At 37.4% G+C, this 103,389-nt stretch overlaps 1 protein-coding gene and 1 pseudogene across 4 annotated transcripts; both read right to left on the reverse strand.

Annotated features, from left to right (window-relative positions):
• Positions 1 to 2,190: 2,190 nt before the first annotated feature.
• On the reverse strand, positions 2,191 to 16,791 carry LOC309665678 (stress-induced-phosphoprotein 1 pseudogene; annotated as a pseudogene). Its single transcript has one exon. The product of its transcript is annotated as a stress-induced-phosphoprotein 1 pseudogene (transcript).
• Positions 16,792 to 28,373: 11,582 nt separating this feature from the next.
• Positions 28,374 to 89,470, reverse strand: TMEM168 (transmembrane protein 168). Of its 3 annotated transcripts, XM_082472328.1 has the most exons (6): positions 85,007 to 89,470; positions 83,627 to 83,744; positions 79,226 to 80,479; positions 41,932 to 42,074; positions 39,374 to 39,648; positions 28,374 to 30,395 (listed from the first exon to the last, which is right to left on the reverse strand). In XM_082472328.1, exons 3-6 carry the CDS (start codon positions 80,351 to 80,353, stop codon positions 29,848 to 29,850), a joined length of 2,094 nt encoding a protein of 697 aa, XP_082328454.1. In that variant the 5' UTR covers positions 80,354 to 80,479; positions 83,627 to 83,744; positions 85,007 to 89,470; the 3' UTR covers positions 28,374 to 29,847. The 3 variants fall into 3 exon arrangements, with proteins under 3 accessions (XP_082328454.1, XP_082328453.1, XP_082328455.1); XM_082472327.1 differs by lacking the exon at positions 83,627 to 83,744; XM_082472329.1 differs by lacking the exons at positions 79,226 to 80,479; positions 83,627 to 83,744 and having other exon boundaries at positions 85,007 to 89,449.
• Between the last annotated feature and the right edge of the window lie 13,919 nt (positions 89,471 to 103,389).

Raw genomic sequence — 103,389 nt, forward strand, 5'->3', positions numbered from 1 at the left:
TTTAAACTCTCTTCAACTAATGATATCAGTTATGATGATAGCCATGTTTATTCAATGAACTTCATTAACTAGAGATTTTTGGGGGGTCATGTACTGAGAAGAGCATCTTATGCAGACTGCATCTTTAAACTCTGTCTTTTGAAAAGAAATCATTTCAACTTGCTTACGAAAGAAGTAATGTTCAATTATTCTGGACACAGAGCAGAGTGTTTGGTGGTTGTTTTTTGCCTTTTAACATAACTCTCAGTGACTTCTGGTTTCTCCATTTCGGTGACAATTTGTACTGGTTACCTAGTGCAGTTTTACATTCTGATAAGCACATAGATAGAATAAACAAATTACACTTTTGAATTCATTGTTGTATAAGACAGGTACTTCTAAAAATGAATCTGGTTCTAAACCGGTTCTAACCAGTTTGGTTTTTAGAAGTTTTGCCTTTTTAGCAACTGTCATACTATGAAGAGATCTCATTTTATTAACCAGTATTGTATTAAGGAGAAATTAAGTGTGAAATGTATGCTGAGTTATAAAGAGCGTAGAAATGACTTCCTGGCTAAAAAATGTACCCTACCACCCTGACTTGGGCTCTGATGGCTAGAAAGGGTCAAGCATTAAATCTGTATCTTCCGGACTTCCCTGGTGGCACAGTGGTTAAGAATCCACCTGCCAATGCAGGGGACACGGGTTCGGGCCCTGGTCTGGGAAGATCCCACATGCCGTGGAGCAACTAAGCCCGTGCACCACAACTACGGAGCCTGCGCTCTAGAGCCCTCGAGCCACAACTACTGAGCCCACGTGCCACAACTACTGAAGCCCGCGCACTTAGAGCCTGTGCTCCAAAACGAGAAGCCACCACAATGAGAAGCCCACGCACCACAACGAAGAGTAGCCCCCCGCTCGCTGCAACTAGAGAAAGCCCGCACACAGCAACGAAGACCCAATGCAGCCAAAAAAATAAAAATAAAAATAAAAATTAATTAATTAATTTTTTTAAAAGTCTGTATCTTCCATCAACAATTCAGCATCATGTTCCATTTTATACTGTAACCCATTTTCCTAAATTTCCTTCCATCCACTGCTCTTGAAAGAAGGAGTGGAGAGAGAGAGTTGAAGGGCTTAGTATTCCTGTGGAACAGGTCTAAATTGAATGCTGTAATGGGAGATACTGGGGCCTGAACATCTTCCAGCACAAGGACTGGGTCTCACAGAGGTCATGATGAGAATGATTAAATGCTTTGGCAACCACATGGTGCTGCAGAGAGCTGTTAGAAGGCGAGCTGGGCACTGGTCCTTGATCTTGACTTCCCCACTCTTCAGCCTTCCCCTAGAGGAGCTCGGTATTGTCCTGGCTTCTGAGAGGATCTACATTCTACATCCTGCTGACTAGCACATTTTCTTTTTCTAAAAACAGGTACAAAGTTTATTTATTTTATTTTTATTTTTTTATTAGCTATCTATTTTATACATATTAGTATATACATGTCAATCCCAATCTCCCAATTCATCACACCACCCCCACCCTGCTTTCCCCCCTTGGTGTCCATACATTTGTTCTCTACATCTGTGTCTCTACTTCTGCCTTGCAAACTGGCTCACCTGTACCATTTTTCTAGATTCCTCATATATGCGTTAATATACAGTAGACTCCCACATTTAAAAAAAATATTTAATTTATTTATTTATTTGGCTGTGTTGGGTCTTAGTTCCTCCTCGGCATGTGGGACCTTAGTTCCCCAACCAGGGATCTAACCCTCATCCCCTGCATTGGAAGGCAGATTCTTAACCACTGGACCACCAGGGAAGTCCCGACTCCCACATTTTTTTTTTTTTTAAACTTTTTTTATAGATACAATTGAAGCTCCCTGCATGTTCCTTCTTTTATTTATTATTTTTTTTAAGTATTTGTTTATTTATTTATTTTTGGCTGTGTTGGGTCTTCGTTTCTGTGCGAGGGCTTTCTCTAGTTGCGGCAAGCGGGGGCCACTCTTCATCGCGGTGCGCGGGCCTCTCACTATCGCGGCCTCTCTTGTTGCGGAGCACAGGCTCCAGACGCGCAGGCTCAGCAATTGTGGCTCACGGGCCCAGTTGCTCCGCGGCACGCGGGATCCTCCCAGACCAGGGCTCGAACCCGTGTCCCCTGCATTGGCAGGCAGACCCTCAACCACTGCGCCACCAGGGAAGCCCCCCGACTCCCACATTTTTAATAACCAACCCAAATCTCTCTTCTGAGCTGCAATTCCATATAATCTCGCTGCCTATTCAATATCTCCACTTGAATGTCTCCGGAGGCACAGGTTGCAGCAGTGAACAAAAAAGGCAAAAAAAAATCTGTCATCCTGGAACTCATATTCTAGCCCATACTCAAACACGTCCCAAACTGAAATCATATACCTTAAACCTGTCCAAGCCATTCAGTTGCTCTGGTTAAAAACCACATCTCATTAGCTTTACATGTAAGGTATTTTTCCTCTTCAGTACCAACACAATCATCCAAGAAATCCATCATTTCTCTCCTAGGCATCTATAAAAGGCCCCTAATAGTGCTCCTTCATCCACTTTTGTTCTCCCCCCACCCCATCTAAGTCAAATGGTTACTTTGTTTCATTTTCCAGGAGTGATCCTTTTAAAGTATAAAGTTGATCATGGCAATCCCTTGCTTAAAAATACTTCAAATGCAAGTTGAATAAAATTCAGAGCCTACTAGACTCAGCAGGATCTGGCTCCAGCTTTCTTTTGCAGCTTTCTCCCCTTTATGCTCTGAGTTCCAGACACAGTGACATTCTGTGGGTTCCTAACTATGCCAAAATCCTTTTCACTCTAGTGACACACTTCTTCTTCCGTTTGTCTCTTAACTCCTAATCATTATCAGATCTCAGGCTGAGCATCATTTTTGCTAGGCTACAATTCCTGCCAGATTACCAGTCCCTTTATGTGTACATTTGTAGCATTTTTTTTCTTATGCTTGCTAGCACTGTAATTAATTACTTGTGTGATGATCTGTTTAATGTCTCTCTTCACCATTAGGCTGTAAGCTCCATTAGGGTAGGAAATTTATCCAACTTTTAAACCACAGAATTTCCAGTGATATCACAGTGAAAATAGTAGGCACTCACTGACTATGTGTTATATTTATTCAATATAAGGAAAGGCTACAACTCCTTCAAGTAAGCCAGTATTATAACAACTAATAAGAAATAAAAACTCGTCATTAAGAGGGTTATTATGGGAAAGGAAGGAATTCTACTGGACTAATTAGAAAAAATTTAAATAAAATTTTTATTTTCTGGATAAGGATAGTGAATTAATACAAAATGCTACAGGGGAAAATGAATGTTGATAATACATAACTGATAGGAACAAAGAAAGACATCGTAGCAGCTCCAACCTGGATAGAATGAGGAGGGAAATGTCATCAATGATGAGAAGTGACTTTTGTCTGTATGAAAGAAACTGAAGACCTCACAGTGATTATACATAGGACTTCTAGGGACCTTCCTGCACCAAATATCTTAGGAGCTATGATCTCTTGCATTCAGATATTCAGATGTGGTGGAATAGAGTTGCATAGAGAATAGTATGAAATACTCAACTGGAGTGGATGGGACCCTAGGCAGCTGGTATGTGGAGAAAGCAGAAAACACTGAATAGTTTGCCTGCAGGTAGATGCCTGTGATGACTTTTAAATCCAGTTTAGGATGCATAAATATTTCATGAACTGAAAAGCTTTAAGGTTAGGAGTGGCCCTGTACTGGTTGAACGTGATTGTCTCCTGCACGGAACTCCTGTTGACTTCAGATTTCAAGAGAACAGATTTGGGCCAAAATTACTTGCTGTGCAGTAATGATTTCATAATTGGAATACTATGTCTCAAGGTTTAGAACCTTCTAAATTATTCAAAAATCTTCTGAAATTTTTAGTTTTCAGCTTCAAAGGATACAGTTTATTTTGTTTTGGGGAAGAGAACATGTATCTGTATTTCTGAGGCCTTGTTCTTTTATAAAAATAAATCAAGATAAATAGGTTTACATACTTGGGAACATGGGAAGAACGTTTCTGTATTTTAATCCCAAAACGTTGAGTAAAACATTCAGAGTCTGCTCAGTGCCAAATATTACATCAGTAGACCATGAAAACACTACAGGTACTGAGCTCCTAGGTCAACGTTAAAAATAGTTGTGAAGTTTTAAGCTGCTTTTATTAATAAATTGCTTTTTTTTTTCAAAGACACCTTGATAATAATGCACTGTCACCTTTTCTCATTAATTAAACTATGATAAGAGGATCTGAATAGACTTCTAGTTTCCTATTCCTGTAAAAGAACTAAGCTTGAACAAAGATGTATTTTCTTTATCTTTCTCTTGTCTGGTCAGTACTAACAATAAACAGAGAGCTACTTTTTCTTTCTTTTTTTTTTTTTTTTAAACATGTAACCATGCCGGACTGGCTTGTGTTGTTGGTGAAGGGGTCACGGAGCTAATAGTGTGAAGACACTTGGGCCTGAGGTTGGGAAGGACACCCTCCCCTCCACATACATGCCTACTCCCCGCCCCCAAATCACCAACTATGCGAGAGCAGCTGGGACAGCGACTGAGCGCCGGGGGTGGGACACATGAAACTCCGGGGCAGCAGGAGAGACCGTGTGTGTGCTAGGAGGGCCCAGAGGCCGCACAAATGACCCCAGTACAAGTTTCTCTATCTTCCACATAGGTCTGTATAAGCATAGAGAGAAGATGTTCGCCTTTTCCCTTTCTCTCCCTTCTGCTCTATGCTGCTTGCCACAGTTCCAGCTCCTTTTTCCACATGAGGGTGAAGGGAAGGGATATGATGAGCAAGTCATCACTGAATTGCAATCAGACCCACATCCAGCAGCTTCTAGATCTGCTGCACTATTACAGGATTCTTTATGTGTCCACTGAGTGCCTGGGGGTCCTTCTGCATCTGTTGCAGGATGAGCCACATGGCCAGGTCACTCATCTGCTGCACCTTGGCCATGGCCCATCGCTTCACATCTTCAGGGCTGTCATGTTGGTTGTACAGGACCATCATGTAGCCATGGTAAACATCTGCTACCTCCTTACAATGGAGTCCAGGTCTAGTGCCTTCTGGCAGACATCCATGGCTTTTGTATGGTCCTTCACTGCTTCTTAGGGCAGCTGCTTTCCATGTATAACCCTTGGTGAGGGTCAGTTCTAGCTGGATACATTCCTCACAGTCCTTGAGTGGCACCTGAAACTCCAGGAGTTTGATGAAGCAGGTAGCTCGATTGCTGTACAATTTGGTATCTCTTGGGGTCCTGTTTGATGGCTTCTGTATAGTGCTTCCTGGCCTGGGGATACTTCCAAAGCCAGGCCAGGGTTTATGTAGTCTAGCCACTCTCGCTCCTTCAGGATTTTCTCTGCCTGTTGGCATTTCTTGAGCACATCTGGGGTTCAGTGCTCTGCCAGAGATTTGTAGAAATGGATGGCATCCTTGTACTTTCCTTCTTTGAAACAGGCTCTGTCAATTTGACATAAGCTTTGGCAATCTGTTGATGATAGTCTTCTTGCTTGTCTAGCCCCTCTTCAATGGCCTTCTCACAAAGCTCCTGACATTCACTCTAGTCGCCCTTTGTGAAATACATGGCCGCTTGATTGGTCATGTGAGTCATGTTGGTGGGGTCCTGGCCATTGGTTCTGTCATACTGTTTCAAGGCTGTGTCAAAGTCTTTTTTCTTACAGGCATCCTTCCCCAACTTTTTCTTTCAGTGCCTGCTTATTATTCTCTGGAATGTCTTCTTCCATTGGCTCTGGCTTGGTCTCCTTTTAGGGAGAAGGTGGTGGTGGTGGAGGTGTCTCAACTTCTTCCTCCTCATCCATACTGCCCAGATAGCCTCGAAGGAGACACTGAGGGTAGTCACGATCTGGGGATGTTGCAGTTTTTGCCCAGGTCAGACGGCCTGTTAGACATTGTTCTATCAGTTCCTGGTAGGTAGGATCCATGAGCAGTGTCCTTGACCTGGGATCACTCTCCAACTTCTGGTAAAGACCGGGCATGTTGAAAGCATTCTTGAATTTCCTCTCTGCTGACTGAGGCTCCGTATTCTGTAAACCGTCTTTGAGCTGAGGATCGTTTGCTTCATGTTTTAAACCCTTGTCATAGGTTCGAGTGGCGGATTTAAATAAGTTTAAGAACTCAAGAGCTGCTGCTTTTTGGGAATAACCTTTGCCCCAGTCAGGTTTTAAGTCAATGGTTTTGCAACCATCCTCATAAGCCTTCTGGCGGTCTCTGTTCTTGGTGTAGGATGCTGAGCGATTGCTGGAGAGCACATGGGCCTGGGGATCTGACTTACCGCCTCAGAGCAGCACTGTAATGCACCATCCATGTTGCCAGCACTCAGGGCCTTATTGCCCTTCACTTTAGCTCATTTACCTGCTCCATAGCCTGGCAGCAAACCCCATTCAACAGACTTGATCTGCTCCCTGTTCCCAGCCTAGAAGTTTTTAAAAGATAATTCCTCGCCACTCTTGGAAAACAGTTTGGCAGTTTCTTAAACTAAACATGCAACTACCATAATATCCAGCAGTTGTACTCTTGGGTGTTTATCCCAGAAAAATAAAAACTTATCCTCACATAAAAACTTGTAAACAAATGTCTATAACAGCTTTATTCGGAATAGCCAAAAACTGGAAATAAACATTCTTTAGTGGGTGAATGACTAAAGAAACTGGAATTCATAACCTTGAATACTACTCAGTAATAAAAAGAAATGGATTATTGATACGTGCAACAATTTGAATGAATCTCCAGGGAATTGTGATGAGTGAAAAAAACCCAATCCAAAAAGGTTACATAATATCTGTGTGATTCCATCGTACAACAGTCTTGAAATGACAAAATTATACAAATTGAGGAGACATTAGTGGTTGCCAGGGGTCAGGGACAGGGCAGGGAGTAGAGTGGGAGGTACAGTGGGGAAGGGAGTTGAGTGTGATTATGAAAGGGCAACATAGGGATCCTTGTCATAATGAAAATATTCCGTATCATTGTTTACCCCTCCACTTGCCAATGGACGTTTGGATCTTATGTCTCTTAAAGTAATTATAAGAAAAGAAAAGGAATATTTATACACTTTTTTATAGTTACCCACATATTTACCATTTCTGGTGCTCTTTGTTTCTTCCTGTGGATTCAAGTCACCATCCTGAGTCATTTCTTAGTAGTCTGAAGGACTTTCTTTAGTAAATATTTGTTAGGCAGATCTAAGTTCTCTCAAAGTTTGCCGGGTATAGATTTCTTGATTGATAGTTTTTTCTTCCAGCATTTTAAATATGCTATTCTTCTGTCCTCTGCACTCCACTGTTAAGGTAATCCTAAGTAAATTTGGCTTCTACCTTCTTTTTGAACTCAAATTCCAGGTCCTTCCTGCCTCATAATCTTGGCCCTTATATTGCCCTTTTTTCTGGACTCCTTGGCCATATGTTTCATTATACAGCAGTCCTGAAAACCCCTGAGCCTTGGTGATTGTACTTTCCTATAATGAATGGACTAATCTGTGGAAGAAAAAGTGAACTTTACTTGTCCATAACAACAATGGTGTTGCTGTGGCTTGTCAGAAAGCTGAAAGTTAAATTTCATGCAAAAAATAATCACTGACTCTTAATATAATCACCTTTCTTTATAGAACTAGCAGTCTTTCTAACAACTTTAAAATTTTTTTGTTTTTAAATATTCTGATAGTGAATTATTAAAGAAACCAGATTTCCAATTGGGTTTAGTTTTTAAGCTTCTAGGACCACAATCCTCATTTTATTTACCAAGCTATCATATAGAAAAATTAGCACTGGGGGGTGATTTGGAGCTTTCCTACCCATGTGTGATTCATGCAATCATGGGTCTGACTAACATAGTCCATTTACACATCCAAAGGAAGCAAATTACAATCTTTACAATAAGTATTTTACCAAAAATTAAAAAGGGAATAAAACAATGCTTTACATGCTTCTTTGTTAAAAGAAACATTATATTTAACAAAAATTGGATATTATGGGAAGACCTTTGCCTTAATAGCTCAGGAAGAGTGTGTGACTGTCTTAAGAGGCTTACTGCTTCACGTAAGTAAACATGTTAAGAGACACTGCCTGGTATCCATTAAGATCTAGTCAGGAGACTGCAGTCAGACTAGTCACTTAACAGAGAAAATAGAACATATAAGTAATTATCAATTAGGTATAAAGTTAATTGGGTGACTGAAAAGGCAAAAAAGAGAAAATGAGGAAGCAGCTACCTCCCTTAGAGCTGGAAGAACAAAGGAAAGATCTTGGACGTATTTAAAACTTCTCTCTCTCTCTCACACACACACACCTACACACACAGAGCACAATTGGCAGAGCTTAATAGGGAGCCAGCTGGCAAAGAGGTTTGCAAAGTCCCCACTCCAGTATCACGTAAAACAGCTGGAAGGAGAGTCAAAATCTTAGTAACTGGCACATTTCTTTAATCCTAAATAAAACCTTTTCCCTACCTATCCAGTTTCCCCTTTGCCTAAGACTACCAGAATGTTCTGATATGAAATAATCAAATGTTATTTTGGCTTATGTTTTCTGACAATTTTAACAAATGTTGATTCAAAGTTGACTTTTGCTTTTTTATTATTAGGAGGGATAAGTAAGAAAGAAGGGAAGGATTACTTTTCATTTCCATAATGTACACAGTTTTATTGTTGACTGTCTCAAATATGTTGGCGATATGTGGAGTAAAAATTGTAAATAAAGAAAACTCAGTTGTCCCAACTAATAAAAGAGATTCTCAACATTTCCCCAATTGTCTAACTTGGGGATGGGAGGTACGATTTTAATAGCGAATATTTCAAGCTAGATATCAAGACACAATGGAAGAAAGAGGAGATAGTTTGAGCAGACACAGCATTTCTTCAATCTCAACTGCATTTCTTACTCACCTGAGGGCCACCAGTCTAAAGGAATGCCTGCCAACTTCAGGATAGAAAAGCCATTTGGGAGATACAGAAAATGACAAAGTACATACATATTTAAAGTAAGAAAAAAAAAGCTAAGATTTCTTTAAATGAAAAGCAAGATGGAAATAATTTTACTCTGAAAACCTTCAGAGAATTAGGAGGAGTCTTCAGTTTTTTCCCTTTAACTGATATTTTTAAAACTAACAGCTTCTTTGTCAATCTAGATTTGAAAGAATCTTTAAAATTGCTGCAAAAAATATATACTGATACATCTTACCTGGTAGTACTTAACATGAAACAGGATGCTTTTACTTACTCTAAGGAAAGCTTGTTACATAAGTGCATTTAAACATAGAACCCTCCTCCCTGACATCAAAAAATATATATATATATATATATATATAAATTCCTAAGGATCCTGAAACTCTTGAGTTTAAAATTTTGAGGGATTAGGGAAATGTAGGTTATTCTCCACTTTTCCTCCCCAAGAATGGTGGTTTTCAACATAACATAGTCTTGCAGAAGGGAAGGGTAGAAAGGTATGAGTTATACAGAATTTTTCCTTGTCAACTTTGATATTCTCCCCTCTCACACACCAGGTTTAGAACCTGGTGGAAAAAAGCAAACATGGAGGTAGAGAACTGCAATATCTGAAAATATGTTACCCTTTAAAAAAAGATTTTCCATCTGATGATGTTTTTGATTATTTTATTGTTTTGCATTATAAGCTATCCTACATAATGATAAGAAGAGCGCTGATAACATCAACCATCACCAAAAAAATAATCCTCATTCATAACTGGGGATTAAAATGGCCCATCAAGGCAGGCAGCTCAGTGTAGCTGGAATCTGACACAAGGAACATAGATCGCACAAAACAGTAGACTAGGAATGAGGACAGAATTTAATTAGGCAAGGACTAGTCTCCGCTGAGACGAAGCCGAATGACATGGAGATCAGAACTTGTGGGGCTGCATTCACAGCAGGCACAGGAGGCAGTGGACCTGCCAGCAGCCAAGAACTGCCCGAGGCTGTGGTGCCTCTCTCCGAGAGAGCCCTGCGAATACGCTCTTGTTGCTCATTTTTCTAAAATACAGCCAAAAAAGGCTCTTGTTGCCAGGTTACCAGCCCAGCAGAGGGCTTTTTCTTTTCCTTTTTCTATTTCTGCAATTTCGAATGCCCTTGACTTGGAAAAACAGTCTATGAACCAACCCGGTTTCCACATTATCTTAACATCGTCACCCCATATATCTCCTGTATTAACTTATCTATGTTAGAAAAACTTTGTTATAATGGATGGACCTGGAGATTATCACAGTAAAGTAAGCCAGACAGAGAAAGACATATTATATATATCACTTATATGTGGAATCTAAAAAAAAGCAATACAAATGAATTTACAAAACAGAAACAGTCTCACAGACATAGAAAAAAACATACGGTTACCAAAGGGGAAAGGGGTTGGGTTAGGAGTATGGGATTAACAGATACACACCACTATATATATGGTAGATAAACAATAAGGATTTACTGTATAGCACAGGAAACTATATTCAATATCTTGTAATAACTTAGAAAAGAATCTGGGACTTCCCTGGTGGCACAGTGGTTAAGAATCCGTCTGCCAATGCAGGGAACACGGGTTCAACCCCTGGTCTGGGAAGATCCCACATGCTGTGGAGCAACTAAACGCGTGGACCACAACTACTGAGCCTGTGCTCTAGAGTCCGTGCTCCGCAACAAGAGAAGCCACTGCAATGAGAAGCCCGCGTACTGCAACGAAGAGTAGCCCTCACTGGCCGCAACTAGAGAAAGCCCGTGAGCAGCAACGAAGACCCAACACAGCCAAAAATAAATAAATAATTTTAAAAAAAGAAAAGAATCTAAGTATATATATATATATATATATATATACACACACAACTGATTCACTTTGCTGTACATCTGAAACTAACAATATTGTAAATCAACTATGCTTCAGTTAAAAATAAAAGAAAAAAAAAAAGAAAACTGTTATAGAACAGACTATCAGAATATCTGTTGATATTTGAGGTCTCAAATTTTTAAGGCAAAACTTTTCACAAATATATAAAAGGGATGTAGAACTATATTGAACCCTTGGCATTTTCAGAATATTTGTAGTGTCCTCTGCCCTCATTTTCACAGAAGTCCACATCATGTGTTGATTTAAATGAAGATAATAATTCCATTGTATTCTATAAAGTTGTTGTGAGGATTAAATGATATAAAGTAGAGCACTGAGCAAGACTTTAAGTGTCAGAGTGAAAGTCTGCAGGTCAGTCTTCTGTTAGAGAGGGAAGAACCCACTGATGGTTCACTAATCCAATTAATGAGTGGCTCCATTTTAAAGATTCTTTGAGGCTTCCTGCAATATACTAGAATTCCTCCAACTATTCTTCTGTGCCTTTGATGAAAGAAAACATTTTACACTCAATTTGAACACTTCAATTGAAGAGAGATAGCACTTTGGTTAGAATTAGGCTTCGGAGCCAGACCGCCTAGATGGGATCCTTCCCTTTCTTACTGAAGGATCCAGGTGATTTATTTTTCCCTTCTGCCTCATTTTCTCATTCCTGAAATATTGATAATAATAGTACCTCCTTCACAGGATTGTTGAAAGGATTAAATGAGTTAACATATATCGAGGCTTACAACAGAGGTTGGCTATGTTAGCCAATGTTAGCTATCCTCTAGGGGTAAAGTAAAAAATATCTCCCATATCTCCCAGAACCTGGCTTCTGGAAATTTATTTTTAACTTAGTTCCAGTAACAGCAAAGCTAGCCTTAACAGTTTTGTTCACCGCCAACTATAAGTAAACTAACAAAATCATGTTTAAAACCTAGTTTTCTACTTACTTTTTAAAAATATGGCTCTCTATTAAGAGAAAAAAAAAAACTATTCCAAGCAACTCTACAAAGCTCAATGGGTTATTTACTGAGTCTATAGAATTGGCATTTTAGAACCCACTTTGAAAACTGATGTCTTTGGCTCACTTTAATCTGCTTTGTTTTTATGTGCAACAATTTCCAAATCTGTTATCTCTCTGTCAATGACAAATATGTTGGTGATGCAGATGGCCTCACCGTAGTATTGTCAGAAACCTTGGCTGAAAGATGCTGTGGAAATACAAAAAAGAAAACAATATTACCCCATTTTTCCAAAAGTATCTTCATGATATGTTGGCGATTATTAAGGTTATTGCAAATAAAGTGGCAATTATAGCTGCCACATTTGACTTTGATAATCAGTAATTTGTATCACAAAACAATACTGGCTCATCAGCTTTATGTTTCTTCTCTGTGAATTATTCTTTAAAGTGCTTTATATAGATGATGCAGTGAGCATCACCATGGAACTAGTTCATCTTATAAAGCTTAATTTTAAGTGTATATAAAGAATGGGAAGAGCTCATAAATGATGAACATAGGCATTAAAAATCAATTGCTGATAGAACTTGGGCATAAAGTTAATGAGGCAGTTCATGTTTTCTGGTAACTTTTCATCTACTGCGTGGGAATTTCCATTAGAAACAGAATTTAAGGTCCAGTGTGTCACCCATTTATCTTTTCTAGTGACGATTTATCTTTCTCCAACTTGTTCTCTTGTAATGGTCTTGGGACAAGCTACAGTCACTTCAGCATTATGTTGAATAATATTAAAATACAGTTAACAGATCAGTATAGAAGGCATTAGGGATCAAGCAGTAAAGAAGTGACGGAAATAAAAGTGAACATACCTGGAAATAAATGACTTGAAGGAAAACAATCAAAGTCTTCCTTTTTTATCATTTGAGCAACAAAGTTCTCATTTTGTGGTAAATAGATAATGCAACCCTCATTTCTGAAAGAGGATAAAAATAGATTGAATACTTGTAAAAAGCAATATGGTTGGAAGATACCAGTGCTGTGTAAAGAATCATAGACAACACGAGTTTCTTCCTGGGAAGTCATTAAAAAAGAATTGATTAGCAAGTTTGATATCCTTTGGCATAAATTAGATTTTATTTTGCACAAATCTTGGCTGGAAATGAATTTGCAAATTAAAATGTCTTCTAATGTAATTATATTGTCCTCCAGTATAAATCATTTCAGAAATGAAAACTACTTTTAACAAGAAATGAATGCATATTCTTGGCAGAATTACATGAAGATCTAAGTAGAAATTGAAATGCATACGCCCCGTGGGCCACAAAATGGAAAAATATAGGATGCATAGCATCTCCATAAATGCTTGCTTTGAATATGAGTATCTTTGCACAGGACTGTAGGCTAAGTTTGGTACATTTGTTTTAAAGATCTATTTATTTAACTTGAGGAATCTCAGGAATTTTACTTTTTAAAAGTTGGGTTTGTTGCAAAACGTTTGTCCCTCTGTTTCTTCTGGGCAGTTAAGAACTTAAGATATATTTAAATAACATGACCAAACCTTGTTTATTAAATGGTAAGAATTGCATCATGGTTGGATGCATATTCTGGTTGGGGTGAGTTTGAACTGTTTTGAATCCTGTTTGGTCACTTACTGCCTGAGCAACCTCAGGCAATCCTCACCTCCAATTGGGTATACAAAACACACCTTGCAGGTTCATTGTGAGGATAAAAAGACAGGATGCATGCAGAGTGCCTTGCTGGTGCTGAGGGTATCTAAAGTATTCAAGAAGTAGCATTTTTAAACTTCCATTTATGGGAACTTATTAAGGAGAACTTCTTAGGACAAAGTAAAGTGATTAAATCAGTTATTCTTTTCTATCATACACCCATGTACTGTCCTCAAGAGTCTTAAAACAGTAAATGTGGGTTTAAATTTACCATTTTACTGTTTTCTGTTTATTCTGCTCATGCTATGTTCTGTTTTTTCCCCTTTCTTGCTTTTTTATGAAGTCATTAATTTTTATAATTCCACTTTTTTCTCTGTTAGTCTGAAAGTTAGGCAAGTTTTGTTTACCCTAGATAGAAATGGTAAGTTAATTAGTACTTTAACCCTCCACAGGAAAATACAACCAATATGCTATTATTTAAATATGCTTTCTATTTTAATACTCTCTATACTTTAAACATCAGGTTATTATTATTACTTTACATAGTCAATGTTCGTTTAGATTTACCATGTATTCATGGCTTTCTATGGAATTCTTTCCTTCCTACATAGCTAACCTTCTAACCATTAACATTTCCTTCTGCCCAAAGAATATACTTAATTCCTTCCTGAAGGTCTGCTGGTAGTAAATTCTCTAAATTTTTGCCCAACAATGTCTTTATTTCATCTTCATGCCTGAAGGATATTTGTGCTGGGTGTAGACTTCTATGTTGGTCATTATTTTCTTTCAGCACATTGATTGCATAATTCTATTCTGCTTTGATTTTTCTTGCTGCCCTTGCTTAAGTAGAGTTGTCAGTATACATTTTGCCTCTTTGAAGATAATCTATCCTTTAAAAAAAAAACTAGTTGCTTTAGATTTTTCTTTGTTTTTTTTTTCTGCAATTTCACTGATATGTCTACATGTAGATTTTTAAAAATTTTATCTTGATCAAAATCCATCACTAAAATAATTCCTTTTCACATCACAGTTAACATTATAAGATCATTCCTACTTGCAAACACCTTACTTGCAAAAAGCTAGTTATAACCATAATTTTCTACAATCCTAATACCCACTACACTCAAAGAAAACAATAATTTCTGGACTTATAAAATAAGGGAAGCTGGAAATCTTTTTATTTATTTTCCACCTTTCCCTGAATAACAAACTGAATATAACAACGCTTTTTTTAGCTTTCCATTCCTATAGGTGTGAGGTTAAAAACGAAGGGTAACTGACTGCCCAAGGATTCAAGGAAAGCAATTGAATGGTTTTAATGAAGCTTTTTTTTTTTGACCATCCAAAGCCAATTGGTCCTGAGAAATGGTGTATGAAAACACATTATTTTGAAGAACTTTGACGTTGAATTTAAAATATTTTTAAATTACCCTGTGACTTTGTCCTTGACCCAGCAGTTATCTAGAAGTATGTTACTTTAAAATATTTGAGGATTTTTATAGATACCTTTTCATTTTTGATTTTTAATTTATTCCTGTTTTCATAGAAAATGTTTTGTTTGATTGCAGTCATTTGTAATTTAATGAGACTTGTATTTTGGCCCAGCATATGGTCTATCTTGGTGAACATTCCAGGTGCACTTGAAAAGACTACATACTCTGTGGTTGTTGACTGTAATATTCTAGAAGTATCATTTAGGTCAAGTTGGTTAAAAGCATCAAATCTTGTATAACCTTACTGATTTTCATCTAGTTATTCTAGCAGTTAATGAAAGAGCAGTGTTTCAGTCTCCAAATATGGTTATAGATTTTGTCTTTTTCCTTTGTTTCTGTCAATCTATAGTTCATGTATTTTGAAGCTCTGTTACTAGGTGCATGCACATTTAAGTCCTTTTGATAGGTAGATTCTTTTTATCATTATGAAATATCTCTTTTTCTGGAAATGCCTTTTGTCTTCAAATCTGCATTGTCTGATATTAATATAGTCATACCAGCTTTCTTATAATTAATATTTGCATCTTTTCCCCATCCATTTCCTTTAAAACTATCTGTGTCTTTATAATTAACATGCGGTTTTTTTGTAAACAGCATATTGTTGGATCTTGGTTTTCATCTAGCCAAGTGGTTCTCAATCAGGGGTGATTTTGTCCCTCAGGGCACATTTGGAAATACCTGGAGATAATTTTGGTTGTCATAACTGAAGGGAAAGGGATGGTGCTACTGGTATCTAGTGGGTAGAGCCCACAGATGCTGTTAAATAGCCTGCAGTGCACGTCCTACAACAATTACGTGGCTTAAAATGTCCGTAGTGCTGAGGCTGAGAAACTCTGATCTAGTTTGAAAATCTCTGACTTTTAATTGAAGCCATTAGTTCATTTATATTCAGTATAATTATTAATAAGATTAATTTTAAATCTGGCATCTCGCTATTTGTTTTCTATTTTTCTTAATGGTTCTCTGTTCTTCCTTTCCTACTTTCTTTGGAATTAATCAAATATATACATATACACACATATATATATATGTATATATATATTTAGTATTCTATTTTATCTCCTCTATTGATTTTTTAAAATATGCCTCTCTGTTGTCGTTGCTTTTTTTTTTTTTAAGAAGTGAAGCAGTCCTTTTATTCTTTAAAAAGTCTTCTCCTTGGTATGTGTGTGTGTGTGTGTGTGTGTGTAGTCTTTTATATATATAGTCTAGTCCATTTGGAAAATAATGTTCTAATTTATGCATATATAATATATATGCTATAAATGTGTTATATAATATGTATTGTAAATTAGATATTAAGTATGTAAAATAGAGCATTATTTTTCTTTTTCTTTTTGTTTTTGTTTTGTTTTCTGTTTTGTTTTGTTTTGTTTTCACACACACACACTGTATTTTATTTTTACAAGAGATAAATAGACTGACACCAAGCATTGTAAATGGATGACCACAACAAAGGCAACAATAATTGCAATTACCAAACACGAAACACACTCATACTATGTCATAATATTGACATTCAGTCCAGTAATCCTCCACTGTAACAGCTCCTTTACTTTGCAGTGAAAATTGATTTGTGTATTTTTTGCCTCTGAGTCCTTGTGGGATTTTTTTTTTTTATTCAAACAGAAAGTCACAAAAATTATAATCATCCTCATCAGTTCACTCAGTCCCGTGTAATTAATTTTTTTTCATCTTGATCTTTTGTTAGCACTTTTATGAGTTCATCAGTTTTCCATTAGAGTTCTGAAAATGCTTATTCATTCAGTTCAACAGTATAGTCAGTTACCAGAAACCTGTACTTGTCAGAGTCTTTTCCATGAATTCCTTGAAGATGAAACCCTTTTATAGGAACATATTTGCAGAAGCATCAGAGTACACCCAGAACTGTCTGTAAATGACAAAAGACTTAAAAATGACCATGGTTAAAGATTTGATGAAAGTTCATAATAATGCAATTGACAAGGAAATGTAGTTATTTCTAGTATTAGTTGTTTGTTTTTGGTTTTTTATACTGCAGGTTCTTATTAGTCATCAATTTTATACACATCAGTGTATACATGTCAATCTCAATCGCCCAATTCAGCACACCACCATCCCCACCCCACCGCAGTTTTCCCCCCTTGGTGTCCACATGTCTGTTCTCTACATCTGTGTCTCAACTTCTGCCCTGCAAACTGGCTCATCCTTACCACTTTTCTAGGTTCCACACACATGAGTTAATATATGATATTTGTTTTTCTCTTTCTGGCTTACTTCACTCTGTATGACAGTCTCTAGATCCGTCCACGTCTCAACAAATGACTCAATTTCGTTCCTTTTTATGGCTGAGTAATATTCCATTATATATATGTACCACAACTTCTTTATCCATTCGTCTGTTGATGAGCATTTAGGTTGCTTCCATGACCTGGCTATTGTAAATAGTGCTGCAATGAACATTGGGGTGCATGTGTCTTTTTCGATTATGGTTTTCTCTGGGTATATGCCCAGTAGTGGGATTGCTGGATCATATGGTAATTCAATTTTTAGTTTTTTGAGGAACCTCCATACTGTTCTCCATAGTGGCTGTATCAAATTACATTCCCACCAACAGTGCAAGAGGGTTCCCTTTGCTCCGCACCCTCTACAGCATTTGTTGTTTGTAGATTTTCTGATGATGCCCATTCTAACTGGTGTGAGGTGATACCTCTTTGTGGTTTTGTTTGTTTGTTTAATTTAATTTAATTAATTAATTTATTTATTATTTTTGGCTGTGTTGGGTCTTCGTTTCTGTGAGAGGGCTTTCTCTAGTTGCGGCGAGTGGGGGCCACTCTTCATCGCGGTGCGCGGGCCTCTCACTATTGCGGCCTCTCTTGTTGTGGATCACAGGCTCCAGACGCGCAGTAGTTGTGGCTCACAGGCCCAGTTGCTCCACGGCATGTGGGATCCCCCCAGACCAGGGCTCGAATCTGTGTCCCCTGCATTGGCAGGCAGATTCTCAACCACTGCGCCACCAGGGAAGCCCCTCATTGTGGTTTTGATTTGCATTTCTCTAATAATTAGTGATGGTGAGCAGCTTTTCATGTGCTTCTTGGCCATCTGTATGTCTTCTTTGGAGAAATGTCTATTTAGGTCTTCTGCCCGTTTTTAGATTGGGTTGTTTGTTTATTTAATATTGAGCTGCATGAGCTGTTTATATATTTTGGAGATTAATCCTTTGTCTGATGATTCATTTGCAAATATTTTCTCCCATTCTGAGAGTTGTCTTTTCGTCTTGTTTATGGTTTCCTTTGCTGTGCAAAAGCATTGAAGTTTCATTAGGTCCCATTTGTTTATTTTTGTTTTTATTTCCATTACTCTAGGAGGTGGATCAAAAACGATCTTGCCGTGATTTATGTCAGAGTGTTCTTCCTATGTTTTCCTCTAAGAGTTTTATAGTGTCTGGTCTCACATTTAGGTCTCGAATCCATTTTGAGTTTATTTTTGTGTATGGTGTTAGGGAGTGTTCTAATTTCATTCTTTTACATATAGCTGTCCAGTTTTCCCAGCACCACTTATGGAAGAGACTGTCTTTTCTCCATTGTATAACTTTGCCTCCTTTGTCATAGATTAGTTGACCATAGGTGTGTGGGTTTATCTCTGGGCTTTCTATCTTGTTCCATTGATCTATGTTTCTGTTTTTGTGCCAGTACCATATTGTCTTGATTACTGTAGCTTTTTAGTATAGTCTGAAGTCAGGGAGTCTGATTCCTCCAGCTCCGTTTTTTTCCTTCAAGACTGCTTTGGCTATTCGGGGTCTTTTGTGTCTCTACACAAATTTTAAGATGATTTGTTCTAGTTCTGTAAAAATTGCCATTGGCAATTTGATAGGGATTGCATTGAATATGTAGATTGCTTTCGGTAGTATAGTCATTTTCACAATATTGATTCTCCCAATCCAAGAACATGGTATATCTCTCCATCTGTTGGTATCATCTTTAATTCTCTCATCAGTGTCTTATAGTTTTCTGCATACAGGTCTTTTGTCTCCCTAGGTAGGTTTATTCCCAGGTATTTTATTCTTTTTCTTGCAATGGTAAATGGGAGTGTTTCCATAATTTCTCTTTCAGATTTTTCATCATTAGTGTATAGGAATGCAAGAGATTTCTGTGCATTAATTTTGTATCCTGCTACTTTACCAAATTCATTGATTAGCTCTAGTAGTTTTCTGGTGGCATCTTTAGGATTCTCTATGTATAGTGTCATGTCATCTGCAAACAGTGACGGTTTTACTTCTTCTTTTCCAATTTGTATTCCTTTTATTTCTTTTTCTTCTCTGATTGCCATGGCTAGGACTTCCAAAACTATGTTGAATAATAGTGGTGAGAGTGGACATCCTTGTCTCGTTCCTGATCTTAGAGGAAATGCTTTCAGTTTTTCACCATTGAGAATGATGTTTGCTGTGGGTTTGTCATATATGGCCTTTATTATGTTGAGGTAGGTTCCCTCTATGCCCACTTTCTGGAGAGTTTTTATCATAAATGGGTGTTGAATTTTCAAAAGCTTTTTCTGCATCTATTGAGATGATCATATGATTTTTATTGTTCAATTTGTTAATATGGTGTATCACATTGATTGATTTGCGTATGTTGAAGAATCCTTGCATCCCTGGGATAAATCCCACTTGATCGTGGTGTATGATCCTTTTAATGTGTTGTTGGATTCTGTTTGCTAGTATTTTGTTGAGGATTTTTGCATCTATATTCATCAGTGATATTGGTCTGTAATTTTCTTTTTTTGTAGTATCTTTGTCTGGTTTTGGTATCAGGGTGATGTTGGCCTCATAGAATGAGTTTGGGAGTATTCCTTCCTCTGCAATTTTTTGGAAGAGTTTGAGAAGGATGGGTGTTAGCTCTTCTCTAAATGTTTGATAGAATTCACCTGTGAAGCCATCTTGTCCTGGACTTTTGTTTGTTGGAAGATTTTTAATCACTGTTTCAATTTCATTACTTGTGATTGGTCTGTTCATATTTTCTGTTTCTTCCTGGTTCAGTCTTGGAAGGTTATACCTTTCTAAGAATTTGTCCATTTCTTCCAGGTTGTCCATTTTATTGGCATAGAGTTGCTTGCAGTAGTCTCTTAGGATGCATTGTATTTCTGCGGTGTCTGTTGTAACTTCTCCTTTTTCATTTCTCATTTTATTTTATTTTTATTTTTTTAAAACATCTTTATTGGAGTATAATTGCTTTAAAATGTTTTGTTAGTTTCTGCTTTATAACAAAGTGAATCAGTTATACATATACATATGTTCCCATATCTCTTCCCTCTTGCATCTCCCTCCCTCCCACCCTCCCCATCCCACCCCTCTAGGTGGTCACAAATCTCCAAGCTGATCTCCCTGTGCTATGCGGTTGCTTCCCACTAGCTATCTATTTTACGTTTGGTAGTGTATATATGTCCATGCCACTCTCTCACTTTGTCACAGCTTACCCTTCCCCCTCCCCATATCCACACGTCCATTCTCTAGTAGGTCTGTGTCTTTATTACTGTCTTGCCACTAGGTTCTTCATGACCTTTTTTTTTTTTCCTTAGATTCCATATATATATGTTAGCGTACTGTATTTGTTTTTCTCTTTCTGACTTACTTCACTCTGTATGACAGACTCTAACTAATTTTATTGATTTGAGTCCTCTCCCTCTTTTTCTTGATGAGTCTGGCTAATGGTTTATCAATTTTGTTTACCTTCTTAAAGAACCAGCTTTTAGTTTTATTGATCTTTGCTACTGTTTTCTTTGTTTCTATTTCATCTGTTTCTCCTCTGATCTTTATGATATCTTTCCTTCTGCTAACTTTGGGTTTTGTTTGTCCTTCTTTCTCTAGTTCCTTTAAGTGTAAGGTTAGATTGTTTACTTGAGATTTTCTTGTTTCTTGAGGTAGGCTTGTATAGCTATATACTTCCCTCTTAGAACTGCTTTTGCTGCATCCCATAGGTTTTGGATTGTCGTGTTTTCATTGTCATTTGTCTCTAGGTATTTTTTGATTTCCTCTTTGAGTTCTTCAGTGATCTCTTGCTTATTTAGTAACGTATTGTTTAGCCTCCATGTGTTTGTGTTTTTTACGTTTTTTTCCCTGTAATTCATTTCTAATCTCATAGCGTTGTGGTCAGAAAGGATGCTTGATATGATTTCAATTTTCTTAACTTTACTGAGGCTTGATTTGTGACCCAAGATGTGATCTATCCTGGAGAATGTTCTGTGTGCACTTGCGAAGAAAGTGTAACCTGCTGTTTTTGGATGGAATGTCCTATAAATATCAATTAAATCTATCTGGTCTATTGTGTCATTTAAAGCTTCTGTTTCCTTATTAATTTTCTGTTTGGATGATCTGTCCATTGGTGTAATTGAGGTGTTAAAGTCCCCCACTATTATTGTGTTACTGTCGATTTCCTCTTTTATAGCTGTTAGCAGTTGCCTTATGTACTGAGGTGCTCCTATGTTGGGTGCATATATATTTATAATTGTTATATCTTCTTCTTGGATTCATCCCTTGATCATTATGTAGTGTCCTTCCTTGTCTCTTGTAACATTCTTTATTTTAAAGTCTATTTTATCTGATATGAGTATTGCTACTCCAGCTTTCTTTTGACTTCCATTTGCATGGAATATCTTTTTCCATCCCCTCACTTTCAGTCTGTATGTGTCCCTAGGTCTGAAGTGGGTCTCTTGTAGTCAGCATATATATGGGTCTTGTTGTTGCATCCATTCAGCAAGCCTGTGTCATTTGGTTGGAGCATTTATTCCATTCACGTTTAAGGTAATTATCGATATGTATGTTCTTATGACCGTTTTCTTAATTGTTTTGGGTTTGTTTTTGTAGGTCCTTTTCTTCTCTTGTGTTTCCCACTTAGAGAAGTTCCTTTAGCATTTGTTGTAGAGCTGGTTTGGTGGTGCTGAATTCTCTTAGCTTTTGCTTGTCTGTAAAGTTTTTGATTTCTCCATCGAATCTGAATGAGATCCTTGCTGGGTAGAGTAATCTTGGTTGTAGGTTCTTCCCTTTCTTCACTTTAAGTATATCATGCCACTCCCTTCAGGCTTGTCGAGTTTCTGCTGAGAAATCAGCTGTTAACCTTATGGGAGTTCCCTTGTATGTTATTTGTCGTTTTTCCCTTGCTGCTTTCAATAATTTTTCTTTGTCTTTAATTTTTGCCAATTTGATGGGTGGGGCTGTGTTCCCTCCCTGTTGGTTGTTTGGCCTGAGGCAACCCAACACTGGAGCCTACCTGGGCTCTTTGGTAGGGCTAATAATGACAGACTCTGGGAGGGCTCACGCCAAGGAGTACTTCCCAGAACTTCTGCTGCCAGTGTCCTTGTCCCCACGGTGAGCCACAGCCACCCCCCACCTCTGCAGGAGACCCTCCAACACTAGCAGGTAGGTCTGGTTCAGTCTCCCCTGGGGCACTGCTCCTTCCCCTGGGTCCCGATGCGCACACTACTTTGTGTGTGCCCTCCAAGAGTGGAGTCTCTGTTTCCCCCAGTCCTGTCGAAACCCTGCAATCAATTCCCAGTATGCTTCAAAGTCTGATTCTCTAGGAATTCCTCCTCCCGTTGCCAGACCCCCTGGTTGGGAAGCCCAACGTGGGGCTCAGAACCTTCACTCCAGTGGGTGGACTTCTGTGGTATAAGTGTTCGCCAGTCTGTGAGTCACCCACCCACCCACCAGTTATGGGATTTAATTTTACTGTGATTGCACCCCTCCTACCGTCTCATTGTGGCTTCTCCTTTGTCTTTGGATGTGGGGTATCTTTTTTGGTGAGTTCCAGTGTCTTCCTGTCGATGATTGTCCAACAGCTAGTTGTGATTCTGGTGTTCTCGCAAGAGGGAGTGAGAGCACATCCTTCTACTCCGCCATCTTGGTTCCTCCTCTGCCTCTTTGTTTTAACATTATTGTCCTGTTCATCAAAGTCATGAAGTATGTATGCATATGTATATATGTTTACATATACACATATAGATATACATATATGTGTGTATGGGCACTTAGTAAGGGCACTTAGTTTCCTAACGCTCAAATTGTCCCAGCTCTCTGGAACTAACATATTCCAGGCTCATCAGAAGTAATCAGTTATTTCTCCAAAGAGCCCTGGATCCTTTCAGTGGAGAATAATATTCAGAAGCCATGATCTGGGATCTAGGTGTGTTCATTGCTATGGGGGCACTGGTAATCTCAGACCTTCTTAGTAAACAAAGCTAGGGATTACATGTATAAAAACATTAACACATATCCTTACACATATTTACATCTTATTAATTTCTATATCTAATACTGCCTCTTCGAATCCAACACCTTAGTGACTATTCTATTTCCATGTTTGCAATTCCCTTCAACAGAAGAATCTGTTCCCATCATCTTAAATATATTTTCATATTTGATAAATCCATGCTTATGTAACCAATCTCCAATTATCATCTTTCCCCTGTCCCTGGTGTGGATGCCCTCCTTAGTTCATGCCAGATAGCTCCACTTTGTGGTTCCTGCCATACACTCTGACACCCTATGCTAGGGACTGACCCTCACCTCCAAGTACCATCCAGTGATTTAAAAGTTTTCTGACATATTTATTAATCCTAGAATATGCATTTGGTTTCAAAATTCTTGTGTGCTAGTAATCTACAAGTCTATCTTTTGACTGCTTACTCTTGATAATGGGTCCAATTCCTCCCCCTTCATGTCTTATAATTTTAAAAAATGTATTCTGTATTATGCATGTAAGAACAGTGAAAAGTGTAATTTGTGTCTGTTCAGAGATGGCCTGCCTTTCATTCTAGGTGGTTTAGGTGAGGGACTTACCCTTCTGAATCTCCCACAGGTTTAATTGAGCCAGAGCTGGGCAGAAGTTTTAATCAGATTGAGTTCACCTTCAGTTAGCCCAGTCCCTAACTTCCCATGCCTCATCTGCCAAGATACTGATTTGATCTTTTTAGTGTTTGAACTGGAATAAATCTGTTTTACATAGTTCAGATTCATATTTGATTCCAACCCTGGCAATTAAGTGTGATGTGCAAAGCTGCATGAATTCTCTTTGCTTATGAGACCCTCCTCCACTGCCACTTTCTTGGCAAAACTCCAGGGAAAGTGGGCAGAATTGTTGGGTCAAGCGCTTACTGCCCTTGCAGACCCATCTCACCAGCCCATAATGCTGTCACAAGTTTGCCTGGTTTCCTCTTTCCTGCAAAATCTCCCAGTCCATGGCAGCTCCGATTCTAACACACTAACACTCAAGACAGGCATTTGCCCCAGGTATAGAAGCTGCTGCAGTCTCTGCTTATTTATGAAGAATTTATTGCTCTCTGGGATTTATTTCACCTAGATTTGCTTGTATGTACTATTCTGCAGCAGCTCCAATAAACAGTATGTTTATTTTAACCTGGAATTTTTCTAATGTTTCCACTGGATCAAAGTTCTTTTGTATTTTATATCCTAACCAGAAGTAAAAGTCAATTTCACCATTTTTTTTAAATGAAATTTACTTTGGCTTTGAGTTCAAGATAGTGAACACATGTCTCCATATCTTCTCCTCCAGTTCCCATTATATTAATAGTAAAGGAATAAACAGGTGACTATACCATCAAGACGTAGGGAATTGGGGGGATCTATTATCAGACCAGAGATTTCAGCACACATCCAAAGACAGAAAGGATAAAAGAGTATGAACTGGGTGGCAGAGAAAAGCAAGCAGTAGCCTAGCAGCCTCCCAGAATATGGAGGTGTGTCTGAGCAGTCCAGTACAACCCCAGAACGGCTCTAGCATCAGAGACTGCTAGAAAATTAAGGAAGTAGCTGAGAAGTGGGACTGATATTAGTACAATTAATAATTGAAGGTCTTTATATTGACCAATTGCCCCTCTTCCCTATGCTTACGTGCTTATAGCCAGGTGTCTACCCCCTTGACAAAATACGCAAACAGTTCTTTAAAGGGCATGTAGGTATATATACCCGAGTAAAACCTTCCTTTTCTTGGTATGTGGGAGTCCCCACAACATAAAATATGGCTTAGAGCTGAGTTTGAGACCCAACTTCTTAGCCACAGATGTGTCATGTGGGGAAAGTTACTTAAGTTCATTGCCTCAGTTTCCTCATTCATAAAAGTACATCCATCACAAAAGGTGGTTGTGAGGGTTTAATGAAATCATGTATAGAGAAGTGGTTAGCACAGTGCCTAGAACATAATAAACATTCAGCAGATGATAGCCATTGTCGTTTTTATTGTTATTGATGGATTAGCTTTATGTAGAAAGGAGGAAAGGAATCCAAAGGTTAGGTTTTGGAAAGAGTAGTATCTCTTCTAATTAGGTAGCAGAGAAATAGGTGAAAATGGGTATGAATGCACGGGGATGTAGATTACAAATCAAAATTCTCACCCCACTTTCCTTACCAATACCTAGTTGTGTAGAACAAGAAATCAATATGTATAAGGACTCCAAAGAACCTAGAAATATCTATTATAAAAGTGCATTAAAACAGTACCCACCTGAAATTCCATCTATATTCAAACAAAATTATTTTTTTAGCGAAAATTCATCATGCTATTCATGTTTCCAAGACATAAGACAAAGGATTTTTTTTTTCTTTTTAATATAGAGTATCATTAACGTCCAAAATTGTGTCCAAAGAATCTTCAGTGTTCTGCGGTAAGGAGAACAAAGGACCTAGTGCAATATTAAAATTGCTTTGAAGTCGTGTGATTTACACTAAAAATTAATGCAAATATTGCTCAGTACATTAGTATGTTTTAATATAAAAATATTTTTACTTCACATGGAGTAAATATTGCTGGTCTAGGGAGATATGCCATGTTCCTCACTGACCCTGCCACACTGATTTAAGACAGATCGAGATTTTTAGGTCCAGACCAAACAGTAACAACAGAAGTTTACTAAACTTGTCTACTTACTCTTATTTTAAGTTCATACTTAAAAAAAAAGATACTGTGAGTTCATCACACAAGAGGATTGGCCAATTTGATTTTTAAATCAATCAAAAGGGTTTTTACATATTAATATTAAAGAAAGCTTAGTGATTAGCCTACAGATTTCAATTTTGAATCATCTTTGGTCTAAGTAATATTTCCTAAAAAACATAAATGTAAATTACTTTATCAACAAAATAGTTGCTCAGAACAATTGTTGCTTAAATTTCATTGTATCATACTGTACACCTATGTGTTGCAACTAGTGAGGATACTCCAAAGCTGATATAATTTTAGTTTCCCTAACTTGTCCTGAACCTGCTTATGTTCGCAGGCCCATTGTTTTCTGATTTTACAGTCTAGTTGTCAGTGACAGGCACAGCCAAATTCTTTCTTTGTTCATCTGTCAGACTTTCTTTCTTTCAATAATTTCCATTTGTGATAAATCTCCAACCTGTCTATATGTTTCTAAAGGGAAATCAATGAAAGATTCAACCTTAATCATATTGGAGACATGATGAAAAGGGACTCAACCCACAAAAAGCCACTTTTTGGTGATTGATAGCAGCTATGTTTTCATTCAAACTTATCTTAAAGTTTTTCCTTCCCTAATCTTGATCCTATGGCTCTTTAACTACAAATGTGATATTAGTTTTCATTTCACTGATTCTGTAACTGTCTTTGGTAATTATTAATGAGGATCTTGAAATAATATCCACTTAAGGTAAAACTGTCAAGAAAATGTAATAATTTACAATCAAGTTATTCCAATTTCTCATTAGGAGTCTAAATTCATTCACTCAGTCAAAAATATTTTTTAAATAATAGGAATTATAGGCAAGGCACTCTTCTGGGTAATTGTGTACCCGAAATACCAAGATGTGCAAGCCTCTGCCTGAAAAGAGATGACAGTCTAGTAACTTCCCAACAGAGGAGATGTTCAAAAGTACTGACAGATCTAACTCCTTTGAGCACTTACTATCAAATATACTTAATCACATGCTTAAAATTAAGCCATTTTCTTCTGGCATACATAATATTAACTATCACATCACCTGTGGAAAGGTAATGTAGAACATTATTTTGAAAGAGACTATGCTCTAAATGTGAAAGAATACCTATAAAAAATGCAGTACCCAAAACAGCAAATATATTCAAGCCAAAATTTACAAACAAAACGTACAGTTACAAATAGACTTTAGTGAAGATTTTACTCCAAAAAAATTCTACCCACTAATGCATTAAATATAAATGCATTTGAATTAGCAATGTAACTTTTAAAAAGTATGTAACTTATGAAAACACTGTTCATAAAAATGGTTTTCTGAAAAAGGTCTTGTCTATAGAATTTCATATTTATTAAGAAGAGTGAGATAGAAAGCTATGCAAAGATAAATCCAAATATCCCAGAAGAGTTTAGTCAGAGCAAAATAAATTTTGAATGAAATAATAGCATAACTGAAAAATTATGAGAAAAGAACTTGACTCCTTAATTTATCACATAACAGTATACACTTTTTAAAAAGATGTTTTTAGAGGGGAGTCTTTTATGGTTTTAGCAAGGTATCATATAAGGAAACAAATTAAGTCAACATTATGTTGAAAAACATCTCCATGTTATCTATTTTTTTTTAGTGGGATGGTAAAATTTTGCCCTAACATAAATTCTACCACTTCAAGTAACTCCTTCCTAAACATATGATATATAAAATGGAAGCCATAAGACAATTAGTCTCATTGTCAGGTCTGTTTTTTAATCTTTAGGTAAAAATAACCAATCAATTTACCCTTCCTGTAATATTCCTTCTCCATACTATCATTTAACATACTTGAATGTTTTTAATAGGCATCTTTAATTTAGGATGCCATCTCCTAAGAGTCATTTATAGTGTCTTATTTGTTTGGGTAGGAGAATTCATCAAACTTAATAAATAGGCTCAAGTCACATTTTTAGCCCAGACCTTTTTCGGTTGTACTTTATAGAAAATATTTATCAAAATATTAGCTTTGTGGCTGTAAAAACGTCTGCTACCTTTTGAATGTGATTTTTAGTAAAATCTTAGTATCACTTTATAAAGAATGCAGGATATACTTTTATATTTGGCTTTCTCAGAGTAAAGAGATACGCTTTAGTTAAAGCTAATTGGCTTAATACTGGCTCAGAATTTAAAAGATGATTTTACTTAACGTTAATTAAACTGTGTTTTGTAGCTGTAAGCTCATAATTTTAACACTTGGCTTGTCTGCTACACTATTTCTGAATAGTAATGAAACACTCTACTATTTCATTTGGATGATGTTTATATAAATATGTAACCAAATATTGGAAAATTTTAAATCAACCTGCTACTAACCATGAACTCTAATACTTGGACATTTTTTATGACTATCTCTCTTAATACACTAAAATATTCAATAACTTATTTGCACATTATGTGAAAAATTAATTTTTGACAAAATTTTATTCAGAGCATTAGGAAAATCATACTCAAAACACAGAAATAATCAGACTCTATAACAACGCTGCATAGATAGTGGTATACAAGTTCCCTGACGCTAAGTGACTTCTTCCTAACTAAAACTTCAAGTCACCAGGTAGAAGATGGTAGAGGCATTATTTCCTCTCTCTGAGGCTGGAAAAAATGGCTTTAATGGTGGGATGTCACACCATTTAAACAACAAAGATTAGATTATCCCCCAATTTAATTCTATTCCCTTCTTGTTATTTCTCAGAGATGAAAACTTAGAATGTAAGGATTATTGGAAGGGAATAGGAGGTAAATTACCTCTTAGGAGATACCCTGATCCATGCCTGCTTTAATCCGAGAAAACACTGAATTAAGTTTTAAAAATTACAACCACACCATTGTGCTTAAGTAAAATTGCCAATATGAATACTTTTTTACATAACACATTACATGTATATAAGAAGAAAAATGACCTGTTTCCAATCCTTTGACCTTCAGTAGAAAAAAATGTTACCACTAACGGGGATCTGAAAAATAGTTTTCATGACAGAGCATTAACTCTATAGAGCTCAAAATCATTTCTCAGTACTGAAAATAGCCTAAATCAATGACAAATGGCTAAATTTCTTAAGATTACTTTTTGAAAGGGAAGACAATTTATTTGGAAGGAATTTGTAGCTGAAAACATTGTTCATTAAGAAAACAAACATTGTTACCCTGAGAAAGACTCTTAAAACTGCCAGTGCTTTCAGAGGCCCCCCAACAATGCATGAAAGAGCAATTTGTAGGCTCTAGCTTCTTACAGTTACCTATATGAAGAAGAATGTCTTGACCTAAACAGTGATTTGGGCTTCTGTGTGATGATACGGATAACAGGTCATAGCCAAGTAACTAAACGTGATGGTCTACAAGCAAATTTTGCATTCATTTTAAGCAGACTTCTTCCTTTTCTCTTTTCTAAGAGAGAGCTTGTAATTCTTCAAATGGCCTTGGACTCAAACCTACTGTTCACAAAAAATAATCTTCTGTAAGCAAATTGGTAGTTTTCTTACAATAGTAAACAAATTGTCTGGTTTACATTCTTTAATCTATGCCTAGAAAATAAGGCATTAGTAATTCTTCATTGGCCACTGCAGAGCAGAGACGAGTGTCTTCTTTCTAATCAGAGGCATATGCAAACATTCCTCAAAGTGCATTGTTATTATTTTTAACATCTCTTATACATTTACAAAGTGAACATTTGTGACTCCCTACATATTTTTAGTATAAAATAATGCTTATTCCCAACACCTTACATATACCATAATTACTGGAGAAAAGACAAAATGAGAACAGCTACAGAAGTAGCAAGATATTTTTTACAAATAAAAATACAATATGCAAAAAAACGGCAAGTTAGTGATAACTGGTAAAATGAACTCTCAATAATATTCCACTTTGGGGTCCAAATTAAGATTTCACAAGTTTGAAGCCTTGTCCTGTGTCCAGCACGGTAGGAAGAAACCAACTCATTTTTAATCTTTTCAAGCACCTAAAACAAGTTTTGCAGATCCAAAAAAGGTTCAGACCACACAACCAATTTGCCAAATGCACTAGTGGATATGTAACGCGAGGAAAGTACAACATCCAGTGCTTGGCCACATCGCTTCCTGTTGGCAAATGCAGAGTGTAGTCACTCCACCGTTTTGACACGCCATACACTGCTTTCACTGTGCGTCCCTTTTCAGTCCAGCAGATGTTATTAGTGGAGTTGCAGTTATATTCTACCCAGTCTTTTGTAAAGTCACCCAGCTGTGGTGGGTCAGCTTCTTCAATATCTATTGTTTTTGTCATCTCTGCTCCTTGCACTGCAATATACTGGTCATTGATTTTTCTCACTTCTTTCACCCAGGGGGTTGAATTCTCACTGTCTAATATGATAATAAGTCGGGAACAGAAGGAACCGTTCTTTTCTCGCCACCATTCTAAAAGTGTGTCAAGGCGTAGTATGTCTCCACCTGTGAACAACAGAAAGTTCAGTAGAGCAAGAATTTCTGAAGTGTCTTACTAAGAATACTCTTTTGTCTTAAATGTATTTTCTTTAAGTTCTTAAAATATGTAAGAAAAAAAAAAAAGAGGGAGCCTTTATTTCAAAGTATCTTTTTCAGAAGAATTTTTAAAAACAAAAAACAGACTTTCAGCTTCAGGTAAAAAATCAAACCAAAAAAAAAAAAAAAACACTCCCAACCCCCCAATCATCCTGTTATTCACATTAAAGGGATATGCTATGATAAAATAAGAAAATTATTCTATAAAGTTAAATTTAGTGAAAAAAATTAAAATTATACAGCAAAGCAAATATTCTACATCAGGGGCAGCAAATTATGGCTTGTGGTCAAATCCAGCCTGCCACTTGTTTTGCATAGCCTGAGAGCTAAGAACTGATTTTATATTTTTAAAATGGTAAAAAAAATTTTTTTAAAGAGCAGAAATTTGTGACATGTAAAAATTATAGGAAATTTAAATTTCATATTTCTATAACATTCATTTATTTATATTCAGTCTATGGCTGCTTTTATACTACAATGGTAGAGCTAAGTAGTTGCAACAGGGACTTTATGGCCTACCAAGCCAAAAATATCTGGTCCTTACAGAGAAAGTTGGCTCACCCCATTCTACACTTCTGATAAATTAACTTATCCTCATATATAGGTACCTACAAGATGAAAAACACTCTTCCTACCAGTAACAAGAATGAGTTTGGAATGGGTTTATTTTTAAATCAGTTTTATACCTGAACAACAACAAAGGATTAAAAAAACATATACCAGACAGATCTAAAGTAAATATATTTCTGACTTAGAAATCTGTCTTATAGCTAGTATTTACATGTGGTTCATTATGGATGGGTTTTTTTTGCATTACTTTTGATTTTTAAATATATTGCATTAAAATGTTATCTCCATCATTTAATTTTTAGCACCCTCTTAAATTCTGTGCCCCAAGCAACTGCCATTCTCACCTCACCCTAGTCCTGGCTCTGTCTCAAATGGTATACTAATCCAGTCATTCCAATTCTAGGAATTTACCCTAAGGAAAGGGCAGAAATGCAGACAAAAAATTACATATAAAGATCATCTTCCCACTTATCTAAGATAGTGCAAAATCTGAAACTACTGGGGGAATGGATATAAATTATGGTATAACCTTATAAGAAGAGTTTTATAATAAATGATATTTATAAAGACATTTTAATGACAAAAATATCTATGATATTAGAAAAAGCATGACACAGAAGTGTATCTACAAAAATAACAGCAGTAGTTATTTCCAGGTATTTGGATTTCAGGTGGTGTTTATTATACTTCTTTATATGTTCCAAAATTTTTATGTTGAATATATGTTGCTTTTATAATTAGAAAAAAGTTTTAACATGCTACAATTTACTAATACAAGTTCCAACAACCTAACTTCAGAATATGTATTTTTACCAAGAGCAACCATGCTCTTTGCTAAACTATCAAAATGACAATACCGGAGAGATAGAGAATCCTTTAGAATTTGGATTCTATTAATAATATGACCTATAAAGTCAGGGTATATAACATTTTTTATGAATAATTAATATTCTTTTATTCATCAGCCTGCTGTATCTTAGACTGTGACAACGAAAAATTTGTTTCATGAACTGCTCTTACACTCATACCTATTATCTCAGAGGCACTATTTTTCACATATTACTAACATATTGCTTCACAAAGACCTCCAGGAGATATCTTTTTAAATATGATCAAGCTCACTTTTCTTTATGGCCAGTTTTATTAAACTTCTCTGGAGATGACAGGACAACACAGATTACAAGAGTTATTATACAAATTCCATCTGCCACAAAACATCATTGTTCTAACTTGCCTGTATCATCGTTCTAACTTGCCTTCTACAACTATTTCAATAAATATTCTTCAGCACACTCTACACTAATTCTCTTATAAACACACTCTTTAGATATCAGCAAGAAATTTAAAGCAGTATTAAAGCCCTTTATACTATTTCTCTCCTCTTGTTTTGTTTTGCTCTGCTTTCTCCTATGAACAGTTTCTATGTTGCATTTGGCTTTTGGCCCAGATGCAAAATATTTACATTTATCTCAGATAACAGCCATCTGATTCAAGTAATCTAATTCAAGCCAACAGTTCAAGTAATTGAGACTGCTTTTTAAAGACTTTGTTTACCTATGATAAACTGCTTTATAGGTTATCTACATTTTTTATGCATTTCTGTCTCTCTTCTCATTACCATAATTGTTTTTTACCCTCAATCAAAGAGGCAAAAATATCAGGTTCTACATTATGAAGCCCCATAAATGTAAGAAGACTACATATTCTACAAAGTACTATGAGTAAAGGTATGGGATAAAGGGCACATACAGATTCTCTTTCTCACAGTGATTTCTGGACCTACTCTTAACTTGCTCAAGTAAAATCCAGTCGTGATGTTTCCTATTTAGAGGTTTTTAGAAAAATACCTATTGATAAACCTCAGTGCTTAGCGTTCTTTGTCACTTGGCTTGGAATGAATTAAAGCATTTTCTTCAGAGCAGGGGTGTTCAATACTACTTCTGAGATAAAAACAACCTTTGAGGGTTGTTTCAGGCAGGCGAGGAGCAGGAACTGACTGAAAGGAGGACTCATCCACTGGGCCGGGTGCCTCAGGCCGTGGGGGAGTATACAGTTGCTGAATTATTATGGGACAAAACCTAGCCTTGGGAAAGGGAAGGCCTGTCAAGCTATGCTTTCTCCATTTTTTTCCCTACTTCTTTTACAACAAAGAAAGACTCTCACAAAGAAAGTTACACATACAGGAATAGATCTTCTGGGCTAATAGAAGAATTCTATAATGGTTAACTTATTGACATACTTTAAAAAATATTATAAAGATAACATTGCAGAATGTAACTGCTAGACATTTACCCAAAATATAACCCTACTTTAGTTTGTCTTCATAAATTATTCCTAATTCATGGTGAATGAAAATTTAACAACACTTTTATGCTATTTATCTTGGTGTCTATTACATTTCCTAAGAAATGAAAAAGCTAATATAAATATCAGTAAACTGAGAAGCAAGAAGAACTACAATCCTGCAGCCTGTGGAACAAAACCGACATTCACAGAAAGACAGACAAGATGAAAAGGCAGAGGGCTATGTACCAGATGAAGGAACAAGATAAAACCCCAGAAAAACAACTAAATGAAGTGGAGATAGGCAACCTTCCAGAAAAAGAATTCAGAATAATGATAGTGAAGATGATCCAGGACCTCGGAAAAAGAATGGAGGCAAAGATCAAGAAGATGCAAGAAATGTTTAACAAAGATCTAGAACAATTAAAAAACAAATGAACAGAGATGACCAATACAATAACTGAAATGAAAAATACACTAGAAGGAATCAATAGCAGAATAACTGAGGCAGAACAACGGATAAGGGACCTGGAAGACAGAATGGTGGAATTCACTGCTGTGGAACAGAATAAAGAAAAAAGAATGAAAAGAAATGAAGACAGCCTAAGAGACCTCTGGGGCAACATTAAACACAACAACATTCGCATTATAGGGGTCCCAGAGGAGAAGAGAGAGAGAAAGGACCCGAGAAAATATTTGAAGAGATGATAGTCAAAAAATTCCCTAACATGGAAAAGGAAATAGCCACCCAAGTCCAGGAAGCGCAGAAAGTCCCATACAGGATAAACCCAAGGAGAAACACGCTGATACACATAGTAAGCAAATTGGCAAAAATTAAAGACAAAGAAAAATCATTGAAAGCAGCAAGGGAAAAATGACAACATACAAGGGAACTCCCATAAGATTAACAGCTGATTTCTCAGCAGAAACTCTACAGGCCAGAAGGGAGTGGCATGATATACTTAAAGTGATGAAAGGGAAGAATGTACAACCAAGATGACTCTACCCAGCAAGGATCTCATTCAGATTTGATGGAGAAATCAAAAGCTTTACAGACAAGCAAAAGCTAAGAGAATTCAGCAGCACCAAACCAGCTTTACAACAAATGCTAACGGAACTTCTCTAGGTGGGAAACACAAGAGAAGGAAACGACCTACAAAAACAAACCCAAAACAATTAAGAAAATGGTCATAGGAACATACATATCAATAATTATCTTAAATGTAAATGGATTAGATGCTCCAACCAAAAGACACAGACTGGCTGAATGGATACAAAAACAAGACCCATATATATGCTGTCTACAAGAGACCCACTTCAGACCTAGGGACACATACAGACTGAAAGTGAGGGGATGGAAAAAGGTAGTCCATGAAAATGGAAATCAAAAGAAAGCTGGAGTAGCAATTCTTATATCAGATAAAACAGACTTTAAAATAAAGAATGTTACAAGAGACAAGGAAGGACACTACATAATGATCAAAGGATCAATCCAAGAAGAAGAAATAACAATTGTAAATATTTACACACCCAACATAGGAGTACCTCAATACATAAAGCAACTGCTAACAGCTATAAAAGAGGAAATCAACAGTAACACAATAATAGTGGGGGACTTTAACACCTCACTTACACCAATAAACAGATCATCCAAACAGAAAATAAATAAGGAAACAAGCTTTAAATGACACAATAGACCAGATAGATTTAATTGATATTTATGGGGCATTCCATCCAAAAACAGCAGATTACACTTTCTTCTCAAGTGCACACAGAACGTTCTCCAGGATAGATCACATCTTGGGTAACAAATCAAGCCTCAGTAAAGTTAGTTAAGAAAATTGAAATCATATCAAGCATCTTTTCTGACCACAATGCTATGAGATTAGAAATAAATTACAGGGAAAAAATGTAAAAAACACAAACACTTGGAGGCTAAACAATATGTTACTAAATAACCAAGAGATCACTGAAGAAATCAAAGAGGAAATCAAAAAATACCTAGAGACAAATGACAATGACAACATGATGATCCAAAACCTTTAGGATGCAGCAAAAGCAGTTCTAAGAGGGACGTTTATAGCTATACAAGCCTACCTCAAGAAACAAGAAAAATCTCAAATAAACAATCTAACCTTACACCAAAAGGAACTAGAGAAAGAAGAACAAACAAAACCCAAAGTTAGCAGAAGGAAAGAAAACATAAAGATCAGAGAGGAAATAGAAACAAAGAAAACAGTAGCAAAGATCAATAAAACTAAAAGCTGGTTCTTTGAGAAGATAAACAAACTTGATAAACCATTAGCCAGACTCATCAAGAAAAAGAGGGAGAGGACTCAAATCAATAAAATTAGAAATGAAAAAGGAGAAGTGACAACAGACACCACAGAAATACAAAGCATCCTAAGAGACTACTACAAGCAACTCTATGCCAATAAAATGGACAACCTGGAAGAAATGGACAAATTCTTAGAAAGGTATAACCTTCCAAGACTGAACCAGGAAGAAATAGAAAATATGAACAGACCAATCACAAGTAATGAAATTCAAACTGTGATTAAAAATCTTCCAACAAACAAAAGCCCAGGACCAGATGGCTTCACAGGTGAATTCTATCACACATTTAGAGAAGAGCTAACACCCATCCTTCTCAGACACTTCCAAAAAATTGCAGAGGAAGGAAAACTCCCAAACTTGTTCTATGAGGCCACCATCACCCTGATACCAAAACCAGACAAGGATACTACAAAAAAAGAAAATTACAGACCAATATCACTGATGAATATAGATGCAAAAATCCTCAACAAAATACTAGCAAACCAAATCCAACAATATATTAGGAGGATCATACACCATGATCAAGTGGGATTTATCCCAGAGATGCAAGGATTCTTCAAAATATGCAAATCAATCAATGTGATACACCATATTAACAAATTGAACAATAAAAATCATATGATCATCTCAATAGATGCAGAAAATGCTTTTGACAAAATTCGACACGCATTTATGATAAAAACTCTCCAGAAAGTGGGCATAGAGGAAACCTACCTCAACATAATAAAGGCCATATATGACAAACCCACAGCAAACATCATTCTCAGTGGTGAAAAACTGAAAGCATTTCCTCTAAGATCAGGAACAAGACAAGGATGTCCACTCTCACCACTATTATTCAACATAGTTTTGGAAGTCCTAGCCACGGCAATCAGAGAAGAAAAAGAAATAAAAGGAATACAAATTGGAAAAGAAGAAGTAAAACTGTCACTGTTTACAGATGACATGATACTATACATAGAGAATCCTAAAGATGCCACCAGAAAACTACTAGAGCTAATCAATGAATTTGGTAAAGTAGCAGGATACAAAATTAATGCACAGAAATCTTTCATTCCTATACACTAATGATGAAAAATCTGAAAGAGAAATTATGGAAACACTCCCATTTACCACTGCAACAGAAAGAATAAAATGCCTAGGAATAAACCTACCTAGGGAGACAAAAAACCTATATGCAGAAAATTATAAGACACTGATGGAAGAAATTAAAGATGGTATGAACAGATGGAGAGATATACCATGTTCTTGGATTGGAAGAATCAATATTGTGAAAATGACTATACTGCCCAAAGCAATCTACAGATTCAATGCAATCCCTATCAAATTACCAATGGCTTTTTTTTTACAGAACTAGAACAAAAAAATCTTAAAATTTGTATGGAGACACAAAAGACCCCGAATCGCCAAAGCATACTTGAGGGAAAAAAACGGAGCTGGAGGAATCAGACTCCCTGACTTCAGACTATACTGCAAAGCTACAGTAATCAAGACAATATGGTACTGGCACAAAAACAGAAATATAGATCAATGGAACAGGATAGAAAGCCCAGAGCTAACCCACGCACCTATGGTCTACTAATCTATGACAAAGGAGGCAAGGATATACAATGGAGAAAAGACAGCCTCTTCAATAAGTGGTGCTGGGAAAACTGGACAGCTACATGTAAAAGAATGAAATTAGAACACTCCCTAACACCGTACAAAAAAAAAACTAAAAAAAAAAAAAAATCAGTAAACTGAACATCTAGAATTTATTTCCAAAGCCACCTTTTAAAAAATACTTGAGATAAATTATAAAAGACTTAAGAAAAATGCAAACTTTTGGGAAAATGTTTACATTAAGTAATAAATCCTTCATAGAAATGTATAACATGCTTGCTTCTTAAATTACTTTCTTATAAAACTTAAAAATAACTAAGGATATATACATGGCCACCGAAGTTATGCCTTTTTCGCCCCATTTGCTTAGGGAAGAGGTTATTATTATAAGCATTGCAGTAGCTTTCAATAATCAGTCCCTGCTTTTGGGTCTGAAATATATTTCTGTAAAGATTTTTGAACAGACTAGAACTTTTTCTCTTGTGCTCTGAAGTACACAGAATGCTATACTTTACCTGAACTTGAAATAGCCATAAAGATTAAAAAGTTATTTTACACATTGTGTTATTAAAAAGTATAGGTCAAGTAAATGATTTTATAAACTATTATACTGAAGTAGTTTTAATGTTGACTAGCTTCTATATAACTGTATTTTGAAAATGGGTGAACCATGCTAACAAAAATATCTACTGAACCAGAACATGCCATTTCTCTATCTTCATGGTTTTCACCTTTGGCAGCAACATGGTGCAATAGGGGGAAGATTTTAGGGGTCAGGGAGATCTGGGCTTGAATCATGATTCCATCACTTAGTAGTAGCATGACCATAGATAAGTTATGTAACCACTTTCAGCTTTCATTTCATCCTCTGAAAAATGAAGATGATAGAGGTGATAGTATTTACTTCAAGAAATTTCAAGTGAAGATTAAATCTAATAATGTGTATAAAGTACCAAGCATAGTAGCTGTGCTTCAAATGTGCTAAGTATTAGTTTGCCTTTACTCCTTCTAGACAGCCATTGAGTTATTCAATATTTAGTTGCAAAACCAAAAAATAACAAAAATGTATTTATAATAAAACCCTGGAAACCAATCTGGCATGAAATCAGTGAGACCATGATGGTTTGAAATCATGTCTACTTTAACCTTGAGTTTATTTCCTTTCTTCTGGAGTTCTTGTGTTGGCACTCTACCTCTGTCCTTCCATAATACTTTTGTTTATATTTTTCTTTGCTCTGAATATATTTTTCTACTTATATTTTATGATTATTTTATTGTTTGTGTTCATGGTGTAAAACACCTGAAATATTTTATAGAAAAAAAGTAGGATATAATTAAATCTAAAAGAACTATTTCTAATCTAAAATAAGAAATTACCTTTTTTCATGATTCATTCAATGATTTCATCCATCTATCTATATTACTTAAGGATCTCCTACTATATGCCAGACTCTCTTCCAGGCACTAAGCAAGTAATTCATAAAACAAAGCCTTTGACTTACAGAGCCTCATTTCTCCCTTGGCAAGAAGACTTAATATTACCCCTTCTATTTACAGATGAGAGAACTGAAACAGACAGTAACTTGCCTCAAACAACACTGTTGGGGCAAATGAGGACGAAGCACTGATCTAAGCACTACTCCAACCATATCATATCACCTGCTGCTTAAAACTATGGTGAGCTTTCTAACATAAATAAAACTGCATATGTGAAGAACTATTGACATCAGCATCCTGTAACACCTTAAAGACTTAGAAGTATTAGTCAAATAAGTTAATCAGCTTCTGAAAAATGTAACTACATTTAATAATTCTGAAAATACTTTAAAGGGAAACTAATTATAAGTCTCAGATCAAGCAGTCAGATTTTTTTCTTCCAATCAACGCAAAACATAATTTTCAAAACCTTTAGAGATTACTAAAATTATGCTAAACCAGTATGCCAGAGAAAAGGCAAACAAAACAGTCGTATGTATACTTGGTAATCTGTGAAGTGGAAAACTGAGAATCTGGAAACTTAATGTTTCAGTGTGAAGGACAGATTTCCACGAATAGGCGTATTTTTACAATAGTGAAATTGCCAGAGGTGGATTTACCTGCAAGAGCCCACTCTCCTGTACCATGGGTGTGCCCACTGTAATACAAAACATACGTATCATGTCTAGGTCCATCCACAGTCCGAAGTTCAAGGAAAGCTTTCAGTTTGGAATGTAGAGTATCAAAGGACAGGCCACTTGTAGAATAGTCACATCCATAGGTCTCAATCATGTGATATGCAAAAAATCTTTGGATAGCATTGAGCATGCCAGTAGACCTCAAATTTAACTCCTGTACATGTTCTGGTGGAAGAAGTGTTGGCTGACCATCAGGACTGAAGAAGGAGATAAAAAGATCATTTTAGTCTTTATGAAATGTTCATTCTATGTCACATTCCTATTCTTCATTTATAATAAATTATCTAAGAATCATAAGTGGCTAATTAAATAGCACGATTTTTTTTTTTAAAAAACATCTTTCGTAAATTTTCTACAATGCTAAGAATTAAGCTTGGAAAATCAATGCCTAGTTTCCAAAAATTATATTTCTTATCAATAAAACTGGAAGCTGGGAGAATATCTCCAAATGTAGATAGTACTACTTTTCATTCTTTATTCATATCTTCTTACCAAATGACAGATATTAAACAAAACTTTAAAAAGCAAGACTGTACTAATTCTACCCCCAAAATGTTTCAAGAATACCTGAATGGGGACAATAATGAAAGTACTTTTTTCTTGAGAAAAAAATTTAAACAAAATATGGAAGCGATATTTTAAATTATATATTTAATTTCGGTGTTGAAAAAGACAGTGTTTATAAAGTTGTGTTCAAGTTTTACTAACTTAAGGTACCTAAATGATAGAACTTACCTTTTAATAAATGACATTTTAAAACAATTATTATAGACTTCCCTGGTGGCACAGTGGTTAAGAATCCGCCTGCCAATGCAGGGGACATAAGTTCGAGCCCTGGTCTGGGAAGATCCCATATGCTGCAGAGCAACTAAGCCCGTGTGCCACAATTACTGAGCCTGTGCTCTAGAGCCCACGAGCCACAACTACTGAGCCCACGCGCTGCAACTACTGAAGCCCGCACACCTAGAGCCCGTGCTCTGCAATGAGAGAAGCCACCACAATGAGAAGCCTGCCCACCGCCACAAAGAGTAGCCCCTGCTCGCCGCAACAAGAGAAAGCCCGCGTGCAGCAACGAAGACCCAACACAGCCAAAAATAAATACATAAAATAAATAAATTTATTTTAAAAAAATTATTACAATTTAGGTCCACTGCCTTATATACTACTGAATACTAACTGAAGACTTAGACCTGATCCTGGAATACATGTAAAATATAAAATGGCATTTTAGTAAAGATAATAAACCAAGTCTTAAAACTAGCAGGATCAAATCAATATTGAGGGAGAAAAAAATCATAACTCCTATCCAGAAAAGAGATTTCTAGTAGGAATTTTGAAAACTTTATATTTTGCTTCATGTATTATCAATACTATTCTAATAATTCGATAAAAGTTTTCATTAAAAGAACAAAACATTTTGTCCCATATTTGTATCATTTAACAGCCACAAAACAGCAAAAGAATAAAGCAATGCATAATCAAAAATTATAACAGAATAAAAATCTAACTGTGCAAATTACTATTTCCACATATTCTTCCTGCAGAGTTGTCACACTTTATGTGATCCTTCTAAACGTATTTCTTTTACTTCTCATGAGAATCTTCAACTTATATATCAAGTCTTTAACATGGAGAAAATATTGACTATAAAGAGTGTACTTTGTGTTTTTATGTCAAATATTTGAAATCAGATAAAAACTTCATTTCAAGCCCTCTCCCACCCCTGGCCAAGGAAAGTATGATGATTGCTTGGTCAACAGAATTCATTAATGGCAAGGAACTAATTTTTTCTACTTCAAAGGTACTTAACTACAAAAGAAAAACTAAAATTTGGCAATATTTCCAGACTGAAACAGATTTGCCATACATTTGGGGTCAAAAATATTTCCAAATAAAACTGCAATCGAATATTTAACTTCACTGCCAATGTTTTTGAATTCGTGGTATTTGTATGACATTTTCTAGTAGTGTTTTTACATTTACAGTCTCATTAGCGCTTCATAACATTTCTCTATACAGGCAGAATGATATTGTTTGCATTTTAGATAAAGACACTGAGGTCCAGAGAAGTTATGATCTGCATAAAGTAACACAGAACTAGAATTTAGGATGCTGAGGTCCAGTGTACATTTTATTATACTTCACCATGTTGTTTCACATTTTCTTAAACAAGATATCCCTCTCTAAAGAAAGGGTAGGAACTTTACTTAGAAAATCCATTCATATTTTATGATTTTTAGCTAAAATATAAGCTAATCACGTTTATCAAAAATAAAATTTTCATTGAACCCTGAAGATTATATTATTACTCAGAGTAGATAAAGGTTTTTAAACATTTGGGATAAATGGAAAATAAAAAAGCAAAAGTATTATATTTCGAGAATATTATAGTTTTGAAAAAATGAGCTATCATCTTATACCAATATTAGCAAAATATTAAGAGTCAAGTAGCTATTACTTATTATACTAGGTTACCGTACCTGCAGAAGTTGGTGGGAATCACAATGGCATATCCAACAGATGTTCCTCCTAAACAGTTACCCAATTCATGGAAGAGGCCATGAGCCATAGATTCCAATGGCAAAACAATTAGAAACATGCTCAGGAAGATTCCATTTGTTGGCTAAAAAAAATTTAAAACAGAATGTTTACATAGAGTGTGTGACTGAACTTATGTATGTGTATATGCATATATTTACATAAATGCATATTCATTCATTTTTTTGCCTCTACTTCCAAAAAGGATAAAAAGGATAATTAATGACCTAAAAACCGTTGTAAGTTGAAAGAGACATGTGTATACATGGATGAGCAATGAACCCTAAATTTATCTCTAAGCTCCTTGGAAGTCATGGCAAAACAAATACAGCACATTGTATTTTTATGATGTGCTGTATTTTTATGATGGGATGTCAAATAACATCCCACTCAAACTAAAAAACAAAACAAAAATATAACTACACCCTTGATATGACACAGAAAAAGCCAGAAAACAAATCCTTTCCTGTTAAAACCCACATGCTCTAAATCATTTTACAAATAACACACTCATTTACTTTATCAGAAAAGGTACTTTAGAAAGGGCTTTTCTTTCCCCTGTGAAATATCCAGAAATCAAGAGAAAATCTTAAACTGTAAGCTCCTTAAAGCTATCAAAATGAATTCCATTCTTAAATTAAACTTATAACAAACTTTTCCTTTGAACAGCTCTAGACTATAAATTCAAAACTGTAAAAAAAAAAAAAAAGTGTATATATATATATATATATATATATATATATATATATGACATATATTGAAGACATTTAAGCAGCCTAAAAACAGAATGGAAAAAGGGAGGCAGGAGACATATTAAAAGAAGACAAGATTTAAGTAGTATTTGCAATTAAAAGAAACAAACAAAATATTAAACAACCCATTTAAATGAAAAGGAAAAGGAAGGATGAGTACCAGTACTGACCTATATTTTTACAATACAGATAGTATCCCACATTTTTTGTGTTGCTACTGCACATATTACACAGTTATGTGTCTATGTGCATGAATACAGTATTCTAACACTAATAAGTCATTCATTTGATCAGAATTTTAATAAAAAAATGAAGTTGACTCCCATAATGGAAAAATGGATATAATGCCCTATTTTTGGTACATTCTGTGTTATCAATTACATAAATAATACAGTACATGCTCAATTTAGAAACAACAGAAAATACAAATGAGTAGAACTATGATTAGAATAATTCCAAGTACCATCATCCACACACAGCTAACTTTTTAAAATATGTTCAGACATCATACAATATATACAAATATTCACAAATATTTATTTAGTTTCTTACCAAAGTGCAATGATGTATAATGTTCTGCAAACTTTTTAATATGTTAAAGCCTATTAATGTAATTCTAAATCATTTGTAAATACCAAATGATGTTACTATCATATTTATAAAATTTTAATTAGCTGATTTCCTATTTATTGTATTTAGATTCCTTTTAATTTTCTCCTATAATAAACAAAACCAGAATAAGTATGGAGCTCTCTGATTATTAATTATGTTAAATACCTTTGATCATTTTGGTTTCATCTTTGGTGAAGTATTTTGCCATGGGGCTGCCTTTCTGTCACTGATTTACAGTTTTACTTTGCTCTCAGTATATTTTAGATAAAAGTCTTTAGTTGGATACAAACAGATGGAGAGATATACCATGTTCTTGGATTGGAAGAATCAACATTGTGAAAATGACTATTCTACCCAAAAGCAATCCACAGATTCAATGCAATCCCTATCAAATTACCAATGGCATTTTTCACAGAACTAGAACAAAAAATTTTACAATTTGTATGGAAACACAAAAGACCCCCAATAACTAAAGCAATCTTGAGAAAGAAAAAGGGCTGGAGGAATCAGCCTCCCTGACTTCAGATGATACTACAAAGCTACCATAATCAAGACAGTATGGTACTGGCACAAAAACAGAAATATAGCTCAATGGAACAGGATAGCAAGCCCAGAGATAAACCCATGCACCTATGGTCACCTAATCTATGACAAAGGAGGCAAGAATATACAATGGAGAAAAGACAGCCTCTTCAATAAGTGGCACTGGGAACACTAGACAGCTACACATAAAAGAATGAAATTAGAACACTTCCTAACATCATACACAAAAATAAACTCAAAATAGATTAAACACCTAAATGTAAGGCCAGATACTATAAAACTCTTAGGGGAAAACACAGGCAGAACACTCTAGGACATAAATCACAGCAAGATCCTTTTGACCCACCTCCTAGAGAAATGGAAATAAAAACAAAAATAAACAAATGGGACCTAATGAAACTTCAAAGCTTTTTCACAGCAAAGGAAAACATAAACAAGACGAAAAGACAACCCTCAGAATGGGAGAAAATATTTGCAAACGAAGCAACTGAGAAAGGATTAATCTCTGAAATATACAAGCAGCTCATACAGCTCAATATCAAAAAAGAAAAAACAACCCAATCCAAAAATGGGCACAAGACCTAAACAGACATTTCTCCAAAGAAGACATATACAGATTGCCAACAAACACATGAAAAGATGCTCAACATCACTAATCATTAGAGAAATACAAATGAAAACCACAATGAGGTATCACCTCACACCAGTAAGAATGGCCATCATCAAAAAATCTAGAAACAATAAATGCTGGAGATGGTGTGGAGAAAAGGGAACCTTCCTGCACTGTCAGCAGGAACGTAAGTTGATATAGCCACTATGGAGAACAGTATGGGGGTTCCTTTAAAAACTAAAAATAGAACTACCATATGACCCAGCAATCCCACTACTGGGCATGTACCCTGAGAAAACCATAATTCAAAAAGAGACATGTACCACAATGTTCACTGCAGCATATTTACAATAGCCAGGACATGGAAGCAACCTAAGTGTCCAAGGACAGATGAACGGATAAAGAAGATATGACACATATATACAATGGAATATTAGCCATAAAAAGAAACAAAATTGAGTTATTTGTAGTGAGGTGGATGGACCTAGAGTCTGTCATACAGAGTGAAGTAAGTCAGAAAGAGAAAAACAAATACTGTATGCTAATGTATATATATGGAATCTAGAAAAATGGTACTGATGAACCTAGTGTCAGGGCAGGAATACAGACGCAGACGTAGAGAACGGACTTGAGGACACAGCGGGAGAAGGGGAGGCTGGGATGTAGTGACAGAGCAGCACTGACATATATACACTACCAAATGTAAAATAGATAGCTAGTGGGAAGTAGCCGCATAGCACAGGGAGATCAGCTCAGTGCTTTGTGACGACCTAGAAAAGTGGGATAGGGAGTGTGGGAGGGAGGCTTCAGAGGGAGGGGATATGGGTAATATGTATACATATAGCTGATTCACTTTATTGTACAGCAGAAACTAACACAACACTGTAAAGCAATTATACTCCAATAAAGATGTATAAAAAAAAGTCTTTAGTTGGTTGTATTGCAAATACCTTTCCCTCTCTGTGACTCTGTTAATACTGTTTTTTGCTTAACATAAGTTCTTAAGTGTAATGTAGTCATTTTGCGTCTTGTTAAATCTTCTCCACCCACCTAAAAGTCAAGAAGGTATTGTACATTATCCTCTAAAGGCTTTGTTGTTTTGCACTTTGCTTTTAGGTCTATAATCCAAATGTAGTTATTTTTATAATAACAGTCCAAATTAAGTTTTTTATGTGAACACCCAATTATCTAATTATTGAAAATCTCAACCATTCCACATTATTGTGCCATCTTTGTCATAAATCAAGTATTCTGATATCTACTTTTATACTCTTATGTTCCACTGGCCTATCTGTCTATCCTTTCAAATATTTTCTTTTGCCTACATTTCCTCCTTTCTTTCTGGGACTCCAGTAAAACACAGATGATATCTCTCTGTATCCTCAATGAGTCTTATCCTTTTCTCTGTATGGTATTTTCTCTATTTTTCCTCTTTAAGCTCCTTCTTTCATAGCTTCGTCTGAACTATATTTTCCAGTTCACTAATGCTCACTTGTCATTTGTCTAATCTGTTAAACTAGCACACTGAATGAATTTCAGGTATTTTATTTTCTGATTCTAAAACTTGTCTAGTTCTTTTTCAAATCTGCCTTGTCACTTTCTTATAGTTTCTAACTTCCTACCATTATGTACTATCTTTGCTTTTTTTCAACTTGCTAAGTATGATGGCTTTCTTTGTTTGATAATTCCAATATCTCAAGACTTTTTGGTCTGCCTATTGTCTGTTGGTTCTGCTGCTTCTTGCTCTCAATGCCATGTGAGTGTGTGTGTGTGTGTGTGTGTGTGTGTGTGTGTATCTGGTTATATTTATGAGCTGAACACTGTATGCAAAAAAACTATTTTATGATTAATTTCGGACCTAGAATAATTATACCTTCTCCAAGAGGATGTTTGTTTCTTCCAGGATGCTGGGGGTTATTAACAGTCTACATATCTTAATCCAGGTTTGACCACTTAATCCAGGTTGGATCACTAATAGGATACAATGTCAGGAGGCAAATTCGTTAAAGGACATAATGTACGTATTAAAAAATATATTTCTGCTATAAACACCATTTCTTCTCATACAACTTATGTATGTCCAAGAGAATTTACATAGTTTGTATATTGGTTGGATTAATGATAACTGTATCAGTGAGCAAAATTACCCTTTTTTGACATAGCTTACAACTTAAAAGATGGAACAATTCTCACAACTATTACTACAGAAACTTCAACTGCTTTTTCAGTTAACTCATAGGTTTAACGGGTAATCATCTTATCTACAAATATTGATAATTTCATTTTCTTTTCAATTTCTACACCTTCTATTGCATATGTTGCTCCATTATAATAGAAAATGCTTTGATCAATTAAACAATTATTCACATAAAAGTGGATAGGGAACTTTTAGATATGGATGGCCAACTGTACTACACCATAAATATAAGGGACTTGAGCAACTGCGAATTTTGGTATTCACAGGGGGTACTGGAACCAATCCCCTGTGGATACCGAGGGAGGACTGTACGTTCAAATTATGTCAGCCATTTATATAAAATAATTATTGGTGGGGTGATCAACATGGCAAAGGAGTAGGACAGGGAGCTCACCTTCCCCCCACAAAAACATTAAAAACACATCTAGGGCTTCCCTGGTGGTGCAGTGGTTGAGAATCTGCCTGCCAATGCAGGGGACATGGGTTCGAGCCCTGGTCTGGGAAGATCCCACATGCCGCGGAGCAACTGGGCCCGTGAGCCACAACTACTGAGCCTGAGCGTCTGGAGCCTCTGCTCCGCAACAAGAGAGGCCACGATAGTGAGAGGCCCACGCACCGCGATGAAGAGTGGCCCCCACTCGCCGCAACTGGAGAAAGCCCTCACACAGAAACGAAGACCCAACACAGCCAAAAATAAAAATAATAAATAATAAATAAAAAAATTTAAAACAAAACAAAAAAAACCCCCACATCTACAAGTGGAACGATTCACATAGAACATCTACTGAACACTGACAGAAGACCTCACACTTCCCAAAGGGCAAGAAAACCTCCACGTAACAGGGTAGGACAAAAGGGAAATAAAAAAGAAAGAAATTGGGACAGGGCCTGCACCCCAGGGAGGGAGCTATGAATGAGAAAAGGTTCCTGAATCCTGGGGAGTCCCCTCACTGGTAGGGAAATCAGCCTGGATGGACGGGAGCTTTGGCGCCTAGGAGGAGAGCGCAACAACTGGTTTGCGGAAGGTAAAACAGACAGTCACCTGCACAGAAGGTCGTCACTGCCACCCTGTGCTCCCCCACCTGAGACAGTCAGCTGTTGGTGAGGGTGGGGGCTAGGTGCTGAAGTACAGGGTTCAGGGGTCAGACCCAGGGAAGGGACCAGGGTTGGCTGCATGGAGACAGCCTGAAGAGGCTGGACTGTGGCAACAGAGGGGGTACTCAGAAGAAGCCAGGGCCTGCCACAGAGGCAAGGCGCCATTGTTGGGGGGTGCAGGGGGAGAGGGGTGGGACCACCATTAAGAGCTCCTTTCCCTGTGAGTGCTCCCAGGCAACAGGACACTGCCCACAGGAGCTCCATTGGGGGGGGGGGCGGTGTGCAAGTCATTACCGCCATCCTGGGCTCCAGAGGTGGGCCGCTATGAGACCTAAAAGCAGGCTGCCCTCGCTATCCCAGGAGTGTACAGACAGCAGCCGCCCATAGGAGACCCCCAAGCAGGTGCCAAGCCCTGCCCCCACTGTCCTGTGAGTGCACAAGGGCCACTGAACCCACACACCCCACATCAAAAGGCAAAGGCCAGCACACGTTGAGAAAAGAGACAGCAAGCATCCAAACTAAAAGCAGCCCCTCTATTTCGGAAAAGATGGCAGAGTAGAAGGACTTGAGCCCACCTTCTCCCATAAAAATACCAAAACCACAACTAACTGCTGAACAACCAACAACAAAAAAAGACTGGAACCTACCAAAAAAGATATTTTACATCCAAAGACAAAGAAAGACAAAAAAATATCCACAACAAGATGATAGGAGGAGTGCTTTTGTGACATAATCAAATCCCATACCTGCCGGGTGGACAACCCACAAACTGGAAAATAATTATACTTCAGAGGTTCTCCCACAAGAGTGAAAGTCCTGAGCCCCATGTCAGGCTCCCCAGCCTGAGGGTCTGGCATCAGGAGGAGGAACCCCCAGAGCATTTGGCTTTGAAGGCCAGCACGGCTTGAGTGCAGGAGCTCCAGAGGAGTGGGGGAAACACAGACTCCACTCTTGGAGGGTGCACACAGGTTTTACGTACACTGGGACCCAGCACAAAGCAGTAACTCCATACGAACCTGGGCTGGACCTGCCTATGGGACTTGGAGGATCTCTGGCAGAGATGGGGGTCAGCTGTGGTTAAATAGTGGGGAGGGGGAGCAAGAACACTGATGGCAGAGGCCCCAGAGAATATTGATCAGCATGAGCTCTCCGAGAGGTCATCGCCAGTTTGGCATCAAGACCTAGTCCTACCCAACAGCCTACAGGCTCCAGTGCCGGAATGCCTCAGGCCAAACAACCATCAGGATAGGAACACAGCCCCATCCATCAGCAGACAGGGTGCCTAAAGCTGTACTGAGCTCAAAGCAACCTCTAAGCACACCCCTTGACACGGTCCTGCCCAGCAGAAGGACAAGACCCAGTTCCACCCACCAGTGGGCAGGCACCAGTCCCTCCCACGAGGAAGCCTGCACAAGCCACAGGACCAACCTTACCCAGCAGGGGCCAGACACCAGAAGTAAGAGGAGCTACGATCCTGCAGCCAGCAGAAAGGAGACCACAAACACAGAAAATTAGACAAAATAAGAAGGCAGAGAAATATACTCCAGACAAAGGAATGAGATTAAAAACTCATAAGAACAACCAAATGAAGAGGAGATAGGCAACCTACCTGAAAAAGAATTTAGAGTAATGATAGTACAGATGATCCAACATCTCAGAAAAAGAATGGAGGTACAGATCGAGAAGATACAAGATATGTTTAACAAAGAACTAGAAGATTTAAAGAACAGAGATTAACAATACAATAACTGAATTGAAAAATACACTAGAAGGAATCAATAGCAGAATGATTGAGGCAGAAGAACGAGTAAGTGAGCTGGAAGACAGAATGGTGGAAATCACTGCCACAGAGCAGAGTAAAGAAAAAAGAATGAATAGAAATGAGGACCATCTATAGAGACCTCTGGGACAATATTAAAGACACCAACATTTGCATTATAGGGATCCCAGAAGGAGAAGAGAGAGAGAAAGGGTCTGAGAAAATATTTGAAGAGATTATAGCTGAAAACTTCCCTAACGTGAGAAAGGAAACACTCAAGTCCAGGAAGTGCAGAGTCCCATATAAGATAAACCCAAGGAATAACATACTGAGACACATAGTAATCAAACTGACAAAAATTAAACACAAAGAAAAGAATACTAAAAGCAATAAGGGAAAAACAACAAATAACATACAAGGGAATGCCCATTTCAGCTGATTTTTCAGCAGAAACTCTGCAGGCCAGAAGGGAGTGGCATGATATATTTAAAGTGATGAAAGGGAAAAAACTACAACCAAGAATACTCTACACAGCAAGGCCCTCGGTCAGATTAAATGGAGAAATCAAAAGCTTTACAGACAAACAAAAACTAAGAGAATTCAGCACCACCAAACCAGCTTTACAACAAATCCTAAAAGAACTGCTCTAGGCAAAAAAGAAAACGCCACAACTAGAAACAAGAAAATTATGAGTGGGAAAACTCACTGGTAAAGGCAAACATAAAACAAAGGTAGGAAATCACCCCCACACAAATATAATATCAAAACCAGCAATCGTGAGGAGAGTATGAATGCAAGATACTAGAAATGCACTGGAAATTAAGAGACCAGCAACTTAAAACAACATTGTACATATATAGACTGCTATATCAAAATCTCATGGGAACCACAAACCAAATATCTGCAATAGATACACACACAAAAAAGAAAAAGCAATCCAAACACAACACTAAAGATAGACATCAAGTCAAAAGAGAACAAAAGAAAAAGGGAAGAAAAAAAACCTTCAAGAATTAATCCAAAACAATGAACAAAACAGCAATAAGAACATACATATCGATAATTACATTAAATGTAAATGGATTAAATGCTCCAACCAAAAGACATAGACTGGCTGAATGGATACAAAAGCAAGACACATATATATGCTGTCTACAAGAGACCCACATCAGATCTAGGGACACATACAGACTGAAAGTGAAGGGATGGAAAAAGGTATTCCATGCATATGGAATTCAAAGAAAGCTGGAGTAGCAATTTTCATATCAGACAAACTAGACTTTAAAATGAAGACTGTTGCAAGAGACATAGAAAGACACGACATAATGATCAAGGGATCAATCCAAGAAGAAGATATAACAGTTGTAAATATATATGAACCCAACATAGGAGCACCTCAATAAATAATCAAGTGCTAACAGCGATAAAAGGAGAACTCAACAGTAACACAATAATAGTGGGGCACTTTAACACCCCACTTTCATCAGTGGACAGATCTTCCATGTAGAAAATCAATAAGGAAACACAGGCCTTAAATGACACATTAGACCAGATGATTGTGATATTTATAGAGCATTTCATCCAAAAGCAGCAGATTATCCAGGATTGATCACATACTGGGCCACAAAGCAAGCCTCAGTAAATTGAAGAAAACTGAAATCATATCAAGCATCTTTTCTGAGCACAACACTACAAGATTAAAAATCAACTACAAGAAAAAAAGGTAAAAAACACAAACACGTGGAGGCTAAACACTATGCTACTAAACAACCAATGGATCACTGAAGAAAGAAAAAGAGGAAATCAAAATATACCTAGAGACATGGGCTTCCCTGGTGGCGCAGTGGTTAAGAATCCACCTGCCAATGCAGGGGACATGGGTTCGAGCTCTGATCTGGGAAGATCCCCAATGCCGTGGAGCAACTAAGCCCCTGCGCCACAACTACTGAGCCTGCGCTCTAGAGCCCACAAGCCACAACTACAGAGCCTGCAAGTCACAACTAGTGAAGCCCACAAGTCACAACTACTGAAGCCCACGTGCCTAGAGCCCATGCTCTGCAACAAGAGAAGCCACCACAATGAGAAGCCTGCACACCGCAACAAAGAGTAACCCCCACCTGCCGCAACTAGAGAAAGCCTGCGCACAGCAACGAAGACCCAACGCAGCCAAAAATAAATTAAAAACAAAAGAAAATACCTAGAAACAAATGAAAACAAAAGAACGATGATCCAGAACCTATGGGACGCAGCAAAAGCAGTTCTAAGAGGGAAGTTTATAGCAATACAATCTTACCTAGAAAACAAGACAAACCTCAAACAAACAACCTGATCTTACACCTAAAGCAACTAGAGCAAAAAGAACAAGCAAAACCCAAACTTAGTAGAAGGAAAGAAATCAAAGATCAGAGCAAAAAATAAATGAAATAGAAATGAAGAAAATAACAGAAAAGTTCAATGAGACTAAAGGCTGGTTCTTTAAAAAGATAAATGAAATTGATAAACCTTTAGTCAGACTCATCCAGAAAAAAAGGGAGAGGGCACAAATCAATAAAATTAGAAATGAAAAAGGAAAAGTTACAACTGACACCAAAGAAATACAAAAGATCATTAAGACACTACTACAAACTACTATACGGCAATAAAATGGACAACCTAAAAGACATGGACAAATTCTTAGAAAGGCACAAACTTCCAAGACTGAACCAGGAAGAAACAGAAAATATGGACAGACCAATCACAAGTACTGAAATTGGAACAGTGATTAAAAAACTTCCCACTAACAAAAGTCCAGGACCAGAGAGCTTCACAGGTAAATTCTTTCAAACATGTAGAGAAGAGTTAACACATCCTTCTGAAACCTTTCCAAAAAACTGCGGAGGAAGGAACATTCCTAAGCTCATTCTATGACGCCACCATCACCCTGATACCAAAACCAGACAAAGATACGACAAAAAAAGAAAATTACAGGTATCACTGATGAACATAGACACAAGAATACTCAATAAAATACTAGCAAACCGAATCCAACAATACATTAACAGGATCATACACCATGATCAAGTGGGATTTATCCCAGGGATGCCAAGATTCTTCAATGTCTGAAAATCAGTGTGATATCAACAAATTGAAGACTAAAAACCATATGATAATCTCAAAAGGTGCAGAAAAAGCTTTTGATAATATTCAACACCCATTTATGATAAAAAACTCTCCAGAAAGTGGGCATAGAGGGAACTTACCTCAACATAATAAAGGCCATGTATCAATTATCAGTCTAAAGCAAGCAGATATAGGAAGGGTTTAACATACTTGAAAAACAGTGCAACCACAAATCAAAAACATACAATAGATTCACAAAAACCAAAAAGAAGAGAACACAAGCATAAAATGAAAAGAAATCATCAAACCACAAGAAGAAGAAGAAAAAGAAACAAAGAAGAAACAAAGAATCAACTGGAAAAAAAGGTTGAAATGGCAATAAATACATATGTACCAATAATTACCTTACATGACAATGGACTGAATACTCCAATCAAAAGACACAGAGTGGCAGACTGGATAAAAAAACAAGAGCCTACAATATGCTGCCTATAAGAGACCCACCTCAGGGCAAAGGACACAGACAGATTGAAAGTGAGGGGATGGAAAAATATTTCAGGCAAACGGAAATGAGAGGAAAGCAGGAGTTACAATACTCATATCAGACAAAATAGACTTTAAAGACTATGAAGAAAAATAAAGAAGAGCACTATATAATGATACGAGGATCAATACAAGAAGAGGATATTACACTCATCAACTTACATGCACGTAATATAGGAGCACCCAAATATATAAAACAAATAATAACAGACATAAAGAGAGAAATCAATGGAAATACAATAATAGTAGAAGACTTTAACACTCCACTCACATCAACAGACAGATCTTCCAGAGAGAGAATCAATAAGGCAACAGAGATCCTAAATGATACAATAGAACAGTTAGACTTAATTGATATTTTCAGGACATTACATCCAAAAAAACCAGAATACACATTCTTTTCAAGCGCACACGGAAGATTCTCTAGGACTGACCACATACTAGGGCACAACACTAACCTCAACAAATTTAAGAGTACAGAAATTATTTCAAGCATCTTCTCTGACCACAATGGCATGAAACTAGAAATCAACCACAGGAAAAGAAATGAGAAAAAAAAATGACTACATGGAGACTAAACAACATGCTACTAGAAAACCAATGGGTCAACAAGGAAATTAAAAAATAACTTGAGACAAATGACAATGAAAACACAACCATACAAAATCTATGGGACGCAGCAAAAGCAGTTCTTAGAGGGAAGTTCATAGCAATACAGGCCTTCATCAAAAAACAAGAAAAATCTTAAGTAAACAACCTAACTTACCACCTAAAAGAATTAGAGAAAGAACAACAGAACCTAAAGTCAGCAGAAGGAAGGAAATAATAAAGACCAGGGAGGAAAAAACAGAGATTCAAAACAACAGAAAAAAATCAACAAAACCAAGAGCTGGTTCTTTGAAAGGGTAAACGAAATTGACAAACCTCTGCCCAGGCTCACCAAGAAGAGAGAGAACCCAAATAAACAAAACAAGAAATGAAAAAGGAGAAATCTCAACTGATACCACAGAAATACAAAAAACCATAAGGAAATACTATGAACAATTATATGCCAACAAATTTGACAACGTAGAAGAAATGGACAACTTTCTAGAAACATACAGCCCACCAAAACTGAATCAAGAAGAAATAGATAAATGATGTGAACAGACTGATCATTTGAAGTGAAACAGAATCTGTAATAAAAAAAACTCCCTACAAACAAAAGCGCAGGACCAGATGGATTCACCGGCAAATTCTACCAAACATACAAAGAAGAACTTATACCAATTCTTCTCAAACTCTTCTAAAAGACTGAATAGGGAACACTCCCAAAGACATTCTATGAAGCCACCATCACCCTGGTACCAAAACCAGACAAAGACATCACCAAAAAAGAAAATTACAGGCCAATATCTTTGATGAATATAGATGCAAAAATTCTCAACAAAGTATTAGTAAACCGAATCCAACAACACATAAAAAAGATCATACACCACAACCAAGTGGGATTCATCCCAGGTTCACAAGGCTGGTTCAACATTTGCAAATCAATCAATGTAATAAACAACAGTAGCAAAAGAAAAGTCAAAAACCACATGATCATCTCAATAGATACAGAAAAAGCATGCGACAAAATTCAACATCCATTCATGATAAAAACTCTTACCAAAATGGGAATAGAGGGAACATATCTCAACATACTAAAAGCCATTTATCACAAACCCACAGTCAGTATAATACTCAACAGTGAAAAGCTGAAAGCCTTCCTGCTAAAATCTGGAACAAGAAAAGGATGCCCACTCTCACCACTTCTATTCAACATAGTATTGGAAGTCCTAGCCACAGCAATCAGACAAGAAAAAGAAATAAAAGGTATCCTAATTGGAAGGAAAGAGGTAAAATTGTCACTATATGCAGATGACACGATACTATATATAGAAAACCCTAAAGACTCAACACAAAGACTATTAGATCTAATAAATTAATTCAGCAAAGTAGCAGGATACAAGATTAACATTCATTTATTTACACTAACAATGAAATATCAGAAAGGGAATGTAAAAATATATACATATATACCTTTTAAAATTGCACCAAAAAAAAAATAAAATACCTAGAGATAAACCTGACCAAGAAGGTGAAAGACTTATACGTGGAGAACTATAAAACATTAATAAAGGAAATAAAAGAGGAGTCAAAGAAATGGAAAGCTATCCCATGGTCTTGGATTCGAAGAATTAATATTGTAAAAATGGCAATACTACCCAAAGCAATCTACAGATTTAATGCAATCCCTACCATATTACCCATGACATTTTTCACAGAACTAGAACAAATAATTCAAAAATTTACATGGAACCATAAAAGACCCAGAATTGCCAAAGCAATCCTGAGGGGAAAATAAGAGCAAAGTAGGAGGTATAACTCTCCCAGACTTTAGCCAGTACTACAAAGCTACAGTAATCAAAACAGTGTGGTTTTGGTACAAAAACAGACATACAGATCAGTGTAACAGAATAGAGCCCAGAAATAAACCCACACACCTATGGTCAATTAATCTTTGACAAAGGAGGCAAGAATATAAAATGGGAAACAGTCTATTCAGCAAGTGGTGCTGGGAAAGTTGGACAGCTGCATGTAAACCAACGAAGGTAGAACACACCCTCACACCATGCACAAAAATAAACTCAAAATGGCTTAAAGACTTAAACATAAGACATGACACCATAAAACCCCTAGAAGAGAGCATAGGCAAAACATTCTCTGACATAAATCGTACCAATGTTTTCTTAGGTCAGCCTCCCAAGGCAAGAGAAATAAAAACAAAACTAAACAAACGGGACCTAATCAAACTTACAAGCTTTTGCACGGCAAAGGAAACCATTAAAAAAACGAAAAGACAACCTACGGAATGGGAGAAAATATTTGCAAATGATGCGACAGACAAGGACTTAATCTCTAAAATATACAAATAGCTCATACAACTCAACAACAGCAACAAAAAACAAACGACCCAATCGAAAAATGGGCAGAAGACCTTAACAGACATTTCCCCAAGGAAGCCATACAGATGGGCAGTAGGCACATGAAAAGATGCTCTACATCACTAATTATTAGAGAAATGCAAATCAAAACTAAAACGAGGTGCCACCTCACACATGTCAGAATGGCCATCATTAGAAAGTCTACAAATAACAAATGCTGGAGAGAGTGTGGAGAAAAGGGAACCTTCCTACACTGTTGGTGGGAATATAAGTTGGTACAGTCACTACAGAAAACAATATGGAGGTTCCTCAGAAAACGAAAAATAGAATTACCATATGATCCAGCAATCCCACTCCTGGGCATATACCCAGACAAAACTGTAACTCAAAAAGATACACATACCCCAACGTTTACAAGCAGCAATATTCACAATAGCCGAGACATGGAAACAACCCAAATGTCCATTGACAGATGAATTGATAAAGAAGTTGTGGTACATATATACAATGGAATACTAATCAGCCATTAAAAACAAATGAAATAATGCCGTTTGCAGCAACACACATGCAACTAGAGATTATCATACTAAGTGAAGTTAGAAAGAGAAAGACAAATACCATATGATATCACTTACATGTAGAATCTAAAATACAGCACAACTGAACCTATCTACAAAACAGAAATAGGGACTTACCTGGTGGTGCAGTGATTAAGAATCCCCTTGCCAATGCAGGGGACATGGGTTTGAGCCCTGGTCTGGGAAGATCCCACATGCCGTGGAGCAACTAAGCCCATGCACCACAACTACTGAGCCTGCGCTCTAGAGCCTGTGAGCCACAACTACTGAGCCCATGTGCCACAACTACTGAAGCCCGTGCTCCTACAGCCGGTGCTCCGCAACAAGAGAAGCCACCGCAATGAGAAGCCTGCACACCGCAATGAAGAGTAGCCCCTGCTCGCCACAACTAGAGAAAGCCTGCACACAGCAACGAAGACCCAACACAGCCAAAAACAAATAAATAAAATTTATTAAAAAAAAAGAAAACAGAAACAGAAACAGACTCACAGACATAGAGAACATACCTATAGTTGCCAAAGGGAAGGGAAGTGGGGGAGGGAAGGACTGGGAGTTTGGCATTAGCAGATGTAAACTATTATATATAGGATGGATAAACAACAACGTCCTACTGTATAGCACAGGGAACTATATTCAATCTCCTGTGATAAACCATAATGGAAAAGAATATATATAGAAGGATGTGCTCTCACTCCCTCTTGCGAGAGCACCAGAATCACAACTGGCTGCTGGATAATCATCGACAGGAAGACACTGGACTTCACCAAGGAGGATACCCCACGTCCAAGGACAGAGGAGAAGCCACAGTGAGACGGTAGGAGGGGCGCAATCAGAGTAAAATCAAATCCCAAAACTGCTGGGTGGGTGACTCACAGACTGGCGAGCACTTATACCACAGAAGTCCACCCACTGGAGTGAAGGTTCTGAGCCCCACGTCAGGCTTCCCAACCTGGCGGTCTGGCAACGGGAGGAGGAATTCCTAGAGAATCAGACTTTGAAGCCTAGTGGGAATTGATTGCAGGACTTCGACAGGACTGGGGGAAACAGAGACCCCACTCTTGGAGGGCGCACACAAAATAGTGTGTGCATTGGGACCCAGGGAAAGGAGCAGTGACCCTGGGGGAGACTGAACCAGACATACCTGCTGGTGTTGGGGGGTCTCCTGCAGAGGCAGGGGCTGGCTCTGTTTCACCGTGGGGACAAGGACACTGGCAGTGGAGGTTCTGGGAAGTACTCCTTGGCGTGAGCCCTCCCAGAGTCTGCCATTAGCCCCACCAAAGAGCTCGGGTAGGCTCCAGTGTTGGGTTGCCTCGGGCAAAACAACCAACAGGGAGGGAACCCAGCCCCACCCATCAACAGTCAAGTGGATTAAAGTTTTACGGAGCTCTGACCGCCACAGCAACAGTCAGCTCTACCCACCTCCAGAGCCTCCCATCAAGCCTCTTAGATAGCCTCAACCACCAGAGGGCAGACAGCAGAAGCAAGAAAAACTACAATCCTGCAGCCTGTGGAACAAAAACCACATTTACAGAAAGATAGACAAGATGAAAAGGCAGAGGGCTATATACCAGATGAAGGAACAAGAAAAAACCCCAGAAAAACAACTAAATGAAGTGGAGATAGGCAACCTTCCAGAAAAAGAATTCAGAATAATGATAGTGAAGATGATGCAGGCCCTCGGAATAAGAATGGAGGCAAACATCGAGAAGACGCAAGAAATGATTAACAAAGACCTAGAAGAATTAAAGAACAAACAAACAGAGATGACCAATACAATAACTGAAATGAAAACTACACTAGAAGGAATCAATAGCAGAATAACTGAGGCAGAAGAACGGATAAGTGACCTGGAAGACCGAATGGTGGAATTCACTGCTGCAGAACACACTAAAGAAAAAAGAATGAAAAGAAATGAAGACAGCCTAAGAGACCTCTGGGACAACATTAAACGCAACAATATTCGCATTATAGGGATCCCAGAAGGAGAAGAGAGAGAGAAAGGACCCGAGAAAATATTTGAAGAGATTATAGTCGAAAACTTCCCTAACATGGGAAAGGAAATAGCCACCCAAATCCAGGAAAGTCAGAGAGTCCCACACAGGATAAACCCAAGGACAAACACGCCGAGACACATAGTAATCAAACTGGCAAAAATTAAAGACAAGGAAAATTATTGAAAGCAGCAAGGGAAAAACGACAAATAACATACAAGGGAACTCCCATAAGGTTAACAGCTGATTTCTCAGCAGAAACTCGACAAGCCAGAAGGGAGTGGCATGATATACTTAAAGTGATGAAACGGAAGAACCTACAACCAAGATTACTCTACCCGGCAAGGATCTCATTCAGATTTGATGGAGAAATCAAAAGCTTTACAGACAAGCAAAAGCTAACAGAATTCAGCACCACCAAACCAGCTCTACAACAAATGCTAAAGGAATTTCTCTCAGTGGGAAACACAAGAGAAGAAAAGGACCTACAAAAAGAAACCCCAAAAAAATTAAGAAAATGATTTTTCACAGAACTAGAACAAAAAATTTCACAATTTGTATGGAAACACAAAAGACCCCGAATAGCCAAAGCAATCTTGAGAACGAAAAATGGAGCTGGGGGAATCAGGCTCCCTGACTTCAGACTATATTACAAAGCTTCAGTAATCAAGACAGTTTGGTACTGGCACAAAAACAGAAATATAGATCAATGGAACAGGATAGAAAGCCCAGAGATAAACCCACACACATATGGGCACCTTATTTTTGATAAAGGAGGCAAGCATATACAGTGGAGAAAAGACAGCCTCTTCAATAAGTGGTGCTGGGAAAATTGGACAGGTACATGTAAAAGTATGAAATTAGAACACTCCCTGACACCATGCACAAAAATAAACTCAAAATGGATTAAAGACCTAAGTGTAAGGGCAGACACTATCAAACTCTTAGAGGAAAACATAGGCAGAACACTCTATGACATACATCACAGCAAGATTCTTTTTGACCCAGCTCCCAGAGAAATGGAAATAAGAACACAAATAAACAAATGGGACCTAATGAAACTTAAAAGCTTTTGCACAGCAAAGGAAACCATAAACAAGACCAAAAGACAACCATCAGAATGGGAGAAAATATTTGCAAATGAAGCAACTGACAAAGGATTAATCTCCAAGATTTACAAGCAGCTCATGCAGCTCAATAACAAAAAAACGAACAACCCAATCCAAAAATGGGCCGAAGACCTAAATAGACATTTCTCCAAAGAAGATATACAGATGGCCTACAGACACATGAAAGAATGCTCAACATCATTAATCATTAGAGAAATGCAAATCAAAACTACAATGAGATATCATCTCACACCGGTCAGAATGGCCATCATCAAAAAATCTAGAAACAATAAATGCTAGAGAGGGTGTGGAGGAAAGGGAACACTCTTGCACTGTTGGTGGGAATGTAAATTGATACAGCCACTATGGAGAACAGTATGGAGGTTCCTTAAAAAACTACAAATAGAACTACCATACGACCCAGCAATCCCACTACTGGGCATATACCCTGAGAAAACCATAGGTCAAAAAGAGTCATGTACCAAAATGTTCATTGCAGCTCTATTTACAATAGCCAGGACATGGAAGCAATCTAAATGTCCATCGACAGATGAATGGATAAAGAAGATGTGGCACATATATACAATGGAATATTACTCAGCCATAAAAAGAAATGAAATGGAGGTATTTGTAATGAGGTGGATGGAGTTAGAGTCTGTCATACAGAGTGAAGTAAGTCAGAAAGAGAAAAACAAATACAGTATGCTAACACATATATACGGAATCTAAGGGGAAAAAAAAAAAAAGGCCATGAAGAACCTAGTGGCAAGACGGGAATAACGACACAGACCTACCAGAGAATGGACTTGAGGATATGGGGAGGGGGTGGGGTGAGATGTGACAGGATAAGAGAGTGTCGTGGACATATATACACTACCAAATGTAAAATAGATAACTAGTGGGAAGCAGCCGCATAGCACAGGGAGATCAGCTCGGTGCTTTGTGACCACCTAGAGGGATGGGATGGGGAGGGTGGGAGGGAGGGAGATGCAAGAGGGAAGAGAAATGGGAACATATTGTGTGTGTATAACTGATTCACTTTGTTATAAAGCAGAAGCTAACACACCATTGTAAGGCAATTATACTTCAATAAAGATGTTAAAAAAAAAAAAATTAAGAAAATGGCCATAGGAACATACATATCAATAATTATCTTAAACGTGAATGAATTAAATGCTCCAGCCAAAAGACACAGGCTTGCTGAATGGATACAAAAACAAGACCCATATATATGCTGTCTACAAGACACCCACTTTAGGCCTAGGGACACATACAGACTGAAAGTGAGGGGATGGAAAAAGATAATCCATACAAATGGAAATCAAAAGAAAGCTGGAGTAGCTTTACTCATATCAGATAAAATAGACTTTAAAATAAAGAATGTTACAAGAGACAAGGAAGGACACTACATAATGATCAAGGGATCAATCCAAGAAGAAGATATAACAATTATAAGTATATATGCACCCAACATAGGAGCACCTCAATACATAAGGCAACGGCTAACAGCTATAAAAGAGGAAATTGACGGTAACACAATAATAGTGGGGGACTTTAACACCTCACTTACACCAATGGACAGATCATCCAAAATGAAAATAAATAAGGAAACAGAAGCTTTAAATGACACAATAGACCAAATAGATTTAATTGATATTTATAGGACATTCCATCCAAAAACAGCAGATTACACGTTCTTCTCAAGTGTGCACGGAACATTCTCCAGGATAGATCACATCTTGGGTAACAAATCTAGCCTCAGTAAAGTTAAGAAAATTGAAATCATATCAAGCATCTTTTCTGACCACAACGCTATGAGATTAGAAATGAATTACAGGGAAAAAAACATAAAAAACACAAACACATGGAGGCTAAACAATACATTATTAAATAACCAAGAGATCACTGAAGAAATCAAAGAGGAAATCAAGAAATACCTAGAGACAAATGACAATGAAAACACGACGACCCAAAACCTATGGGATGCAGCAAAAGCAGTTCTAAGAGGGAAGTTTATAGCTATACAAGCCTACCTCAAGAAACAAGAAAAATCTCAAGTAAACAATCTAACCTTACACCTAAAGGAACTAGAGAAAGAAGAACAAACAAAACCCAAAGTTAGCAGAAGGAAAGAAATCATAAAGATCAGAGAGGAAATAAATGAAATAGAAACAAAGAAAACAATAGCAAAGATCAATAAAACTAAAAGCTGGTTCTTTGAGAAGGTAAACAAACTTGATAAGCCATTAGCCAGACTCATTCAAGAAAAAGAGAGAGAGGACTCAAATCAATAAAATCAGAAATGAAAAAGAAGTTGCAACAGACACCACAGAAATACAAAGCATCCTAAGAGACTACTACAAGCAACTTTTTGCCAATAAAATGGACAACCTGGAAGAAATGGACAAAGTCTTAGAAAGGTATAACCTTCCAAGACTGAACCAGGAAGAAGCAGAAAATATGAACAGACCAATCACAAGTAATGAAATTGAAACCATGATTAAAAATCTTCCAACAAACAAAAGTCCAGGACCAGATGGCTTCACAGGTGAATTCTATCACACATTTAGAGAAGAGCTAACATCCATCCTTCTCAAACTCTTCCAAAAAATTGCAGAGGAAGGAACACTCCCAAACTCATTCTATGAGGCCACCATCACCCTGATACCAAAACCAGACAAAGACACTACAAAAAAAGAAAATTACAGACCAATATCACTCATGAATATAGATGCAAAAATCCTCAACAAAATATTAGCAAACAGAATCCAACAACACATTAAAAGGATCATACACCACGATCAAGTGGGATTTATCCCAGGGATGCAAGGATTCTTCAATATATGCAAATCAATCAATGTGATACACCATATTAACAAATTGAAGAATAAAAACTATATGATCATCTCAATAGATGCAGAAAAAGCTTTTGACAAAATTCAACACCAATTTATGATAAAAACTCTCCAGAAAGTGGCCATAGAGGGAACCTAACTCAACATAATAAAGGCCATATACGACAAACCCACAGCAAACATCATTCTCAATGGTGAAAAACTGAAAGCATTTCCTCTAAGATCAGGAATGAGACAAGGATGTCCACTCTCACCACTATTATTCAACATAGTTTTGGAAGTTCTAGCCACGGCAATCAGAGAAGAAAAAGAAATAAAAGGAATACAAATTGGAAAAGAAGAAGTAAAACTGTCGCTGTTTGCAGATGACATGATACTATACATAGAGAATCCTAAAAATGCCACCAGAAAACTACTAGAGCTAATCAACGAATTTGGTAAAGTTGCAGGATACAAAATTAATGCACAGAAATCTCTTGCATTCCTATACACTAATGATGAAAAATCTGAAAGAGAAATTATGGAAACACTCCCATTTACCATTGCAACAAAAAGAATAAAATACCTGGGAATAAACCTACCTAGGGAGACAAAAGACCTGTATGCAGAAAACTATAAGACACTGATGAGAGAAATTAAAGATGATACCAACAGATGGAGAGATATACCATGTTCTTGGATTGGAAGAATCAACATTGTGAAAATGACTATACTACTCAAAGCAATCTACAGATTCAATGCAATCCCTATCAAATTACCAATGGCATTTTTTACAGAACTAGACCAAATCATCTTAAAATTTGTATGGAGACACAAAAGACCCCGAATAGCCAAAGCAGTCTTGAGGGAAAAAAACGGAGCTGGAGGAATCAGACGCCCTGTCTTCAGAGTATACTGCAAAGCTACAGTAATCAAGACAATATGGTACTGGCATAAAAACAGAAACATAGATCAATGAAACAAGATAGAAAGCCCAGAGATAAACCCACACACCTATGGTCAACTAATCTATGACAAAGGAGGCAAAGATATACAATGGAGAAAAGACAGTCTTTTCAATAAGTGGTGCTGGGAAAGCTGGACAGCTACATGTAAAAAAATGAAATTAGAATACTCCCTAACACCATACACAAAAATAAACTCAAAATGGATTAGAGATCTAAATGTAAGACCGGGCACTACAGAACTCTTAGAGGAAAACATAGGAAGAACACTCTTTGACATAAATCACAGCAAGATCGTTTTTGATCCACCTCCTAGAGTAATGGAAATAAAAACACAAATAAACAAATGGGACCTAATGAAACTTCAAAGCTTTTGCACAGCAAAGGAAACCATAAACAAGACGAAAAGACAACCCTCAGAATGGGAGAAAATATTTGCAAACGAATCAACGGACAAAGGATTAATCTTCAAAATATATAAACAGCTCATTCAGCTCAATATTAAAGAAACAAACAACCCAATCTAAAAATGGGCAGAAGACCTAAATAGACATTTCTCCAAAGAAGACATACAGATGGCCAAGAAGCATAGGAAAAGATGCTCAACATCACTAATTATTAGAGAAATGCAAATCAAAACTACAATGAGGTATCACCTCACACCAGTTAGAATGGGCATCATCAGAAAATCTACAAACAACAAATGCTGGAGAGGGTGTGGAGAAAAGGGAACCCTCTTGCACTGTTGGTGGGAATGTAAATTGATACAGCCACTATGGAGAACAATATGGAGGTTCCTTGAAAAACTAAAAATAGAACTACCATACGACCCAGCAATCCCACTACTGGGCATATACCCAGAGAAAACCGTAATTCAAAAAGACACATGCACCCGAATGTTCATTGCGGCACTATTTACAACAGCCAGGTCATGGAAGCAACCTAAATGCCCATCGACAGACAAATGGATAAAGAAGTTGTGGTACATATATATAATGGAATATTACTCAGCCATAAAAAGGAACAAAATTGAGTCATTTGTTGAGACGTGGATGGATCTAGGGACTGTCATACAGAGTGAAGTAAGTCAGAAAGAGAAAAACAAATATCGTATATTAACGCATGTATGTGGAACCTAGAAAAATGGTACAGATGAACCAGTTTGCAGGGCAGAAGTTGAGACACAGATGTAGAGAACAAACCTATGGACACCAAGGGGTGGAAACCGCGGTGGGGTTGGGATGGTGGTGTGCTGAATTGGGCTATTGGGATTGACATGCATACACTGATGTGTATAAAATTGATGACTGATTAAAAAAAAAAAAAGAAAAAAGAAACAATAGGAAACTTCCAAAACTTTGCTTAGTTCCAGAGCTTTAAGAACATTAGGAAAGCTACTTTACAGTTAGTTTTAAAGCAGCAATTTCTTTAAGTAGAGGCAATAGAGAAATTGTAGGGGAAAGGACTCAAGCTTTGGAGTTAGACTTTGGTTCAATCCTAGCATAGTCATTTACTATCTGCGTGTACATGAACAAATTAATTAAGCTTTTCAGTCTGAATCTATAAAAGAGGGATATTTTATGAGCTTATTCCATAGATTAGAAATATGTGAAATATGTCTAGTACAATAAAATGGTAGCTGTAATTTACAATGAAGCATTTATAAATTGCAATGAGGTTATTATGAACAAAACAATAGAAATTTAAATGACGATTACTTTTTATCTAAATGACTACTGCTATTTAGGAGATCTTACAGAGTTAAGGCCCTAGTAGATGCATTAGAAAAAAAAAAAATTTTTGAGTAGCCTCAAAAGAGATAGCAAAAATAGAAATTTTTGTAGACCACAATCCTGATAAAGGTAAAACACTGGTATGGGAATCAAAGTACTTGTACTTTGTCTATTTTGGACAAAATAGAGATGTTACATTAAATTATCTGTATGCTCATTTCCAACTCTAAAAATACATGGAACTAAGTGGTTAAGAGTAAAGGCTGTAAAGGCAGACTGCCTGGATTCATACCAGCTGTGTAGCCTCAAGCAAGTTTCCTAATCTCTCAAGCATGTTTCTTCTCTACAAAATGGGAATAATAATGGTACCTATCTCAGAGTGTCATGAGGATTAAATAAATACACTCAAAGTACATAGAATGGTGGATAGCACATTAAAAACAGTTAATAACTGGTAAGCCGTATTATTAAAATGAAAATATCTCCAGTTATTAATTAAAAAAAAATTTTTTTTAAAGCTGGAAAATCAGGGCAAAGGAGAAATTCATGTTCTTGTTTCATGAATAAAATAATATTCAGATCATTGTTATTGTTGTTTTAGGGGGAAAAGCATCTACCCCTGTTTCATTGTGCTCTGGCAGAATGCATAAAACATCAAATTAAAAGCATAACTTCAAGCTAAAAAGACTTAGTGTCCCCTCCTCTCATCTAGACTAAAATATCTCAAAGCTTTAGGAAGAGAAATGAAACAAAACAAAAAATTATGAAACGTGAACTTCTAGTTTCGGCAACAGATTTGAAAACTCCCTGCTCCCCATGTCAAGTGAGATAATATGGCTGATCCAGCCATCTTGCTAGAAATGAAACCGTGCTGCATCTGTGGATTCCCTCCCTTCCTTGGATATGAAGCTGGTCTTGTTACATGTGTCAAACCCAGTGATTGCTAGTGCTTCCCCTACAGAGAAATTAACGGTGATTATGGTTTTTCTGGTTTGGGTCAAAGGGCTCCTCCAAAAGTTGCATCAGAACCCCACGGAATCTGCAAATGACAGTGGGTAGCAAGGAAAGGCATATAAAATTTCATGTGAAAGATTTCAGAGAAAATTCCTAAACAAAAGAGCAAGCCATGGGGTATGCTTCCTTGGGTATCTGGACACTTTCCTCCCTTTTTATCCTTGTGTGAATTGTCAAGTATCAATTTCAGAAAAGCCTATGGCTGAGCAATAAAACTAGCACCAAATGGCTATGGTACTGTGTAAGTACTTCTTATTGACTTATTTAAGGAAAAAAAGTACAAAAGAGGAAAGCAAGTAGCAAATTCAATGAACATAACATAAATTGCAGGAAACAGCTGTAATGTTGCATTTTAAAATTGGAATGAGATTATGAACAAAACACAACAGAAGCTAATGGTAAAATTCCAGCTTTTTAATGTACATGACTTGGAATGATACTACTGACTCATTCTGAAAATGTTATTAAATACAGTAAAACTAACAAAAAACAAATCTATCCATGTGGGGTTAGCGAGAGATTCTACTCAAATGAGGTCAAAGATTTCTTAGGTATGACATCAAAAGATAATTCATAAAAGAAAAAAATGGATAAATTAGAGTATAGAAAAATTAAGAACTGCTCTTCAGAAAACAAGAAAAAAGGCCACTTGGAGCAAATATTAGCAAGTCATGCATCTAATAAAGGACTTATATCTCAATACAACATGAAAACAAACAACCCAATTTTAAAAATTGCCGAGATCTGAAATTCTCATGACAAGTAATCACATGAAAAGATACTTAACGTCTTTAGCTACTACAGAAATAGCAAATAAAAACCACAACGAGTTACCACTACACACCTATAAGAATAGTTAAAAAACAAAACAAAGAGATAACTCCCATACATTGCAGGTGAGAATGCAAAATGGTACAGCCACTTTGGAAAACAGTTTGGCAGTTTCTATCAAGTTAAACATGGCTCATACGTTTATCATACAACCCACACCAGGTAAAATACAAACCTATGTTAACACAAAACCCTGTCTATGAATGTTTACAGCAGCTTTATTTATAATCACCAAAAACTAATTTCAATGTCCCTCCATTGAGTAATGAACACACTGTGAGACATCCACATAATGGAATACTGCTCAGCAATATGAAGGAATAAACTGATATTATAACACAACAACACAGATGAATCTCATATGAATTATGCTAAGTGAAATGAGCCAGACTCAAACAGCTATACACTGTATGATTTCATGTATATGACACCCCATAAAAGAGTTTAGGGACAGAAAACAGTTTAGTTGCCAAGTACTGGGGGTTGGGAGTGGGACTGACTACAAAGGGGCAGCAGGGAATTTTGGGGGGTGATGGAACTGCTCTATATTTTGAATGTAGTGGTCATACAACTATATGCATTTGTAAAAATCACAGAATTGTACACTAAAAAGGGTGAATATTAATGTATGCAAATTTTTCCTTAATAAAAATTTTTTGTTAAGTTATGTAAAACTAAAAAACCCCCAAACTACTGACATGCAAAAAAGCTTAAAATAAGAAAAAGTGACTAAACCCATTTTGGGAAGTAAGGTCTAAGCCACATTGTGCTCCATGAGGCAGATTAGTCTCATGTCTGTGTCTGTTTGGTTTTACTTTTCTGGTAGTAAAATGAGAGTACATTTGACTGCCTAAAAATATACTTTAAAAAATAAACCTACTCTAAAACGTTTTGTTAATAACAAATGCCCACTAGGTCATCAACTCAATGAAATCCATCATCCTACATTCCCATCCGCTCCCTTCAGTCTCTCAATATCTTTTTAATATTTAGACTATCTAAATACCATGTCAAAACACTCTTCATCTCTAAATTTCATCAATTTATTTCAAATTCTCTATAAATTTTACTTTTCAACAAGATCTGTTTTTCCCTTGATACTTCTATCAAGTTATATCCTTAGCTCAGCAATTTTTCCCTGTCACCTTAGTCCAGGTCCTTATCTCTTGCTCTTAGCTAGTCTTCTAGATTTCAGTCTACCTCTACTTTCATTGATCCTACCTATGGCTGACTATTTGATCTACTCAAAAGGCTTTAGTTTCTCATTTTTTTTCCTGCCACATTGGGTCTGCCCCCACTCAATCAGTTTTCCAGTGGAAATCCATCCACTGAAGGATATTTTAATGGGACAGAGGGGAAATTCAGTTTTACACTTTAGTATTACTCTCACAGAAATGTGAAAAATGGGTTTAGATTATATTATTAAAAAGCTAATCAGTATCAATATCATTTAGGAATGTTAAGCAAAAATAGTTCAAGAAAAATCTAATTGGAAGAATTTGAGATGATCTCATGGAACACTGGGCAGAGCACAGATTAGTTAAATTAAAATTAAGTTTAGGGACTTCCCTGGTGGTCCAGCAGTTAAGACTCCACGCTCCCAATGCAGGGGGCCCGGGTTCGATCCCTGCTCAGGGAACTAGACCCTGCATGCTGCAACTAAAAGATCCCACATGGTGCAACTAAGGATCCCCCATGCTGCAACTAAAAAAAAGATCCCACACTCGGCAGTGAAGATCCTGTGTGCCGCAACTAAGACCTGGTGCAGCCAAATAAATAAATAAATGGTTTTTTTAAAAAATTAAGTTTAGAAAGTTAATTGCATCATACTGTTATCCATAGTGGCTGTACCAATTTACATTCTCACCAATAGTGTAGGAGGGTTCCCTTTTCTCCACACCCTCTCCAGCATTTATTATTTGTAGAGTTCTTGATGATGGTCTTAAAAAACTGAAAACAGAGCTACCATATGATCTGGCAATCCCACTCGTGAGGATATAAACCATAATTCAATAAGATACATGCACCCCAATGTTCATTGCAGCACTATTTACAATAGCCAAGACATGAAAGCAATCTAAGTGTCCACTGAGAGATGAATGGATAAAGAAGATGTGGCACATATATACGATGGAATACTACTCAGCCATAAAAAAGAATGAAATAATACCATTTGCAGCAAGATGGATGGACCTAGACATTATCATACTAAGTGAAGTAAGTCTGAGAAAGACAAATATCATATGATATCACTTATACGCGGAATCTAAAAAAATACAAATGAACTTATTTACAAAACAGAAAGACTCACAGACATAGAGAACAAATTTATGGTTACCAAAGGGGAAACGTGGGAAGGAGGGATAAATTAGGAATTTGACAGTAACAAACACACTACTATATATAAAATAGATAACAAGGACCTACTGTATAGCACAGGGAACTATACTCCATATTTTTTAATAACCTATATGGGAAAAGAATCTGAAAAAGAATATATTATACATATACATAAACTGAATCACTTTGCTGTACACCTGAAACTAACACAACATTGTAAATCAACTATACTTCAATTTAAAAAAAAAAAGTTAATTGCATCAAAGACACAATTTCTACACCACAAGCAGCAGTTACCAAACAGCAACTAATGCATACAAAACTCTGATAGATACACATTATTCTTGAATAGCTAAATTAATACTTTGCCATTCAGTGGGTGTACTGCTGACTAGGACTTTCTGCATAACTTTTAAGATTTTTGGAAATGCAGAGTTTCAGGCTCTCCCCCAAAATTACTTAATTCCAGTCTTTGGGATTTTAACAAGATCCCCACATGATTCCTATGTATATTAAAGGTTGAGAAGCACTGGTCTAAAACAGGAGTTGGCAAACTCTGTAAACAGCTAGCTAGTTAATGTTACATTTTGCAAGCCATTAGGTGACTGTTGTAACTATTCAACTATGCTGTTTACCATAAAGATAAAAAGGTCGATACATTAAGAAGGTATAATTAAAGATGTATATACACCTAGAAACAGAGCCCCAAAATACATGAGGCAAGAAAATGACAGAATTGAAATGAGAAGTACACAATTTAGTTAATTTTAATGGATATTTTCAATATCACTCTCTCAGAATTAGAAAATCAACAAGGATATAGATACATGAACACCACCACCAACCAACATAACCTAGCTGATATTTATAGAACACTTTAATCAACAACATCAGCAACTTACTCTTTTAAAGGAAACATAATGTATTCTTGAGAATACAACACACGCCAGGCTACGAAACAAGTCTTAATAAAAGCCTAAAATCATACAAACTATGTTCTCCAATCACCTGGAATTAAATTAGAAATCAATAATAGAAAAAATGTGGGAAATCCCCCAAATATTAAACTATCACACTAAAAGTTTATTAACTTTTAACTTTAACATAGGTCAAAGAAGAAATTGCAAAGAAAATTAGAACATATCTTGGGAGACAGCATAGTCCTGTTTTAAGGATAGATATACAGGTCAATAGAACGAAAAAGAGAGCTCAGAAACTGATTTTGGACAAAGGTGCCAAGGCAATTCAACAAGGGAAAGGATAGTCTTTTCAATAAATGGTGCTGGACCAATTAGAAAGCCATATTAAAAAAAAATCCTTACCTCATACCATAACAAAAATTAACTCAAAATGGATCATATACCTAAATGTAAAAACTAAAATGATAAAACTACTGGAAGAAAACTATAGGAGAGAAATCTTTGTGACCTAGGCCTGAGCAATGAATATCTTAGATGTGATCCTAAAAGCACAGCCCATAAAAGAAAAAGTTGATAAACGACTTCATAAAGCTGAAAACTTGCACTCTTTAAAAGATATCATTAAAAAAAAAAGATAAGCCACACAGTAGGAGAAAACATTTCCAAATCATATATCTGATAAAAAGGCTTGTATTCAGAATATAAAAAGAACGCTTAAAATTCAATCATAAGGAGAACTTCTGCTGCCAGTGTCCTTGTCCCCGCAATGAGCCACAGCCACCCACTGCCTCTGCAGGAGAGCCTACAACACCAGCAGGATATCGAATCCCTAACAGGAGGGTAGACTGGTTCTAAGGGGGCTGATCAAACGCCAGGTGGCTGACAGGGTCTTGGTGCTCCGGTCGGGTGTCAGGCCTGAGCCTCTGAAGTGGGAGAACCAAATTCAGGATATTGGACCACCAGAGACCTCCCAGCACCAAGTAATATGAATCAGCAAGAGCGCTCCCAGAGATCTCCATCTCAACGCTAAGACCCAGATATACTCAACGACCAGCAAGCTTCAGTGCTGGACACCCCATGCCAAAAAACTAACAAGACAGGAACACAACCCCACCCATTAGCAGAGAGGCTGCCTAAAATCATAATAAGTTCACAGACACCCCAAAACACACCACTGGAAACGGTCCTGCCCACCACAAAGACAAGATCCAGCCTCATCCACCAGAACACAGGCACCAGTCCCCTCCAAGAGGAAGCTTACACAACCCACTGAACCAACCTTACCCACTCGGGGCAGACACCAAAAACAATGGGAACTACGAACCTGCAGCCTATGAAAAGGAGACCCCAAACACAGTAAGCTAAGCAAAATGAGAAAACACAGAAATATGCAGCAGACGAAGGAGCAAAGTAAAACCCCACCAGACCAAACAAATGAAGAGGAAATAGGCAGTCTACCTGAAAAAGAATTCAGAGTAATGATAGTAAAGATGATCTAAAATCTTGGCGATAGAATGGAGAAAATACAAGAAACGTTTAACAAGGACCTAGAAGAACTAAAGAGCAAACAAACAGTAATGAACAACACAATAAATGAAATTAAAAATTCTCTACAAGGAATCAATAGCAGAATAACTGAGGCAGAAGAACGGATAAGTGACCTGGAAGATAAAATAGTGGAAATAACCACCGCAGAGCAGAATAAAGAAAAAAGAATGACAAGAATCGAGGATAGTCACAGAGACTTCTGAGACAACATTAAACGCACCAACATGCGCATTATAGTGGTCCCAGAAGAAGAGAAAAAAAAAGGGACTGAGAAAATATTTGAAGACATTATAGTTGAAAATTTCCCTAATATGGGAAAGGAAATAAGTCGACGATGCGCAGAGAGTCCCATACGGGATAAATCCAAGGAGAAACACACCAAGACACATGTTAATCAAACTATCAAAAATTAAATACAAAGAAAAAATATTAAAAGCAGCAAGGGAAAAAAAAACAAATAACATACAAGGGAATCCCCATAAGGTTAACAGCTGATTTTACAGCACAAACTCTGCAAGCCAGAAGGGAGTGGCAAGACATATTTAAAGTGATGAAAGGGAAAAACTTACAACCAAGATTACTCTACCCAGCAAGGATCTCATTCAGATTTGACGGAGAAATTAAAATCTTTACAGACAAGCAAAAGCTAAGAGAATCCAGCACCACCAAACCAGCTTTACAACAAATGCTAAAGAACTTCTCTAGGCAGGAAACACAAGAGAAGGAAAACACCTACAATAACAAACCCAAAACAATTAAGAAAATGGTAACAGGAACGTACATATCGATAATTACCTTAAATGTAAATGGATTAAATGCTCCAACCAAAAGACATAGACGGGCTAAATGGATAGAAAAACAAGACCCATATTTATGCTGTCAACAAGAGACCCACTTCAGACCTAGGGACACATACAGACTGAAAGTGAGGGGATGGAAAAAGATACTCCATGCAAATGGAAATCAGAAGAAAGCTGGAGAAGCAATTCTCATATCAGACAAAACAGACTTTAAAATAAAGACTACTACAAGAGACAAAGAAGGACACTACATAATGATCAAGGGATCAATCCAAGAAGATATAACAATTGTAAATATTTATGCACCCAACATAGGAGCACCTCAATACCTAAGGTAAATGCTAACGGCCATAAAAGGGGAAATTGACCGGAACACAATCATAATAGGGGACTTTAACATCCCACTTTCACCAACAGACAGATCATCCAAAATGAAAATAAATAAGGAAACACATGCTTTAAATGATACATTAAACAAGATGAACTTAAATGATATGTATAGGACATTCCATTCAAAAACAACAGAACACACTTTCTTCTCAAGTGCTCGTGGAACATTCTCCAGGATAGATCATATCTTGGGTCACAAATCACGCCTTGGTAAATTTAAGAAAATTGAAATCATATCAAGTAGATTTTCTGACCACAACACTACGAGACTAGATATCAATTACAGGAAAAAATCTTTAAAACATACAAACACATGGAGGCTAAACAATACGTTACTAAATAACCAACAGATCACTGAAGAAATCAAAGAGGAAATCCAAAAGTACCTAGAAACAAATGACAATGTAGACACGACAACCCAAAACCTACAGGATGCAGCAAAAGCAGTTCTAAGAGGGAAGTTTATAGCAATACAATCCTACCTCAAGAAACAAGAAACATCTCAAATAAACAAGCTAACCTTACACCTAAAGCAATTAGAGAAAGAAGAACAAAAAAACACCCAAAGTTATCAGAAGGGAAGAAATCATAAATATCAGATGAGAAATAAATGAAAAAGAAATGAAGGATAGCAAACAAAGATCAATAAAACTAAAAGCTGGTTCTTTGAGAAGATAAACAAAACTGATAAACCATTAGCCAGACTCATCAAGAAAAAAAGGGAAAAGACTCAAATCAACAGAATTAGAAATGAAAAAGGAGAACTAACAACTGACACCGCAGAAATACACAGGATCATGAGAGATTACTACAAGCAACTATATGCCAATAAAATGAACAACCTGGAAGAAATGGACAAATTCTTAGAAAAGCACAACCTTCCGAGACTGAACCAGGAAGAAATAGAAAATATAAACAGACCAATCACAAGCACTGAAATTGAGGCTGTGATTAAAAGTCTTCCAACAGGGCTTCCCTGGTGGCGCAGTGGTTGAGAATCTGCCTGCCAATGCAGGGGACACGGGTTCAAGCCCTGGTCTGGGAAGATTCCCACATGTTGCGGAGCAACTAGGCCCGTGAGCCACAATTACTGAGCCTGCGCATCTGGAGCCTGTGCTCCACAACGAGAGGCCGCGATAGTGAGAGGCCCACGCACCGCGATGAAGAGTGGCCCCCACTTGCCGCAATTAGAGAAAGCCCTCGCACAGAAACGAAGACCCAACACAGCCATAAATAAATAAATAAATACATACATTAAAAAAATTAAAAAAAAAAAATCTTCCAACAAACAAAAGCCCAGGACCAGATGGCTTCACAGGCGAATTCTATCAAACATTTAGAGAAGAGCTAACACCTATCCTCCTCAAGCTCTTCCAAAATATATCAGAGGGAGGAACACTCCCCAGCTCATTCTACGAGGTCACCATCACCCTGATACCAAAACCAGACAAAGATGTCACAGAAAAAGAAAACTATAGGCCAATATCACTGATGAACATAGATGCAAAAATCCTCAACAAAATACTAGCAAACAGAATCCAACAGCACATTAAAAAGGATCAAACACCATGATCAAGTGGGGTTTATCCCAGGAATGCAAGGATTCTTCAATATATGTGAATCAATCAATGTGATACACCATATTAAGAAACTGAAGGATAAAAACCATATGATAATCTCAATAGATGCAGAAAAAGCTTTCAACAAAATTCAACACCATTTATGATAAAAACTCTCCAGAAAGTAGGCATAGAGGGAACTTACCTCAACATAATAAAAGCCATATATGATGAACCCACAGCCAACATCTTCCTCAATGGTGAAAAACTGAAACCATCTCCACTAAGATCAGGAACAAGACAAGGTTGCCCACTCTCACCACTACTGTTCAACATTGTTTTGCAAGTTTTAGCCACAGCAATCAGAGAAGAAAAAGAAATAAAAGGAATCCAAATCGGAAAAGAAGAAGTAAAGCTGTCACTATTTGCAGATGACATGATACTATACACAGAGAATCCTAAAGATGCTACCAGAAAACTACTAGAGCTAATCAATGTATCTGGTAAAGCAGCAGGATACAAAATCAATGCACAGAAATCTCTTGCATTCCTATACACTAATGATGAAAAATCTGAAAGAGAAATTAAGGAAACACTCCCATTTACCATTCAACAAAAAGAACAAAATACCTAGGAATAAACCTACCTAAGGAGACAAAAGACCTGTATGCAGAAAATTATAAGACACTGATGAAAGAAATTAAAGATGATACAAACAGATAGAAAGATAGACCATGTTCTTGGATTGGACGAATCAACATTGTGAAAATGACTATACTACCCAAAGCAATCTACAGATTCAATGCAATCCCTATCAAACTACCAATGGCATTTTTCACAGAACTAGAACAAAAACGTTCACAATTTGTATGGAAACACAAAAGACCCCGAATAGCCAAAGCAATCTTGAGAAAGAAAAACGGAGCTGGAGGAATCAGGCTCCCTGACTTCAGACTACACTACAAAGCTACAAAGTAACCATGACAGTATGGTACTGGCACAAAAACAGAAATATAGATCAATGGAACAAGATAGAAAGCCCAGAGATAAACCCACGCACATATGGTCACCTTATCTTTGATAAAGGAGGCAAGAATATACAATGAAGAAAAGACAGCCTCTTCAATAAGTGGTGCGGGGAAAACTGGACAGCTACATGTAAAACAATGAAATTAGAACACTCCCTGACACCATACACAAAAATAAACTCAAAATGGATTAAAGACCTAAATGTAAGGCCAGACACTATAAAACTCTTGGAGGAAAACATAGGCAGAACACTCTGTGACATCAATCACAGCAAGATCCTTTTTGACCCACCTCCTAGACAAATGGAAATAAAAACAAAAACAAATGGGATCTAATGAAACTTAAAAGCTTTTGCACAGCAAAGTAAAACATAAACAAGACGCAAAGACAACCCTCAGAATGGTAGAAAATATTTTCAAACAAAGCAACTGACAAAGGATTAACCTCCAAAATGTACAAGCAGCTCATGCAGCTCAATATCAAAAAAACAAGCAACCCAATCCAAAAATGGGCACAAGATCTAAATAGATATTTCTCCAAAGAAGATATACAGATTGCCAACAAACACATGAAAGGATGCTCAACATCACTAATCATTAGAGAAATGCAAATCAAAACTACAATGAGGTATCACCTCACACCAGTCAGAATGGCCATCATTAAAAAATCTACAAACAACAAATGCTGGAGAGGGTGTGGAGAAATGGGAACCCTCTTGCACTGTTGGTGGAATGTAAATTGATACAGCCACTATGGAGAACAGTATTGAGGTTCCTTAAAAATCTAAAAATAGGACTACCATACGACCCACTACTGGGCATATACCCTGAGAAAAGCATAATTCAGAAAGAGTCATGTACCACAATGTTCACTGCAACTCTATTTACAATAGCCAGGACATGGAAGCAACCTAAGTGTCCATTGACAGATGAATGGATAAAGAAGATGTGGCACATAAATACAATGGAATATTACTCAGCCATAAAAAGAAATGAAATTGAGTTATTTGTAGTGAGGTGGATGGACCTAGAGTCTGTCACACAGAGTGAAGTAAGTCAGAAAGAGAAAAGCAAATACTGTATGTTAACACATATATATGGAATCTAAGAAAAAAAAAAAAGGTTCTGATGAACGTAGGGACAGGACAGGAATAAAGACACAGACGTAGAGAATGGACTTGAGGACACAGGGAGGTGGAAGGGTAAGCTGAGGCGAAGTGAGAGAGTAGCACTGACATATATACACTACCAAATGTAAAATAGATAGTGGGAAGCAGCTGCATTGCACAGGGAGATCAGCTGGGTGCTTTGTGACCACCTAGAGGGGTGGGACAGGGAGGGTGGGAGGGAGACACAAGAGGGAGGAGATATGGGGCTATATGTATAGCTGATTCACTTCGTTATACAGCAGAACCTAAGACACCATTGTAAAGCAATTATACTCCAATAAAGATGTTAAAAAAAAATTCAATCATAAGAAGACAACCCAATGTAGATCAAAAAAAGATATGAATAGATACTTCAGCAAAGGTAAGTGAATGACTAATACACACATTAAAAGATGCTCAACATCATTAGTCATTAGAGACACGCAAATTAAAATCACAATAAGATACCACTCCACACCTACATTAAGGGCCATTCTCAAGTAGATAAACTTTAAGAGTTGACTGGAAGGTGAGAATCTGGAAACTGTCTTAAAATTATCTTAGTTGACAGACTCATTGGAAAGCTTCTGTGTATCTCCAGTAGTACACACACCATGTTTAAGACCACTTGTATGAGAAAACAAAAATTTGGTGACTTACAAAATATTTGGCTTCAGGATTTGATGATCAGAAAGGTGTCAAGCATGAATGAGGCTGATTTGGAAATGAAAAAAAGTCGGGCTGGGAAAGGAGCTAACAGGAAGGAGAGAAGAGAGGAAGAGGAAGTAGAACTCTTGGTAGAGTTCTCATCCACCATCATCGTTCTGATAGTCCCTAGCACTGGCAAATAGAGTAAGATATCCTCAGGCAACACCCATGATGTTTTTTTTTTAAATCATCTTGTTGACTCCCACACAGGCTCCATGCCCTAGCCCACAATGACTAAAATGTACCATTCCCAGGCAAGTCTCCACATCTCCTCTTCAGACACTCACATCGACAAATCACTCTGCTGCAACTGGTGCAAAGCAGAGAACTGCACCAAGCAAAATTCACCTTCATTTTTGCCCTACATCACAACCTGATGTACCCAAATTATAGTATTTGTCACACTGTAATAATAATTATTGGTTTATGTGCCTTGCCTCTTCCGCCTCCCATTAGAGATTGTGCCTTCTTTAATGACAGAGACATTTTTTACTCATCTCGAGATCTTCAGCACCAGTACAGTACCTGATATACAGTACAGTCAATAAATGTTCAGAGAATGGAAGACTGATATAAACTACAGATATAAACTCTAGCCATATAGTTTGAATGTCTTTGTCTACAAAAGACCTTTTTTTAAAAAAAAAAAAAAAAACATATTGTGGGCAGCAAATGTATTGTAAAACTAGTTTTTTCTCTCTTAGGAGAGGCTCTAATCTGTAATTAAGAATCTAATATGTTATTATATAACTAATCACCTTTTACATAAAATCTTAGGGAAATGACTATATAAAAGAAATGTAGGGCTTCCCTGGTGGCGCAGTGGTTAGGGATCCGCCTGCCAATGCAGGGGACACGGGTTCGAGCCCTGGTCTGGGAAGATCCCACATGCCGCAGAGCGGCTGGGCCCGTGAGCCACAACTACTGAGCCTGCGCATCTGGAGCCTGTGCTCCACAACGGGAGAGGCCGCGATAGTGAGAGGCCCGCGCACCGCGATGAAGAGTGGTCCCCGCTTGCCACAACTAGAGAAAGCCCTCGCACAGAAACGAAGATCCAACACAGCCAAAAATAAATTAATTAATTAATTAAAAAAAAAAAAAAAAAAAAAAAAAAAGAAATGTAGTGAGGAGACCAATGGACTAGACAGAAGCTAGGTAACCTAGTTCTGGCTAGTACCAGTGACTCTGGATATGTTTTCTGGCTTTCAGTTTCCTCATGTGTAAAGTGAAAAAATTAAAGAACAATCTCTAAGCACCCTTCAAATGTTAATATTCTAAGGATCTTTAATCCATGAGTGTTTCATTAATGAACAATCAGAAGGTAGGAGGCATGTCACATGCTGAGTATTCCTAATATTTTGGTTCCTCTTGCTAGAAAGCAAATGAAATTATCCTGTCAATATTCATTCAGTACTTCAATTCCAGGAACAAAATTAAGTAAGTGCCCTGCCATCTACTTCTGAAATCAGGAACTTGATCTTTCAATTCTAATAATTCAACTCTTGAAGCAAGCATTTAATCACATATCGTAGGCACTGACATAATAAACAAACTGTAAGCTTACCTGCCAGGAAACTGCTCCCAAAATTGCTGTTGCAAGAAGACTAAAAAAAACTAACTGCTCTGAAATTAAACAAAAGTGGCGCATCCCTTTGGATGCCATGATTCTATCTAGGTTATTGTTATCTACCCTGTGAGTAAAATATACTTTATGGCAGTCATTTAATTTGGAATGGAATCCCCAAAGAGTTAAAAGAAAAATAATATGGCAAATCATCCAGAATATTCCAAAAATGGAAAAGCCTGGTATTACAAAATACCAGAGATGAGTGTCTCTAAGTTTAAATGCTGAAAGAATGAAAAATGTAAGCTCAATCATCCCAGTGAAAACAACAGAAAGTCTTCTGCAAATTCTTCCACGGTACAAATAGGGTTTCCACCTTTCAGTCACTGAAAGTCCACTAAAATAAATGTCAAGGAAAGGATCAGTTATCAGGCAAATAAAAAAACATGCAAAAGCAACTGGATTTTGGGGAGTTTCCAATGCGGAGAAAAACAGCAAGACTGCAAAAATAACTAAGTTTGGAATAGCTAGAAAAGACTTCATTCTCAAGTCAATAATCAGCATGGCCAAAGCTAAAACAAGTAAAATGACACTCAGAGACTTTTCTACCAACATAGTTGTGCTGGCAATGGCAAATCCAACAAGTTCCAGAAATTCAACTGTGGTTAGTAAGGTGGGTCGATGACGGACATAACCAGAAATTCTCTCCACCAAAGAGCATAGTATCCTTAATACTATGGAAGTCAGAAGCAAATATTTGGTTGATTCTTCTTTCACATCATTTTTAAAGGATGAATTATCAAGAAAACACAGGAGGCCAAGCAAGAATCCAAACCAAAGATTGGATAGACTTAAACTTGCTGCTTCCATTGAAAAATAATAATAGAGTATGCTGGCAATTCCAAGAACAAAAAGACCAAGAATAAAAATTACCAAAATTAAGGAATTTGCTGTTTTTTCCCATCTTACATAAAGACCTAAGCATATAGCAACCAGTAGATTAATTCTGGCTAAATAGCCAAGATAACGCACTGAAGAATGCATGTTCACTTCTCTGTTTACTTCTTCCAGTCTTGTCATTGCTAAATAGAGACAATGACTAAAGCAATAACGCAGTGATTTACACATTAATCTGTCAATCTGGGCTTTCTCCCCACGTTACAAAAATTAACTGCTTGTATTTCATCCAGCAAATCCAATGTTTCTGTAACTCCTATTTCAGCATTTTCTCTGGTAGAATTTGTTTGTAGTGATCTAAAAAGAAGAAAAAATATTTCGTTGTTAATTTTATGTAATTTGCCTTTCACATGTGTCTTCCTTATACAAAATAACAAATAAGTGAGAAATAAAGTTTGTTCTGAAACCCAGCTTAAAATGTGACTTGCATGTATCTTAGTAATTGTCTCTGGCTTAAAACCTCTGCAGTTTATCCAAACAAAAATGGAGATTTTTTTCTACTTATCCTATGCTAGGATTGTATGACTAAGTCACCATCAATGAAACTGTTTTCCAGAGATGGTGAGGAATTCACCTAATTCATTTTTACTCCGATATCTGGTTTTTCAACAACATGCAAAGATGAGATATTCAACTTAGATGTAGCAGATGCGTCTGGCACAATGGAAAGCTACTCAACTCTTAAATGAAACAAGGGACCTCATCATTACCTCTAACTTGAAAAACATCAGTATCCAATAATAGCAACCATTACTACCTGCCTAAAATCATCTACATCTTTTTACCAGTCACCTCTAAAATGAGATGAAATCTTAGTTTAACTGTGTTTAACTAATAAACTTATTAGAAGTTTAACTGTATTAAAGTTACTCAGTCACTAAAGTTGATCCAAAATTCTCCCTGTACTTTTTCCTCTACTAAATTACTTTGATTATCAAACCTACAATCTTTGTAGCAAACCAATTCTGGACCTTTCTAGTCAAAACTGTAAAGTTGGAATGCTAACCAATATTTATTGTAAGGTAAATTTTAAAAACTATAATTTTACTTTTAAAAAGTTACCACAACAATTATTTGTTAAAGGACCCAGATAATTATTTCAATCTTAAGTGCCCCTTCAAGTTGCACTTCAAACATGATGTAGTCAAAAAATGATTTAACTATCTACTACATAATTCTTCAGATTTGCTAGTATGCTATTTCAGAAGAAATGATCCATGCAATGGCTCATGGTCACACTGAATATCCATAGAGAACTCAATCAATAAAAACTCAAAAAGTAACAAGTTTGTGATAAGCTTATTTATACTTTCTAATAGCAGGACACTAAAAGAAAGACCCAAGAGAAATATGAGATAACTTGGAATTAACTCTTAATTACCCATTTGGCTGGAAAAGAATGTCACCGGGTGACAGCTTTAGGGTCTCTGGGATGTTCCAAGTATTATTACTAATTTACATGTTCAACATGTATATTTTTTACAGCTAAGTTTATTTAATTAACTAAGAATGCTTATTTTTCCTCAATTACATTTTCATTCAATCATTTCTTAAGAAACCACACACCACTAAAGAAATTATCTTCCTTGGTATATTTAGGTTTTATCTTTTTACTTAAGAAACTGATAGTATCTAGAGTGCATTGCATTTTTTTAAACATTACTTCTATGTGTTATATAATCATTCAACAAATATGTTGGAATATATGTCCTCAAAAGGTCGATGGTACAGTCTGGGCTCAGATGACGGAACACTGTTGGAGGAAAAAAAAAATCACACACCAGACTAAAGGGTTGCCACTCAACTCATGAGACATACTTCTGTGTTTCTCTGGTCAACACACTCTCATTCTCTGTGATTATGCAAACCTCTTTTCCCTATCCTCAAATCTCTGACATCCACTTCCTGCCAAATTCTCACCAGATGCCTTTGCCTCCAATGAAGTCATCAGAAGGGAGCTCACTTGAGTTTCCAACACCACAAACTCACCTCTATCTACATTTCCTGATTCAAGAAAAGAAGGCTGTCCCTTCCCTATCTAAGGCTACATCTTTTAGCCACACACGTATCTCTTCCCCTCTGCCTCTTCCAGAACTTCACACTCTCTCCTCTCTCGTTAAACTCCAACTCTTCTCTTATCCATTGGCACTTAACCATTTGCAAAGCTCTTTTTAAAAAATGATACCAAAAAAAAAAAAATACAGAAACAGAAACAACAAACAAAACTAAAACAATCCTCACTAATCCTCATCTCTTCTTCCAAGTTCAATCTTTGGTCCTCTTGACAGCCAATATTTGACTGCTTTACTTCTCACACCAACTAAACCGTGGTTTCCACCACACAACAACAAACTGATCTGCCAAGTTCTAATATAACATGCAAATTCCTAAATCCCATAGGTACTTTTCACTCATTATCTTGCACATTCTTCAAACAACCTTTGACATTTTTGACTCCTTTCACCTTCTGAAACCTGCCCTTCCTTTAGCTTCCAAAGACCAGTCTCCAGATTTTCTTCCTAACTCATTGATCTCTCCTCTCTGTCTCCTTGCAGGGTCTTCATTCTGAATCTATCCTTTGGATGTTCCATCCCAAGCCTAGGCTCTTCTCTCACTATACAATTAAACACATATATATTAACCTACCTGACAAAAATAAAAGCACTAGCTCGGTTCTGCACTGAGATAAAAGCTTAGAAAAAGGTAAAGGAAAACACGTAAATAATAAAGTACAGCACATTCATAGCATGGAATATATGCAGCCACCCTGTTATAGGCCAAAACCAACATGACATAATATTATCTTTAAATAGCTAATTTACAAGTCTTTCCCCATTCCGACCTTCTTCAAAAGACAAACAGCCTGAATCAGAGTAAAACAACAAAGCACTGCAATCCTTTCAGTGGGTCTGCCATCACTAATGATTCAGTGGGAAATTACTTGAGAGGCAGATAAAAAAGGAGCACAGGGGGCTTCCCTGGTGGCGCAGTGGTTGAGAATCTGCCTGCTAATGCAGGGGACACGGGTTCGAGCCTTTGCCTGGGAAGATCCCACATGCCGTGGAGCAACTCGGCCCGTGAGCCACAACTACTGAGCCTGTGCATCTGGAGCCTGTGCTCCGCAACAAGAGAGGCCACAATAGTGAGAGGCCCGGGCAACGCGATGAAGAGTGGCCCCCGCATGCTGCAACTAGAGAAAGCCCTCGCACAGAAACGAAGACCCAGCACAGCCAAAAATAAATTAATTAATTAATTTTAGAAAAAAAATTAACATATGCCAAAAAAAAAAAAGAGCACAGAAGAGTCAATCTGAATACTAGAAAAGTTAACTAACAACTGCCAGAGTCTGTTTTATAAAATCCTATATACTACTCTAAACCCTATTCTCCTTCACCACCTGTATGTAATCGTCACCAAGTCTTCTCCCCTCTTTCTCCTGCACACCTCTTAGATGTTTCTACTTCTTTTCATCCTCAAGGTTACAATCCCAATTCTGGCCACCATCATCTCATGGTTGAATGTCTCATTGCATCCACTCTTGCCCTTCTCCAAGAAGCATCTTCTTTAAAGCCAAAATTTGTCACATCATTCTGTTACGTAAAGGCCCCCAGCAGCTTCCCATCACTCTAAGCAACAAAGTCTAAACTCCTTTAAATGCCTTATAACACTCTCTTCACTGGATGTGCATAACTCTCCTGCCTCATCTCTTACTATTCTTCCTCTTGAACTTGTATTCTAGCCATATGGACCTTTCAGTTCAGAACCGTACTAATGCTATTCCCTCTGCAGGTGCACTCCTTTCCCTCCTCTTGGCCCCATCCCAGTCCTCACACCTGGCTCACTCCTATTCTTTACTCTTTACGCCTCAGCTTAAATGATTTTCTTAGGGCAATCACCTTGACTCATTTATATGATCCACGTGCTTCCTCTGTAACATCAAAATACTGATCATCAACTGTTTAAATTCTGCATTCCCCATTAGATCACAAGGTCTCTGAAAGTTTGCCTTCAATACTGTACACCAGTATTGAAGACAATACTGTTTCGCAGAAAGTACTTTCTGTTTAGCAGAAAGTTCGGCACCAAGTAGGTATTCAACACATACTTGTTGAAGAAATAAAGACTGATGCAGAAATAACTATATCTAACAACAATGCCAATCAGTTATAGGACACGTATTAATATACAAAGAGTAAACAAGTTGTCTAATTGGTTTGCTTCTCTCTCGGCTTTATGCCAACCTTCACTTAATTCATCCAAATTCCTCCAAATCAACAAGTTCTTTTTCATGTCCTACCTCTAGGGAATCCAAGACACACTATATCACGTGCAACGTCTTTTGACTCAGACGCTATTTCCGTCCCATCTAGGGGAAGTGTCAAAAGCTGAAAGAACATCCTGAGCACCCAGGGTCGGGGAATTCCAGTGCTTCGGTTCTGTGAATTCATGATAATAACTCTTTGGACCCATCTCATACAAGGAGAATGGCACCTCGAATACTAAATCCCTCAGCAATAGGGCAGCAATAACAATTCTTCTTCCATTCTGCCTCCTCCTAGCAACATGTGGGAGGCCCAAGAAGAAGCCTCGCTGTTGTCGACCATAACCGGGCACCCAGCTGAGTGGGGAACTGCTGGGGGATACGGAGAGGCGCCCCGCCTTCCATCCTTCACCCCACACCATCAACTTCTCTCCGGGCAGGTATCCCTACCCCCGCCCCGGGAGGCCGGCTGGGCGGAGCTTGGGGCCCGCACCACTCTGAGCCCTGGGCGGTGGCTGTGCCCACGTCTCACCGCCTCGCCAGTGACCCCCTGGCCCACCTACCTGACTCGGCCGCTGCCACCAACGCTCTCCCAACCCTCGGAGTCGGCGCTGGGGCCAGCACGGTAAAGGGAGGGCCCTTGCGGCTGAGCCTGTGACTCGGAGCGGGGAGGCGGGACGCCAGGGGAGTCGAGGGCCAGAGGCCGCACGCTCTAGCACAGGCCAGTCTCGTCGGAAACTTTCTCCGTTACTGGCGCGGCCACGGCCGCCATATTCCCGCCGCCGGATCCGCGACGGTACGGAACGCCGCCGGGGTCAAGCCGCACGACGCGCTTCCTCCCTGAGAGCCGGCCCAGGCCCTGCCCGCCTCCCCGCCCAAACCCTCCGAGCCGCCGCGGACCCAGGTGTGATCGGCGCTGCGCGAGCGCAAACGGCCGCACCTGGGGCACAAGCTGCCGCCTTCCTGAACCTGGAATGGGCGGCGAACAGGGAGCTGGAAGACCACGAAGGATCAGGCCGACCGTGACCATTAAGCCTCTAGGCCGCCACCTCGGGCTTGACCGAGACTGGGGCAAAGCGGCCGGGCCGGCCGGCCATACAAGAACAGTAAATACTGCAGGAGGCGTTGCTGCTCCTTAATACCTATCGCATAATATATAGCTTTGTGTCCACTGACCAGCTAAAAGCTCAAGCTCCTTAGGCTCGCCTTCAAAGCCCTTCTCGCCTCCTTTTCTAATTAAGACTCCCTTTCGTAAACCGCCTGGGTCTTTACTCCGCCGACAACGCTAAGCTCCCCCAGTCCTGACCCATTCCATTACCCCTCTCCCCCGGTCCCTTACACGTTCACCGGCCCCGCATCCTGAGGGTCCTTCACATTCCAGGGCTAATTCTTCTTTGTATCTGAACGCACTGGATAAACATAAGGGGATATTACTCGGCAGTGTTTCACAACAGCTGTGGAGCTGATGATTTTGGGGTTTGAATTCTGGTTTCTCCCCTTCCTATGTGCCACCTAGGTTTCTCCATCTAAGAAATGGTAACAAAACCTTCCTTGCAAAGGAAGGAAACCTTGCTTCCATGTTGTGAATATTCAGTAAAACATTTTTTTTTTTTCTGGCATCATAAGGTAGGCCCTCAAAAAGTATGAATTCCCCCTCCCTCTCCAAGAAGCCCTTCCTGCCTGCCAGCCTTCTGTCCCTACCATCATTTTCTACTGTTCATAGCACTTAGCGAGGTCAGCCTCTATGAACCCCAGTTCCTTCATATGTAAGTAGAATGCTAATAATACCTACCTTACAGGGTTGCTGTAGGGATTAAATGAGATGATGTATGTAAAAATTACCTTAAAACCTTTACATGGTTTATCCCCTTTGGGATAAAGCGCAACAACAGACTATACAGCAGCTTTGACCTCCAACTGAAACAGTACGGAAGGGGGCAGGGCACAACCTTTAAAAGAATGACATAGCCATAGGACATGACAAAAACTGGTTAGAACCAACTAGGTCCAAGATGGGGGAAGATTTGACTTCCAGTGGACCTTGAGCCTCATTATATGCTCATTGTAATACATTAGCGGGCTAAATGACACACCCACAGGTGCCATGACAGTTCTAAGGTCAACCATAAAAGGTCAAAAAGTGGGCCATGGCCCAATTCCTGGAAATCTCCACCCCTTCCCCAAAATAACTGGAATAATTCTCCCACTAATTAGCCTTTGAAATTACCCAGCCCCTAAAAACTAACCACCGCATATTTTGGAGCCTCTCGCCTTCTGAGATGGCACACACTATGTCTGTGGAGAGTGTTTCTCTCTAAATAAATCCACTTCTTACCTATCACTTTGTCTCTCACTGAATTCTTTCTGCAAGGAGACATCAAGAACCTGAGCTTCTTTAAGTCCTGAGACCAGGTGTGTGATCTCAATTAAAAGACCATAGGTTCAAGTCCCAATCTGAGTTGCACGATTTCACCACCACACTCCCCCAACTCTGCACCCTAGCCTGCTTCCATTTCCTCAAATGCAGGGACATGTCCAGTTTTGCTCACCATTAAATAGGCCTACATGGTGCCTGATATATAGTTGGTACTTAAATATTTGTTAAATGAAATAATAGAACAGAGTAGGTCCTCTCCTCCCACTTATTTTCTATTAGTGTCTTCTATATTCTTGTCCTATTTCCCCTAACAGAGTATGAATTTCTTCATTTTCATTTCATGGATGGTGAAGGGTTGGAGTGGACAGCACGTCTATAAGTGATGAAGCACCCTCAGACTCAGATGCCTCATTTGTAAATGAAAATTTTGTGTTTGATTCTCTCCAGACTCCTGTCTAACTCTAAATTCAATCAGTACCCAGCTCCCAAGTCTGTAACTCTGTCTCTCTGGGGAATACAGTGTCACATTTCCAACTACCTGCTAGATGTTTCTACGTGAATATATTGTCCTCACTTCTAATTCAACTTGCCTTTAATGGATTCCTACCACCTGAACCCTGTTTCCGTGTGTGGGGAATTCTCCCCTGTTGACTGAAAAAAATGCACAACCTAAAAGTTGAGAATTATGTTTTATTTGGCAGACAAAACAGAGGACTTAAGCCCAGGACACAGTCTCAGATTGCTCTGAGAGACTGCTCCAAAGAGGTAAGGGAGGAGCCTCAATATATAGGAGTTTTCGCAACAAAGACCAAGTAATCGGAATTTCAAAAGATTAGTGTTAATTACAGAAAACCAGACATCTCAAGTTAATGAATTTAACACTTTCCTATGTATGGGAAGATGCAATCGTCTGGGCTTACTGAAATCATTTCTTTGATATGTACATCAGCTACCTTGGGCCAGTATCCTGTGTTTTCCCATCCTGAGTCTCCTCAGTGCTCACCTTCGGGGGGTGGGGAGGGACCTGTAATTTGATGGCTGCAACATTCTTCGTTTACTGACATGGCAGCCAACATTTTTCACTCACACCCCCCAACCTTACGAGTCTAGTAGCTGAAACTGAAATGCCAAGTACTTATTCAACCAATCATGAGCACCAGCTGGAAGCTATTGACTCAAAAAAGAAAGCACAGAAAGCTTTGCTCCCTGGATAACTGCAGGAATGCAGCAAGGTAAGCTCCTGGCGCAGTAGTGAGAGTGGTTCTGGTCGTGACATCCAGTATTAGCAGTGTCATTGATTCAAGGTGCCTGTGCATGGTGACGGCAACTCCAGAGCTTTCTCTCATCAGTTCTGTGGTCTTTTATTATTGATTGTAGTCTCTGGCCATGCAAGTTCAAGCCTCGCGCTCCAGCAATTCTCTGAGCTACCCAATATCCTCTAATAAATTTCTTTCCTGTATAAATCGGCCACAGCTATTTTCTGTTCCTTAGGACTAAGACCCCTCATTAAAACAGAGCTTTTCATCTTCTTCAAACATGATCCTTTGCTTGTGACCTTGCAACCATTTTTGATGCTTGTTATTTCTGTCAATATACTTTAGAATACTTCAGTGTATGTGTTTGAGAGTTAACTTCAATCTGCACGCTCCAGGGTAGGTAATTAGCATTTGAAAGCCTAATCAGGAACCTTCACTACAAAGTTGGATGCACAAGTGCTTCCAATATCACTATGTAAATCTGCACTAGAGGTATATTAATTAGCATAAAAGATTAGAATTTTTCATTGTGGAAATAACTGGTGGTCAGGATATGTGGCTGGTTAGAATATTGTACAGGCACTTCTGTCCTTGCATAAATGTGGTATGTCTGCTGAGTCTAGCAGACTGACACTCATCAGAGTGGCTCCCTAGAGTCTAGACCTCTGTTTCATACTTTGTCACAAAATATTTTTTGTGTACTGTTTTTTCGTGTGTGCCTGCTGTTGATGAATATTCGTGTAGTACTATTATGTCCGAGACTTGCTTTCACTGTAGGACACTACCTAGTACCAAGGGAGGAGATGGGTATCTTTCATCAGTCTTTAGTTGTTGAAGGCTGTCAGCATTTACTAAAAGGACCTGACAATTGTGAAGGTCAAGTGTTGCTTATTTTCATCCACCATATTTTTTGCATTTATCATTTCCTATCAACTTCCATTGCCACTACCCTAGTTGAGGTCCTGACCCTGAATTACTTCAGTAACTTCTATGCTGGTCATCTTGATGTCAGCCTCACCTCAGCCTAACCTACTCTACAGTCCCCCTGACTGATATACCCAGGGTACCACTCTGTGTCAGTCTTGGATTAAAACCAATGATTTATACGAATTCGAGAATAAAGTCCAAACTCCTTAATCTGGCACCTGAGGCCTCTGGTGTATGATCTACCCATACGCCCCCTTGCCTGGTGCCGTTTATCTTGAAATTAGAAGTATCAAGGTCAGTTCTTGGAGATCTGGCCCATCAATAGCCAAACACCTGGATATAAAACAGCCGCCTGGAAACCATTTCAGTGACAGATTTCAAGCTGCAGTTATTGATGGCAGTGTAATGATCCTAATAGCTGGACCATCCATTCTTCAACACTTGCTTCTCTGCAGGCAAGGTCTGTGTGCTCCAGGCCAGGAATTTCACCAGAGGAGTTACTTCAGACTAAGAACACCTGTTGAAAATAGAATCATGATTTTTAAAAAAATCAAGGAAAGGAGGAGGAGACAGCACCCATGGCAGGAGAAATGGACGATCCTATCGTCCATTTCAATCCTCTGTGGCAAGGGTTCACAGATGACTCCTACATTATTTCTAAGTTCTCTCTTATTTTCCTCCTGCTTCTTTCAATCCTTCAATCCTGTTCTAGAGCTAAACCAACTCAGGTTCTCCATAAACGATTTTCTTGGCCTGATTCCTTGTTATTTCTATGTAATACTTTGAGATTACAGACTTATTTCACCTCTATCATGTAATCTAATCTTTACAAAAACATGGTGATATAAATATTTTCATCACCATTTTTTAGATAAAATAACCAAGCTCCAGAGAAACTACACTGTCCCATAGCAGGGACTTAAACTTCGATCTTTGGACTTCAAGTCCTAGGCCACAAGTGCAACTTTCTATCATTTCCCTGTACATGAAACAAAGGTATTTCAGTCTCATTTCTTCTGTTCACAGTAAGTAGGGAAAGGATTAGTGTTAAGTCTTGGTACACTTCTTGTTAATCATCTGGAAGATCTTTAACCTACACACCCATACCCAGGCCCAGCCTAGATTAGTTAAATTAGTTTCCTCTGGAGTGAGTCCCAGGTAGATTGTGTGCTTTTTAAAACGCCCTCCCTTCCCCCTCCCTAGTGATTTTAATGTGAAGCAAGGGTTGAGAACCACTGAGTTATTACTTCCATTAGTGTAGTGATTCTGCAAATGTTAGAAATGCAGATTATCAGGCCCTACCCCCAGATCTACTGAATCAGAAACTCAAAGCATAAAGTCCAGATTTTAGGATTATGTTCAGATGCATGTGTCAGAAAACTCAGTAACTGTGGCTTAATAGCAGTTTCTTTCTAGAAGAAGGTGTTCCAGAGCATATGTGGTGCTCCTCAGTGTTAAAGATCCTGATTCCTTCTGCCTTTTGGTCCTCCACTCAGGGCATGGCTTACTCCTCATAGTCCAAAATGGCTGCTTAATTTCCAGCTGTCACTTCTGAATTCTAGTCAACAAAAAGGAGGAAGTACAAGAGGCAAAGTTATTCCCCTCACCCCTACTTTAATGACACTTCTTGGAAGCTGTATAAGACACTTCAGCTTATGTCACATTGACCAGTATTTAGCATTTATAGAGTCTGGGAAATGTGCCATGTTTTTGAGTGGCCAAATGCATTACTGTCTTCTTGAAATCTAAAGATGCCAATGAAAAGTTGGATAACAATTTGATTCCCATTCCCTTGAAGGTAATCTGTCTTCTCTCTTACCTTTTAGAAAATTGTCTTTATCCTAAATCTTCTGAAATTTCATTATGTTTAAATTCAGGAAAATGCTATATTTTTATTTAGTAATCTTTTTTTTTTTATTGAAGGATTCTGATCATTCTTAAATTCTGGAAAAATATTCGCCATATTATTTTTTCCAGTATTTCCTTCCTTCCATTTTCTCTATTCTCTTATCTGGAATTCCTGTTTCTAATATATGTTAGAACTGTATCTAGACTTCACATTTCCTTCATATTTTTTATCTTTTTTTTCTTTGTGCTGTTTTATGGAAGAATTCCTCAGTTTGATCTTACAGGTAGTAATATACTACTCAAGCTATTAAATTTTTTTTTCTAGGCCTCTTTGTTTTCTTTTTTTCCGTGAAATATCTATTATCTTTTTATAATTTATTTCTCATTTTGTGGCATTTCCCTCCTTGGAGGATATCGAACATACATGTTTTAAGTCCTGTGCTGAATGCTCATTTTACTGTATTTTATCATCTCTTCTTCCATTTGTTGGATTTGTCATCTATCTTTCATGGCTTTGACTTTCTTCACGTGTTAGGAATTTTTGCTTTTCCACAGTAGCTTTCCTGCTGGGATCCCTGAGCCTTCCTGTTTTAGTCTTTCAGTCTGATAGGGTTTTTTCTTGCTTTCCTTACTTTGAGTGCTCACAGTTCCCTGTTGAGAGTTACCTTCCAGTTTTCAATGTAGCTATATTTATACTATATTATTTAGAACATATTATTATTTTTCTGGACTTGGTGTTGAAAAGGGGTATTTTTGTCTTTGCTGATTTTGCCTTCTTGAATTTTGTTTTATACCTTCTGAGTATTACTTTATTAAAAATATATTACATTTTAAAAATGTGGCCATCTCACTTAATTTTTTAATATTATATATAGCAATTTTTTTCTAAAAATAATGAACATTTATTTTCTCTCTACTTGTTATACCTCTTATTCTTCAATCAAAATTTAAAGCATTGTTTAATAATTTTGGTTGAACTTTAAATATGTAGTAAAAATAGGCCTTCTTGTCATGTTCCTGACATTATTGGAAAAGCTTTTAGTATTTTCACCATTGAGCATATTCTTGATGGATAATTTAAGTAGAATGTTTAAAGAATATGTTCTTTCATTCTCAGTTAACTCCAAGAAATTTTTCATTGTATGTTTTATCTTAGAAATTGGTTTTGAAGTCAATCAAGTTCTTTTTAAGGATCTTTTGAGGTGTTTATATGATTTTCCCTCATTGACAAACTGATATATCAGTCTACCATATTAAATACAAATATTAATCTATCCTTGCAATTCTGGAATAAATCCTCATTGGTCTTTTAACTAACTATTGAATTCAATACCCAATATTTTATTTTTGATATAATTTTAAGTTAGATTTGTACATGATTGTATTTTCTTAGTATTATCTTTTTAGGTTTTGGTATAGTGGTATACTTGTTCTATTTAAAAAATTGGGTAGGCTTCCTTATTTTTTTCTATTTGTGCATCAGATTATTTGGTATGGAAATCATCTTTTAAGTTTGAAGGAACTCAATCCTCAAGCATTCAGAACTAGAGGTTTTTTTTGGAGTTTTGTGGGGTTTTTGTGTTTTTTTCTTTTTGAGAGGTAATTCCTTATTAAAACATATTCTATGCTCATTGGTCTTTCAAGTTTTTACTCCTCTTTGAGTTTATTTTAGTAACTAATATGTTTTCATAATACTGACCACTTAATCAAGATTTTCTAATTTTTGAGATAGTTTAAAAAGTGTGTCCTATCACTTTATATTTTAAAATTTAATTTCTGAGAACTTACTTGATATCTTCTATTTACTTGTTCCCCATATACTCTCCGAAATATCTGTGTTCCACTAGTTTATTTTCCTCTCTACCTCATTCCTTGACTCGGCCGCTTGCTATTTATTTTGAGAAGCAGTATAGGGTAGTGGTTAAGATGCAGAGATCTGGAGCGAGACTGACTTTGAATTCTATCTGGAATATTTATTAGCTCTGAGTTTCCCCATGTGTAAAATGGAAATAGTATTTATTCATATGGTTGTTAGAATTAAATGAATTAACATAGGTAAAGTATTTAAAATAGTACCCGACACTTAGTAAGTTCTCAATTGTTAGCCATTTTCATTTTTATATAGATCAGTATAGCGTCTCAGGGCTTCTTTCCATTTTTTCCTTCCCTCATTTTTCAGATCAGCTCCGTAATACCCAGAGCTCAGCAAGAAGGCCAGAAACCTTTTTAGGAAGCAGGGGGAGGGGTGAAGGCTACAAATACTCTTAATATCCTTTTATCTTTGTCACATCTAATTATAAAATAGACAAAACAATAACCTTTGACTTTCACATGTAGAGGGATTCAACCCAACTTTGCTTCATCTTTATCCTCTCACATATCCATTTATTATTTTACCATATATCCTAAGAAATTAATAGCTTTCTTTCAACTTTGCAACAATTTTTATGAAAGTTATTTATGTTTTATTTATATGTGTTTATTTGATTTCAGTGTTCACTACCTTTCCTTTCATACTATGCCCCAAATTATATCTGGCTTAGTGGCCCCCAAACTGTAAGGAAACTATTGGAATACACAGATTTTGAAGCTCCACATAAAACCTACTGAATTATAAGTTCTAGGGTTGCTGCCTCCATACCTATAATCTTTAAAAATCCTCATTCCCAGGTGATTCCAATTAAATGCCATGTTTGGGAACCACTGTTGTAGCCAATAGAGAAATGAAATTAAAAACTCAAGACGGGTGAGAGTAGCGGGGGAGAGGTGGTGGTTTGGTTGACCAAGATCCCTTCTCCATTAGCTTGGAAGGCCAATATTCTCCTTGTTCTCATCCTACATCTCTGACTACTTTTTCTTTGCTTTATTTGTTTGAATTGCTTCAAACACTGGTCCCACTTCCTCCTGAATAGATTTTTCCTGAAGTCCAGTTTGGTTCTCTTTTCCTTTTTTGCTCCCTTAGCTAGATATTGATGTTAATTTCACTTCTGTACAGCTGATTCCCACGCCCATATACCTCAAGCTCTCCACGCCATGTTGTAAACTTGCCCAAATGCTATTTCTCCCAAACTGAGCTCTTCCCCTCGTCTCTTTCTTTATATGTTTTCTACTCATAGCCCTGGCTCTACGTTCCTCTGTATCTACTGTCTCTACCATAATTCATGCTCATTTTTTTGGAAAGGACTGTGGCCTCCCACTTCTAGCTTCAGCTTCTTCAATGCATCCTGGTATCCAATTAACCTTCTTAAATATCATTCTACTCTTACAAGATTTTTTTTTTAAGTCTTTATTGAATTTGTTACAATATTGCTTCTGTTTTATGTTTTGGTTGTTTGTCTGTGAGTCATGTGAGACCCTAGCTCCCCGACCAGGGATCGAACCTGCACCCTCTGCATTGGAAGACAACGTCTCAACCACTGGACCACCAGGGAAGTCCCTACTCGTACAAGATGCTTAAGTTCGATATCTTTCAATTGTTTTACATTTTCACTGTTTATAGTGTTCAAATACTTTAGCCCGATAACCAAAACCCTCCAAAAATATTGCCTTAACTATTATTATCTCTTAATTCCAAATAATTTCTCTTCAGTGTCATTAGCTCTATCAAATGGCAATATTCCCTAATTGAGAGCCCTCATTTCCCCCCTCTGTGCTCTCATCTCATTCCTCTACCTAGGATACTTTTTTTCTCAGTTTTACTTGTCCTAACCTTAGCTTTTCCTTCAAAGCTCATTTCAAATGTGACTTCCTCTAGGAAGTTTTCCCTGATTGCCCCAGATGAAAATATTTTCTTCCTTTGATTTCTCATAGATTTTTCTGTTAGGTGACTGAAGACACTTCATCTTTTTTGTATTTTCCTTCTCAGTTGTTGCTTAATTGCTTTTAAAATGTACAAACTACACTAATTCATACAATTCAAACAAGTTAAACTACACAGAGTAAAAAGTGGAAGTTCCTCTTCAGCACTTTGCCAAAGCCACTCGCATACATAGAGGAAAACAGTATTACTCTCAACATGTTGGCCGGAGACTCTACTTCAAATCATGGCAGGTGGGGGGTTGGGGGGAGGGTTGTTACAGATACCGACCTCCTGAATCAGAGTGGCATGGAAGTGGGACCTAGGAAGCTGCACTTTGATGATGCTTAATCATACTAAAGTTTTGTGAGTCATTGATCTTATCCTCTTTCCATGTGTTAATAAGAATTCTTATACAAACATATAATTCTGTTCTTTGGTTGTTATATTCCTACTACTGTTGTTTGACTTGCTTTTTTAAAAAATTTATGTATTTTTAATTTATTTTTGGCTGCATTGGGTCTTCGTTGCGGTGCGCGGGCTTCTCATTGCAGTGGCTTCTCTTGTTGCGGAGCACGGCTCTAGGCGTGCAGGCTTCAGTAGTTGTGGCGCACGGGCTCAGTTGCTCTGCGGCATGTGGGATCTTCCCGGACCAGGGATTCAACCCGTGCCCCCTGCCATTGGTAGGTGGATTCTTAACCACTGTGCCACGAGGGAAGTCCTTGACTTGCTTTTTTATTTTTAGCAATTTATCTTGGAGATGTTCTCAAGATAGCACACAGAGATCCCTTAGGGGTTTTGGTTTTTTAAAAAATTTTTAGACAACTGTATAAGATGATTGTACTATGATTCAGATTAACTATTTTTCTATTGATGGACATTTAGACTTCCCATTTTTTTTGTTGTTAAGAACTGTGCTTCAGTGAATGTATGAAATTTGCATACACAGTGACATGTTTATGAATTAGAAATTGCTGGATTAAGTGCATATTCAATTGTTCACCAAAAATCCTTTTTGAATTTATACTAAATTTCTACCAATAAGGAAAGGTAATATTCTTATTCCCCCCACACCCATATCAGTAGTGCAAATTCTCATTTTTCATTTCTGTCTGGCTGATGGGTGAAATACAGTATCTCTCTGTTGTTTTAATTTGCTCTTTTTCTCTTTACTAGTGAGTTGAGCCCTTTGTCATTTTTTTTTCTATTTGTATTTTTCTTGTGTGAACTGTCAGTTCCTAGTTTTTGTTCATATTTATTACGATTTATTCAGTTGTCTACCACCAACACTATTGTCTATATTTTTTCTACTGATTTAAGATGTCATGTTGTCTTATACTAAATTCCTATATGTACATTGGACACTTTCTGGACTTTTTATTCTGTTCTATTAATCCTTTTGCACCTATACCTTACAATTTATATTATTAAAGCTTGTATGTTTTATACCAGCATCTTCTTTATTCTTTTAAAACAATTTTCTTGGTTTTCCTTGCCCATTTTCTTTTTCATATGAAATTTTAATCTGGTAATAAAATTGATACAAAAATATTATTTGGATTTTGATTGAGATGGGAAGATCTGACATTTTCCAAATCTTGATATCTCCCCAAATCACAGACTTATCTCTGATATTTAGTCTTCCCATGAGGAACTTGACAGTGTCTGCAGCTATTCACACTTATGTTCTTTGGTAAAGTGGTAGTATTTTCTTTACATAAGTCTCAATACTTTTTATTTTATTCTATTTTATTTATTTATTTATTTATTTATTTATTTATTTATTTATTTATTTATGGCTGTGTTGGGTCTTCATTGCTGGGCGTGGGCTTTCTCTACTTGTGGTGAGCAGGGGCTACTCTCTTCATTGTGGTGTGCGGGCTTCTCATTGCGGTGGCTTCTCTTGTTGCGGAGCACAGGCTCTAGGTGCGCGGACCTCAGTAGTTGTGGCACACGGGCTCAGTAGTTGTGGCTTATGGGCTTAGTTGCTCTGCAGCATGTGGGATCTTCCCAGACCATGGCTCGAACCTGTGTCCCCCGCATTGGCAGGTGGATTCTTAACCACTGCACCACCAGGGAAGTCCAACTTTTTAATATTTAGTTTATTGCTAAGTATTTTTATAGTTTTTGTTCTTTATTTTTGCAATCATGAATGGGATATTTTTCTACTATATTTGATAATTGGTTTTTGATGATATATAGGAAAGCTAACCTACTAAACTTTCTTATTAATTCTAATAGTTTTTTGGTCATTTCTCTTATACATTTTAGTCAATGATATCACCTATAATGAGCTTTATCTCTTCCTTTCTACTATTGTACCTCATTAATTTATCTCATTTTACTAAATTAAGTCTGTTTGTACATTGAATAGACCTGGCGCAATTGAGCATCACTGTTCATCAAATCTTCTAGTGTTTGTTCATTAATTATGAGGTTTGTCTATAGGTTTCTGGTAGATACTTTTTGTCATGTTATGGAGGTTTTCTTCTATTAATCTGACTAAGAGCTTATTCATGAATGGGTGTTGGATTTAATAAATGCTTTTCTCAGCATCCAGATGAGTATATGGTTTTTCTCTTTAAATTGGTGCATATAGTGACTTACATTATTATTTACCTGGATTAATGCTTGGAAGAAAAAGAACCCTTGATGGTGATAATGAATTGTGTCGATATATTACTTTTACTTTATTTTTACAGTATTTTATTTATTAGTTTTGCATTAATATTTATAAGTAAAATTGTCTGTGAGGTAGGCAGAATAATAGCATTCCAATGATGTCCTAATTCATGGAACCTGTGAATAGACTGCTTTACTTGGTAAAAGGGACTTTGCACATGTGATTTAGGTTAAAGACATTTTGCTAAAGTGATTTTCCTGAATTATTCTCATTGGCCTAATCTGATCACAAGTCCTGAAAATGGGAAAACCTTTACTAGCTGCAATTAGAGAGAGATGGAGAGAGATGCAAAGATAAGGAGGTTCAAAGTTGTGATGGGAGACGGACTTGATCTGCATGGTTGGTTCTAAAGATGGAATAAGAGAGCTATGTGCCAAGGATTTCAGGTGGTTTCCAGCTGGAAAAGGCAAGGAAATGGATTCTTCCCTAGAGTTTCCAGAAAGGAATGCAACTTTGTTCAACACCTTGATTTTAGCTCAGTGAGACCCATGTTGGACATCTGACCTACAGAACTGTAACATGATAAGTATTTATTTATTTATTTTATTTACTTTTTTTTTTAAACTTTTTTATTATTTTTATTTATTTATTTATTTTTGGCTACCTTGGGTCTTTGTTGCTGCGCGCAGGCTTTCTCTAGTTGCGGCGAGTGGGGGCTACTCTTCATTGCGGTGCGCAGGGTGTGCGGGCTTCTGACTGTGGTGGCTTCTCTTGAGAAGCATGGGCTCTAGGCGTGCGGGGTCAGTAGTTGTGGCTCGCGGGCTCTAGAGTGCAGGCTCAGTAGTTGTGGCACACGGACTTTGTTGTTCCGCGGCATGTGGAATCTTCCCAGACCAGGGCTCAAACTCGTGTCCCCTGCATTGGCAGGCGGATTCTTAATCATTGCGCCACCAGGGAAGCCCAAAATATGTAGTTTTTAAAGCCACTAATTTTATAGCAATTTGTTACAGCAGCAATAGACAATTAATACAGCTTGTAATTGTATCTGTGTGCGCTCCAAGTTTGAATTAACTATAACTGAAAGTTTCCTCTTTCTTTTTGAGCTTTTGAGTTCTTTTTGAATGCTTTGGAACAGATTTTAGAAAAAATCATTCATAGAAGTTTGTTAAAACTCACCTGTAAAACTGCCTGGTTTAAAGGTTTCTCCTTTTTAAAGGAGAAAATATTTGACTCAGTTTTCAATTTCTTTTGTGGCATCCCATTTTCTACCTTGTATTATAATTTTCATGTACATATTTTGTCTTTCCTACTAGACTGGAAGTTTCTTGAAGGCATAATCTGTCTGATTTATCTTGGTATCAGAACTCAGAATGTAAAAGAATGCTTTGCACAATGTAATGCAAACACTTTATTCATATCTTATTCAACTTTGCATCCTCACAGCACCATATACAGTGCCCACTCCTTATGAAACTAGTTTCAAAAATATATAGTCAGTCAGACAACCACATTTATTAGGCACCTCAGGTAATGCGGTGAATGAACATAAGATATGAAGTTAGACAGACCCAAGTTACATTCTGGCTGAGCCACTTTTCTGTCTGGTAACTTGAGACAATTGCTTAATATTTCAAAGATTATTTCCTCACTAGTACAATAATAATAATAATAGTACTTTGTAGGCTTGTTGAGAGGATAAAAGGCTTGTTGAGGCAATGTTTGTGGAATGCTTACTTAGCATAATACCTAATATGCAGTAGTTTCAATCATGCTTGTTATTGTTATAATGACTATTGAAAGGATTTTACTTAGAACTGAATGGTATTTTTTAAAAAATGTGTCTTTTTTGTTGCTCCTGTTGTAATTTTCTAGGCTGTTGTCATGTCAAAAGCGGGTACCAAGTCTCCAATTTGTTCTTGTGTACAAGGCCTTTGCGGTTCCAGAGCTTTAGTTGGTTTTCAGACAAGTACTCTCCATGGATGAGGTTACACTCATAACTTGGGATGTGATAGAAGCAACAGTAGGTGTGCTTTTGTAGAGCTAGAGAAGTCGGTACTTTAGCAACTGAACTATGTTTCAAAGGTTTTTTTCCCGTTTAATGCTGTAATATCCCTAATCCCTTCCTACTCTTAAATAAATTGGTGATTCTCCTAGTTCATATTAACTGCCATCGTTTATATTTATGGAAACTCCTTCGTGCTTAATGATTAGACAGTTGAATCAAACATACTGAAGTGGTTACCCATCTTTATGAAATCATATTTTAAAAAGACAAGACAATCTTGTGTTGAGATTTGTTTTGTGGTTTCCATTGAAACCTTGCAGGGTAGGTGTAACGAACTGGGTATCTTCTATGTCATTTGCTGGGAATTCATAGGGGAGAAAATCCAAGATAAAATTAACACTATTTAACTTGCTCAGTTGGTTCTAAGGAGTGGATAACAAGATCTTGAATCCAGTGGTGATGGTGGCTGTGAAATGGTTAATGTGTGTGGAAGGCACAGAACAGGCAAGACTAAGAGAAAGTAACAGGGCTATTAAAGCCTATTTGCGGGCTTCCCTGGTGGCACAGTGGTTGAGAATCTGCCTGCCAATGCAGGGGACACGGGTTCGAGCCCTGGTCTGGGAGGATCCCACATGCCGCAGAACAATTGGGCCCATGAGCCACAACTACTGAGCCTGCGCATCTGGAGCCTGTGCTCCGCAGCAGGAGAGGCCCCGATAGTGAGAGGCCCACGCACCGCGATGAAGAGTGGCCCCCGCTCGCCGCAACTGTAGAAAGCCCTCGCACAGAAACGAAGACCCAACACAGCCATAAATAAATAAATAAATAAATTTATAAAAAAAAAAAAAAAAGCCTATTTGCTAAAACAAATAATACTATGTGTTATATCCCTACTATGTGACAAGATTGTGTTACTTGCTTTATATAAATTGTTTTTAAACCTATCTTCAACACAGCAAAATGTGTGGATTAAGAAATAAGTCCTGAGGAAATTTGCCCAAGATGTCATAGTATTTAATGGTGGAAACCTATCTGGATATAAAGTCATTGGGCAGTAGTTGGAATAATGTATCCCTTACACAAATTAAGAAACTGCTGGAGTACCACTTCTCTTGTGGAGTTGAAGACATCAATTAGCTCAATCTTCCTTTTTAGTATGTAGTAAAGGTAATGATGGCTTACAAACTTAAATTATTTTATTGGCAATGAGAGAGAGGTGGGGATTGGATGTCACAGAGACATGGTGAGAAAGGATCTGAGATTAAGAAACAAGAAATCTAAATGGGTAGGAGTAAGCAAGCGGGGTGAGGGGAGAAATTACTTAGTATTGATCTAAGCTACATTTTATACAAACCAATTCAGACTTTTCTGAAATATAAATTGAGCTATATCCTGATTCTGAGAATACATTAATAAACAATATAAAACAGACCTAGACCTTCTCCCCTCCCCCGAAAAAAAAATCATAAACTAAGTATTGGTAGTAAAGCTGTGTCATCTCGCTTGCATTCTATAAAGTAAAATGAATTCATCTGCAAATATTTATTGATCACCTGTTTGTGCAAGGCACTTTTCTCAGCTGAAGATACAGAATAGGATGGAAGAGGGCCTTGCCCATATATACAGACAAACAAGGGAAAGGATAAACTTCAGGTGAGTGATGCAGAGACTACTTTAGATTATGTGGACTGGGGAGGTCCTCCTGAGGAGGTGACATGCAAGCTAAGATCTGATTAGCAAAAATCAACTAGCCATGCAAATCCAATATAAGAGGGAGAAATTCTAGGCAGAGGGACTAGCTGTTGCAAAGGTGAGCACAGGCTTGGTTCTCCCCTGCCCCCACCCCCAGGAGGTTAACATAGAAGGTGAAGGAGAGAGTGTAGGAGGTTGAGTTGGGAGAGGCAGGGAGGGGCATCATTTATATTTGGTACTTCCATGATGAGAGATACCCATATTTGATTGCATCTAGATTGGTTATGGACAGTGTGCCATAATCACATGAACAGATTTCACTGATATGTATCAACAAATGCAGCAGTGCCAGAATATACTATTCTTCAATTTTAAAGTTTTTCTTGCTTCATATTAATGCAAATGTTATTTCTCTTTTTTTTCTTAAGTTACATTGTTAGCTCTGAAGAGCACAACAGACACCTATTCCTTACAGTACCTAGTCTAGTGTAATAGTGTAGTAATGAAGCCTCAAATGATGAATCAAGCAGGACTAAGGAGATGGTTTGTGACATTCTAACTCCCATTCTATAGCTCATTCCAACTGGCATCATTCTCCAGGCCACTGGGGTCTCTCCTACCTTGGTAATACTTCTGGTCACACAAGATCCAGACCTTTTCCTCTCTATCAAAATATTATCTTACCTTTTAAATTCCCAGGTCTCTATTTTTCCACAGTAACCTGCACTCTGGTACTTTAATCTGTGCTAATATTTCAATGGGGTTGAAAAACATAAAAGCTCCTTTTTACAGTCAAGCCATTAGACCCTCTTTCTGTCTCAGGTCTGTTTCCTAAGCATCTTTCTACTTGCAGGCAGGCTCCAGGGATTTAGCCTGCTTACCTCTCTTTTTTCCAGTAATCATGCATCTACTTTACTTCTAGGCCTGGCTTTGGGAATGTTGTCTCTTAGATTCCTAGTGAAAAGGCCTGTGGCGATTTAAAAACTATAATTGTTTCTGGATGACTTTATCTTTCCTACATATTTTAGCCTGTCTCAGCACTCTCCAAACAGGGGATGTGTTACAGGACAAGAGTTTGAGGGAGAACTAAATTAATACTGGCCATGGCCATGTTTGTATTCTTTTTCCTTGGTAGAAGGCAATGGGAATAGCTAGAGTAGCATTAGTTAACTCTAGGAAAGATTTGTAGGTCTAGGGAATAAATGTAAATGACTTACATGTGGATTCCATAATGGCCTCATATAGACTGTATCTGTGACTAGTCATATTCTTCTAGATATCTGATTCCCCCACCAGCTCAAAGGTATATGGAAAGAATGTTGTCATTAGGAGATTACTGATTTACTTGGTTGTGTCTGCCTTCAATAGATAAGACATACAAGCAATAAAAATGCAGGTACATTCTCCTGGCTATTTTCTGTAAAGAGGTGCAAATAGGCCCAGTGCCAGAAAATGCTACCAGGCATTGTTTTGTCTTTTGAGTAATGCTTCCTACTACTTTTATTGTTTACATGGGTATTCCAATCCAACAATATTAACAAATTTATGTTTTACAGTCTTATTATTGATGACAAATTCAAGAAACAATCCTGCAGTCAACGCCTATTACCTAATTTTTTGTATTTTCCTGTAAGTTAAAAAACATAGGTACCATCTTTGGTACTACTGATGGGCCCAATCTTAGAAATTGTTAAAATCTATAGTGTACAAGAGTTATCAATATATTCAATTACTAAAGACAAGCAGTGACATGAATAACAAGTGCTTTATATTATTGCAAAAAGTGGAATAGCTTTCTATTAATTGAGCAAAGGTGTTCTGTTTAAAAATAAAATTCACAGTTGAACACTGCTTATGTAGACTCAAAGTTACCACTTAGTAGCGCCATCTGTAACAAATTCTTATCTGAAAAATACACACTAAACTACCGAGCTCATTCTGAAACAAATTTGGGATAAAACATACATTCAAACTTGAGTTTAAAATAAATTAAGAGATTCCAATTGTTAAGGTTTGAATATCTCTAAGACAAAATAGGGTTTAGAAAACCTAATACTTCTCTCCTTTTATAACATTTAGAGGTCTTGATTTGTTAGCTATTGTAGCATGCTTGTTTATTGGGTATTATGTAATATAGGCCACCACTAATAATTTTGGGGAGTTTTGTGTTCAATTGATCATGGACATGAATTTTTTATTGTGAACTATCATGGAAGTTACTGCAAATCAAGTTTTTGGAACGAATAAAATAATTATAATACAAACATTCTTTGTAATAAACGTTTGTATTATGTTTTTTGGGACTAGTAATTTAGAGGTATTTGTTTTTCGCCTTTGCTGTCTAACAATTTCCAACACCAAGAAGGAGCCAGATCTTAAGTCTACATTCTACTTACCTAGTATGTGGACTCTTGAAGAGGAA

The sequence above is a fragment of the Balaenoptera physalus genome, assembly GCF_965194825.1.
Source record: "Balaenoptera physalus genome assembly, chromosome: 8".
Lineage (NCBI taxonomy): Eukaryota > Metazoa > Chordata > Mammalia > Artiodactyla > Balaenopteridae > Balaenoptera > Balaenoptera physalus.

Coding starts and splice junctions, on each gene's coding strand:
- TMEM168 (XM_082472327.1), bottom strand. CDS start 80,353: ATGTGTAAATCACTGCGTTATTGCTTTAGTCATTGTCTCTATTTAGCA. Junction 42,075..79,225: donor TGGGAGCAGTTTCCTGGCAG/GTAAGCTTACAG, acceptor AATTTTTTTTAG/CCAACAAATGGAATCTTCCT. Junction 39,649..41,931: donor ATTCCCACCAACTTCTGCAG/GTACGGTAACCT, acceptor CTCCTTCTTCAG/TCCTGATGGTCAGCCAACAC.